At 40.2% G+C, this 136,429-nt stretch overlaps 2 protein-coding genes across 5 annotated transcripts; both read right to left on the bottom strand.

Moving 5' to 3' along the window:
- Positions 1-2,227: 2,227 nt before the first annotated feature.
- Positions 2,228-10,630, bottom strand: LOC135464778 (D-serine dehydratase-like). The gene is given in 12 exon segments (XM_064742323.1): positions 2,228-3,401; positions 4,235-4,340; positions 4,967-5,165; positions 5,376-5,497; positions 7,597-7,777; positions 8,386-8,433; positions 8,436-8,527; positions 9,149-9,213; positions 9,215-9,287; positions 9,679-9,694; positions 9,697-9,861; positions 10,566-10,630. Coding segments are annotated over 11 exon segments (1,134 nt in total). The 5' UTR covers positions 9,839-9,861; positions 10,566-10,630; the 3' UTR covers positions 2,228-3,311.
- A 41,246-nt stretch (positions 10,631-51,876) lies between these two features.
- LOC135464746 (innexin unc-9-like) lies at positions 51,877-124,516 on the bottom strand. Of its 4 annotated transcripts, none has more exons than XM_064742283.1 (2): positions 124,378-124,516; positions 51,877-54,467 (listed from the first exon to the last, which is right to left on the bottom strand). In XM_064742283.1, exons 1-2 carry the CDS (start codon positions 124,395-124,397, stop codon positions 53,261-53,263), a joined length of 1,227 nt encoding a protein of 408 aa, XP_064598353.1. In that variant the 5' UTR covers positions 124,398-124,516; the 3' UTR covers positions 51,877-53,260. The 4 variants fall into 4 exon arrangements, with proteins under 4 accessions (XP_064598353.1, XP_064598352.1, XP_064598351.1 ...); XM_064742282.1 differs by lacking the exon at positions 124,378-124,516 and adding an exon at positions 96,459-96,606; XM_064742281.1 differs by lacking the exon at positions 124,378-124,516 and adding an exon at positions 72,598-72,648.
- Between the last annotated feature and the right edge of the window lie 11,913 nt (positions 124,517-136,429).

The following is a 136,429-nucleotide window of genomic DNA, read 5'->3' as shown; positions in this document are numbered from 1 at the left end:
AAGATAAACTCCTGACACAGTGTGAAACCCCTGACACTGTGAAACTCCTGACAGGGATGGGGTGAAACATTTGACAGATGATGTGAAATTCTTGACAGATGGTGTGCAATCCCTGACCGGGATGGTTTCAAACTTAATATAGTGTGAAACACCTGACAGGGATGGGATGAAACTGTTGAGGGATGATTTGAAATTCATGGTTTAGAGTGAAACCCCTGAGATAGAGTGAAACCTGTGATACAGTGTGTTATCCTGACAAAGAGATGGTGTAAGACTGTGATAGCCTGGTGTTGAACCCCTGACATACAGTTTAGTATGAAACCGACGACAGAAAGATGGTGTGAAACCCCTGACAGAGATGGTGTAAAACTTTGACAGTTTGGTGTGAAACCCCATACAGAGATGGTGTGAAACCCCATACAGAGATGGTTTAAAACTTTGATAGTCTGGTGAAAATCCCCTGTCAGAGAGGGTGTAAAACTTTAATAGTCTAGTGTGAAACCCGACATAGTGTAAAACCACTGACAGGGAGATGGTGTAAAACTTTGATAGCCTGGTGAGAGAGGTTGTGTATTTATATCAGAAAAACCCAAACTGATACTGTGTTAAACCTGAGATACATATTACATGAATATGAAAAAGGCAGGGATATAGGCCTACAGTATCATGTGAGAAAATTATGTATCCCTAAAACTTTGATCGCCTGGTGAAAGAGATTGTGTTTTATGAGAAACACCCAAACTGATACGGGTGTAACCTGAGAAACACATTACATGGATGTGAGAAAGGGATGGGTTAATTGTGTCAAAGGTGAGAAAATTATAGCTGCAGTGTGATACCCCAAAAAGCCATTGTAAATATTTGAAAAAGGGATTATTTAAAATCAATCAAATGAATAAATAAATAAATATTTGCCTGATATATGAGCGGTGGTGATTCTAGGACTACACTTGATACAGTTCGGTACGTGTCTTAGGGCTGAAGGATTTAATGCTCTGAGGATCACACCAGGATTTGAACTTGGATCTCCACAGTCAAAGTCCAGCGCTCTACCAACTGAGCTAAAGGGAAATTCCCATTAACTACTGCTAGTATCAACTCTGGAAAGCTGTTTCACTTCTCCTCACTTTGATCCTTCCCTCCTCTCCCAAGACACACCCACGTTCACAAGGCCAAAGTCCCACGCTTCTTGGAACCTGTTTGGTCATGGCACCAGTGTAATGGTTAAAGGATTTTACTACTTGGGGTTGCACCAGGATTTGAACTTGGTCATCAGCAGTTCTACCAACTGAACCAAAGGGAAATTCCCACAAGCTACTGCTAATATAAAAACTGGAAAGCTGCTTCCATTCCATTCTCCCCAATTTAATCCTTCCCACCCCAAAATCCCAGGCCCAGAGACCCCCATTTTTTAAAAAAATTTTCGGTCACAAAACCAATGTACCGGTAAAAGTGGAAGGATTTACTCTATAGGTAACACCCGGATTTGAACTCGATTCTCCACAGCCAAGGTCCAGCACTCTGCCAACTGAACAGAAGAGAAACTCCCACTAGTTACTGCTAGTGCATGTGCAAGCAAGGGAAAGCTGCTCCTGTTTCACATGCTTCCTGTTATGAACAAAAATCAACTGTGAACATATAAAATATGCTCACACAACATTTGAGTGAGACTAGGCTGGCTTTGCTTGCTCTGTAAGTTAATTATTTAAGTGAGGTTCTCACCAAAACTGTCTGGCTTGAGACCAAGCGGGCACATCACCAGTTCAAAACCAGCTATTGCTGATTTATCAGAGTCGGGAGAAACTTCAGGTACATGATGGTGAAGGAAATGTAGTTTCCTAGTGACTACATGATTCCGTCAGGGGAAATAACTCATGATTCCGTCAGGGGAAATAGCTCATGATTCCGTCAGGAGAAATAACTGTTGGTTGATGTTATATGTACCTGTACATATAAACCGACAAGCCATTTTAACCACCATTAAAAACCAAAACTATTGGGGAAATATTGAGAAATGAAAATTAATTTGTGTGAAACAAGGAAATTATGATATGCAATGTGTATGTCTGAAACTGCTGCTCTGATACTAACAAAGATGCAGAGACCTGAGAAGGTTTTTTCTTACATACATGTACACGATGTATATATATATATATATAAAATCTTTATTTTCTGACTAAATGTACATAATAAATACTGCATAGATTTTAGGATCATTTTTTCGATCAACCTCTTGGTCAGTGCAAACAAACATGTTGGTACGTCCACATAAAAATAACAGTGGCATTTAAAATGGTAAATACGAAGTATACAATTTACAATGACAGAATTAGACTGACCATAATAATGTGCAATGGTTTATTAGTGAAGGAATTTTTCACTTATATATCACAGTAATCAATGTATTCGAAAATCATGTACATGGTTGATGTAAAAAGCGTACAAACATATGTATTCAAATGTTTTGAATTTTCCACATGTATATATTATCACAAGTTTTTCATTCAGTTTCTGTACTGTTTTGGTGGCCTAATGCTTAAAATGTCCGCCTTGAAGCTGGGAGGACTGGGCTCAAACCCAGATCAGGTCATACCAAAGATTTTAAAAATGGTACTTTTTATTGCCTCGCCAGGTGCTCAGTACAGAGAGGCTAGAGCAAGGAAACAGGACTGGTTGGCCCGGTGTCAGTAAAATGGGACTGGGTGGGGTGTCATGTTTTGTGTCTTTGGCATGATACTTCAGTGGCGGCAGCACTCGCCCTGCCACAAGAAGACATAGCATACATGTATGTACACACACCTAATGACTCCTCATCATCATATGACAGAAAAATTGTTAAGTACGACCTTAAACCACAAGGATACATACATACGTGTACATATATATTATTCAGTTTTCCTGAATTGCATAATGCATGTATCTTCACCAAAATCACTCTTCTTCAAATCTGTTGATTTAGTTGTGCGGCACATATTGAACATTAAAACAATGACTAGTATATCCATCAGGTGTCCACTGATAGAATCCTGCTATATTATTCTTGTGTAAATGGTAGTTAAGTAACATATCCCTGATGTAACAAGGATGGTGTCCACGCCTTTCTGGGAAATAATATAAAATCAAACTAAAATCAACAACACCTGAAGGTTTGAAATTTGTTCATTTAGTTCAGCTAAATATTACGTGATTCCGCCGTGCAGGGGAGATAACCCTGGAATGACGGGATTTCACTGTCTTGCGTTCCTCTCGCTGTTTGACTAGACTTGTTGTCCTTGAGTGACCATCAGGGCCTGTTTTACCCCTGTCTGGATTTACCATCCACGGGTTGGTTTCCACACGTCTTGCACCATGTCACCGGAGTGGATGTAGTACACAGGGTGGAGAGCAGCTGTAGCACATGACTGAAAAAGGTTACAACATAAAGAGAAAAAAACAAAAATTAAAAAAAGATTATTTTGTTCAAAGTGTTTTTTTTTTTGCCTATAAGGTGACACCAATACTGTTTTGTGTTTAACAGACAAAACAACACTAAAAAATCCAAAACTGGAATAAAAGTAAAACTGAAAATCAACCATTATATTTTGCCTGATCATAATGTTTAAACCTGTTTTAAAAGGAATAACTACTAGGAAAGCTAGTCCAAATTGTCCACTAATAAAATGATTTTTCAGTTTTAATTGTTATAACTTTAGCTCCTAAAACAAAAATTTTGATTTGTGTGGCCTAAAGAAAAACATTTGACTAAAGTCTATAATCAACAGTGTTGTCTGTATTGATAGTTTATTTAGGTTACTATCTTAAATGAGCTGACACTGGCCTGACTGACCCCTGCTTTCATCATACTTGGGGAACTTGGAGGCAACATTCAGTCTGGTGTCATCTTACATGAAGTTCACTGTCTTTCACCAATATACATGTAGCATACATGTACATGTGTTTCACACTTTGAAAAGCCTGCCAGTTACTTGCCAAAGGTCACTGGTTTACTGTGATCATTTCAATTTTCTATACACATAATATACTCGCCTCCTCTGTATAAGCTAAAAACTGGCATCATACATGTATAAAACAACAACAACAAAATTAAAATCCTTGTGATGTAGTTCACCTTTTTTCTTGATATCACTTTCTCTTTTAGTAATTGTACAACACTTAGTCAAAATGCAAGCTTTATGAAATATGGATCAGAAGCAATCAATCCCAGCAATCAATCAATCAGTGGTCATACACTCACATGATAAGGGTAGATGTAGAGGAGAGACCCCACAGGATATCTGTCAAAGTCCAGCTCTCCCTCCACAGCTTTGACATACCCAACTTCTTGTGTCATGCCAGTGACTCTGAAAGCAAGTCATCAACAGTTAACTGGTCGGTACAAGTACATGTAGACACAATAGCTGAACTGTTCGATGGACTGATGCATTCATCAAGTGAGACCTTCTATACATATTTATTTCCAGTAAATCCCAGGGTCTAAACTGTAGAACTAAACAAGTTATAACGACATTGTGGAGTGCCAACGTAAATCAATTTCTGTTTGTGTGTTTGTCAAATATTTCTGGCAATCAGAACAAAATAACTATAGAATTGTAAATTCTGTCAGGTATCAAAAAAGTGCTTTTCATTCAATTAATTTCAACCAAAGTGTGTCTTTGTGCCTATAATATTTACTTTTAACATATTCCAAGGCTTAAAGCAGCTGAACATTCACTACAGTGTTTTTTGGACCCATTTCTAGAGGTATGTTTTGCTTGATTTGAGTATGGTATCTTCAGAAGTTTTTTCCCATCACTTTTAACTAATTCCGCATATCGCAATTAAGTTCAAATTAATACAAAAGAATCAGTTATATTGCTAGATTTCAGTAGGCTATTGTCATTCACTTTCACACAAAACTTAATCTTGAAATATAGTTCAACTTGATACTATACAAACTTCTCAAACTGTGCAAAAAAAAAAGACTCACTTTAACTCTGGGTGATTCTGGATAAAGGTGAAGCCTGTTTTCATTGGTAAGTCATCTCTTAATCCATCATGGCTCAGTGCCAAAAAACCTGCATCAATCAACAGTTGTTTTCTCTGAGGGTAGTGACCTATGACCCTGGTTGCTACGCAACAAGCCACATCATCCAATGAGCAAGAACCTAAGCTGCTCTGCATCCAATCTGTAAATCAATCAAATTTCACATCTCATAATTTAAGGTTAGGTCATATTTTAACCATTGATAAATACATCATCTGTTACACGAAGTCATTGTAGCAATCAATGTAAGAGCCAAGTTCGACTTTTGGGACTTTTCATGAAATTTTCATGAATTTTCCCTTCTTTCATGGGTCTCGAAGACCACTTACACCAACTAAATAAAACCTCTGACCGTAAAAGATGTAGTTGCCAGGATGTAGTTCTGTCAGGACCCGTAACTCTTCCACTGGTCGGCTACAAGATGGAGTTGATCCTGTCCCCACCTCTAGATTCTCAATACCTTCTCCTTTCAACCTGTCACAAAATCAATTTATATATTTATTATATATTTATTTGACAGGAGTTTAGATTCTCAATACCTTCTCCTTTCAACCTGTCACAAATCAATTTATATATTTATTATATATTTATTTGACAGGAGTTCAGATTCTCAATACCTTCTCCTTTCAACCTGTCACAAAATCAATTTATATATTTATTATATATTTATTTGACAGGAGTTTTATGCCATTCGCAAGAATATTTCACGAATATTATACGACGACGGCCAGCATTAAAGTGGGAGGAAACCAGGTAGTGATGGGGAAATCCCACAACCATCTGCAGGTTGCTGGCACACCTTTCCACACACACCTTTCTGCCAGAAATTTGACTTCTGGATTCAAACAACAAAAAAAAAGACACTTATTTCATCTCACAAGACTTTCATTTATCTTGTGTTTTGTTGAGGGAACCAGCATGAGTCGAAGCGAACGCAATGGTGGGTGGATTATTGTGCTGCGCTAGCACACTAATCACTCTGCCACGGAGGCACCCTACTTATTTAGTTGTACAGTGTTTAATTCTGTACTTGGGGATTTCCCACTGAAATATGGCAGTAGCAGCGGCTCTCCTACTTCCCACAGTACAGCCTAACGTAAACCACTACACTTTTACGTACATGTACCATCATTGACAAACCTCTAGACATAACACTGCATCCAAAACAAGTGCACTGTTCAAACGGCATGTGCAACATTCAAGCCAAACAGGGGACGGAGAGAAAGCTGCCATCTCTCACTAGATCACTTGGTTTGTGCTTTGTGCATGTGTGTAGGAGCTTCTAGCCTAACAGGCAGGGTAGAAAGAGTTCAATAAGGGGCCATCTCCCACTAACCTGTAGCCTAACAGGCAGGGAAGAAAGAGTTCAATAATGGGCCATCTCCCACTAACCTGTCTCACCTGCTGGTTGGGACATTTACAACAGCAACTTAATACTAAGGTGCATGTAATTAGTTTCATTATATATCGAATGGGCATAAAAAAATGGGCCGTACTTTGACACTCAATATCTCCGAAATCCTCTGACATCAGCTTCTAGAACTTTACACACTCAAAAGCCATTACGTCCTAAGTATGCAGATCAAATTTCAATTTCATCCTTTAAGATTTCTGTTCATGGGACCAAAATCAAAATAGAGTCAAAAACCCATGCTCTGGATATTTCAAAATGATGTTCTACCTTGATTTACTTGAAAAGGCGACCAATTCCTTGTCCGCCGCAGAGAAACCATCTTGATTCAGCAAAACTTGTGCATATCTGGCAGAAGTGTTTCTCTGACACTAGAGAAAGACAATTTTTCCACACGACACTTGACTGATGCGTGTAACACAGGTACAGACTACTCAAGCTATGATCTTGAAAATTGGTCAGTATATTAACAAAATCATGCCATTTGAATGTCTAAAGTTTGAAAGGGCTTGAACAAAGGATAATGGAGCGATGCAAAATCAAAGTACGGCCCATTTTTTATGTTTGATTTGATTTGATTTGATTGGTGTTTTACGCTGTACTCAAGAATATTTCCCTTATACGACGACGGCCAGCATTATGGTGGGAGGAAACCGGGCAGAGCCCGGGGGAAACCCACGACCATCCGCAGGTTGCTGGAAGACCTTCCCACGTACGGCCGGAGAGGAAGCCAGCATGAGCTGGACTTGATCTCACAGCGACCGCATTGGTGAGAGACTTCTGGATCATTGTGCTCCGCTAGCGCGCTAACCGACCGAGCCACAGAGGCCCCCCCATTTTTTATGCCCACCCGATATATGTACATGTGTGTGAATTTAGGCCTTCGGTAAGAACTGTTAAATCATTGTCAACTGACCGAGTTACTTTTGATAATTAAAGATATTATCATTATTATAGTTACTGAGCTCTAGTTTTTAAACAAGGTAAAGACCTGAAGATATTAGATATGACAATTATGATTAACAAGCAGATAAACATGAATTCTGAAAGAGAAAAGATAAATTCACTAGTTGTGGATTTGAGCTCTTGTTTCTAATCTTCTAATCCCTCAATTTGTAAGAAGATCAACTTGGTAAACAGGCAGACATGTCCATTAAATTACCTGTCTCTCAAGAAAATGAGCCGCTCTGTCGTTTCTACCTCCACTTTCCGAAGAGCGTCTTCAGACCGGGCACCATAGGAATTCCCACAATGGGTGTAAAGTCCATGCAGATTCACATTTTCTGACGTGGCTATTGCTTTGGCCAGTTTGACGCTGTCTTCTGAGTCCCAGTCTACGCCAGCTGCATGGAATATTACAAAAACAAACTTCAAATACCACGTAGGATGCAAAAAAACAGGTCCAGGAACAATATTGGTTTACATCAGCACTTGAAACATGAAGCGAAATCCAGCAAAACCAGACAGAAGTGTGTAAATGACGTGCTATGAGCAATGCTAAGATTTCATCGTTACAACATGCACTAATAAACTGTCAATCTTGAGAAGATGTGCACAAATTTATTTATTTGATTTATTTGATTGGTGTTTTACGCCGTACTCAAGAATATTTCACTTGTACAATGGCGGCCTGCATTACGGCGGGAGCAAACTGGCAAGGCCCGGGGGAAACCCACGACCATCCGCAGGTTGCACTGAGGTGCACCTGAAACATGCACATTCTTGGTGTTTCAACAATGTACTAATATATCAATCTATACTGGGGAAACCACATAATCAATCTATATCGGAAAATTAGTAATAAATCTATATTGGGAAATCCATTAAAGCTGAGTCATGCTAAATTCACTGCTGACGTTTTCATCTCAAATTTATTACTATTGACGGAATAAATTAGTGGGGGAATTAAGAGATACAAACTACACCTAAAACTATATGCGTTTACACAAACCTCTTCCATACCCACAGTCAATCTTCAGATACACAGACCATTCTTCCCTCCAATAAGAGAAGATTTCTTAAGAAGATTCAAAGCATACAGACTGTCCAGCAGTATATGGAATTCTTTCAAACGATTGGCCAATTTATGGCACCTGAAAAATGAGAAATAGGCCTACACGTTTATCTGAGTTTAATATACTGGTACTCCTGTTGTGTGAAATACATTTGAATCTATATCATAAGTGGTGATGAATAAAAACATAAACTGAAAAACATTAATTAGTCGGCAAATTTACATAGAGAGATCTGAGGTTACATAATGAGCCTGCATGCCAATATAGAACCAAAGTGTGACAGGCAGACCTAAATTAATTTCCCCCCAATTTTTTTGCGAAAACAATAACTTTTGGGTTTCCAGGCTTCCATCACAAGACTAAAGGAAAATTCCCTCCCATTCAGAGCTAGATACTGCATAAATGTATACTTCACCCTGTTACATATGTACAATCAGCTCAGAGGGAAAACGGCTATAGTAGCTTCTGTGCAGATGTCATTTTACTGCTTAGCCATCAGAGGCCGTATTTCCCCCGTTACATGTGACCATTTGCCAACCATCAGACTATCCTTAATGCTCTGGCTTTATCTGTCTCTATGCTGTAATTATTTTATTATATCTTATTTTTACTTTTTTTAGGTTCTGATATCAGGGTACAGGGGATTAAGACATATTTTCAAAACGTGTATCAATGTATGTTCTGTGACCCAAATGTTACCTCTCAATTTTGCTCTCTGTAATCAGACATCCATACAAAATATCATCAAAGCCATCATCTGCATAAGAATTCTGCTTCTTGGAGTGTGGAAACAACAATGCATCGCTTTGTTCCATTTGTCATCAGAACTGCAGCTTCTCTGTAAAATTATGTATTTTATCCATGTTACTGTTTGCTTAATGTTATACCATACTCAAACCTTCTGTGATGGCGGTAAATTTTATTGTAGTGAGGGGGTTGGGTGGGTGGTGGGGTGGTGGAAGGTGTGGTGGGGGGGGGCTGTTAATGAAGTGCCTGCCGTGTTAACGAAGCCATCGGGTCCCCTAAAAATTACGGAAGCAGGGGAAATCTGGTGAACATTCACTGCCCACGGCATGGATTTAACCCTGAAATAAGGGATGACCCATACATGGAGTTACGAAAAGGCAAGCTACTCAACCCACGTGGCCATGATCAACACCTTTACATTGATACAATTTAATTTTTTTTTTTCAGATGATTTCGAGCCGTAGAGAAAAAGTATGTCTTACAATGTCTTATGGGTTTCATGTGTGGCCTGAGCTTCACTCCAAACTCCTCACAGCGTCTGATCATACGCTCAGCATTGCTCTTCAGTTTGTCAATATCTACCAGAAAGCTCGGCGTGGGAACGTCACACACCTTGAATCCCACTTCACTGCCTGCAGCCATCGTAAACAGCAAATGATGTATGTCTGGAAGAAGGATATCATACTGTAAATTTGATAAAGAAAATGAAAAATCCCGAACATAAATGTACTGTATATGCCAACACTAGAACATACATGTACATGCAGGCCTATGTGTACTTGGAGCATAGCTTTACCTAAAGTTTTATTTATTTATTTGATTAGTTTTTTTAAATAGTACACAAGAATATTTCACCTATATGACAGGGGCCAGCATAATGGTCTTTAACTAAAGTAGGCATACACCACAATACAAATGTAAGTGATGTAGCCCCGTGTCGCTGTTGCAATGCTGTATGTACATAAGCTGTCTATAGGCCTGCATGTAGCCTACCTGTGTTTTAGTGTAGGCCGGTATATATATATATATATACATATATATATATATATATATATATATATATATAAATGTTTGGGTTTAAGTTTTTTATTTTAAATAATTAAAAGTTGCACTGATTATATTTCATCTTTTTACATTGATAATTTTCACAACTTATGCCACTATAGCTTTATATTAACACTTAAAATTTATTCGAAATTGCTGAAATTAGAAATAAAGAGATAAGTACTGGGCACCGGTAAATCAAATCATACTCGTGTGTCTTACTGAACATATATATGGCTATTCTATACAGCATATACAGCAAATGTTTACTACGTCAGAACAGCCCAAGCTTAACAGCCAATCACCTAGCCACGCCCCCTTTTACCTGCAGGGCAAATTCATCGACCGGTAGGCCTACTCGGTACTGTAGTCCTGGCTTATAGTTTCTCTATTTTTTTTTTTCTATTCTCTATTTTTATAGTCCTCACTCAGTAACACAGTCATATTCCCCTGAGGTCTCAAAACACGGCGAATTGACGAATGCACGTTTATAATGCTGTACATGCGATTTAACAATCTAGAGGCTACATGCAGTCCTATGTACCGGAAGACCGCAGCACTCACTTCTGGGATAAAACACACGTTGTTCAGATTCAAAGTACAGGTAGGCCTATTATTAACACCATCACAACACGTACAGGCTTACCTGTCCACAACAACGACGCACAGCATGTAGGCCTACTCAGGATATCACCCTTTATGAAACTACAACACTACGTTCTTTACGCGCCTGGTGACTTGCATGCGCACTTCATTAGAAAGGGTGCTTAATTCCAAAACAAAATAGGGCAATCAGCGGCGAACCATTCTCAGAGTTATGCCCCTTAGACTGCTTGACGCGATTTCTCTCGCAAAGCAATGGTTGTGGATCATCTTACCTGAAAGAAATGTTAATTCACCAAACGGCTCCAGATATAAGTAGAATCTGCTTCATAAATGTAAAGCGGCTGGGTACGTAGCCAGTTCAAAAAAAAAAAACAAAGAAAAATATTCCGTTAATTTTCTGCCGAACCATGGTATGTAAGCATAGGCCTTTGTGGCGAGCGGTGATGTGCGGGAAAATTTAAGATGCCTTCAGGTTTCCTTATTTGGTACGTACCGTTCCAAAACATCAAGTAATCAGGGAATGGGTCATGTATTTTTACTGAACAAAGACATAAAGTTGTGTCTAGAGGTGAATCGATAGTAGCTTACAGCGTACCTAGGCCATACAGCCCCTATGTGTGTATCCTTGGTCGAGCCACACTTAAGACATTAAAAGAGGGCAGTTGTAATTTCCCTCGCTTGGCGTTCAGCATGGAGGGGATAGTGCAACGACTGGTTGACTCGTATCATTATAATGGCTCGAGAGGGGCAGCTTCTTTGCCTTTGGTAAGGTGTCTCAGTGAAGCAACACAAGATAAAAGAGCGATGGAAATCCACTCCGCAACAAGGAGGCACATTACATGCACTCTAAGGATTCCTTCGTTGTCACATGACTGAAAAATTGTTAAGTACGACGTTAAACCCCAAGCACTCACTCTCTCACTCGGCCTATGTGTGTAGCCTATAATGGTGACATCGTTGTCAAAGTGCGATCTGCGGATGGCCGTGGGCGTCCCCCTATCACCTTAATGCCGGTCGCCGTCATGTATAGGCCTAAATGAAATATTCCTGAATAGACCTAAAACACTAATCCAACACATAAATAAATAAATCGATGTCAAACTTTGACATCTGTATTTATAAAGCTAGGAAAGTAGACGCACAACTTTTGTTTTTTTTTTGGTCTTAATTTTCGTAACATTTTGAGACATATTGAAAAAAACTAATTTGATGGGGGGGGGGGGGGAGGGGGGAATGTAGGCCTACGTAATTTCAATGGCCTGTAAATCGAAACGATAAAACCAGAAATTTAAAAATTGTAGTGTATGGTATACACTTTACGCAGTATGTGAACATTTCAGCTACATGCATGTAGACCTACGGCTAACAGTTTTCTCGTTAGAACTGTTTAAATCACATCACTCTGTTTTAGAAATAGAAATTTAAGCACATATATTTTATCCTATGCTTGTATAAAGTAAATGGATAATTTCTGTCTATTGTAACTGTCCACGATTTTTCGAACTGGAGCGTTACAAACATTCTGTTACATTGTCCTGTCGCAAGCTTCTCAGTATAATGAAGCAGAGTATGGAAACTATTCCATCAGACTGCTTGGAAGCCGTAATACTGCATGCAGCTGTAGTTTATTTTATTGTTGCTCAAATACAACCATTGTTGAAATACTTAAGAATTTCCCAGTTTCAAAAGGACTGTGGTCAACTGAGGAAACCGGACGGCCCGAATTAAACCAGCGACTGCTGCCAAGTTACTGACGAACTACATGACATACATACACATATATCCAGACAGTACTGGTGGAAGACAACTGGAATTCAGTGCACGCTATAGACTGCACCAAGGGCCACGCGAGTGTCGTTGAACGTTTATTGTCACTAAAGTCCAACAAAAAGTGAAAGCAGGAAAATGTACAAATTCCTTGTCTAAAGCCAGTTTTGAACCCGCAACTTGTGCACGTGTTCTGTCAACTGAGACATAGAGTAATAGCTCACCTCTCGAACTGAGTACATAAAAATTATACCGTTGCTGGAAAAGTTTCTCTTCTCAGCGCAGATCCGGCCCCTATACACGTACCTATGTGTGCATGCGTGGATAATTTGGTGCATCTAATCGCACGTCATATGCTGTACAAGCAGACTGTAGGGATTAAAGCAGGAAGGAATACTGACCTGGTACCAATATCAACAGCAAAGATCTTAGATAAAACAGATTAGTAGCCTATATATCCTGGGTGGGCCGTAATAAAAGTCACCTTCATAATCTGCACATAAAAGCCAGCATGTATCGTACACTACATATGTGTACACATACGCATGTGCGAAGTCGGGCGACCCTGGATCAAACCCAGGTCGAGTCATATCAAAGACTTTTCATACCAAAGACCAAATGGTGCTTGTTGCTGACTTTCTTGGCGCTGAGCACTGAGAGGGATTAGAGGAATGAAACAGGACAGGTGTCAGTATAATGTGACTGCGTGCGACGTCGTGACTGGTGTCTTCACCTTGATCCATCAGTGTGAGCAGCACTACGGCGGCATGGACGCCCTAGATGGCACAAGAAGGCACAGTATATGTACACACACTTAATAGCTGTAAAAATTGTTATTGGGGTACATATCGTTTGCTAATACAGTGTGGATACAGCCTCCGTAGCTGAGCTGGTTAGCCTGCGAGAGAGGCTCATTGGACCACGGGCCTCTCATGCTGGCTTCCTTTTCGGCTGTACCTGGGCAGCTTGGCTTCCTTTTCGGCTGTACCTGGGCAGCTTAGACAGTATCGTGGTGTTCCTCCAGGCTCTGTTCGATATTCTCCCATCATAATGCCGGCCGCCGTCGCATAAGTGAAATATTATTGAGTATACGACTTAAAACACCAATCAGAAAATAAATTTATAAATGTATTTTAATTTTTTATAAATTTATTTATTTATTTATTTGAAACCCACGACCGTCCGCAGAGGACCATGCCGGAGAGGAAGCCAGCATGGGCTGGACTTGAACTCGACCGCATTGGGGAGAGGCTCATCGGTCATTCAATAAATAAATAAATCAATACAGTGTATAAGAGAGTTTACCACTCTTTTTTTGTCCCTGTAGGCCGAGTCGTGGGCCATGGCTACCACTGGTCAAGGTCTGTGATCGTAATGGCCATGTATAATGAAGGACTGACCAGCGTGTAACAACTCACCCAGGATTTGTAATTATGCCCTCTACGAGAGCATGTAACCCGTGTCACATGAATTGTTAAACTCCCAAGACGGTCTGGAGCAATAGATAACGGTCCGTGGGTCATCCAGTCCTGGTATGTCTCCTCATCGTCTAAGTAGCCTATCCCTTGGCCGGTTTCTCCGTTGAGACTCAATTGCCTCTACGGGCGTTCGTGAGAAGGAGTGTCATCGGCTTGCAGATGGTCGTGGGTTTCCCACGATAATACTGGCCGCCCTCGTGTAAGTGAAATATTCTTGAGTACGGCGTAAAACCCCAAATCAGTGAAAGACTCAGTTGCTGTATTAAAGTGTTCATTAATGTGTAACCCTAGTCCAGCGTTCTCGCTTCAGCTGATACAAATCTTTAAGTGCAAACAGAGCAAGGAGTGCGCTTTATTTCAACTGACGCTTAAGCTGATATGCGTCAGTGGCCCGCTATTTTCGTTCCTGCTATACGCCATTCCAACAGCAGAGAACTGTTCACTACCACATCGAACAACAATGAGCAGAGAAAAGCAGCTAATACAAACCTCGTGGCAGGCCTGTTGCATGCACAGCACACCAGCGGCTTATGGATCGCTTCGGAAACTTACTGCACATTGCCTTTGTCACAGAAGCCCGTCCTCACATTACAGTACCACACCATAAACGTCCCACATCACGGTTTCACCTCATACACGTCCTCTCATCCCAGTTTTGCACCATAAACGTTCCCATATCACAGTACCGCACCATAAAGCTCTCAACATCACGGTTTCGCACGATAAACGTCCCAACATCACGGTACCACGCCGTAAACGTCACTAAATCACAGTTCCGCACCATAAAGAGTCCTCACATTACGGTACCACACTGTAAACGTCACCACATCACAGTTCCGCACTATAAACGTCACCACATCAAGGTACCACGCCACCACATCACAGTTCCGCATCATAAAGCGTCCTCACATCACGGTACCGCACTGATAAACGTCCCTACATCACAGTGCCACACTATAACGTCCTCACATCACGGTATCGCACAGTATATGTCCTCACATCACAGTGCCACATGGTAGACGTGCACCATAAACGTCCCCACATCACGGTACCGCACTAATAAATGTCCCCACATCACGGTACCGCACTGATAAACGTCCCCACATCACAGTACTACACGGTAGACGTCCACACATCATTTTACAGCCCCTAACTGTCCCCACTTCACGGTACCGAGCCAGAAACGTCCTCACATCACAGTATCACATGGTAGACGTTCACACATCACGGTAGTGCGCCATATACGTCCTCGCATCACAATACCGCACTGTAACGCTCTCACACCACAGTACCGCATCATAATCGTTTCTACATCTCGGTAGTGCACCATAAATGTCCCCATATCACAGTAGCGCCACAAACGTCCCAACATCATAGTACCGCGCCATAAATGTCATTATATCACGCTACTACAGCGCCAAAAATATCTCTGCATCACAGTGCAGCACGATAAACGTCCCCACATCACAGTTTCAATACTGTGAACTCAGTACTGCACAGCAGTGTTAGTGGGGGTCGCGTTGTAGCCTTTACAGTACTACGAAACGCTGTCTTTTTTTCTTATTGTCTTGAGATGTACCGCGCCGCCGATCAGAACGGCTAAGTACGATGAGGTGAAAAGTTTACTGTGTAAGCTATATATTATATTAAGGATAAGCTTGACTCATCATGGAAGGTTTTACAAAGTCGGACTCATCTGGTGGTGTTTTTCTGTTACAAGGGGTTTTCGAATACCGTACACATTAAATCTTGTTACTTAACTGGCTTTTAAAGCTTTAATTTGCACAAAGGTCGTTTGTGCTTATCTCTGCATTCGGGTATGGGTTACATAATAAATCAAAATTGTGTTCACTTTTACACACATAGACGCATACACCAAGAAAGCCAAAAAAAAAAAAAGAATTTTCCAGACAACAACTGATTCTTCCCAGAAAAACACAATAAAAACAGTAAAGCTATCTGTCAGGAAAATTGCTATTTACTGTCTTAATTATCGTCTTGCACAATCCTACGATTGCACAAAGAGTCGAGTTTTTCCGCCATTAACGGCCCAAATTCCCGGAAACAGTCGGCAATGTTCGTCAGTTGTCGACAGTAACAATAAAATATACGACCTACTCAAGGTTTGGTTCCGGACTCTGTGACGATAATAGTTATCTGTGTCAGTTCTTTTCTGCTTTTTTTTTTGGAATGAGCCATTGCCTTTGAAAACTTTAAATTTTACTACTACGGCCGAATCACTACATTTAGACCTCCTTTTTTTTTTACAAACCTGGAGGTAGGCGTATTGCGTGCACAGCACACCAACGGCTGATACATCGCTTCGCAAACTTACTGCATATTGCCGTGGTCACAGAAGCCCGTACCGCACCATAAACGTCCCCACGTCACAGTTACGCACCATAAGCGTCTCCACATCAAGGTATCCTACTGATAAACGTCCTCACATCACAGTGCCTCACCGTAAACGTCACCACATCACGGTACGGCACCATAAACATCATTGCCTTACAGTACCGCAAGGTAAATGCTACCACATCACAGTGGCGCACCACAAACGCCTCCACATCTCACTACCGCACCATAATCTTCACCACATCATAGTGCTGAACAATAAACGTCACCACATGACAATACCGCACCATAAACGTCAGCACATCATAATATCGCACCGTAAACGTCCACACTAAACGGTATTGCACCATAAACGTCCACACGTCACGGCACCGCACCATAACCTTCCCACACCACGGTACCGCACCACAACATTAAATCTTGTTACTTAACTGGTCAGTGTCAGATTTTTTCTGCATTTTTTTTTTGGAATGAGCCATTGCCTTTGAAAGCTTTAAATTTTACTACTACGGCCAAATCACTACATTTAAACCTCCTCTTCTTTAGTTTTGTTTTTGGAACGAAAACTACTACACTTTGCTTTCCCAGGCAAATTTATTGTGCCAAAGTTACAGCCAAAGAGGGATCTGGCATGCGCAAAACAGGCAGTTTGAAATGAAAATGTCTACTGTTTGGTACAGATGTATTTGTTTAGCTTAATATATACATAATATAACTATCCTGCGTGTGCACAATTTGGTACACATTCAACATCCCTGTGCAAATTAGTGCCTGTAGCATACATTGTCTTTTAGAGAGTACAGTCCCGTTATTAGGCGAACTGATATAGGCAACCCTTTCTGCGGAAAATGTATAGTCAAAAGTCGGATCTGATCAATATTAGAAGAAAAATTTGCTTTGAATTTTTACCCGTTGTATTTTTACCAAAATTGCTCATAAAAGGAATAATCGGCTCTCTGATAAAGGGCTTACCTTCGTTTTGATCATTACTGTGAGCTAAGCGTTTCCTGGTTATTTCACGGCCGTCGAACAACAAAGGGGTAATATCGAATAAGCCGCAATATATTGTGTGCTAACAAGCCAGGTTATGAGTTATCTAGAATCATCGGTGTGTAATAAAGGAAAAAAAAATAACGTGTGCACTCTGGTAACTTTGCCATGAGATTGTGGATTTTCATGGTTCATATGATGTAGTGAAAGGTACACGTATATAAAACAGTGTTCATGTCATATACTGTAAGGTACACTGTAAGGTATACTGATATACTGTAAGGTATAAAACAGTGTTCATATGATATAGTTTAAGGTACACGTATATAAAACAGTGTTCATGTCATATACTGTAAGGTACACTGTAAGGTATACTGATATACTGTAAGGTGTAAAATAGTGTTCATATGATATAGTTTAAGGTACACGTATATAAAACAGTGTTCATATGATATAGTTTAAGGTATTTAAAACACTGTTCATGTCATATACCTTAACGTATACAGTGTGCTGTAAGGTATTTAAGGCACTGTTCATATGAGATAGTGTGAGGTATACAAAACAATAAACAGTGAATAAATTCGTATACCCAACATCCAACAAATCAATACTGATGTGATTCAGATAAAACACCTTCAAAATTAAACAATTTCTCCTGTCTATGCCAGGTATATGATGGAAAGAAAACGGCACTTTTTGTTGTTTATTTTTAAGACGCAAAATACGTGTGCAACCAACCGTGAAGGACAGGTAAATCGCGACGGAGATTAACAAACATCTCGTCAGTGACCGACTACAACATTCTGTTATAGATAAGAAACGGTCCCCTTATGGACCAACAGAAAACAGCCCTCTTATGGACCAGTATAAAAACAGTTCCTTCACGTAACAACAGAAAATAGTCCCTTTACGTGCGTACAGAAAACGGTTCCCCCCCATGGACCAAAAGAAAACGGCCCCCTTATGGACCAACAGAAAACAGTTCCTTCACGTACCAACAGAAAATAGTCCGTTCACGTACCTACAGAAAACAGTACCCTTAAGGACCAACAGAAAACAGTCCCCTTAAGGACTAACAGAAAACAGTCCCTTCATGTACCAAGAGAAAACGGTCCCCTCATGGACCAACAGAAAACGGTCCTCATATGGACCAACACAAAACAGTCCCCTTAAGTGCTAACAGAAAACAGTCCCTTCCTGTACCAACAGAAAACAGTCTCTTCATGTACCAACACAAAACGGTCCCCTCATGGACCGACAGAAAACATTCCCCTCATGGACCAACAGAAAACAGTCCCCTCATGGACCAACAGGAAACATTCCCCTCATGGACCAACACAAAACATTCCCCTCATGGACCAACAGAAAACTGTCCTCTTACGGACCAACAGAAAACAGCCCCTCATGGACCAACAGAATACAGTCCCTTCAAGCACCAACAGAAAACATTCCCCCCATGTACCAACAGAAAACAGTCCCCTCATGGACCAACAGAAAACAGCCCCTCAAGGACCAACAGAAAACATTCCCTCATGGACCAACACAAAACATTCCCCTCATGGACCAACAGAAAACTGTCCTCTTACGGACCAACAGAAAACAGCCCCTCATGGACCAACAGAATACAGTCCCTTCAAGCACCAACAGAAAACGGTCCCCCCATGTACCAACAGAAAACAGTCCCCTCGTGGGCCAACAGAATACACGTTCCTCAAGGGCCAACAGAAAACAGTCTCCTCAAGGACCAACAGAAAACGGTCCCGTCAAGGAACAACAGAAAGCAGTCCCCTCACGGATTAACAGAAAACAATCCTGTCATGGATTAACAGAATACAGTCCCCTTATGAACCAACAGAAAACGGTCCCCCTATGGACCAACAGAAAGCAGTCTCCTCATGGACAAACAGAACACAAGCTCCTTAGGGACCAACAGAAAACAGCCCCTCATGGACCAACAGAATACAGTCCCTTCAAGCACCAACAGAAAACATTCCCCCCATGTACCAACAGAAAACAGTCCCCTCATGGACCAACAGAAAACAGCCCCTCATGGACCAACAGAAAACATTCCCCTCATGGACCAACACAAAACATTCCCCTCATGGACCAACAGAAAACTGTCCTCTTACGGACCAACAGAAAACAGCCCCTCATGGACCAACAGAATACAGTCCCTTCAAGCACCAACAGAAAACGGTCCCCCCATGTACCAACAGAAAACAGTCCCCTCATGGACCAACAGAAAACAGTCCCCTCAAGGAACAACAGAAAACGGTCCCCTCAAGGACCAACAGAAAGCAGTCCCCTCATGGACCAACAGAAAACAGTCCCCTCATGGGCCAACAGAAAACTGTCCCTTCAAGTACCAACAGAAAACTGTCCTCTTATGTACCAACAGAAAACGGCCCCCTCATGAACCAACAGAAAACAGTCCCCTCGTGGGCCAACAGAATACACGTTCCTCAAGGACCAACAGAAAACAGTCTCCTCAAGGACCAACAGAAAACAGTCCCCTCAAGGAACAACAGAAAGCAGTCCCCTCACGGATTAACAGAAAACAATCCTGTCATGGATTAACAGAATACAGTCCCCTTATGAACCAACAGAAAACGGTCCCCCTATGGACCAACAGAAAGCAGTCCCCTCATGGACAAACAGAACACAAGCTCCTTAGGGACCAACAGGAAACCGTCCCCTTATGGACCAACAGAAAGCAGTTCCCTCAGGGACAAACAAATTACAGTCCCCTTATGGACCAACAGAAAACAGCCCCCTTATGGACTAAGAGAAAACATTCCCCTCTTGGACCAACAGAAAACAGTCCCCTCATGAACCAACAAAAAACGATCCCCTTATGGACCAACAGAATACGGTCCCTCTATGGACCAACAGAAAGCAGTCCCCTTATGGGTGGAAAGAAAGTATTTCATTCATGAACCAACAGAAAAGAGTTCTCTCATTTAGAAACTGAAAATTAGCCTCTCCTAATCCTTTACAACCCTCACGGACAGAAACAAACTTCGCTTTCTTCTGGCTGTTTTATGATATACTTAAATATATTCGGCGCGTACACAGTGGCCCTTTTCAGGAAATTGGCAAATTGTGGAGCAAAAATATGGCTGTGATTAATTTCATGCAAAGCCTATTTGAAAGGAACACCCTTGCAGAATTCTTGAGTCAGCTGTCAAAAAGAGCAATTCTACTCTGATATATAACTGAACAGGGTTCGTGGAACGATGCTGGGCTATACAAGTGGACATGGCATGGTATATCACAGCTGATGGGCTTAGCAAGCAACGTGAGCACTGGGGAGATTGGCAAGTCATAAAGAGACTTGGTTACCTTTCTAACTCTTTCAAATATCTCAGAAAAAAACTTTGAGTGGAAATCCCACGGTGGCCAGCGCACCGGATGAATGTGTTTTGTCTTCCCATTAAAACCTTGCTGTTGTAAGTCTCAATTCACAATAGAGTGCTAATGCCAACAGTAAGTTAGGTAATTTGTCAAAGAGCCATGGTTTCCCATTGGGCGTCTCCGGTTTAACTGCAAGTGCATTAGCCAATCAATCAGCCGAAGAGAAACGAGGTCGGTCACGGAGGTCAGCACAGGTTATGTTCACAGTCAACCATAATGGAGATCGCATTTCGTGTGCTCCCAATGGTCTGGTTTATTCACACATCATGATTAATACGTTGTTCTGAGTGCGCGTAAAGGCCCCTTACTTGACTCGAATAAATGTATACTCCATTTCCTTCAGGCCATAAATCAGTGAGAATCGTGGATAGTTTCCTAAGTGCACTGAACAGTCTAGCTTGCTCTGGAACGACCCACTTCACGTATATACACACACACACACACACACACACACACACACACACACACACACACACACACACACACACACACACACACACACGCACACACACGCACACACACGCACACACACACACACGCACACACACACACGCACACACACACACGCACACACACACACGCACACACACACACGCACACACACACATGCACACACAAATCGAGTTCGAATCCGTGAAGCTGCACGTTGAAATCCTTCAAAATCCTGCGGTGGGTTTATGTGATAAACATGTCAGTTATAAACATTTTCTATTCAGTTGATGTTAAATTTACGAGTTAGGAACCCGATTTCCTTTATTACGCTACCTAATTGCAACTATGTATTTACATGTATATGGGCATATAATGGACATGTGCCTGGGCGTCGAAACAGACTAGTCGTTAACCGATTACCACCCGTAACCATACCAGTGACGCCTAATGAATTGCAATGAACATCACTGCATCTTGTTTACCTAATTTTCCTGAAGCTATGTGCTAGGGGCGTGTAAATTGCTACTATTTATGCATTTACATGAACAGTTAGAAAAAAACCCTGACTCAGGCAAATTGAGAAGAGCCGTATTTCACCGGTTACGTGTGACAATTTGCCAGCTGTCACACTGCCGTCCCTGCTTTGGTTTTACTTTCTCTATGGTGTACATTTTAATCATACCACAGGCACAATAATCGGGAGACAAGTTTCCAAAAGAACGTTCAGTACACACCGTCTATGAAGAAATAAAAATTAGAGTGGGTTCATAAACCGAAACTCAATAAATAAAGCAATATATATATATATATATATATATATATATATATATATATATATATATATATATATATATATATATATATATATATATATATATATATATTTCGGATTTAACACTGCAGCCAATAATATTGACGATCGCCAGGTATATAGGCAGGGACAACCAACAGGAGCACAGAAAAATTCAGTACCTTAACAAAGTACCTCACAAACCATCTGAATTAAAGCATTGGCCAAACCAGAAGGGGCTGTATTCGAAATCCCGGCCTACGAGGTCAATGGTCGATGATCTAGTATAAGAAGAAGGCCGTGGTCGTAATTGTTATGTTCGGTTTCTATGGACCGTCCTTGTTATATGCTATCAGAGTTCCAGAGAGCTGTCTTGGCGGGAAACCTATTTAAACATCTCCAAAACAGTTAATGGTAGAGAAAACAAACTCAGCAGAAACAATGTTGAACACAAGGGCACGAGGCATAGTTGTTCTTGTGGTCTACTTAATGAAAGACACCCTGCAAAGGGATTGGTCCTATACTGTTTTCGTTCAGGCATTGATCGGGGACGTTTTCGCAGCCATCATGCTTTTCGTACACCAAATTAATCTGTTCATTTTAACATGCAGTCTGTTGTCAGAGTGATGGTAGAGTTTAAGAAAGAATGAATCTTTATCGAGTCATTGTTGTTGATTTCAGACCGGTAAAATGTGGAAGAGTTGGACGTTTACACGAAGGCGCCGCAGGCGTCTGAGGTCAAAAATTTCAACTCTTCCACATTTACGGGTCTAAAATTAGCAACAATGACTCAGTAAAACGTCATGATTTCTATTCTATTATACCTACTTTAAACTTTTGCATACCTCTATTCTGCACTAAAATGATGCTAACGCAGGGCAAATTACACAATTCAAAGCTAAAACACCAGAAATAAATTTTATCTTGTTTATGAATAGCGTGAGTTTGTTGTCTGTGTTAATGGATTTGTGGCCGGAACAGTTGTCAAAACCCTTTGAATTTGTGTCGTCCAAGGCAGAGTGTTGTGACGCAGATATGTTCCGAAGCGTGCGTCTCTGATTTTATACCCGTTGACGTTCAACGTTGCATGTAGTAGGAAAATAGTATAGTAGAATATACATGTATATTATAACATAGTAATGTGTCGTATTCAACATAGCATCAGGTTAGTCTAGTTAGGCTTATACAGCCTATAATATGTATGCTGCATTTAACGGATTAACCTGCACCAACAACATAATAATATTACCAGATCTTATTTCTTTTAGAGTAACGAGTATTTCAAGAGAGAGGCACGACGTCATATGTTTCACAATTTCCAATTTAAATAGGACAATAATTGATTTGACTGGCCAGGTCGAGGTTAAGACCGGTAAATGAAAAGAAATTAATCTACTACTTTTTTCTACCATCGTGGATTTCATGGCAAAGTACGTTTTAAAGAATGCATTCCCTTGGAATCGAGGGCTTGGCTTCCAACCACCAAAATCATGTCGAAAATCCCAAAATCAAGATGGACACTTGAGCTGCACGAGGCTAGGGAGGCGCCAGAAGCAAAAAAACAGTGACACGAAATAACCAAGAGGCACCAGTTCGTTTATTCGAACTTTTGGATCGTGCAAGCAATGACACAACACCGACCACCCTCTACTCATCGAATAACCTACATTCAACCATTACGAGTTCTGTGATAATTTGGTCGACATGCTTTTGTATTCCGCTCAGCCTTCCTCTCCGAGGACTACTGTGGATATTCCATGCACGGCCTGGGAACGCCATTCCATTACTGGTAACCCTGTTCAATTGGCTTATCTCCTGTAATCTGGAAAAACCTAGTTAGTCAGTTGAATGCAAATTGGAGGAAACAAAGGAAACGTGTTTTGTTTCAGGATTAAGCTGCAAAATATGAAATAAATTTTATTTCGGCATTTAGATCAAGACAATTAGATGCCTTTTCAGCTCACATAGGTATATTATTGTTACTGGTTTAATTTGGTTACAAAATGACTTACTATGTTTTACCTGATCTAACCAATCCTTCAACTAAAACATTTATCAACAAAAGCCTAGTATGTCAACAGCAGCGTGATAACTTCACTTTATTGCCTAACACATGAACAATTATCAGAGAAATAACACCAAGTGTAGTTTGAATACATAAAACAACTGTTTTAACTAATCAACAAGATCATGATTTGCTGTGATTTCCAGCCAGAATTTTATCTTAGCCGTGGTAAATAAATCTACAAGTCTGAGACATTTTCGAGGAATAGCAGCAACTGCAGCTTGATTACATATTTAGGAATCACCCAAAGTGTTCAACAAGGTCATCATTGTTGTCATTTACTGGAATTTCCTGCCAGAATTTCCTCTTAGCAGCGGGGAATGAATCGGCCAGTTTTCAGAATATTCTGGCGTTTCACGCTAGGAATTCCTCTTGGTTCATTCTGTGTTGGTGGTGTAAAGTCCAGTCTGAACTTGGGTTTAAGAAAGTCAACTTCCTGGTACATGTAGTCTCCTTCAAAACCCTCCTTAAACCACATTGCGCGTGAACCTTTACGAAATTCTGCCACTGATATGGAGCTGAGATGAGGTAGCGTTACGTTCTTGGACTTTCTATTACCGTGACCGTCCTCAAATTCATAAAAGTCATGGTATTGCATTGTGATTGGCTTGATCTTAGTTCCCGATTTGTCACACAAATCTACGAAGTCCTGGAAATTACAAATCTCGGGACATTTCTTCATTTTCCTTCCAATGCAGCCATGGACGCTGTCTGCACGCATAAAAGTGTGTCCCCTTTCAAAATACTTCATTGTGATACTTTGTGGGCCCCAGGGTTGATTGACACACCAACACAACACCGTGTAAAGGACCCAGTTTTTGTTTTGTCCCGTGCAGTTGTCTGCCCAGAATATCACAAATCTGTCTCACAAAGGCATAAACACTTTATATACGTGGAGGCAATGTCAACTCCTAATCTACCCCTGATAGCCTCATGCCACAAAATAACAAAGTCACCGTCTTCTTTTACTGATGCAAATGTCTCATTGAAGACAACTAATCTGCTAACAAAGAAATGTTCTTTGATGGTCATTTTGGGAAGGAGGATAACCTTTTGCATATCTACAGTAAATATACTGGTGTTTTCCTTATCAACAGCACCATCGTGGTCTTCTCGATAATGGGTACAGAAAACGTGAGAACATCCTGACTGAATTGTCTTTAAAAAAGTTGTCCAATTTGTTGTGATCACATGACCAGAATTAGGTAATGTGATTGGTTTAACTCATATGAGAAATAATTTGACTTGCTATGTTTTTCCCTTTCAATTGATCCAGGTAAAGAGTGTGAAAGCGCTTCCTGTTGAGAGCTTTTGATCTTGTAGAACCTAGTAAGTGACATGTAGTCGTACATTGATCTGGAAAAACCTAGCAAGACGAATTACTAGGTTTTCCCAGATGACTATGTGGTATTTTTCCACATGATATTGACTTACTAGGTTCTTCAAGATCAAAAATTCCCAACAGGAGGGACTTTCACACACTTTACCTGGATGAAATGAAAGAGAAAAACATAGCAAGTCCAGTTGTGGGCCTAACTCATTTTTCACCAAAATTTGACTTACTAGGTTTTTCCAGATGACAGGAGTTATTTGTGGAGGTAACCCTCCCACTTGTACCACTCACCTTGTACCAATTCCAACAAATATAACCGTCCTGGAACACTACGAAATGATGGCGTTCGGCTAGACAATCATCTCCCCCCCCCTTTTTGCCTCTGCCCCCTTCCCCTGCCCCCCCCCCCCCCCCCCTTTCCACGAATTCACACTCCTTACTCTTCATACGATATAATTTAGTGGGCGAGTGCCAGACACGGCGGCTGTAGTATCCACCGTGAACAAAGGTACACAGAACTAAGGAATTTTCTGCTTGGGTCTATGTTTATTTATTTATTTATTTATTTGATTGGTGCTTTTTACGTCGCATTCAGGAATATGTCACCTATATGCCAGCATTATGGTAGGAGGAAACCTGACTGAAACACATAAGCGTCCGTGGGTAAACGTATAGGCATGCGCGTGGGTCGCTGTTGGGTTAATGCGACAAGGGCAACCTTTTTTTTTTGGACCAATTATAAGACTGGGGAATATATCTCAATTCATACGGCAATTAGATTGCGCTTAATTTTACATAAAGCCTGTTATTCGACTGATGGCAGAATGTATTCTATTATTATAACCAATTAATTTTCCACATAGGTGGTTTGCGATTATTAACCGGGAACGTCCATTTTGGTTGAAGGCTGGCATATTTCGAACCAAACATTTTGTGCTTTTTCTTAAACAGAATCTTGTCCGATGAATATTGTCACGACGACCTTCATAACTTGTCAGTCAAATCACATGTCACGTGACCACGTTGCTGTCATTCAGACCACATGCATATCAGACGTCCTGTTCATATATCTGTCGCGGCCAGTTTCTGTCAAATTGGCTTTCCTGGAAAGCGACTAACACCTCCGACGCTTCCTAGAATCAGATGCACGGGTCAGATTGTAAATAACCCCTCTCTAAGGCTCTCCCACCGCATTCAAATTGACCATTACGGCATATAACAGACACTTATAAACCGCGCAACCCGGGACAGATCCCTACTGTAAGACAGTTGTCGATCAGCAGTGCTCATTAAATGTTAATTGCTTGTATAAATTTGCTTCAGTGACGTTTATTGGTACCAAAAGATCGACGACTACTCTCGATTCATTTCCTCTGATATCGCCAGTTAGACAACGGGTATATTCGCCTTCCAAACCCACTCTTTCTCTACCTTAAGCTAAATCTTCAGTGTAAAACTTGTCCTGTTTTTAAGGCTGTGCTTGGAGGAGGAATTTGGTTCGAATCTTTTGAACATTACTGAAAACAACTATTACTGCTGCTCTTGCCATGATTCTGTGTTAATTTCTTACTTTATTTACTTCTTTAGTTCTTTGATGGTTTGTGTTGAAAGCCGTTATCGGAATTGGCTTTGAGATCATTAAATGTTAATTGCTTGTATAAATTTGTTTCAGTGAGGTTTGTTGGTATCCGAAGAATGATGACTTAAGCAATAAGTTTTCTCTGTTATCGCGGGTTTGACGACCGGGATATCCGGGGACCAGTAAGCACTGAAAGACTCCATGAATATTCCCTGACTAATGGAATTCCGCTTTTACTACAGTGTTCTGGGGATGATTGAAGAATCCTATGCTATGACTTGTCGATGACGAACTTCTCAGCTGTTCATTGTGAAAAGCGGGTTCTTCAGTGAATTGTGGTCACTTTATAATAGACATGACATCACCAATTATTTTACTATTGTAAACTAGTTTTTGTCTTCTGAGGAGTTTCGAAAACTGTATGTGAATTTGGATAATATTTTTCCAAGTCATTTCGAGATGTATTTTAGGGCATAGATTTACGAGATGTATTTACGACATGTATTTTGGGACATGCATAAACGTGATGTATTTACGAGATGCATGTAGGACATGTATTTAGACGATGTATTTAAGAGATGTATGTACGATATGTCTTAAGGAGAGATATTTAGGGGTTTTAGTCTACGAGATATACTAGTATTCAACAAAAATCACTTGAGCTTTTGTTAGCAAAATCCTTAAAGCTAGATTTTGGAAACTGGGAAATCTCTTGTGAATTCTTTCGATTACACTGTTCCATCGCCCTTAGTAACACCAATCAGTGACTCATGCCAGTGTGGCCGTTTGTCAAACGTTCGTGAAGACCCTGTTGTCTTCTGTGCATATCTATACGTCATATTTGGGAAAGCTTTTTATTTATATATTTATTTTGATTGGTGTTTTACGCCGTACTGAAGAATATTTCACTTATACGACGCCGGCCAACATTATTGTGGGAGGAAACCGGGCAGAACCCGGGGGAAAACCACGGCCATCCGCAGGATGCTGCAATACCGTCCCACTTACGGGGAAAGCCTTTTAATAACAACGACTGCTGATTTTAAAGGCTTATGTATGACATTGTCGGGTTTTGAAACTGGGATCTACCGATTACGAAACGGGTGCTTTAAAAACTAGGTCACCACATTACGCAAAAAATTTATCAATGAGCAGTTTCTTAAGATAGTGTTTTTATTAGCATAAAGGAGCACAAATTTGTAGGCTAGATTACTATAAAAACGTTTTTAATTACAAACATTAGCTTCAATAGGATTTTTGAATTTAACTAAAGGATATTAGCATGGAATTAAACGTGCGGGGAAGTAGAGACGTTGCTTAGACTTCATAAAAACACATAGGCGCATTCTGAATCTATGGCATAACCAGATCTGACAGCTCCTCAAATTATCGAGGGTGAAAACACAGAACTGCTTCACACGGCCTTGTGGAGATTACGCCGGAGATTACATTAAAGAGAGGATCTGCTATTAACATGTGCACTTAAAATGTGGACTGCTGGCATTTTAAATTCCTTCGGGTACAACGCACTGCAATGGCAGGATCTGCCATCGGCTCGAATGTAAGGTGCGAAAAGTGGACCTTTTCCATCGTCACGTTTGCGGAGAGAACTAAACTAGCCTATGGCGTCGATGACGCGCATTTTGATATAAAACCAGAAACGCGGGCCTGGAAAAAAGCAGGGTTTTTAGGCCATTAGAACGCGATGACCTTCGTTTAGCGCCCGATGGAGACGCCCAGACAAAGACGTTTCTAGTTTTGCAACAAGTGACAACGTCGACGAGGATACTAGCGGAAAAAAAGGCAATTGTGCGAGGCTGTGTTACATGGCTGACTTCTTGACCCCCCATAAACAAGTCGTTTAATCCAGGCGGAGAGCAGCCGGACAACGCTCTCGGTAGGCCTAATCTATTGTTGTTTTGGCGGCACCTTGTTGGCCAGCTTGATGCTGAGCCAAACATCGCCGTTCTCCGGGTCTTTATGGCATCCTAACCGACGATACTGGCTCCAGGAAGAGTTGCTGGCAGACACAAACAGCCAAGGAATGGGTGGAACTTTAAAAGCACATTGGAACCGATTGTGACTAAAATGTTAATTTTTACCCCGGATACCTGATAAATAGTTTTTAACATCATTATGTGTTCTCACTCATTAGACGCCTTTTTCTCAAAAGACACACGTCAAAATTCGTACTGACTTCAAGTGCATTGCCTTTTATCTGTATACTCGAAAACTAATCAGGTAATTTTAGCATACAGTGTATAAGTATTATGTTATCACAGCCTAATACTGTGTTACATGCAAGATAATATGTTAGCGTGACAGAATCTGTATGCTGTATTAATAGAATGCGTTTAATTTTTGTTATGTTTAACAAAATAATCTGCTGCAATAGAAGAATACCTTCTGGCACCACCCAGACAACAGATTTTGTGTTAATATTAAGCGATTCATTTTTTTGAGTGTACCGGGCCCTGTATATATCTTGCAGCGAACAGCAGCTGTATATATGATTTCATATTAATCCTCCAAAAATCATATATGTGACGTTTATAATTTTCACCGAGTGAATACAACAATGAACGTCAAATATGCAGAACCTCCAGATTTCTGACGATACCACCTTAAGCTAAATCAGTAGTCTTCATACTCGACTGCGTCCAAAAATCATATATGTGACGTTTATAATTGTCACCTAATGAATACAACAATGAACGTCAAATATGTAGAACCTCCAGATTTCTGACGATACCACCTTAAGCTAAATCAGTAGTCTTCATACTCGGCTGCGTCCAAAAATCATATATGTGACGTTTATAATTGTCACCTAATGAATACAACAATGAACGTCAAATATGTAGAACCTCCAGATTTCTGACGATACCACCTTAAGCTAAATCAGTAGTCTTCATACTCGGCTGCGTTTGGAGGATATTTAGAGAGAATTTGGGTTGAGTCTTTCCAACATCACTGAAAACTGTTGACTCCTCCTCTTTACGTGATTCCATCTTAATTTTGTAGCTGATATACTTTCCCTTTTTTTGGTGGTTTGTGTTAAAAGCCGTTTTGGGAATTGGCCTTGCCGATATTGACCACGAACGTCCATTTTGGTTGATGGCTGGTATACGAAAGTCTGTTTCGAGCCAAACATTATGTCCGATGAATATTGTCGTTCAGAGGCTTTCATTACTTGTCCGTCAAACCACGTGTCAGTCAGGTCAAGTTCCTGTCATTCAGACCACGTGCCTGTCATTGAGACCACGAGCCTGTCATTCAGACCTCGTACCTATCAGTCAGCCTGTTCATATATCTGTCGGGACCAGTAATAACAAATTTTCTGTCAAATTGACTTTTCTCGTGAGCAGGTAACACACCGACCGCCAAATTGTAAATAACTGCTCTCTAAAGCTCTCCCTCCATATTCAAGTTGACGATTACCGTATATAGCAGACACTCAAAAACCGTGCAACCCGGGACAGATCCCTGGTGTAAGACAGTTGCCGATCAGCAGTGCTCATTAAAAGTTAATTGCTTGTATAAATTTGCTTCAGTGACGTTTATTGGCATCCAAAGATCGACGACTGCGATAAGTTTTCTCTGGTATCGGCCGTTAGACTACGGCGATATTGGGGTGGCCAACAGACACTGGAAGAGTCCGTGAATATTTTGTCTGATGAATGGAATTGCTTTTACCACCGTCTTTTGGAGATGATTAAAGAATCCGGTGCTATGTCTGTCGATAACGAACATGAATTTGCGTCACTCTGTGTAAGACATGACATCATCCGTCACTTTAATAACAAGTGTCCAAGCCTGTGTGTAAATTTGGATATTATTTTTATATGTATCTTCAAAATGTATTTTAGGACATGGATTTATGAGATACATTTACGAGATGTATTTTAAGACATGCATAAACGCGATGTATTTACGAGATGTATGTAGGGAGTATATTTAACGCATGTATTTAAAAGAGGTATTTACGATGTGGCTTTAGGAGATATAGTTACGGCTTGTATTTTATCAGATGTATTTACGAGATATCTCTTGAGGTTTTGAAAGCAAAATACTCAGTAAATCCTTGGAGCTAGATTTTGGAAAACTCAGAAATCACTTGTGAATTTACCGCTTTTGCAGCTCCAGTGACCTTGGTAACAATAATCGGTGGATGATGCTAGTATAGCCGTTTGTATAGTTTAACGTTCGTGGAAGACCCCCTTGTCTTGTGTTCATATCTAAATGTCGCACGCGGAAAGGTTTCTCAGTAACAAAGCTTGCTGATTCTAATGCATTAAGTATGCCGCAACCGGGTTTTGAACCTGAGGTCTACCTCGTATAAAGCAGGTGCTTAAAACACCAGGTCACCACAGTGAAGAAAAGTCCTCACCGAGCAGTTTCCCAAGATGGTGTTTTTATTAGTATAATGGAGCACAAATTCTTGGCTTAGATTACAATAAAAACGTTTCTGAATTATAAACATTAGCTTTAATAGGATTTTTGTATTTAACTAAAGGATATTAGCAAGGAAATAAAAAAAGATTGCTTGGGTTTTATAAAAGCTCAAAGGCATTCTGAATCTTTCGCCTAACCAGATCTGACAGAACTGCCTCACACGGTCTTCTGGGTATTACCTCGGGGATTATATTAAAGATAGGATCTGACATTAACATGTGCACTTAAAATGCGGACTACGGACATTGTGAATGCCTTCGGGTACAACGCACTGCAATGACAGGATCTGTCATCGGCTCGAATGTAAGGTGCGAAAATTGGACCTTCTTCATTGTCACGTTTTTAGAGAATTCCTACAGGGAGAACTGAACTAGCTTAAAGCGTTTTTAGAGGGTATTTGAAAGCGACGACCTTTGTTTAGCACCCGATGGCCACGTCAAGACAAAGACGTTTCTGGCTTTCCAACAAGTGACAACGTCGACGTGAAACACTGGGGGAAGAAAAGGCAATTGTGCGAGGCTATGTTACTTGGCTGACCTGTTTACCCCCATAAACAAGTCGTTTTATCCAGACGGAAAGCAGCGGGACAACGCTCTCGGTAGACCTAATCTATTGTTGTGTTGGCGGCACCTTGTTGGCCAGCTTGATGCTGAGCCAAACGTCGCCGTTTTCCGGGGTTTTATGGCACCGTAACCGATAGTACTGGCTCCAGGATTCGGTTGAGGGTAGACACAAACAGCCAACGAACGGGTGGAACGCGTGTAAACAGATTGTGACTAGAATCTAATTTTTACCCCAGATATCTTATCAATAGCTTTTAAGAGCATTATGTGTTCTCACTCTATCTGGCATTAGAAGCATTTTTTTCATCTAATGATACACATCGAAGTTCGAACATCGACTACTTTGCATTTTATATGTACACTCAAAAAATCAATCTGTTAACTTTAACATACAGTGTATATGTATTCTGTTATCATAGCCTAGTACTGTGTTATATTCAACATACCATTCTGTTACCCTCACAGAATCTTTGTTTTGAATTAAGAAAATACGTATGTGTTATATTTAACAGAATAATATATGGCAATAGCAGAATACATTTTAGCATCACTCAAGCAACAGATCTTCTGTTAAACTTAACAGGTTAATTTTTTTCAGTGTATGTTTTATATTGCCATTCACAGTGACAACCTACATATCTTGCAGCGAATAACAGTTGTATATAACTGTAATTTTGATATTAATCCTCCAAAATCAACTGTAATGTTCATAATTTTCAGGAGATGAGGGCCATAATGAACGTCAAACATGCAGATACTCCAGGTTTCTGAGGATACGTTAGAATCGCTTTCCAACCCGACTCCTCTTCCACCTTAAGCTAAACCAGTAAAACTTGTGTTACTAATTGGCTGTGTTTGGAGGAGAATTTAGGCAGAATTTGGTTGCAATCCATTCAATATCATTGAAAACTTCTGAGTGTTCGTCTTTGCATGATTCTATCTTTTTTTCTACGTTATATACTTTCGTAGTGAGTGTACTCTTGGTGGTTTGTGTTAGTGGCTTTGGGAATTGGCCTCGTAATTATTGACCTGGATGAATGTTGATTGACCTCTGGTATACGTTTTGTCCCTTTCCTCATTTAACACACTGTTGTCCAAATAATATTGTCACGGTGACCTTCTTTACTGCTTAGTTCTTCTTCCCAAAACATACCCATTGTTCGTCAAAAATGCGGACAAGCTATGACATATGGCTGTAAAAAAGAAGTCAATTAATTGATGAATTTTCATGATAAGATGTGATCAGAGGGATGACAAATGGCAAACTCCTGTCTATGTTCTTATTACGTTGTCATGAACCAGGTATCGGATCGTTTTTTGCTCCATAAGACAGTTGTGAAAGCATTATGTACCATCTACTGTAATCGGGGCATCACGCAATCGTGTCTACACTAACCGTGTTAATGACATTCTTATCATGCTTTCTATATCGGATTCTTTTTGATTGAACACATGTAACGACATTAAAATGACATGGCACTTAAATGTGAAATGGAAAGCCGTCGACATTTGCAACACGTTTGCAGCTTTCTTTTTTGACCTAGAGCGTTTAATAAAATCCTTCCATATGTCCCACATTATTTATAATTTAAATGGTATGATCTTACATTTGATGGACTTATGTATTTTATTGCTACATAAAGTCACACATTTTTCACTTAAACGATGGCTGTCAGTTTTTGAAGTGGAGGAAACTAGAGTTCCAGGGACACTCAAAGGCGAAATGGAAAGTCTCGGACATCGGGCTGTTTTCTTCTGCTATTAATCTTTGCATTTGTACTACACATGAATAATGTTCTCATTCGAAACTCTTAAGGAATACTGTTGGACCACCGGAAAACTCTCGAAGAGTTCCGAGAGATTACATCGCTTGTCTCCCTTTGTTTTCAGATTGTGCTGACGTTGTAGTGGTCTCCTTTTTGTGCGGGTTGTAAATGTAACATACTCTATAGTCTCATAACGTTGAAAGACTAAACTGAGACAAGCCTTGGTGTTTTAAGCAAATTGTGTTGAATACCTCTGGACACAGATAACCTGTGTAGTAACTAAACCCACAGAAATAATGAAACAATCCAATAGAATTATTACTCAGTACTTACTATGGTAAACTTTAGTGGCAAATCGAAGGCCTTTACATTTCACCTTTCAAAACAATGGACACCACGTCTCTAATTGTGGATTGTGATCTCGTGAAAAACCCAATACTTGGTCCTCACAAATCGCAGTGAGCGAGTACTGGATTCGAACTTGCGATGATATAGATGAGAGGCTCCTGTCCTGTAGTAGTCTACTACGAACACGTTATGTACCAGTATCCTCCCTCCGCACTGAGCGACCCCACTAAGCTAAAAAAACAGAACGTTCGCACTGAGTGCCACCTGTATTGATCGACAATCGATCTGCATAGGCTTGACCCTTTGATCTCCGGATGTACCGAAATGATTGACAGGTGATCTCTTTTATCGGACATAATTAGAAGATGTGGTTGTCTATCCATGTCAGCTCATCTAACTGTCCGTATATTCCAGCTCAACGCTTCACCGCCGAACTACTTTCGAGCTTGTCACTGCGATAATAAAGTGCCGGTTACAACGTCTAGACTATTTAGATCGGATTTACCGTATTGTATTTGCCACAGCGTTGAACAGTTCCCGCATAATCGCTCAGTGTCGGTTACCTTTAGTTTAGAACCGTTATTGCTCAGATGAAATGACACTGCAAATGGGTTAGTGACGAAAGAAAACTACACAGCTCCAGCCCCATGGCTATGTTCTCAGAATTTAACTAATTGTCTAAATTTCGACTTAAATTTCGACTAAATTTCGGCGTATGTGGAATGCTGGGGGATCTCTGCAGCACTATGACCCAGGAGCTTCTCTCCAATGCTAGCACTGTGATTACAAGTCCAGCTGACTTTCTGGCTTTCTCTCCGGCCAAGGTCTGTGAGTTTCCTCGGGCTCTGACCCTTTTGATCCCACCATAATGCTGGTCGACATAGTAGTGAATAGGAGGACATAGAATGAATAAATAAATATACTGAATATTACTTTTATGTAGAGATATGAAAATTTCAAATTACACATTTCATGTATCTGAAAATGTCACTTTTCGTGTTTCAAAATTTCATCTATACATTTGGATGTTTCATTTCAAAATTATGAATTTCCAATGATTTCTTCAGTTGATTTGTGAAGAACACTACTCCATATAGCTTTTCGGAAGAGCTCATTGCTGAAAACGCATTTTTGATTAACAGCTATTCTTTGGGAATAGTTAAATATCTACTTCTGAATAAAAAAAGAAAAAAAAAAAGAAAAAGAAAACGGTGATTTCATATAAAAGCTTATCAAATCTGTTGGCACACTCGTAGACTGCAAGTCGTAGACTGCAATTTGGTGCAAGTTTCAGATTTCTATCTCTTGTAGTTCACGAATTACAGTCCACTGAAATTTCGTAAAACAAAATCAGATTCGGAATCACCGCCCCAGAATATGCCAGAATATGTAAAAACAAAATATTAAACTTCGAAGCTAGGTGTGAGGTCACAACTGCAACCAATGGCGAGCTTCCACAGTTTTTACCAGAAGGGAACCATTTCCGAATTTAATGTATCTAGAATGAGTTTACTTGCACAAGTTCAAGTATAGGGAAATTTCGCTGCAAAATTTAAAGTGAATCAGTCAAAGAGTCTAGTCTGTAGAAGGTTCACAAAATTAAATAAATAAAAATGATAATACGAACGAAGACAAAAAGTTTAAAGAGAATAATAAAGACATAAAATAATCTTCCAACACCTATGGGATTAGCCTTGCATTTAAAATTGTACCGTGGGTGCACGTTTGACAACCTCACGATTTCTATTGTAACCCCGTGACGTGCTTTCACAGACAGAAGGGATGATCCTTCATCGTCTCTGTGTTTCTACATCTCTAGCCAATTCTACTGTTCCTGACAGGCAATTGTTGGTCAAAATGAGTCAAAGCCGGGTGAGACCGCCGACCGGAGATGACGGGCAGTCGGAGATATTAAAATTTCCTGTTGGGATTATTATCGGATGTCCGTATGCATGCCAATTTCTCCGATAGCCTTTGCACCATCTGAAGGATGGTCCGTCGGTCGACTCATACTTATCAGCAAACCGCTAGAATGTGTCATTTAGGATAGGCCAAACACGGTCGAGTTGATCATTGCGGACATGGCCTGGCCATCAACTGGTGTCATCTTAGCAACCTAATGTAGAATGCTTAAAGAGCTACTAAAATTCCAACAGAAATTAGGTGGAAATATTAAAATGATATGAACAAAAACCCCAATGGAACAAACCAAACTCTGTGGTTCGATTATGGTACACGGGTATGACCACATGGGTACGACCACACTGTGTGCCCGATTGGTTTATATAAATTTACAGATGGAGCGTTCAAAGCTGATGTGCGCATTTTATTGCTGTCCGTTTCATGTCTTTACATTATCTTCCACTTTCATTAAAATTTTGACCGTGCGTGGGTACGTCTGTTAGCAAGTCAGCAGATGGTCGTGGGATTCCATGGGCTGTGTCCGGTTTCCATCCACCATAATGCTGGTCGCCGTCGTATACGTGAAATATTGAGTACCACATATACATCAATCAAATAAGTATATACATTAACATTTAGATTGTTGTGAGCCGTGATATATACTCTCATCCCATTTCTACGATTTCTGAAATGTCATCGAACAAAACTGTTCCAGTGACAGCCTGGTAAACAAAGCAACAATGGAAGATCGACAGTGTCAATGTGAGCAATAACAGATCGTTTGTGTCGATGTGATCCATAACAATTCGCCTATGTCTATGTGACAAATTTTAAACATGAAGCATCACGACTTAGTTCACAATTCATCAATTTAGTTCACAGTTCATCAATTTAGTTCACATTTCATGAATGGATCGCTCGAAGTTGACCACCGCCTTTAGCCGAAATTAACCTGACAGAATTCCAGGTGTAAAACCACAGCCGAATTTGCTAGAGTTAGATTAGAACCTGCGACTGCTTTTTAGATTCTGACCCAGCGAGAGTCCCCCTCTTCACGGTTTTATCATTAAAGAGAGTATTAAATATATTATCTTTAATCTCTTGTTTCCATCAGGTTATTTAAACCATGAATTGAGCACACCGGGTGTGCGGAGTGACCACAAGTAACCGCTGGGTTGACCAGCTCTTGAATCAGCTGACTGGTCAGCGGTGATAACTGTGGAGACTTGACCTCTCTGTGGAAACTCAGGTCCGTGTTTTTCACGATCCCATATCCGGTGTTTGTCCAAACCGTCTCCTCCGAATTATCGGCTTGATTTAACGTTGACATGAAACACGTGGCGGAGTACTGCTGATCAGCAGCCGGGAATTACGACAGGCGGCGCTGCACTAAAGGTTTCCCAGTCTCAAGCGGACAACAAGCTGGCCTCCAGGGAATCGATACGGAGTACGCCACTGAAAGAGTCAGTGATTATGTGGGGGAGGGGGAGACCAAGAACTTGTAGACGTCATATAGTAGGCCTACACCCCAATATACTGATATATATATATATTTTAATCAGCCTTCAACAGAGAGGACGATATTGTCGTTTTCTAGCTCATTGGCTTCAATTCGTTCTACATATGATGTATTTGTTCAATCCCATGAATTTTTGGAACAAGGAATGTTTCGACATCGTCCTTCCTCAACAGTATTGAGCGTCTAAAATAAACGATCGACTAAGCTTGTAAGGCTTTGGTATGCTTTCTTTTAATGTTACTGAACGTTAAATGTATTGACAGCACAGCATTTTGAGTGTTTCTAGACAAGTGAGGCTAATGAATTGCAAGTAAGTGCAATGGATTTTCTGCACATGCCACAGTGTTCTTGCAACTTTCTACTATTTCAGCACTTACAGGAAGAGTTAGAAAAAATTTTAACCAAGATAAACTGACAAGAGAGCGTGTTTCATCGGTTACGTATGACCAGTTGCCAAATATCACACTGTCGTCGCTGCTCTGGTTTTGCTCACTGCCATACGTCTTCTATGAATATTGTATTGGTGCTTCTTACGTCAAGTTCACTGGAGATTATGGGCCTGACATAGTACCAGGGTATTGGTTGCATTTGATTAGTGATATATGCATTTTATAGTGAGATAATGTTGTCATACTCACTACATCTCCCGTGCACTGAGTTACTTGAGTTTGTCCGTTCGAGCGGCTCTACTGTGCGTTAGTAAGTGTAGACGTAGAGTCCGGCGACTCTGGCACACTGCTTCTCAGTTCTGTGTCGTTCCACTTCGCTTCTTTGGGGGAAGTGTTTGCATCTTGTTGAACCAGATTACCACGTTGGACAGAAGAAATGCAAGCATGGATCAAGTTTGGGTAGCAATAACTTAGCAACTAGCATGATGTGAACTATATATAAATTCAGTGGGGTTATGCGAGTAAACTTTTCCTTGCGTATTTAAGTCAATATTTATCTGTTTATTCATTTATTTGATTGGTGTTTTACGCCTTACTCAAGAATATTTCACTTATACCACGGCGGCCAGCATTATGGTGGGAGGAAACCGGGCAGGGTCCGGGGGAAACTAACGACCATTTGGAAGACCTTCCCACGTACGGCCGGAGAGGAAGTCTTTGACCAATGCTGGTTTCCTCTCCGGTCGTACATGTACGTGCAAGTTGTGCCAGCAACCTGCGGATTTTCCTCTCGGGCCCCGTCGTCGTGGAAATGAAAATATTCTTGAGTACTGTGTAAAACACCAGTGAAATAAATAAATGTATCTTGAGATTATTTACCCTGAATGTCCTTTATGGTTCATGGCCCATTTGAAGATGTCTGCATTTCCAGGATACTGGAATATTAGACACAAAGGCCGGGTCCATGAAGGTGATATAAGCTGAACATTTACTTAAAATCTGAACCTCGAAATTTTTTTCAAATTATCATCAATAAATAAATAAATAAATAAATAAATAAAACCGATCCGAAAAAAACCGCTTCCTCATAACAACCAGAGGAATTTTGGACCACCATTTTGACACTGAAGCTTTCTCATTACCGATAAACCCTGGATGTGTCATATGCCCTTACAATCTCTACAATACATATGCCGGTGCGTATGTATAAGGAGAAACGCTGTGTAATTCACTAAATTCGTACGGCACCTCAAAATGCCTCCATTTCTGAGTACGGCGTAAAACACCAATCAAATAAATAAATACATAAATAAATAAAATCCCCCCCCCCCCCCTCAACCTCAAACATTTCAGGGAATACAAAGCTTATGATTCCCAACATTTGAATTCAGTTCTATACCATATGTACCTGTGATTATGCTTGGCTTACAATCTCCACCGCAGAGGTATTGCCATGTCGTTAAGTTATTTGTGGTCTCAAAATGGCGGGTGGGTCAAGAACGACGACTAAGTTATCTTAATATAAACCAGTTTCATTGTTACTGATTTAAATACAACTGCACTTGTCCCCGAATGTTAGACTGGTGGTAGGCAGGTGGTTCGCATGGCGAAGATTCCCACGTGTGACGTATGTTACAATGCTGGTCGGCAGGTGTTTTTCAGATAACTTCGTGTAAGACTACACAAGGAAGTAACGTCCACCATTAAATATCACGAGCACGGAATAGAACCCACGGTCAACCCCCAAACATCCATCTATTTATCCATTCATTCATTTATTCATTCATTCATCCATTCATTTATTCACTGGCATCATGAACAGTTAGAATGAAACTCTCGGGTAAACTGACAATAGGCCGGATTTCACAAATGACAGTTTGCCACCGTTGCCACCTGTTTTCGTTGCTTTAACTTTCCTCTGTAAGGTGTGTTATTATGTTTCATGTTTTTAAGTTTAATAGATCTTATAGTGTATTGCTACATGTAAGTGGATGGGTGGTTTATTGAGCATGTTTAACTGCCAACCCGATGTTAACCTCTGAACTCATTAGCCGTCATTTTCAATCAGCATTAATGATTAGGTTATCAGGGTGTCAATAACTGAACCGTTTTACCCCCGTTTACAACTCAGCTATAGCTGCTAGTTTCTCAAGTATGGTATTAACGCGAGAAAATTGGCATTTTACCCATATCCGGTTTGTAATGCCCATCCCCAATACGCACATCTCCTAGTACTAAAGCAAACAACAGTCGCCTACCAAAGAAATCGCCTTACGTTCACCACTGATCACGCTTCTATCACACCCATTGTTTTTGTACGTGGGAAATGATTGTTTACCGAAGACAATCGGATTTCAATAATGTCAACGATGAACATGGAAGGTATACGCCATCACGTGAGGATAGACCAGATGGTGTTAATGGTGTCGTACTTGAGAATGGAATATAGATGAGGTGCTAGAAATCGGGCAGACGATAGACTTGACATACATGTAGGAAATGGAGGATTGAAAACATGTAATCTAGAAACAAATACATGCCTCGAAACGGACATAACCGCATACCAGCTGTCAATCAATAAGAACGTTCCCGGTCAAAAATCGCCAGGCCAGTTCTCAAAACGACGTAAAACACAAACCACCAAAGAAGTAAGAAAGTATATAAAGTACGGAAATAGAAAAAGAATCATGCAAAGAGAGGCAGTCAACAGTTTACAATGATGTTGGGAAACGCAAGGTATGTTCGAGTGAAATCAGTATTCAAATTATGGTCGATTACATTACTTGAGCTGCGGCTTTACATCAGAAGGTTTGTTAGATATCTGACAAAGCTCAGTGCTTTGCTTGCCAGGTAACTTCAGTTTCCTTCACCCATAAAGCTACATGACCGCCGTCATATAAGTAAAAAAAAACTCTTGAGCACTGGTCAAACACCAATAAATAAATAAATAAATAAATAAATAAATAAAAAAATCATATCAAATCAATTCCCCAAAACCAATATTCAAGCAAATGTTCATCGTACAGAACTAAAAACGGAGTCCTGAAACACAGAAGCAGTCAACTAGCGGAAAGAGGCAAGGAATGTTAATGAGGCGTACAACCATTCAGCATCCCAGTCTTGAACCATGCTGGTTTATTAGTTGTCGTGAATAAAAAAATCTGTACCTCGGTTATTCAGTTATTGCAGCTATTAGTATATCATACGTGGTGATTTTATTCAATACATAAATAGAATGGTCCTTGGGAAGGGCTCACCAGTGCGGTGGCTGTGAGCTCAAGTCCAACTCATGCCGGTTTCCGTTCCGCTCGTACGTAGGAAGGTGCGACAGCAATTTACGGATGGTTGTGGGTGTCCCCTCGACTCAGTCCGATTTCCGCCCACCATAATGCTGGTGGCCGTCATATAAGTGGAATATTCTTGGATACACCAATCAAATAAATAGATAAGATAGTGCTAAAATTATTTTTAGTATGCATAAAACACCAATCAAATAAAAATAAATACACCCATGGCATCTACCAGGAGAACCTCATCCTTTGACAAATAAGGACAAGGGTTTGGCTGGGGCGTAATGTCGCTTTACCCGTTATTTTGGCCACATCAGAACGGTGTCCCTTTGAAGAGGGCCAAATCTAAAGCTGACATATTTATGGTTCTGTCGATGGAGCTGGCTGTCGTCGAATGGTTAGAATGCTTGCATTTCCATCGCTTAGGTACAAATCCCGCAATGGCACAGGGAATATGCGGATTTTACGCTTCCACTGCTTGTGAAGGTCTTGGTGGCAATAAAGGGATCGACAGTGTTCGGCTGGCAGTTTCATGCCTAGTCTATCGTGTGTTAAACCATTTGTCTGTCACCAATATGATATCCAAACCAGTGCTTCAAGTGTGGAAGTGCATAACTAACTTATGCCAGACGTCGGTCCTTTACCCCAAGCACTCCGGTTTCCTCTACCCGTGAATTTCACCATGATCCTATAACCGGAAACATTTTGACTTACAAACCGTCTCGAATATGTCGCTTTGTAATCTGTGTGAAGGATTTTATGGCTGTTTTCTCACAGCTTATAGACACTTTAAGAATCAAAGTTTATTGGCGGTGGAACGCTTGAGGTTGAGCTATAGCACCAAATGTTAACAATTACAACTGCTGTATTCCAACTGTCAAACAAGCGTTGCCTCTCTGATTTTATTTTATATGCTGTATGTCTTTTATATTGAGTCAACGTCATCTATTATGTATTGGCAACAATGAGCTGTCGTACTTCACTCTCTGTCTATGTTTACCACTGTTGTCCACTTAACCAATTCCGTGGCTTTAGACGGCTCTGATGACAGCCACCTTCGTGTTGGTTGAGAATGTATCTGATATTACTATCAAATACGGACGTTTCTTCTGCAATGTCAGCTCTAGGCATAATCGTTCCTCCACGTTGGTTCCCATGGGAACCAAATTGTCTCGCCAGTGTAATTTAAGGATAAGTACAAGCGACGTATCTGTTGACACCTTGTAGAGTTGCCACGTGATGCTGAACATTGTCGAGTGATGGCGATTGTCTGCAGCTCAGTTTCCAACATGCCTGTCAGGAACAATGGCAGATATATACATAGCATACAAGGACACAGGTAATTGTTATGACAGAAACATTTTTTTGAAAGAGAATGACTGTGATGAAACATGAATTATGTCATCTAATGCGCAATTTCGTTTTAGTTCTAGAGACGTTCTAGTCCAAAATGGCGTCTCCGCTGAAAAGCTACTTGCGGTTATGTTTTTTTTTTGTTTTTGTTTTGGAAATATGACAGTACTCGAACAGGCAAATCTACCAGCAGGTTATCATTTTTTAAAATCAATATTCGACTTCCAAACCCAACAAAAAACATAGTTCAGAACATTAATCTAATGTTCTTGTTTAATTTGTTTTCTGTATTTTATAAACTACCGTATGTACAATTGACACACTGACACCATAGAGTACCGGGAAGTGACGACGTCATGCATCAAAAGAGCGTCACTATTGTCATGACGTCGTATCTCTAAACCTTGGTACTGAATATCAGTTCAAAATTTCAGGGGGCCGTTGTCCGAAAGTGTATTAAAGTTAAACCTGGCTTAAATCTTACTATCATCCTTATCTTATAAACCAAATGTCGCTTTCAACTGAACGAAAGTTAATACCGGGCTTAAGTTCTGCTACATTTTTGAACAACAGGGCCCTGGTTATAATCATGTCATTATTCAACTGCCCTCTAAGTCAAGATAAAGTCTGAATCCGTTTGATTGATACCATTGTTCAAGACGTCAGAAGAGGGTCATGGTTTGGATACTTTCCTTTCAATAGCTAGGACACACAATATGCAGTTTCAGCGTCGACCTTGGGCAAGAAAGGTATCACTGTTTGTGGAGCCTTGGTGACGATAAGCGTTCAGTGACGGTCGCGTGGCCTATGGCGCAGTGCAACGTCCGTGAAAGACCTCTTGTTTTTCACCAATTAATTAATTAATTTATTTATTTCATTGGCGATTTTACGCCGCATTCAAGAATATTTTACTTATACGACAGAGGGCAGCTATATGGTGGGAGGAAACCAGAAAACTCATGAAAATCCGCAGGTTACTGGAAGGCTTCCCCACGCACGATCGGAGAGGAAGTCAGCATGAGATGGAGTTGAACTCACAGCGACCGCATTGGTGAGAGACTCCTGGAACATTGCACGCTAACTTAACCTCGGCCACGGATGCCCTCATAAATAGACACTCTTGGGCATTGTGTTAAGTAACGATGAAATAATGAATGTAGCATTTGCAAAGTGTTAATCTTTCATATTAAATGTTGGACTTAACATTTTAACTTCAATTTGTATAATATTTCATTTTTAATAGTGTTTTATGATAGCTGTAAGACTTACGGGGGCGGAGACCGGAATGCCTGGTGTAAGACACCGGCCTTCACCAGCCACAAGGCAAATCACCCACCCTGAAGCGGCAACCAATCAATGCAGAAATCTATTGATTTATTTGATTTATTTGACACGTATTCTACGCCCTACTTCAGAACATTTCACATATATATACGACCAGCATTATGGTGGGAGGAAGCCGAACAGATTCCGGAGGAAAATAAATAATGCGTTCAGTGCATTTGTTTTTTAGCTTGGTTGAGTCAAATCATGACCGATACCACATAAAAAGCTTAACCGTGGCAAACCCAGTGTTTGATACATGAACAAAAACACTAACACACAATTTTCCCCGCATGTTTCCAATCTAAGTAAAAGTCAGATTTAATACCTGCTCCATATACTGACTAGATGTTAACACCAGGTAGATATCAACAAACATCCAATCGAATTCATCCTTTAGTGCTTTGGAAAAAGAATTAAACTCTTTCATTCCGCACAGCACTGAAACGACAAATCTGATTGAAGGAAAGTTTTGACTCATCTAGCCTCCGAGTAGTTGTTATACTAGAGATTCCAAAAGGCCATTTCTGACTTACGTCAAAATTTAAAATCTCTTCATAATGCTTAATTTTTGGTAGTGGAAGTTGAAATTTCGGCACATTTGTGTTCGGATAATTTTGGTGAGGTGTACAATATTTTGTTTTCTAATACCGAAAAATAAGCTTTAAGATGGTATTTCAAAATTTGATTCAAGTTAGAAATGGTTTTGTGAAATCGACCCCTGGGCCTTTATTTATCAAACGTCTTAAGACTTAAGTCAAAAATTCAAACACAGTTACAATTAAAATGTTTGGCTCTAGGAAGTTAAAAATTTGCACACGGATTCTTTACTGCAGAACAATGTACTAATTACAGTTTGAGTTCTATCATATTTTTACGGTTTAAGAGTTTACTTTTTATGAACTTGGAAATTGTGACTTAAGTATTATGTTACTTGATAAATACGTGACCAAAGCCCGATTCCAGAAAGACAGTTCTGACTTAAGTCATTTGATCCATTCGTCTTGAGTTAACATTGGTGAGGCGGACAAAGTTTTAATTTACAGAGCCCGAAAATTAGCCCTGAAATCGCATTTAAACTTTTGACCTGAGTCAAAACTGGCTTTGTGGAATCGACCCCTGGCTTAGAACGGCGTAACACTCGCATATAAAGCAGTGACCAAATCTGACTTTACCGAGATTGATCTCATGCTCCATTCGTCCTTTTGAAAGTTAATTTAGTGAATTGCACAAGCCACAGGTGTCGTTACACAGGAGACTTATTGGTCAGACTGGAGTCTATTTTGATCCGAGTTATGCTTTTACTGAAATAAGTGTAGTTGCTCGCGCTTGATGAATCTCCTTGCCGGTTCCCGTGGGCATCCCATGAACACAAGGCGTTAACACTGGTGTTCTTCAATTGATCAAATTAACTATTCAATTAATTTATTAAACACCATTCAAATAAATCAGTCAATACTAAGTACAGTAACAACTCGCTGGCACGACCTGTCTACCTTTGCATTATTGCTTGGTTATTGCTTAACACCACACTTAAAATCCTTTCACCTATACGACAGTGACAAGTTCCATGTCGAAGAGGAGATCGTAGTTCCCGAGATAAACCACAAACCTTTTGCAAGTTATTAGCGAACTTTTGGACGTGTGACATACACATTATATTGGTGGTAGGCTAGCGGTCTTCAGTGAACGTTATACTGCATCACTGGCCACACGAGCATCGTCGAATAGGAGATTGTAGTTCCCGAGATAAACCACAAACCTTTTGCAAGTTATTAGCGAACTTTTGGATATGTGACATACACATCATATTGGTGGTAGGCTAGCGGTCTTCAATGAACCACTGGCCACACGAGCGCCGTTGAGCAGTGAAATCTGGGAAATGCACAAATTTTCTGTCTACAGATGATTCGCAGCAGACAATCCCATTAGTCAGCGAATTGTTTTGATTACTCTGAGGAATGGCTGCAGTAAGACAATGTCTTTTATTTATTTATTTACTTATTTATGTGGTGTTTTACGCCGTACTCAAGAATATTTCGAAGGCGGCCAGCATTATAGCGGGAGGAAACGGGACAGAGACCAGTGGAGGCCCTCGACCATCCACAGTTTGCAGACAGACCTTCCCACGGACGGCCAAGGAGGAAATTACCATGAGATGGACTTGGACTCACAGCGGCCGTATTGGTGAGAAGCTCGTGGGCCATTGCACCGAGTGTAAACCCCATATCCTAATGCTGGTAACATCCGAGGCGAATGAGACTGCTTGTCACATGGCTCCGATCAACGGACGTATACATATTTTGCTGCTGAAAAGGGAAATCCATGACCAAGGATCCCATGACCAAGGAGAATGGTGAATTATGGCAACCAAAATCGCTGTCAGAAAATAGGAGGAACCAACAAGAGGGAACGAGGTAAACAGAAAAAAACAACGCACCGGAAGTTTTCACTTTCAGAATGTATGCATAGTTTTTATTGAAATATAAAAACTGACACATAGTTTAGTCTGTAAAGTGTGTGGGAAAGTTGACAGATCTTCCCTTATCATCAAATTGTCTAAGTTGTTCATGCAAACGTAGTGTGGCATTTCTTCGCGAGGTAGACAACTTCCTGTACAGACCGGAAGTTGCCTGTCACTGACGCATACTGCGCTTTAACTTCACAAGGCTGTACCTATGTTCACAACTGGACTGATCTGCTCGGGAGCAAACCCTTCTCTTGTATATTTTTATTATTAAAGACACGCTAATTTCAGTTCTAAATTGTCTAACAGTGTTCGTGAACGTTATCAAACGCACTGAAAGCGTTAGCTAGTCAGATTTGACTTAGAAGTGCTCTGCATTGTCAAAAATTTTGCTCCGTCAAAATACTTACGATGGTTGTTTTGATTTTTGTTTTGACACCACAAAAGCCGATGGCTGCCTAAAAGTGAGATTCTCTAAATGCTGGTGATGAATAATATGGAAATTTTAGGAAGACGACTTCTCGAAGGCTAATATATCAAGATTTACGTATGGTTCAACTGAACTACACGGCTGCTCCCTGCAAATACAGACCACAGATTCCATAGCAACACATCTTTTACACCGAGCCGAGTTACCCCTCCTATATTTTACACCCAAAGGTAGATAACTCCTATCACAATCTTACAACCCTGAACGTTCGGCAACCACAGTAACAATAAACACGTGTTTTAGCAATACTTCTCCCTTGACTTTACTAAACGATTAGGTTTGCGAACGAAGTGACATACTATGCAGCGTATGAGTCATAGTCAGAAATCCGTGAAGAATATATTTACCGTATTGAATCGAACAATACTTGATCAAATAAATGGTTATGATATGTACAATTATATGTGATGTCAGAGAGTTATAGAACGGAAGCGAAATCACAGTTTTATTTCAATGGTCGAATAATACAGAACAACTAATAAAACATTCTATCAACTTATTTTATAGAATCTTATTTTATACCCAACTTGAAACTGCGGTCTGATACGTTTTGTAACCATTTGTGACAAAGGTGTGCAGATAGCTTGTTCAAACGCAGTAGGAGAGAATTGAGTTAGGCTTACCCACGGGATAGATCGCAAAAGCAAAGCAAAAATGTGAGATTGTGGCAAAATGATGTGTCATGAAACATCTGTTTGCTGTTCGGTATAAGTCTGGCTATGAACGTGGTGACTTTGACAGATAATCTAACAAGATTAGAATTTCGCTCTCAGGTTTCATAACATTTCACGCTATTCTGCTTTGGTGACAAGTGACGATGTTTAAGTCCAATATCAGAGACGGTTGATCTCGGGGTAGGGTAAATGTGAAAATAGTTACCACAAGTAACAGGATGAAGAATAAGATTGTCCTTTTTCAAATGTAGTTTGCCATAGATGACTGCATTTGAGAAGGGCTATGCACGAAAGGAGCTTGCACCGTATCAATGTGGAGTGTTAATATTCACAGTTAACAACGCCACGATATACCGTTTTGCTAATATCATGCCAGGAGTGGACCAGAAGTTTTCGTGGTTTAAAGACAGTTTAGGACCGCAGAAGTCTTAACAAACATCACGGCAAAGACAATATAATGATATAGATGCTTATTTCCTGTAACACAAAAAACGAACTGAAAAAAAGCCCAGAATGTTGCTGTTGTTGTTGCAGACCTGAGCATTCTCTGCTCAGGGTAGTCTCATAAGAATGAGCAAAATAATGAATGCGGCGAGCAATTTATAACTAATTGGGCCTTAGAAAATTTGCGTCAAGTGTAAATGAAATCGAGGAAACGAAAGAAAGAGTTGAATGGAATGAGCGCGAACTTGCCTAAAGTATGAACATACATTGCTGGATGTATTTTGGTCGTTAGTTTGAAACAGTGTTGTTTGACTCGTGTTTTTTCACTCTTTTGTTTCACACTTTTGTCACACACAGTTGAGGTATTTCTGATTCATATAGGAAAAAAAATTCGGGCTTTAATTTTCAACTTTATGGAAAGATTTGCAAGGGAATGACACGGTTAATAAATAAATAAATACTTGGAGCAATAAATAGAATATATATACATTCACATGTGTCAACAGGTACATCATTAGTTAATCAAAACAAGGCATAATATCTAGAAATGGAATGCTTATTTCTTTGAATGGAAAAAAAGCGAACATGTCATTTATCTGCAGTTACATAAACTTCAACAGGATCCGTCCATTGAGCTGAAAAGACAACAAAAACTGTATGACGGCTAAAATTGCCCTAAAAATTGTTTTACACGTCATGGATTTAACACAATGGCGAAACCAATATAAAATACGATGTAACAGAAAATTTAACCACTCTCTTCAATCGCAGTATACATGGAATGTAGTATCATTCAGGTTGCATGGTTTGAGTGGCAGCGATTTTAGTGGTTTACAATAATGAAACTTTAGTACAACGACGTACGACTCTTCTTTGTTGTTGTTGTTGTTCAGTCATAAACGAATTAATGACCATTACTTAATGCGTAAGAATAATTATGAAATATGTTATCCCGTGCAGGGTATATTTACGTAATGTGCTATATTTAATATTAATAACATTCATCCATTGTCTAGTATAAGTATGAAACAAATCTTTCCCAAATAAATTGGGAATGAAAATCATGATGTTGGAATAAACATTTTTAATAATATCAACATCACAAGATTGCAAGGCAACCCCCTAATTCTTTGGTTGATACTTTGTGCTACAACACTGGTGGAAACTGTCCAATGAAACTTGGCGTAACGAACTTCTACCACTGAACAACACGACCGTCCAATCAGCAATAGCGTTCTAATCAATTTCACAATACAGCTTTTATGTGCTTCGTATCACCCAGTTTGCCTTATTTAAATGCCCACCTGTGTTTCTCTTTCGCCTCTTATTCTGACGCATTCTTATAAAAGGCTAAACTACATATCCCAGTTATGAATATATTACAGACAGTTCCTTCAAGTTTTTCCTCGCGCGTCATGCTGAGTTTCACCCAGGAATACTATTATATGCATTGCTGTTCTCCTCACCGTCTCTTATTACATTCAGACAAGGCAATGCAACGACCTTTCCTTCCTTTCGAATCTGTTCAGTGCAATATGTACTTTCTTGGAGACATACTTCAGTGCCTTCGTAGTTTAGTGCCTACGTACTATAGTACCTACATGCTTCAATGTTTTCATACTGTAGTGCCTTCATAGTTCAGTGCTTTCATGCTTTGGGGCTATCCCGCCTTATTGCCTTCTTGCACATCACCTGCAACTACCACCGAGTTTCGGTAAACTCGAAAGAAGGTGTCCATCCATGCAAAAATACAGGCTATGCGATCATTTTCTGCCAATGCCATCTGGTTTGTACTGACAGGGAATCATATCATGTATAACATGCCGTGCTTTACAGCATCACTCATGTCATCTTTACATTTGTTCGTGACAACAGTCTTTTTTCTTTGCTCTCCGATACATATTCAATCTTAGCTTTAACTGACAGCTTCCTGGATTGGAACGAACTCTTTGTTAAGCAATCTTGGCATTCATTCTAACTCTTTTCTTCTTGATTTACATCCCCCTGTGTTTGTCTTCCCTATACTCTTACAGCTTTCTGTTCTGTCTTCCAAAAAAGGTATCAAAAAAGGCTCTTAACTGCTCTTAACCACATTCGTGCAAGCTTTCTTTGTTCAACAGGAATTAGCAACGTATCTTCATGATAACGAGGTTGAAAGAAAACATAAATGCACGTAAAGTTCAAATGAATGAGTGCGAACAGTTAGTTGTAAATGTGGTCTTCTATATTTTTTTTCATAGACAATATATGCAAATAAATTTTCACGCTCTTCGATATGATTTTGGCTTCATTTCTATCTTTTCTTCTCCTTTAAATTCATTCCATGTAAGCAATCTTCGTCCCTGTCGTTAACTCAAGAGCGTTTCCGTACCTTTCCGGGTGAAACTGAATCTAGGCATGTCATACTTATGTCTGACATAGACCCCTCTATACACATTATCATGTCACGTTTTCACCTGCTGCTACTTGTATCCCTCTCTCCTATCGCTTGCAATATTCCCATACGCCCACTTAAAATGCCAGTGTACTTAGTATCCTGTCCCTTACCACTTAACTTATTCAATCTTTTTATCAATCTGAGACATCCCCATCTTAACATGCTTTCTATTTCATCTTGTGCTCACTTGTTTCTTGCAATATTTCATCGCATACACAACCTTATGCAATGAATGCCCTTTACAAAGGCAAGTAAAAGGCTCTTCCTTTCTCAGCATCCCTTAATAGTTTCCACCTTACAGTTTATGCTTTGGCTGGCTCAGTGCATCGGTATTTTATGTACCATTACGTGGTAAGTCAAACTTGCGGTATCAACGAAAATAAGCAACATTCTATCTAATAACTAACCAGATATCACATAACTTGTTTTCTGGAAATCATACATTTCCATATTTACGATTTATGCTTTGTAAAGATTCACCCATTCTCTATAGACGTAATGATTCCGTTCTTTTGCTTTGCCATTTCTACTGGAAGATCAACACCTATTTAGATTGCCCGTAGCACGGTGTCTTCCTTAATGAAGAATGCGCATGTGCTGTAAGGCACACAAAAGCCGATGACGTCTATACTTAAAATGATGACGTTGTGAAAGAATCACTTGTCAGCCACTAACACATGAATCTCAATAGAATTTTGCATAACTCTATAAAGAGAAAATTCATGCGCATAACAGAATAATCACGCAGAAAGACACTTCACGAAAGATCAATAATTTCTAAAACAGCAACGATATCACGAGATTACGTGGAATTGAAAAATGACCTCCTGCTTGGCCAAGTCTTAACACAGTCTCGGAGTTAGACTAACACTATGCATGGCGTCCTTGGTTTTTTTTGTTCAAACTGGCCATTTTAACGCTCTAGTATAGAACTGGAAGTTTTGAACGGGAAGGGAGAATGTCTGAGAGTGTCAATAGATTGGTGGGGGGGGGGGGGGATGGGGAGGGGGGTTAAGGGCGGGGTGGGGGGTGTTTAAGAAGGCGTAAAAGGAATCAGTACGACCTCCTATCTTTACAACGTCAACAAAAAATTTCAAAACGTAACCAAATCTGCACATCTCTCTAACGTTATAACACGGTATTCTAACGTTATCTACCGTTCCAACAGTGGCTTGAAATAATGGTAACAATACTACAGATACTTAGAAAAAAACGTTCTAACACCGTCTTACAGAGTATATAGGGTTCAATAGAGTAACAAGTTTTAACTTATATTTTTTAAAGACAATTTCTTAACATTTGTAACGACTCTGGGAAAACACGGCGATTCACACGTATATATATATATATATATATATATATATATATATATATATATATATCTTCTAGACTATATCAGATAAAGGTAAATACAGATACATAAAATGTATACATAACAATCGTATAAACAATGCTTGTGACTACGCCATCCATAGCGTCTTACCATCCGAAGTCTACCTTCCCTAGTGGGAACAAGTTCATCCTGGCGGAATATATTCACTGTGAACTAGGCACCTGGGCTTCTAACTAAATATGCCGTGATGCATTCGTTTTTTTTTTTTGTTTTCTCTTTACAGAGATACATATTTTCTCATATTTTTTGTACATTATACAGCACAATAATATATATTTGCCATTTGCATATGAGTCATATCTGTATTTTTATGTGCCTTAGCGCCACTCCGTCTTCATCTTTTGGCCTTGCACCTCTTCTCCTCAGAATCTGGCCGTGTGAACAGTGTCCATGCCCACACCTTGGCGTAATTGCCGAGTAAAGCTTTCTCTGATGCAGTTTCTCTGATAGCGAAGATGCAAACGATGCCTGACGGGAATTTCTTTGGTTACGGCTTTTAATTTTGTTTCCGGTTCCCATACAGTGACGTAATAATGCGGGTCGTCTGGGAAACGTCACTCTAATGCTTTGTTGATCACATCCGATGATGACGTCATACCCAGCACTGATTTTATCTACTCTCTGGTTTGCTGATTTTGGCAGTATACTGTACACCGATTCATGCTTTTCGTGAATGTTTATAAAAAAAATTCTAAGGCACTGCTAAACATAAACTGAATCTGAGATATATCATGCGTGCCCAAAAATGGTGGCATTGTTGTTGTTGTTGTTGTCGTCAACAGTGTTGCAGTGCAAAAAGGTAAAAAAAAAAACTGTTTTTGGCAAATGTGGGTATACCCGAACACGATTACAATGTTTACCGACAACTTTTAGAGTTTTTGTTTCATAAATCGCTAATGAAAGGCGAAAGTGTCGATTATTGTGATTTCTTTTCCTTTTACAAACTCTAACGCTTTCTTTATCTGAAATTAGCAAATGTTCTAATGCTGTTTCAATCAGCCAAGAGAGATAGCGCCCCCAGTGCTTAACGCGTATTGTCCCGTGGACGGTGATCGTGGTTTGACGCTGAAAACAGAAAAATGTCTCTCTGCACATTCTGGTAACGCCATCTCTCAAGACAATTGTTTTACTTCACGATGGCGAGATCGTCTCATCCGAAGAGCTTACCCGCGCATACTGCTAGTGAACACGCCTACCTGTGGCCATCTGTGGAAATAAAATCTGCGTTCTCGCCATTTTCCGCTCTGACAACATCACACATGCTAGAGGAACAATATTTTCCGGTCTTCACATGATCTCCGCTTTGGGGTTCACATCTCCATCGCCGTCACAATTAAAGTAATCCCTTATGCATCTGGCCAAAGTGATTTTGTCTACAAAGCGACCCTTTTGCACAATTTGTCACACGTTACTATTGTCATCATTTATTTGATTTCCGGTGTGACGAAACAGAGGTTTGTTTCGATATTGATTCCAAAGCTGTAAGATTAACTCGGACACCAACACGTCGTTCGCGTTCTTCCCGACAAGCCGAAGAACGAAGATGCCATCTTGTCGGAGATATTGTTCCGCGAACTTTACCGCGAGCTTTTTGTCCAGTTCCGACTTATAACACTCGTTGACTTTCAGGAATTTCTTCAGATACCGTATCCGCTGAGGCCTGACAACAATTGTGTAGATCCAGATAAGAAAGTTCAAAACACTAAGTGCTGCGACGAATACTAGCCAAAACCATATGAAAATAAAAATTTTCTCATTAAACAAATTTATTGGCAAAACGCACTGCACGGTGTAACGATTAAGGTTTCCCAGCCGGCGGATCTCGAAGTCGCAGAGTGTGACGCGGGGGAATCGAGGCGACTCACTCCAGTTATTGCCTTGAATCAACTGACTCATGATGTCAAAGCCGTAGATGTTATAGTTCGTCCCCAGGAATGCGTTCAGGATGAACAACTGACCTATCGCGTTTGCCAGGTACAGGCATTTAATAATCATGTAAATGGCCACCAGGTAGTTCCCGTATCGCTTCCCGCACAGCAAACAGCAATAGTTCGCGAGCTGCTGTCGGAGGCGAATACAACATCCAGAACGGTATTCCCGCGCATTCTCCAGCCAGCGATCCATGTAGCGCGCGATGTGCTTGATGGTGCGTTCCCGGTCCTCAGGCGCGATGAACTGCGTCTCGGCGGCCAGTGTCACGATCCGGTCCAAGTTGACTCCGGACGTGGTGCTAAGAATACGCCACATGATGCAGGGAAGCTTGAAGAGCAACGCTTGGAAGAGTAGTATCATGGGTACCCACTGGTAGTAGCCGATTTCCTTCTGCTTCTTTGGTTCGTCCATCGTAGGGATCTCTTCGTAAAGCGGAATGTAGTAAGTGTTAGAGATCCAGCAGACGTTGTTGGTGTAGTCCACGTGGCTCTTGGTGAATTCCCCCGGGCACCAGCAGTGGATCGGTTCGCCGACATACTGTTTGGTGCTGACCACAATGGTGAAGATGATCAGTACGATGGTGGTGTACAAATGGTGCAGCCGGTCTATCCAGTCATCGTCGTAGCGTCCCTTTAACCGGGCATAGGTGGCGAAACTGCCTAGAACACTATCAAGCCTGCGGAAGAGAAGAACACAAGGAAAGCAATGAATAAATGAACGAACGAATGAATGAGTAATTGCATGATCGAGGTGGTCTAGAACACTATGAAGCCAGTGGCAGAGAAGAAAACAAGGAAAAATAATTATTAAATGAGAGAACGAATGAATGAGTGATGATGCCTCTGGAAGAGAAAACAGATAACAAAACATGGAAAACAATGAATTCATGAGCGAATTCAGCCAATAGAGTTCCACACCTATATATATATTAAAGCATATACATATAGTGCCAGAATTACACACTTCATGAACAAAATTGTGTTGGAATTGCATTCAGTAAGAGTTAGTATTGCGGGAACAGCACACTCTGTGAGGAAATGAGTAAGAACTGCACACTATAGTGGTTTACATACATGGCATTTACATTTTGTAGAAAGCAAATAGTACTTTTCATCAACATCTGTACTGCATACACTTTGTATATCGATATTTCCTCCATATTTGCAGCTGTCGCGTGAATATGCAGTAAAAGTTACAGGTATTGGTGATGAATGTTCCAATAGACGTAAAAAATGTTTTATTTACACTGAAAAACATTGGAACAAATATTAAATATTTCGCGTTCAACAAAGACGCGTTCAACAAAGGCGACCCTTCTCTTAAAACATAATGTAATAAATAATTGAACACAAAGTCTGTTGTTTGTATGGTAATAGAATGCATCGAGATCATTCTGTTAAGTACAGAACACACACATGCTATTAAGTCAACATAAAGATTGTATTAGGCTAACAGGATAAGACGTTGAATATGACACAGCATTTTATATTATAATAACAAGATACATTCGCGTATCACTCAAACAACAGATTGTTGCTTTTGAATGTTGCATGGGATTATCACTGGGAACTAAATTAAGACTGCAAAACCCAAAAAAACGGATTTGTCAATTCGGCCTAAACATTATCAGTACCAAGGTAAAGCTTGTCTGGTGTCATTGGGGTAATAAATGTATTTAGACTTGGTTCTAAAGGCCTTTTTTTTGGAAATTCGAGGCGGGCGTCAAATGTGAGCATTGGGTGCAAAACGCATCTAACTTCCTTAGCGTTGAGATGCTGGGGGGGGGGGGGGGTTGTCGAGGGCTTTTGTACAGACCTAGGTCCACGATGCCATAAATAAAACAGATACGGGATGATATCTGAGCCTCGGGCAATTGTCGGAATGGGGGTCTTTATCCCAGTAAAACACCACCTGAATACGGTGTAACGGCACTGCCAACAATCCATGGAGCACGCATCAACACTAATAGATGCAAGCGATACAATCTTTGGCTTCTGTAAACTAAAATGATCCATTCGGGGGTTACGCTGCTACGTGGGGGACTATATGGCGATGTTTAAAATTTGTTCTAGCACGCGAGAGATCATTTACGTTATGCACGAGACTACCGTATGGCGACCAAATGACCATCAAGGATGCACAACCTGGTCAAAACTAGCACAAAAAGCCAGTCGACAGAAACAGGACATTTTTTATGTCAGTAAGTCAAAAAAAATTTATAAAGAAGCGAAGTTATAAACGTATAGGTGTTCCAAGTTAAAATCAATTTAATAATAAATGTTTTAATTTATATTTATTTTTTTCATTGGTGTTTAACGTACTCAAGTATACCGGCGGATTTTGATTTATATGTGGTGCAAGACGTGCTCATGTCACGGTACAATGGGGCTCGTGTAAGTTTTCCGTGACACCCTCGTGTTATTTACCATATGGTTTAGATATACTTGGCTGAAATCAAATTTCGATGTTGAGTTTGAGTTTGAAAAGTGCAATCAAGACCCTCAGAAACAGCCACTACTTTTGTTAAACATAAAATTACAAGTATATGTTGTTTAAAGGAAAATGTGGTGAGGAAACACCATTGTTCTGTACTTGGTAAAATGTGCCATACGGTTTGGAAAGAAGAATCGTGGAGCTCCTGCATACGAACTGCTGGCTTTGATTAGTTTTAGATATGTATAGGCATGGTTGCTACGCCTCGTTAAAAGCAATCCTCGCCTCCGCCCGTTCCGCTCATTCAAAGAGTCAATTTCGAAATATTTCTCCATCTGATTAGCTCCTTTACATATCTGGACATGCCAGAAATACGTTTTCCAGAAGATTTCCCTGTGGTCCCTTTTCCGTCTGACCGCTATGTCCCGGTTTTATATGAAGCCCTTCTGAGGCATTGTGGTGATTACCTCGGTGTGAATTATCCCACAGTAAATAAAATTTTGCCGAGAACATCGCAACAAGGCTGACGTCATCATAGTGTTTTTCGAGCAGTGAGTCAAAAGCCAGGAAAGGATCAAACGTGACTCAAGTGACCTGTCTTGAAGGTTTGCCAAATAGTGCATGGAGATTAAATCCCAAGAATGATGTGCAAAAATGTTTTAAACACGGGTGTGGTACAAAATTTTAGGCTGGTAATCTTGTGATACAAGCTAACGTGTTTTTTCACCAGTTACCTGAGGTGAGATACCTTATTTCATGCTAGGCTACTATTTCGGCTTTCCCATGGAATACCGTGATATTATTTTTTGTGCAACATTAGAATACATCAGTAATTTTTAATATAGACTACGTGGTCCATACAGATTTATTTCCTGGTTTAATATCGCCGAAAATCTTTTTTAACGCGGGAAGTAATTCGATATTTGAGGCATAAACTGAAGGTCGTGAGGGGAGTTAAATGTTTCTTCACTGAACAAGAAACCGGAGCAATTCGATCAAAAAGTCAGCATGATGGTGCAGCAAAAAATATGAACACGCAATAATCCGGAAAGGTTCGGAGTTTTATGAGACAGGCCTGTGTATTATTCTGATAAATGACTGTTTTGTAATTTGGACTAACTCAACTTTACCAGGATAACCGGATACAGCTATCCACTGTGAATCCGAGAACAAAATAATACAACACGGATTTTATAAGACTCTCCGCCGTGGGGATTAAAAAAGACAATGTACGAGTTTTCGGAGACCTACACTCGCCTGAGCAAATAACCATTGTATGGCAACCGTTGGAAACAGTGAAAGTATCACTTACACCGATGTTCTGGTCATGCTATTGTGTTTTTTGCTGGTTTCTTTTCTTGCTTAATTTAGCAGTTTGACAACAATATCTCACTCTAATTAGAGACACTATGGTGCTCTTTGGCTAACAAGTTGATTTATCAGTCCTATTTCTTACATTGGTGGTTGTTTTCTGCTAGTTTCCTCGAAACCCTCAAAGTATCCGTTTTAAGTACAGATAGATAACATGAGATATTATCACATAGAGGATAATCTGAGATATGCAAACTGGTAACGTTATCCAGATTAGCTATGGGTAAAAACAAACTGCATATTGGCAATGTATCACACGTCACTGATCCGAATGTTAACAAAACAACTGGCTCTGTGTGTTTCACACTGCCACAAATGGAGTAACGGTTTACCCGTCTGTATGCTGAATTATTACACACAACTCAGTCTCAGTTATTATATTTCCTATCTTGTGTCATACTGCTATAATAACACTATTGAGTCTTAATTGTGGATTATGCCTTTTCCAATCTACAATATCATACCGATAGTATATCACAAATTCTGGCTATCCTTGCATCACAATATTCCCACCAATGGGCCCAAAGGGATTTGAATACAAAATACCCGTATATACAAGTAGGCCTCCACTACAGGACTTCCTAGATCTCACTGCATGTTTTGTAGTCGGATATATTCAGGTTGTATTCCACAAAGTTTGGGGATGTAGGGTAGGCCACAAGGTACTTTTGAAAGCCAAGCTTGGATCCAGGTGGCGCTTATTTTAAACAGGCTATAAATTGTAGACATACAACATAATCAAAGTGAAATGTAACACCAGGTATGATGGAAATAAAAGATTCTTCCAAATATTTTCCCGTTCATTTATCAAAAACAGACCATTAAAGTAAAAGAAAGGTAAATATGAATCATACAACCTAAAACTGTGCATAAATATACTTTCATTTATTGTTTTTTGAGAAGAGAGTTAATGGCGATAAAACCTTTAAATTTTAAATTGGGTTTCATAGACCATACTATCGGAGTTAAGGACCTCTGACGTCACAGGAAGTTTTTCCAACTTTAATCACGACCCTGAATATTGCAATAACTCTTTTAACCCATGAGTAAAAGATTACTGAAATAATGTTCTGAAAAATTCCTTCCTTCTGGTGAACATCAGGAAAAAAAGGTGATGTGGCGTCAGAGTTCCTAAATAACGTCAGTATGGCCCATAAAGCCCACAGTAGAATTCAAATATTTGAATGCCTTTGATCACCATTAATGAATGTATTTTTACACCTAGTTTTCAGTTGTCTGTATGATGAACCTTACTTCATATTATAGCTTTCTTTTAATTTAAACAGCTACGTTTTGTAAGTAAATGCTTTTATCAACATTTTTCAAGTAGCTCCACTAAATACCCTAGAATTCGTAGGAAACAACAAAAGGAAAACTGTAAAAAAAAAAAATAAGAAGGTTTGTTTTCCTGTTATAGTCTCTATTATACAACTACACAGTGTTCAAAATCACAGCAATAGAAATGGTTAAAGTGCAAACAATATCAATCGAACAAGTTAATTTTGAGAGCTGTGTACGTTAAAATTGGAACTACAAGCCAATTAAAACCGTTACATAAGGTAATTGTATTACTATAGTCGATGTGTAACAACTCGTGCTTTGCCAAGTCGGATTTGGAACGTTGCGGTCGAACTGCAAGCACTTTACGCATAGTCCAACGCCGAAGTCCGCTTTCGAATATTTGTTTAAAACGTAGTGATTCATTGGCAAACATTATGTGCACCGCGTTACACCAATGCTCGGTTTTGAATGTGAAAGTCGATTTAGCAAATTATACCTTTCGCCCATTGTATGCCTTTGACGTATAATGGTTTATATTGAGAGTAAATCAGACTTGACAGTGAAGCATTTACAGCCCGCAATAAGTGGCTAATTGATGGTTACTGGGCCTCGTCCTAAGAGGGGTGGCCCAATGGGTAGAGGCCATGCATTTACAAGCAAGCAACTTGATTTATACAAGGTATGCTACTTAAGGGAGAGATTGTCAATAGGGGAAGAGCCCGGATGACTCCCTGTGGTTTTGGGACGTGTTGAGAACACAGTTGTACTTGATCATTATTGTTGTTGTTTTAGAAAAGAACATCACAGCTTTTTATGAAAACAACGCGAGTACATTTCACACGTTTGTCAAGATATAGGTCACAATTTTGGATCGGTGAAAGGGTAATGAGGCTTTACCAGTTTTTCACTTTTGAAAACAGCATGAGAATGGGAAAAAATGATGTTTGGGAAACGACAAAAATCGTTAAAATCTACAGGGAATTCAACAAGATGGTATTTGTCTACCACAGAACATTTTTTCATTTTATTCTGACATCTCCCAGTAATGCATATGTTGTGCTTCAAATGCCGTGGGGATTTGACGTTTTTTAACAGCATACAGCTACTGAGCCAGTACCATCCTTCGCTCAGTCTACTACAAAACAAAAAAAAAAAACACAAAACAAAAAAAAACACAAAACAAACAACAAAACAAAAGACTTTAGGACCACGGGAAAGTAAGTTCATTTTGGTAGAATGAATTAACGGACTCGCAAGGTTATTGTCTCCAACAACAACAACAACAAATCGATTGAATCTGTTAGCTAATGGTTGGAACTAAATAACCAAAATAACCTCTAAACTTCCAATTCTGTCTCAACGCAAAAATCAGAGAGCACATACCAACCGTCAAAGAAACCAGATTTGTTCATCTTATCGAGATTGAAGGTATCTACTTCTTCTTTGGGGCGCTTTTGGTTTATGTATGAGCAGCACACCATCGGAAAAGCTACAGGGTGCCCACATAGAGAACCGCAGAGATGACCCCAGAGGACTTGGTGGAAGGCAAAGCAAGTCTATGTAGTACAATCACCACACCATCGGGAAAACCCCACATAGAGGACGTCGGAATTGGTGAAAGGCAAACGCAAGTCGGCGGTAAACCGCAGTAAAGTCCTGGCCACCTCCCCTTTGCACTAATTGTTCACCGTCATTTGGACAGTCGACGGTCAGACACGTTTTACCAGGCCGTGATCATAACGAAAGTCGAGCAGGCAGGAATCGTGTGGATTTTATGATCACCTATACCTACAGTCATGCAACTTCCCCGACGCTCGTTTGTTCACGTATAGGGCTGGCCACTCCAGCAGCTGGTAACGTCAGACACGACTGTCTAGTGGTGGTGAAACACTGATACTTTTTAAATTGGGTACATTGGTAATATAGCTGCAGGCAGAGATGAGCTTACACCCTTTTGTCTTGGCACTTGGTGAATTCCAGCGGGACTCCCCGAGGCTGTCGCACACAAGGCCGTCCAGGTCCATCGAGAGGAAGCCGGGTATACGATCCGCGTAAATGTTTTAGTGGGTAGACATTACACTGTATAATATTGTCCGCATATTTTGAGGCATGCTGCGTTACAACTGCTTCGATATCTAGACGCCTTTCAAAGATTGGAGCTGTTACGGGTATTTAGTCATAAAGAGATGTCAACAAGGCCTATCATCTATACAAGACTTGGACATGTGTAGTTTCATCCAGGCACTATATGTGTTGATGATAAAAGGCACGGGAGTAATGCCCACATCTTTTTCTGGGTCCGCAGTCAAAAAACTCCTGTCACTTCTCTGAGGATGAGAATTGTTTACGAGAGACTAATATCGTTGAAATCCGTTCCTGCGTTCACGATAAAAACGCCTCGGCAAGGAGGGCTTCGCAGCGCGCGCCAGATGCGACCCTGCAGAAAGGCACTGCGTGAAATGAAAGGAGCAGACGACAGCCGAGTTTCCGCTACATGCCTACGCTCGCCATGCTGATAGCGAGCTGGTGCAATCAGCGAACGCTGCTGCAGTGGGATTTATGGCAAAGGCTGCCGTCAGAGATTGTAGCCTCTCGTGCAGCAGGTGTGAGGGCTAACGTTTTCCTTATATGGAAAAGGTATATATTATATATAAGAAATGTTATCCTCGGTTATCTTTCTTTGGAACAAGCTCGGTGGCAACGAGGATGGGCATACAGCTGTGGCCTGGTTTTAGAAAATAATTTGAAATGTAGTTTGGGATTTGAAAAGATGGAAATGTATTAAGCTTTTGCTTGGTATTACTATTTTAACTTATGGTTTAGTTTTCTTTTGTATCATTATCGAAATACATCTCGCCGTCCTGAGGCTTGGTTAATACGCAGCCACCATTATCAGTCATCTTTTTTTACAAAATAGTTTTTGCGCGTGGCAGAGGTCGGCGTTAGAAGAATTTTAGAAGAAAAAAAATCCAGCGGTAAAACCCTCCAGTAACAGCGGCAAAGCAGTCTTAATCCCTCTCGTCTATTCTCTGGGGAAACTGACAACACTTCAACTAGCCAAGGAAAACATTTCGGTCCGACTGTTTGCTAAATGCGACGATTCAAGAGCAATTTGCCTCGAAAACCAGACATCAGGTCGTCTTAGCTAGCACAGGTTGGAAAAAAAAACATCTACCAACGTATCCCGGGAACGCAAAAGTTTTCGATCAGGTCGCTCATCAAACAAACGGCGCTGTTGCCTTGGCAACGCGGATGAGTTTCGTTTTGAGTCAACACTCGTTTCGTTACATAACTTGCTAATTTCGCATTCTTCGTCCAAACCTAAGACACTAATGACACGAATTGTGTCCAGCGCAGTCCAATCAGAAACAGCGCGTCAGAAATTTATATTTAAAAAAATCGATAAAGCAGTCAAATGTTCTCCACAAATAAAAAATACATTAAATAACGTCAGGTGGACTTTAACTGCAATGTGATTTTTAATTTGCACAAAAAGTACATCACGACCAAAGCAGGAGTGACAGTGCTGGTACTTTTCAAAACGAATCAAGACCACACTTTTTCAAATGGAGGTGCAGCATCGTTCTTATACGCTATTTATAGCACACGGAGAAAAAGCCACATATAAAAACCGAATCTGGTTCACAGACTTCAACCCGTGACTGTCCGTTTTCGTTTTTTTTGTCCGTCATTAAGACATCTATATTTGCCAGAATCCTGCAGGAACACCAGACGCAGAGCATCATCCGAGGAGTTTGCGATTTAAACCAAGAATCATGTTATAAGTTTGTATGGTCCGCAATTTTGGATGAAAAATTTAATCAAGATATTAATGTGAGGAAATTTATGCAAACTCAAAATGTGATCACTTTTAAAGAGATATTTTTCTTAAAAATTAATAAATATTTTGACGACAGGAAATTGTCATAATTTGTACGGTAATATTTTGTCCAATCCGCACCGCCCCTCTCGGCGAGTGCGGGACTGCTGTCACCAGTAGTGAGCACTCATCGTTAAACCCACTTAGGCTGACATACATAATATGAAACTGACTCAGTTACAATAGCCGTGTAATATCATGGGGAACAGGCGCACCTGCCACCATAGCAACTCGTCCCTTTGATGACGTCATTAGGGAAATCTACCGGGCTGCCGGACTTTAATCTCTCATAAGACTGACAGAGAATGGAAGAGCGCCAGATGAGACCCGCTCCATCTTCTGAGGATCTACACGCCATCTTTAATCGTTACAACTGATTTATCTGTATTTTTCATTATTATGAATAATTGTTGTACATTTTTAGCAATAAAATGTTTTTTTTCTTCGAAACTATTTTTTTTCTTCTAGCAATCCAGCAATAATATTTCTACTTCATATCCCAGTTCAAACTCAGCAGCTGATTCAGCGAGCGAGGACTTCTTTTGGTGCGAAACTAATTTTTGTTTTTGTTCTACCATTCCCTTTTACGGCTAATTATGTGTACGAAATACAGCCTTATGCATGTAACAGAATCTAGTCCTATTTAATTCCGCGAAGAAACAAAACAATTAATTCTAACTCCTGCATAAAGATTGTAACTCTTGTCGCGCATCTGCAAATGGGTCTGTCTGCGTACACATCTGTGAAGATGAATGTGATAAACAAAGTCAGCTGGTTACTGTAACCCAGGTCAGCGAGCTTGTCACCGAAAAATTGCATTAAGTCGGTGATCAAAGGTCTCCAAAGTGTATCTGTGAAGGTGATTCGATGAGACTCACCACGTGTATTTCCTTCTCATTATAGGGCTTTGAAGAGAACTCTATTTCAAACACTGATCTCAGCGTTGTGCATCATACACATCAGCTTTTGTTGCGAAAAGTTGTTGAGTCAAAAATATATACGAATGATAGCTTATACAAAATGTAGATTTATGGAAATTTAAAGTGTCCCCATTCAGGATTACGCACATCACTTAAAATGTTGTCGGATCACAATGTATATATCCTACAGTTTCGTTTCACATTTTTTCACACACCAGAAAACTGGATATCTTGTTACACTCAACGTCTGTCTTAAACGGTTTTATCCATTGGATTTTATTTGCGGTATACATTTGGTTATTGCGTTTTAATGCAGCTCCATAAAGTAATAAATCTATATCGTGGTATATTTATAAAGAATCTAACAGTATATGAGGTTTTATTGACACACTGAGCAGTACAATGTAGACATTGTATGTTTTATCTAAGCAGTTATCACATGTATACATTAATAAAGCGTATGCAACAGCTTGTGCAACATACAGCCATGGGTACACGTACATGTCCCTGAAAGAATGAGAGACACAAAAGACCAGAGCATAGGGTGAAATGAACAGAGCATAAGGCGTAAAATGACCAGGGCAGAAGGTGTAAAACGCCAGTGATGACAATGTGATACTAGTATACCGTGCTTGTAAATGGTTACATGTAACCGATGAAATCCAGTCTGTTGTCAGTTTACCGCAGTAACAGTGCCAAAGACAAAAGCATATACAAAAGACCAAAAGCATAAGATGTAACACGACAGCATGGTACGGGCTCTTGTAAATGGTCACGCGTAACCCATGAAATCCAGTCTCTTGTCGATCTATCTAACAGTATAATTAACAACAAGTAAATGCATAACAAAATCAACAGCCTGAGCATAACAGTTGATTAACAAATATATATATATATATATATATATATATATATATATATATATATATATATATATATATATATATATATATATATATATATATATAATACTTAATTTTGGTAATTAAAGCAAAAACAGCGCCACCAGTATAAAAGGTAGATTGGGAGACGTGTTCGTTCTAAATTCACGTGATGCATTGTGGCATGTATGTACAATCCACACCGGTAATATTTTAGAATCGTGACCAATGTCTTAATTTTATATTACACGGAATTATGAAAATAATAACCATTTCTATTATTATTCTTAAAATCCATAACGGAATATTTGTTTCACTATTTCAATATCCAGCGAGGAATAAAACAGCTAAAAATGACGACATTATACGTGAAAGCAGCTGCGCACAGAAACAAATTAAACCATACGTACATATTGCGGGACAAAGGTCTCCAATCAGATTAATCGTCACATAGGGTTTCCTTGGCCTTTCGGGGGGAAAATAGAAAAAAAATTGACCAACAAGAAAACGCCTGATATTTTACGGCGGAAATACAGGGTGGCTATCGTATCTCAGCGAGGAGACGTGACCATACGAATCGGAGGTCATCGCACGTGAATGAAGTAGATTTAGCTACCAGTGGAATTGATTGAGTTCCATTCCGTGGGGGTTAGGTGTTGAAAAGTGGTGAAGTGGGAAATGGTAAACATATGGGCAGAGGGGGAGTGGGGAAGCTGCAAGCCCAAGAATGGTAGAGGTCGACTAACTATATTCCTGTACACAAAGCTCGCAGATGGCAGATGGCAAATGTGACGACGGATCGCTCATCAAGGCTTCCATACAACACTCCATTGGTATTATCGTGTTAGAGTCTTACCTAACATCCAGTAATAAATGCATATAGTTTGCAAGTTTCTATAGCGGTGACCGATCTGTTGTCCGGTACGTACAGCGGGCGAATCGATAAAGAGTTAACCAGAGGCGTACTCTTCGTCATGTACATTTCGCTGACAGGATCTGTAAATATTTCACGCAGCTTTTCTAAATATGCATGCAGATGCTAAAGGATTGTTCAGACTTGCATCATTGGATGGCATATGGCTTCCGGACCCGGCGCAGCGCCCACTGGCGAGTGGCGTAATCCTTAAATCGCGTTGCCTGGCAACGGACAGCCATCTTGTTTCTTTACCATACAGGCAGATCGGCATTGTTACATGATGTACGCGTTGTCATTCTTTAATGGAGCGTGGATGTCTAGATTGGGAAGGTCATCTGGAGTAAATCGATCCTGGCACACCTCCTTCTCTATATAAGAGGTTATCAGCGGATATTTGAAGGTATTGGGGAAAAATCTGAGGCCTTTATTAATAACGTAGTTTTAATTTAATGCTTTTCTGTAGTTATCAATTCTTCCTTACCATACTTAAAAAGATAAGATTTTTTTTGTCCTAAAACTGAATCCCAAACAAAACCTTTTTTCGGGAAGGAAAACATTGGGCATTTTCTGTATGCTTGTTGTAAAATTTGCCTACATGAAACCACTGAGCTATGAAACTAAATCAATGACGAGCAAAATTTTCGAAACAGCCATCAGTATTAAGAGTAAAATTTTCACTTAAACATTCGGTGACAGAATTTCACAGGCTAAGTTTGACCAGGTCATTTTGTATTTGTATTGCCTTTATTACGATAACCCCTAATTTTAATAAAATCGAATAGAAAATCTTAAGAAATGACTAATGAACATACACCTGTTGTATTATAACAGATCTGTTGTATTATAACAGAGATCGGTATGACGTTAAGCAATTATCAAATAAATAAATAATCAAATAAATAAATAAATACAACAGAGCTAGGTTCCCATTGGAATATATATATATATATATATATATATATATATATATATATATATATATATATATATATATATATATATATATACTTGTAGATACCTGTTTGTGTCTTTGAACCAGTAAGTACACATGCACCTATAGCGAATGCCGCAAGAGATTTCTCGTCTATAGGCTGTAAGTGTGTAAACTCTACGCCACGCACACACTGAAGACTGTTGATACGCAGAAATAAAAACAGAATACGTCGTTCCTGGCAAATGTGTCCATGGTGTGACAACAGTCTTTCGCCTAAGCACAGGTATATATTTGTAAATCTATATCTGTGTACAGGTGCGACGGGCATCTGTGAGCGGTCGTGTTGGTCGTACTTACATAGATATATCGTCAGGGTGTGTCCAGGTGATGACATGGAGGGACTTCCGCAGCCGTCGCTGGTCAAAGTTACCGGTGTATGTCAGATCGAACTGAGATCTCTTCACCCGATCTATGCACCGCTACCGGCTGCCATCAAGTTGTGTTCGCTTGCCACCAATTAGCATATCGGCTTTCCCAAGTGTGAATTAACCGTTCGCACAAGTCAAGGAGTTAGGTTTATCAATGACGTAAGAGGCCACGGCCGTCGTGATTCATTCTGAGCGCATCGTCTGACTCAAGCAAGGACTCTGCGCGCGGAAAGGGACGAGTCAACGGAGTGGGCGGGTCGCAGCTCCTTTGCACCATATTCTCTTCCTTTTACATTTCCACAGGAGCCAGTAGGGCCTGGATGCTCCCCGACAGTTTTACACAGGGAAGATTTGAGGTTGAGATTAGTTGCTGTCACAAGTTTGTATTATTCATGCTCGATAAAACGTTCTAGGACACAACGATACTTTTGAAAACTGTCGTCGCTCTAATGAATGAAACCTGTGTTGTTGTTGTCTCACAATTCAATAACAACCAGCAGTACATTAATTCATGAAAAACGAATTACCGTCTGAACTGTACGAGAAATAATGCGGGTAAGTATAATATTTACATATTTACAGACGCCCATCCTACTCAAATCCAAGCTCTCTTCACTTTTTCAAATGTTCACAATTCGATATCCTGAGCGTGTTGATCATTGTATGAAATATTATAACTACAGATATGCGCATTCGTGACCGAATCATACACCATGGATAATTTCTTCTAGTTTGTTTAACTGTTAGAGATAAAAAAAAGACAAACAGGGGTGGAAATTTACTACATGTTTGGCAAGGTTCATGACCACAAATGGCAAGAAAAATCATAATGTAATCACTTCCTTACGAACTGACACATGCGCAGTGGTTGACGGGAAATTTCCCTTGCTTTAGCTGAACAAAATTTGATGCCAAGAAACAAGTAATTTGTCTGTTATCCTAAAGAATTACTTGTGTACACATATATCATATAGTTACAGAGAACATACCATTTTATAGGATTGGCTTGTTCAACAGAGAATGCGATTCCTAACCCTTTGTTTACTATGAACAATACTCGATGGCAAAAAACTTATGAATTTTGGTGCTCTGTAAGATCACAACCTAAAATATGTTTTGGCGTTTTCTAACACCATTGTGTTCGCATTGACTTTCCTGAAATACAACCAATATGAAGTTCAACTCCATTCCTTCATTAATTAATTTCATCGGAGCCGTCACAAAAAATTACAGTTTGGTGTTTAACACCTTTAGGGCTCAAAATTAAATTTCGATGTTCTCAAACACAACCAGCTAATAAACATATGTTTTGGTGTTAGCTAACACCATTGGTACTTTAAAAACATATTTTGTTTAACAGCTTTGTATAACATCTCTAACGCACAAAAGGCCAGCGGCAATGTTAAGAACAGGGAACTATTTATTTTCATCAGATACACAGCCTGGGAGTTTATTTGCTGTGGGTTGATAAATGGTTAATAAACCACAGATGACGTGCCCGTGGGAGTTAGGGGGAACATTAGCCGGGTTGCTAATGGTGGGTGCTATAACGCAAACTGCACAGGAACACCACTGTGATGATTCCTCCGTGAAGTCAAATGACTTTAACATGCAGTCACGGGTTTGTTTGTTTATTTATTTATTTGATTGGCGTTTTACGCCGTTCTCAAGAATACTCACGGGTCTAAGATCAATCCTTTTAACCCTAAATTGTAAATCCGTATATAAATATTTAAAATACATACAATAGGATCTTCTAAGTAGCACAGGCGTCATCGAGGTACATGTACAAAAAATAGATAAATATTAGGATAAAAAATAACGCGGCTAACAAGCGTATGTGCAGATCGAATCCCCTTGAAAGGAAAATTAAGTACGAATTCAATGAGACGTGTGAAGTTTGTTGTTACACTAATATATGGGACCGTTCCCACATTATCCCTCATGCATAATGTGCCATAAGTAACACAACCGCATGTCAATCTTCAGCAAAGACCATGTTAAATTAATGTCGCTTTTGTAAAAGCATCACATGTAACACAATCTAAATGCAAATCTTCAGCTAAATGGCGTTTTACAGTGAATGTCATAGGTCAAGTTAAAATTATGTCGCTTTCGTGAAAACATCATATACGTAACACAATTTATGTTAGTCTTCAGTGAAATGATGTTTTACGATGAATTATTAGGCCATGATACTTTCATGTCCAATATCTGTTATCGCAGAGTGACTTTTCTACATTTGAGAATATTCTACACAATATGTTTCTTATTCAGTGATAAGATTCTTTTGGATTCAGTTAGACAAATTGTTGAAATATATGTTTGTTATATACTAATAAATATTTAAAATTATATTGGCTCAATGTTTATTCATTCATAGAATATGAAACAGTAGGGTGATAATTGGTCCTGGCGTTAATTATGCAGTGAGTTTCAACACAAAGCAAACCACAGCAATTGCATAGGGGATAATACACTCGACGGCAACAGTAACCAGTTGCAAAGACAGGCACAAATGAATGAAACATGATCCGGAAACAACTATGACAAAAGCACACCGCTCACCTACTTATACTCGGTTCTCCATCGACTATACTATAGTTACCGTACCATACGTTCCCAGAAACGTGTATTCTGAATGCCCAGTATTACAGTTTTACTGTGGCGTGTTTCCCTGGCTGTGCATCGCTCTATTTTTCCATACTGTGTAATTATGCCTTCGCTGGTATTTAGTATACTGATTACCATGTTCTGCAGTCAGAGATGAATAATGGCGCCCAGGTTCTGGATTATGCAGATGGGAACTGAGCTGTAGCAAGCCTCGGGAGAAATTCCATCGACCCATTGGTGCTCTATTACTGCGGTTTCGGGTTCGACACCCGTTACTGCTAATACTGACTAATTCAACTGGTTTTATGTATAAGACTACATGGTGAAACTGCGGGGTGTGACATAGGCCTACGTCTGATAAACTAGTAAAAATGGCAGCAAAACAAAAGCGTGAATGTTTGAATGGCGCCATCGGGTCCAAAAACAAATTGTTTTCATCTCGTTTTTAATAACAAAGGCCAGCCAATGTCTACGGATCATACACAAATGTAATGCAAAGACAGAAAGGCGAAATCTACCATATCCTATGGAAATAACACACATCGAAGTTTCCGCACATATATGCAGTAATGTGTATATAGTTCAGAGATTCTCTCCATCAAGCACAGTTCGTATTTGTATATGGATACACACGTACAATACGTATCGATATTAACCGGTGGCTGGTCTGTATACAGACCACAGTCTCACCTTGTCAGAAATACGTCAATACGAAAAACTGAACAATGAAAGATGCAGATATCATAATTATATGTATAATCCCAGTTCACACACCCAACCCTCGACTGCTTATTGAATTACAGGGGACGACATTTAAACAGCTTTATTTGTGCTCCAATTCGCTCAAAACACACCGTGGCCGACATATCACAAAGAGTGATCCACAAACACATGAAGACCAAGGTTCGATCTCGGCCTCCATCCAATCAGCCGGTATTGTCTATGAGGGACATGTCACGCAGCACCAGAGACACATGGAATTCTAATCATCCTGGACACATCGTCTGAACATATGTTACCCAGCAAACAGCCAATGCACAGTCGGACGGAAAATCAAATTCCGCATTGAATTGATTCATCCCACCATACAAGGCTGCTCCGTGTTATTTACACGATGGTGGCTTTAGCCTCGTTCGTGGTTGATAGGTTTGGATTTTATACCGACGATAGTATGACGACATTGTCTAGTCAACAGGTGAACCTACGTGAATATGAAATGTACAATGACATGAATCACACTGCCTTCCTTTGCTGCTTGTTTATTTATATCTATGTTTGGATGTGCTATACAGGATTTAGTCACCCCTAGCTCAGCACTAAAGGGTAAGCTTAGAATCATGGTATTATAATGAACGTGAAATCGTGAAAATACGTTAGTCACTCAAGTTAATTACGTCCGAAACCACGGCTGCCGTTGTCAGAATTAAAGCAAGAAAAAATATTATACCGTATTTAAACTATTAAGCATAAATTGTTGGTAAGAGCGAAGTAGTTTGAGCAAAGAGGAAGTTTTTATACGTAGCTGTCCTGAAGGAGCTGCTGTAAAAATGTGCGAAACAGCGGCGCACTTGTCGTTTGCTGGTGAATTGAACGTCCTTGTAATGGTAAACTGCAGCGGACAAAATGACTGCTTTACCGCAAAAGTTGAAGATATTACAGAACAAAGCCACAGTTGTGTAGTTCCTGTTACCGTCCATCATACCACAATCAAAGGAAACCTTCAAAGTGTGTAGTTGTCACTTATGAATAGCTTGGAGAAGTCGTAAAGCTGCAGTGTGCTTATTTCACGGCCATTAAACGACGACGCCGGTTACATCCGGGCGACTTGGTGACAATGTAGAGAATGGGGGGGGGGGGGGTGCAAACATGTACGATGGTGTACGTGGTGGATGGGTGTGCAGGGTTGGCTTAAAAATTACGACATTTGAGGGGTGGGGCAAGCTGACATTGTTCCGACAATGGAGTAATTTCAAACTTTCGACAGTGCGGATAATTTCCAATTCAGTGCCCTGATGCTGCACTCAACAACTCAACAGAGACATCGGGTCACATTAGGAGAGTTCAAGGGCAAAGTCGATAATTACTTTTCTAGTGTCAAAGCAAAATCTGTCATGATAACAATGACAAAAAGCTGTTGACATGTGCAGAACGGTATATGACCTAAAACTTAGCACATGAATAAGTTGCGCATTGTCCTAATTCTGAGAGTTTTGTTCGTCATGAAAAGGTGGTTAAATATTTATTGGGAGGTAGGATGATTTGCTAGTGAAAAGATGTAAATTCGTCGCACCGGAAGTAATATTTTTTGGTATTTGAAATAGCATTTTTTAATGGAAAGGGCGAAATTTTAGGTATTTACTATAAACGACGACAGACACGGCAAAAAGAGGACAAACTCAAACGCCACAGGCTGTACCAGATTGATGGAATTGACAGCTGTGGGCAATGAGTAATCTGCCTATTTAATATTAAAATCTGATTCTAGAGATTTCAGAATGACGCATATAATTTAATTTCCGCCAAAGTATAATTTACCAACAAAGTCGAGTGAGGAGTGAACCCTAGGTCTGTATCGATAAATGAAGACAGATGCAACATAGAAATGGCAAATATCTGCAAGATTTAGTAACGCTGGTGGTCATTCAGTCATCAAAAAATAAAATGTATGAGCACCAGTTGGGTTTTAATTGCAAACGTTCGTTTCTTTGAAAGCGTCGTTCTTAGCATAAAAGCGTCATTAGCAAATAACATTAATAAAGACGTCTATTTGTGCATTCGTATATATCAGAGCGATAACGAAAAAAAAAAGATGTCAGATCTCACTAAAATCTGATCACAACCACCGTTTTCAGCTCCTGCGCGCGTGTGTGTATGAGGTGGGGGGGAGGGGAGGTCTCAATATTTATTCATTATTTATTCATTTAAAACATTTTTCCCTTGATATAAAGGTTTAATTTCAGCAATTATCAGCAAAGCACATTCTTTTTAACTCCAGGGCGAATATTTAAAAGTATCTATTACAATACAATAACCTCCTCCACCCCAATTTCACCACGGTCACCTACAGAAATAACTTAAAACCACTACGTCTTTTATAAGCAGCATACGAGTCAAATATACACCAATGAACGGCTTAGGTTTGGGCTTACCCACCACTGACGAACTCCCCCACTGACATGTGCATCCCTGAGGACCCATGACCTCCTTGATGTCCACCTGACTTTGCGTGCTGATGACGCATTCCATGACGTGGCATCGTGACGTTACCACTGGTGTGATGTGGATCGACAGGGCCGCTCGACAGCGGTCAGACGAATTCTTATGCTGTTGTGCTTGTAGAGTGCTCTGTGTATTACGCGTAGAGCCCTTTAGATGTAACATTAAGACTGTGGCATGGTATTCCAATATCCGTGGACGAACGAATTAATTATGTCACGGTCTTCAACTTAGAGGGCACGAGAAGTCTTTCCGTTATAAATACAATGAAGTATAAACTATGGCCCAAAACCCAGCAAGCAGTTGAACTTGCAACCGACACTATCGCGCACTTTTCAAGAACCTTCCGTCGAAAAACACTAGTAGAATATCTATATTGCATGATGCAAGGTCAACGGAAAGAGGCTCCTCCAGGGATTCGACGCACGCGCACTTAAGCCCCAGTGAAAAGCATTAGCTGGGCCGCTTCATAGCACTCTGCTATAACCCAATGTTGATTATAAAGAGGGGGTGTCAAAACTGTCTACACAGTCAAATACATTAGTACTATTTCCTTGTGTTAATAGCCATAGAGAAATGAGACGATTCCAAGTCATTCCACATCTTCGATGTCTTTCAAACACAAAAAAATTTTCAGGAGCAAAATGTGATTTTGTGACTAGAGGTATTGGTGCACTGGCGCGCTGATGTAGAAGTGCTGTTTCTACCAGCTGTGTAGACACCACGTTATCACAAAGGTAAGTAAGCTACAAACAAAAATCTAGCAACAGCCAACTTGGCGGCCATTGTGTTAATAGGGGAACATCCCTTAGACGACGTGGTGACTCCATGCATTCCTGCAATTGTCTTGAGGTAGACATTCAGCCCGCATTAAGTATATGTGATTTCTCGGCTTAAATCAGTTCCATATTTAATGGGTTTTTTTCTCTGACCACGTGTTTAGCACTCTGCATGTCCAGGTCCTTCAATTGCTGTATAGGATCACCAGTTTTGCAGATGTCGTCCCGGATTTTTAATAGTACAAATCCGTTCCGTGAAAAAGAATAGGAGTTTCCAATGTTCGTTGAAGATAGTCTTCACAAAGGAAAATTGTCCGCAGGCAATGACAAACGTGTGTTATCCATGACCAAAACAATCGCAGCTAGTCTGCACCAGCTGTAAGCAATAGCCTTGGTTAACTTGATGAAAATGTTATTGCAACCTTATAGTTAACCCCTACTTTAAACTCGCCCATCAACCGAGAGAGAAAATTAAAACAGGGCATGGATTTCTTGTAGCACGAGATACATAATTTGGCTTCCTGAAGTGACAGCAATTTAGAAATGTAATAACATTTTTCATCAGTTCCGGTAAATATAACTGTATATATCCGTGTGTCAAGTTCACATATGCGAGTAAGAATTATGCACGGCAGCCTTGCAGGTAACGTTATGATGAAATACAGTTGTATGTCCACAGCAGAACTAAGATTATGTGCCGGTATTTTTATATGGGTTACATTTTAACTTCCACAAATTATTCCACCAGTCACATAAAGCTGGCTAGCTGAAAGATGCCTTTCCACGTAGACTGGTTAGTGAGGAATTGGCTGCTTCAAGTAGAGTGGTTAGTCGGGAGTTGGCTGGTTCAAGCAGAGTATCTTTGTTCCACTAGGCCTTCAGCAGCTGTCCCAATGCATTGTCGTAAAATAATATATGAACCACATTAGTTTCCAATGAGGAAGCTTAACACTACAAATCGTAACCTTCTAGGAATTCAGATGAAAGAAGTGCCGACGCCTTAACTCAATCCGTTTCCGATGTGAGCCCTCCGTGAACGAAATGGACTTACTGAAATATCACGCTCCGCATCAATTTCATGAAACTTTTTCCAGCGTACAGTTGTCCTTTTTTTGGAAGGGTGGGGTGGGGGGGAGGGGGGTGGGGGGGGCATCAAAAATCTGACTTAATTAACGATAAAATCTTCAGATATACCATGGGATAACCAGGTTTACCAGGCACCATGTTAGAATAAGGGATAAACAGGTTTACGAAGCACCATGTTAGAGTAAGGGATAAACAGGTTTATGAGGCACCATGTTAGAGTAAGGGATAACCAGGTTTACGAGGCACCATGTTAGAGTAAGGGATAACCAGGTTTACGAGGCACCATGCTAGAGTAAGGGATAACCAGGTTTACTAGGCACCATGTTAGAGTAAGGGATAACCAGGTTTACGAGGCACCATGTTAGAGTAAGGAATAACCAGGTTTACGAAGCAGCATGGTATAGTAAGGGATAACCAGGTTTACGAAGCAGCATGGTATAGTAAGGGATAACCAGGTTTACGAGGCACCATGCTAGAGTAAGGGATAACCAGGTTTACGAAGCAGCATGGTATAGTAAGGGATAACCAGGTTTACGAAGCAGCATGGTATAGTAAGGGATAACCAGGTTTACGAGGCACCATGCTAGAGTAAGGGATAACCAGGTTTACGAAGCAACATGGTATAGTAAGGGATAACCTTTACGAGGCAACATGGTAAAGTAAGGGATAACCTTTACGAGGCAAGACGCAAGAAAGTGGTGCATGGGAATGCTGCACGTAGCAATGTTACGATAAAGGAGAATAACAGGAGACTTCTTTAACACAAGTTACCATTTCTTCCTCAAAAGATCAGAATGCTCATTCCTGGAAGGAAATCACAAAGGTATCACTTTGTGGATGGAAGGCACTGCTGAGGATGTCCGAAAAATGTCCAAGCTTTCTTTACTCACGGTTTCCTGGATATTGTCAGGGACAGTTTCTGGAATAAGGGCTTTCCATTTACTCCAGACGCATTGCGCTGTTTTGCACGGAATCAACCGATTTCACGTATCAAATGTAGTTCAAACTCTGCACAAGTATTAGAAAATACTTTTTGTATTTTCATCATAATGGTTCAATGACTCCTTGCTTTCATGCGAACCCTCAGTATCAGGTTTTGTTCCTGAGAGTACCATTTTCAACCAATCGCTTTCTGTGCGTTCACTAAGACATTGTCGTTTAGCGCGGGACCCATACCGTCCTAAATGAAACCTAATTCCTGCTCACGTCAATGGAACAGAAAACCTTTTCAATTCCTTCACTGGAACCTCGGTTGTTAAAAACTATCCCCACACTTCACAATACTGCCGCTACGCCGTGAGGTTTACTCTGAGCCCAGTAATCGTGTTTTTTCTCCACCGGATCATCTCTATGAACATAGAGCCATTTGTTTGGAGGTGGTCGTTACTTCGAGAGGTCAACAGCTATAAGCTTTTCGGCTACAAAGTCCAAGCATCTAACGAATTTCGTGCTATTGTCCCTGGACGCTGTCTCCTGCATAATCCAATAAAACGCGTCCACAAAGCCCGTAAATCAACGAAAGGCTTAAACCTATATCTTATGCATTTATGCATAGAATAATAAGTGGTTGGTACAATGTAGACTCTTGTGTTGAACAACAAGTCTTTACAACGAACATGTCATTTCCATATATTCATCGAGTGTGTTATATTTTGCCGCATCATCGCTGGGTTTCCCACTGCCAAAAAAATCCACCAGAAACCATCGGGACTCAGCTCTCTAATTAGACACAGGTTGGTTTCCGACAATGCTTTCTCCGCAGGGTGTAGAATTATTTGGCTACTGTCAAAATTTCATTGTCCTCCAACGGTGCCTAACTCCCATATCTACATATATGTATAAAACATTGTGCTACAAACTATACCTCAGTTTCAGTTGTCTGTATCAATGTAAGACACCAGCACATATTCAAAAAATCTTGGCCGATAACTGTGACACACGAACGCCCTCAAGTTGACCATGCTGTCAATGTCGTTTAACTATCATCCGTGAAATAAAAGTTTAATTAACTTAAATATATTTTCAAGAAATTATATTCAGTGAATTTCAGAGATTATTTTCTAAAAATATACTTTTATATAAAAAGTATCATTTTATATCTAAAATATATTTATGCCTTATGCATATATTCAGTCCCAAAAACCATTGTGTGAAGATGAACTCTTGTGGTACTTCACTTCTGCCAATCGCACGAACGGAATATACGTCCAGCGAAACAATTATCCAGTTCGCAAAAAAAAAAAAAATAAAAGAAAACGACCAGGCAGACATTTCTGACAACAGATACATCAAAATATACTGAAAACTAAGCAGTTGTTTCCGGCTTTAGTAAAACACCTGCGCTAAGGCAAGCAATCAGAAACTGTTCTGAAACCCGCCATACGTGCTTATTTTCCCGGTGAGACTACTGTAACAAGGCCACACAAACTTGGTACTGTCACCCTGGGTGGGCAAATAAAAAAGACTAACATCAAAGAAAAAGGAAAAAAAATGCATGCTTATGGCTTAACGTCATTTCGGACATATTTGCACCATATCTTGGCGAAATTGTGGCGGCTAGAGCATGTGATATTGTAAAAAGTGACAGTGGAAGTAATTAATAATAAGATTAAGTTGCCAAAAAAAAAAACCCTTTAGTGCACATATGCGCTTGATATTAATGTACAGCTGGGGACTGAGAGCCAATGGTCTCATCGGCACGTGCTGCCTTCCCTGAAAGAAACATGGCGGCCACATTTTCTTTTTTTTAGAATCGGCTTCAAACAGCATCCCAATATAAAACAGTTGGGAGTGTTGCAGGTTTTTTAAAAACTATAGCTTGAAAAAGAGTTGAATGACTGACCGTGACAAGATCACAATGCATTCCGCTGAGAGACCCTAGGCAACAGGAAATGAAAGAGATATACCTCGGGTAAAAACCCGGAAAAAAGCACGAGCCAGCTGTCAGTAACAGATTGGAGGACCGCAAAATATTTCGAGGACGCAGGGCGTAACAAAAAAGGGCAATGTTGCAAAACACGGTTCGCGTATTGCACACCACTTTGATCATAACTAAAGGGTTCTTTTTTGCCCAAAAATATATGAAAATGCTAAAGATATTAGGAATGAAATGAGAATCTGGTTCTGATGAACGATCAAATATGGCTATGGAATTTCAGCAGAAAAAAGTATTCCGTTTGTGCATTAAAACCTGACGAGGATAAAGAAAAAACAACATGTACAGCCTTGAGAGTCTAAAGGATTGAGAAACAAGATAGGAATCGTATTTGAGGTTGTCGTATTATATTAAGCCTATTCTAAAGAGTGTTCAGCTTGTGCGCCTACGTCCCGTTATTTGAATTTATTTAAGAACGGTATTTTCTTTATTGTGATAATAATAATAAAGAAAAGGACTAAATAGCTCGATAAGAAGAGATAGAGAATGAACTATTGCTGGACACGCGTGCATACGAACTGCTGGGGATTTACGCCCCTTCGCAAGGCGGTTCGATATTTTACCACATTACCCACCAGTGACGAACATGTATCCAATGGAAAAGTGTGTACACTGGACAAAGACAAGGCGAATGTAAACATGAACATCTTAGTGGTTATATGCAGAATGCTGCATGAGGTCTACCAAAAACACAGAGATAAAAACGAAAAATGACCACAGAAAATATACTTATCAATTGATGCGGAAGATGTTTGGTGGGACAGATCATAAAAAAACCCCCAAAATAACAAAACCTATCACCATATTTTACAGAAGTGTCTGGAGGCATTTAATCAATAATTATTAAATCCTATCTTCCGAAATCAAAGAAAAACCCTTTGAAAACACTTAGGCTTAAAATTGCTGGGGTGAACAGATGGCAAGAATCTCGCGTTAAAATACATAAATTCTTCGATTGTGATTTTCCTGTACAGTAAGTAATATGTACATCGTATTTTAGCTGATACAAGGAAACTAGCTTGAAACATGCCGAGGCCGACAGTTCAATGTTTAATATGTAATCGCATTCAGTCACGCTGGATATGAATAAAACGAGTGCATGCAATCTCAATATGTATATCGCTGTTCTAAAGTGAATATATAAGGTTCTAAAGTTCTGAAATCTTAGTTTGCCGCTGTCTCCCGCCCAGTCACATAAACTCAGGTTCTTCCCAGGCCGTCCATTTGCTTTTGTTGACTTTGCGAATCTATACTGTCGCTTGTTAGGAGCTAATTCACCATGCAGCATCTTTGCGGTGGCGCGCGCATTAATCCGGAAATCGCTCCGCATGGTTAAGTAGATCGCGAGGTCTTTAGCGGAACCGGGCTGTAATGCAGTTCCCAGTCTCCCCGCATCAGGATTGTGAGGTCAGTAAATAAAGCGTCCATTCTTTCACCGTGTTATTTCTAAGTCGCCGGTACCGATCGAATTTTACCAGCCAATGAAACCTCCTTACATCCATCCGCCATCGTCGATCAATTGGATTACTTTCGACTCGTTTCCAATCTATAATTGCATTTCTATCCCGTCAAAGCAAGGGCGCGCCAATTGCTTTTTCTTCGTTACTCCAGCTTTTAGCTCCCCCGAATTCCTACTTGGATATTGTCCGGCCGGAACGTGCGTGACAACGGCTCGGTTGGATTAGTTCCCCTTGGTAAGCTACACTCAAATGTTTACTCAGTGCCTTGTTCGCGACTTCGCTCCATTTCTGTAGTCCATACATTCTGGTTAAAGCTGACTGATGCATTTACTTAAAAGCTTTGTCACCTGGCGATATTCCCGAGCTCCGCTTAATAAATAAGAGTGGTTTAATGTTCATTGGTAAAATGAACCTAATATAATATATCACATAAATATGAATTGAGCCATTTAATTTGTTTATTTCTCTGATTGGTGTTTTCCGTCCTACTCAGGGAATACTTTACTTACACGACGGCGGTCAGCATTATGGTGGGAGGAAACCAGACAGAGGCCGAGGGAAACCCACGACACGTACGGCCGGAGAGGAATTGAGCCATAAAGCACATATCAAAGCTTGGAGTCACTTGGAATCAGAAGTAGGTCATGTGAATGAAAAGTTATTCTGTTATCCACGAATACGCTTATGCCATACTGTTATATTTATCATTATCATTATGTGTAGTACTAACTGACTGATAGGTTAAATGAATCATTATCTGTGGTACTAACTGACTGATAGGTTAAATGAATCATTATCTGTGGTACTAACTGACTGACAGATTAAATAAATCATTATCTGTGGTACTAACTGACTGACAGATTAAATGAATCATTATCTGTGGTACTAACTGACTGATAGGTTAAATGAATCATTATCTGTGGTACTAACTGACTGACAGATTAAATAAATCATTATCTGTGGTACTAACTGACTGACAGATTAAATGAATCATTATCTGTGGTACTAACTGACTGATAGGTTAAATGAATCATTATCTGTGGTACTAACTGACTGACAGATTAAATAAATCATTATCTGTGGTACTAACTGACTGACAGATTAAATAAATCATTATCTGTGGTACTAGTTGACTGATAGGTTAAATAAGTCATTATCAGTAGTACTAACTCACTGGCTGTCTGGTTAAATGAATCATCAGCTGCAGTACTGATGGGTTAAATGAATAACTGTCTGTAGTACTAACTGATTGATTGTCTGGTTAAATAAATCATAAACTGAAGTACTAACTGATTATTTGGTTAAATAAATCATTATCTGTAGCACTAACTGATAGATTGTCTGGTTAAATGAATCATCAGCTGTAGTACTAAATAATTGATTTGTTAAATGAATCATCAGCTGTAGTACTTACCAACTGATTGTCTGGTTAAATAATTCATAAGCTGTAGTACTAACTGATTGATTGGTTAAATGAATCATTGTCTGTAGTACTAACTGATATATTTGCTAAATGGCTGGTTAAATGAATCATCCGCAGTTGTACTAACTAATTGGAACATTGTCCGTAGTACTAGCTTAACGTCCATCTGGTTGCAAATGAAATGGATTTTTGTTTTGTCGGGTGCGATTGCATGAGAGTGTACAAATCTGCGTTCTTTTTATTTTTTTTGATTTTTGCCTTTTGTCGGAGTAAAACGTTCACGGCATTCGCATGTATGGCTCTTAGGGTAGTAAATGTCATACACACCAGTCTGTGTGATGCCATTATTTCACAAATCCCTGCGAGTAGTTTTTTCAACGAGGTACATCTCCAGGGGACCACTCCATCATAACTTTGGCAATTAGCACTGTTTAGGTGATTGAGGTTGCATACCAGTTTTCTATTTTACGGTCACGTGTTCTTCTCAATATTTATACCTCTACATGTGAATCAGGATAGCTCCTTGTACAAAAGACAGGCCAGTTCTATTCAACTTGGCATTTAGTCCGAAGACACTGGTTCGAATCCAATCAGTGGCGTTTTCTTATATTTTATTACATGTATGATCACAACGTGGGATAAATTTTAAGACGGATAAACCTTATGTATTTCACGGTATTATGTATTTGACAGTTTCTAAGAACTGGCTATTGGTCAATATGGGAATTATACTATATCAGAATATGACAAAAGCCGACAAAATGCGACTCAGTCTGGATTTAAAGTGACACCGTTATTAACAGGACATATTGGCACCACACAGAGACCGAGACAGTCCACGACAGTGCATACCCTACTTATGGGTCATGAACAGAAATAGCCCAGTATTCTCAGAGAAGTTCAATCAATATGCAGATTAATGCCGTGCCGACAATGGTCCGCTACATCTAAAGCTTACTAAAAATAAGTCAATTATGCAACGTTGCCATGGGGACACGCGCAGTATAGATGACGATCCGAGTGAGTCATTGGTTTACAAGATTACCCTTCTTGCAGAAGTGATGGGCAGATGACAGATCGTTCTTTACGAGAAATGTAATGACTAGTGTATAATCAAGGTAAAAGATGAAACCAACAGATTAATTTCCATCTGAAACGCCCGCGTGTTGCATGTAGCATGGTCTCTGAAAAAAGATAGTCTCAAGAGGTTTAAGAAATTAGCCGAAGATATTCTCGCCTACATCCGGAAACTTCAAGACAGTGAATCGTGGGAGACGATAGTTGGATGAAATAGCGCCGGAGTTGAAACGTGTAACTAATTTAAACGGACACCGTTTAAAGTGGGTGCCCTGCTTATTTCCTTTTTTGGAAAAAGAAAAAGTAGCAGTAGTGTCCAATCTATAATCAAATCCAAAGGTCACATCAATATTTAATCCTTTTGATTGATTGATTGAATTATTTCTTTCATTAATGTTTTACTCTTTTTTTAATATTTTTCATCATAACCATTTGTGTTATATTTTAATACAACATACAGAACAGGTAACCGACACTAAACGTGTATGTCAAATACACTTCAAATTCTCGCTTCGATTTATAAATAAATAAATACCCACACATTTTGCAGATTTTGATATCACTTTTCTACCTAATGTAGAAATGAAGTCCATAGCTATATATATATATATATATATATAGAAACACATCTTACCGCATGGTGCCTTTCAACGGAGACTGAGGTCGCGGGGGTCTCTTCCGGGTTGGAACATGAAGTTTATGCGGATAGGCCCCCAAATTGCTGGGCTTTTCAGACATGATACACAAACCAAGTCTACACCATGGCTAAAATGCTCTTAATCATTCGTCTCTCCGCGCAAGACCAAGTGCAGATGTACTAATTGGTACAGGTATAAGGCTTTTCTTTCCCAAATTACAAGATATGGAAATTTGAGCTTATCTTTTTATGAATAGGACTGCGATTTTGGCACATTGCATCCTTAAAGCATCTGCAACATAGAAGAAAATTCTTCCTGATCACCACCAGCTAAACCTATATTCCCTCAACTCTCATATTACGGACCTGATAGAAAGCCACATCCAGAGCACAATGCCTAATAATCTCCACATCCCTAAATCCCGGCTGTTTCAAAATTCCAGACAATGCATGACGTAACAAGTGCGCGAATAGGGAACCAGGTAAATGAGTGTGCATGTAAAATCCCTGTAGGTTTCCCACAGCTGTTTTCGAATTAACGACAATTCCGACACCCTGGATCATTCCTGTCTTTGTGTCATATCGCTCCAGCTGCGGTCTGGCTATCGACAAAATTTTAATATACTGATATTTACACCTCATCGGGGGAAAGTGGGAGGGGGGAGGAGGACGGGGAGATGTGGACATGCATACGCTGACATTTCCCACTAAACCGTATTTTGTATAATATGTTGCCATGGTTACCATGTTAGACCACCAGCTATACTAACGGAGAAAAGAATGTGCGGAGATAATAACCAACCGTATAGAATACATGGACTGTTTTTAATTTTTAATTTCCACCACATTTGTAATTTTAAGATCCTCACATGGAAGATCAAAATAGTTCGGTTTACATACATTTAAAACAATATGCATTATTTTAGTTCTGAGTATATTGTAAAGTTCTTTTTTAAGTTTAGAAATAAATATGCAATAAAGCTTGATCCAATAATATTTCCATACAGGTATTTATGTATTTCTATGAGTCCGTTTTAAATATAAGGAATACAATTGACAGCGCTTTGACAGGAATAATTAAATTAAATATTTATTTATTTATTGGCTTTCTATATACATGCTTGATGCCACAGAAATGCACGGAGCCAACCAAGGCCCTTCGGCAGGCGACTCACAAACCATCGCCCTTTAAGCCTCAGCAAAAATGCGAATGGTGGATTTGAACTCGTAGCCTCTTTATTCAGAGTTCGAACGGCTGCTACAAGGGTGAGCTTTTAGCTCAATGAACCAGGAACATTCCGTGTTCCATCACTTCATAACATCTGTACACTTACATCTGAGCGATGTAAGGCTCTCACTGTACATCAACGTTCTACAAGAGCAAGAAAAAATGTATTTCTCTATGGAAATTTACGCTGAATTATAAATGTAGCCTGTCGTCTGTATGACGCTACCTTTTTGAAACAGTTGATAGAAAGGTAAGAAATTTCGGCGCCGATATTTTTAAATCTATCTTGGTCGCAAACTTGGTCGTGGAAGGGTTTCTTGGAAGCAACATATATGAATAAACTTAAAACAGACAATATGGAGTCTCTATGAGGGATAAGGCGTTCTTGCAGTTTGCAATAAAAAAAGTAAAATTATACGTATTTCTCCTTGTAGGTGCAACACCAAATGCCAAACTGGTTCAAATTGATTATTTTAAGGCGGTGTTGTTTGGTGCATCACTTGTCAAGGGATTACTGCTAGGGACTTCAAACAGGACTCAGAAAGGATGAATTTAACAATGCGCCATCGGAATAAAGATTTAAACAGTAAAAAAGCCGTCGAGCCGTATTTGACATCTTCCTGTAAATAAGAAAATTTTAATTTTTGTAGCAAGGTAAATTTTGTGTACCGCTGTACATAAGAGTGATTTATTAGAACAGGACCACGATACATAATCAGCTTTATTTTTGGTCAGGAGAATTTGACACACGCGTTGACAGCCATTGTAAATCTGGTAGCTGCACTGAGGTCAGTAGTTAACGCGGAGTGTATAGCAGCAGTATGACGGCACTATCTGCTTGTTTAGTTCGCCGAGGGGAGACTGGGAGCGTTTGCGTTGTACAGAATACGCCTCGAAACCCCCGGGGGTAATCGATATCACAAATCATTGATTTTATCTCTTTTGTTGCCGGCAATCTGCCTCGGCCTGTAAAATCTTGTGTAAAACATAGGCTAATTGGCATGGCTGCTACCGTTTTTGTCTCAGTCTCATCTTAGATGGATTTCGGGATTCGTTGCCGACATCCTTGAGACCCGATCGTGACCTGCTGAGGCTTAAGTTTACACACGATTGAAACCCATTCCGAGCCAATACCCCCCCCCCCCTCCCACCAATACACAGACGGAAAGTAAAATGGCGAACGAAAATTGCACAAAAGGTAAACGTTGGGTATCCTAAAATAGCGAAAGGCCTTAGTTCTCGTGCCTTATCCATAAACATTACGTCCTTAAAAGGCGACATCTTCTCCTCGAAATCGAGACGCCTTTTTCCAAATTTTCTCGAAATTTGGAGAGAGAGGGGGATAATAAAGGTCACAACTTCTTGCCCTGTCTTCTTAGAGGATTAACAATTGGATTTAGTCCCTAATGTCTTAATTATAGCAGACGCAGGTCAGAGTCATATAAACTGCTATGTGAAATGCGGGTTTCAAAAATTAATTTTCAAAGGGTGTTCACTTTCACAAACCGAATTTTTCAGATTACTCCGCTGGTAGATTTATAGTGGACAGTTCCTAAAAACGAAACGTTTCAGGTCATGATGCTAATTTTTAGGCTATATTTTTCACTCACTACAACTGAAGCGGGATCTTGCATTTCGGTCAGTTGTCCTTTTCTGCCCATAGACTCATAGTTTATCTCTACATTTGTTAACTGGAAAACAGCAGTGTTCCATCAATTAGAGGTGTTAATTTTGACATGGTTGGTGGCATATGTTTGCTAATAGAACCGAGCTAAGAACAATGTCAGTACAAGCCCGTCTGCCCTCAACGTTTACTTATAAGTTTGTTATAACTATGCTCTTTCATCATTAAACCACACAAAGTGTTAACGTTTGTCACGGTCAAATGCATCGCTGAATTAACAAGTCTCGACAAGTCGTTATACAGTCATCGGATTCAGACAGGTGCTGGATTTCCAGTTCCATCAAGCAAACGGAAAAAGAGGTGTTAAATTTCGTAATGATCTATGTCAAGTGATTAACGAATCTCGTTGTATCGATTCTGCTTCCACCCATGGTTGATTTTGCATGACCGACGATTACACACAGACTGCACGCGCGCCTACAAGTACCGTTATAAATAAATATAGCCCTCAGCGTGCATGGTCGACTGGACGCAAGATTAAGGGTACCACCAAGTCATCCACTTCACATCACAACATCGGATGTGTTCTTACACGTTGTTCATTGCAAAACAAGCAGCCGATTGCATCGACAGGTGACCAACAGATCACCTGTCTTGTTTTCCGATCAGTTTGTGATGTAGCTATTGCTTGACCGATTTCTCGATCACGTGACCTACGATCGGAGGTTACTTTCTCATCAGCGCCATAAAAATAGCAAGACAAAGGGCAGGCCGTCGCGTTCATGAAAAATTAATCCTCTCCGTGTTTTTGTCCGGCTGAGTTGTTGCTGTGACTAGAACCAACATACCCCGCAGCCTTACTTGTTTAACAATTATCAATTATCGCCACCGCTAGACGATTTGTTAATTATTAATTACTCACGTGACACGCAATACATCCAATGCCATCTGAGTTTCATTAAGCGGTCGACCAATCATCGATTAACTCAGGAAATTAATGTCTTTTGATTTTTGATTCAGCCATATTTACAGAAATTAATAAATGAAATTTTGTCGATATCAAACGTAAATATCGACAAACACAGTTCCAATAAATTTTAAGATTATTTACAGAAATCACTGCTATTTTGAAACTATGATTCAAATAACCTATGTACGGAATTTTCATTTTTGTATGGTTAATATTTTAGTCCATATATAATCGACAATACTTTACTTGTATGGCGATATTGACAGCCGAGGGGTCGGTTTCATGAAGCATACTTAGTGTTAAGTTGCCCTTAGGTAAGTTCATTTTATATCTCTACAACATACATGTACTTTGTCATAAGGCCTTTATTAACTAAGAGAGCTTCATGAAACCGGCCCCAGAGAAAATGGCAACACTTATTACAACCTGGCAAACATCCTATATTTATACCTATGAAAGGATGAGATTTTTGGAATAAATAGTTTAAATCACCAGGTTTAGAAAAAATTGCACCATGTCTTTTATTTTCTGTTTTATCTATAGGGTTTAAATATCAATACATATATATTTTTCTAGAGATGTATTTTACTTTAACATTATTTTACTATCACCAGCTCAGCTAGGTAGCAATACAACACTTTCTGTTTATTTTTTCTCTTTTTTAATGTATATGACATAAAACCCTTTCCAGTTCGAAAATAATGATGACTTTTGATTTGATTTCGGCTTCTTTTGTAAAGTGATGTATATTTTGCTATTATTTTATTATTATTGCTATTATTTTATTATTATTGATAATAATAAAATAGATAATACAGATTCTATTAAACTAACGGGATATTATATTAAATATGACACAGCATTATGCTGTAATAACGGAATACATTCTAACATCACTCAGACAACAGATTTTCAGTTGAAATTCACAGATTAATTTTTTGAGTGTGCCTCTTCCACACCCTGTGTTAGGTCTTTCCTTGCCAATTTTGATTTGTTGACAGCCGTAACAGCACCAAGCGTTGCGAGTGTTGTATGATAGAGGAGAGTTAGTGAGTCACGTGATAGAGGCTGCCGGTATATCTAAAATCCGGATTGTGTTTGAGGATCGGACAATTAAATGACTGTCTATGTCATTACTACTGGGAAGACATTTTACTGTCTGAGAAGGAATACTATGGCCGTGGGGGTTATCGATGACTGGTATTGTGTTTCGAGAGTCTAACTGTCTAGTCTGTTATCGTCACTATGGCAGGGGTAAATTATATAATAGACAAAAGAATAGCATGTCGTACATATGGGTTGCCATGGTAACCAACTTCTCAATATGGATATTATCGAGATCCTTGGAGACAGCGTAGCCATATGTCAGCCATGGCCGATCCGGCTCGCGGGAGATAGGTCTGTACTGAAAAACGGTGTAAGGTAGGCACACGAATCGAGTCAATACAACTAAACTGCCAAGCGAAGCAAAGACATTCACTGAAGGTTGTCCAAAGAAATTCCAGAGGAGAGTCGAAATCTAATTAGATCAGCTTTTACATCAAAGGCGAAAGGCGCATTGAAAAAGAGAAGGCATTGCAACTACAGACGGCGGGTACAGGGAGGAACTGAAAAGAATAATTCGGCCGATTCACAACGCGCTCTATTCAAACCTCATCGGGGAGATTATAAATTATGGACTTGGCTAGGGTAACGGCACACGGATCAAACGCCTCTTATTCTTCTGCCCTGTTTAGCGGGCCCCCTGACCCATGTTTTCTTCAGAAGTCTTTATGAGATTGCACACTGGAGAAAAGCATCGGGGTTTACATAAAAAGATTTAGCGTTTTGGCTCGAACGACACACAGACCTTGCTCTGCTACCAAACTGGAAGTCGTTTTCGGGCGAGCCCAGCTTCGAGACGTACGTGCGTCCATCGCGCAAAGATGGACAAGTAAGCGCCCTTTCTTTCATTGAAAGACTGCATAATAAATGAATTTCCATCATGCAAAGGCAGCCAAATATCCAGCCCCCCCCCCCCCCCCCCACACACACACACACAAATCATCAGGAATAAACGCTCTATTATTTGGACGTACAGGGGGATTTTTTTGGGAAGTTTTGTTCTGGCAACGCTCCAGTAACTGAACACTATGAAAGTTATTTACGCACGAAAAAAGAATGCTTATTTGTTAATAAAGTTAACAGTGTAATAAATGTCTCAGCATAAACGACAGCCATTTTGTAAACAAAAACAACTCCCAGCTAATCCAATCACCTCTTTGTTATGTAGATAAATCGGCACGAAAGCGGTCAGTGAAATTTGTTTTTGGCAAGGGACTGGATGTGGATTAGGGTTTAAAAGGTTATTCACTGGTATGTCAAAGTTTAGCCGTTCTGCGACTTATTTTGACAACCGAACACGTCAAATTGCGATAAAGGCGAGGTAAGGGCACGCGCAAATCAACAGGCCTCAGTTTCATTAGTCCACCATTGTTCACTTGCAGTCATCGGCAGAGACGGAAGAAACTATGGAACTTCGGATTAGAATAAGAGTGATTATGGGGCTTCATTTATGTATTCGGGCCAAGCAGATGTTTTCTCATCAGCACATAGAATTGGCAAATATCCGTCAAATTTCCTTTCCATGGACAAATACGAAACTATAGCAAAACTAGTAACACCAGAGCCGGGCTACAGACTTAACGTAGCGCAATTAAGCCTACAACGCATCTGTTAAAGAATAAATTGTAGGACTATACCCCTCCCTTACCCTCACACACACCTATGACGTCAAGGAAACCTTTCCCAGATGTCAAAAAGTTAGTGCCACTGGAACCCCTTTCTCAAAATGACTTCTGGGTTCACATTAAAATTGTAATTTAGTATGAAATCCTCCACACGTGTATCAGATTCGCGTGATGTATGTTGTAGTATAATTTTAGAAAACTGCAATTTGTAAGCCACCAAACAAATATTTTTGTTTTGAAAGAAAATAAACTTTTTGGACCAGCCCAAAAATGGTTTTGTGAATCAGACTCGATGAGTGACATGCGCACACATTCTCGGAAGCTAACAACCGAACGTGAGACCTTCCAGATGAAGTCGCTGAAGACTAACAACTTCCCGGGGGACAGACCTTAATCGATTTTTTCCATCTCAATCAGCTTGTGTTTTGCAACCATTCCACATTTTTGTGGAAACCGTAATTACTAAATGGATTATACCTTTAGTATTTTTCGCGTTTTCCCATATAATTATGTATTCTTTTTATACATATAATTCGTCTACTCTAAATTAATCTTTGTGAAACTTTTTCAAATGCCCATGTTATAGTAAACGTAATGAAGAATAGCTGAGCAGCATTTTTAGCACGTCATATGCTACACTCGGACGTTTTTAATTAACTTTCACGATAAATGAGGTCGAACTCGAAAATCTCCTACCGGAATATAAAATAAACGTTGTGTCAAGACTAATCTTTAGCAATTTTAAATTTTTTGGCTCTCAAATATGCAAATTATTAGATTTTATAATTTTGGAAAATTTTTCAAAATAGGTCTGTGATATAGGAGGTTTGTTTTTTTAAAATGGGCGCTCTCATTGTAACTTCGCCTATATCTAAAATGGCTTCTTAAATGGACGCAAACCATAACCTTGGAGCAAAGTGAGAAATTGGACTGGACATTCCATGACTTTGCACGCAGGAACCGTGTCAGCAATGAAGAGAAAATTAACCCGCCAGTTCGCGCAACCTCCCAACAATAGCTTCATCATGGAGGACAGGCTATTCGTCACTGATAGGCGGCTCCGTCGATTTCACTGTACAGCGCTTCTGTACTGAAGGCCAAATGGGGCGCTACGTCAAAAGGTTACAACTGGCGGCTTTAAATGACACAACATCCGGGCGATTTTAAGCACGCGGGTTAGCTCAGCCAATCAGCATAATGATGACAAGTTTACGTGACAGAGCCAATTTACGGTACGCCGATGTCGTAAAGCGGAATCAGAGGTAGCAGGCGAGGATAAAATCCCTTTTATTAAGCCCTGCGTGTTCACAGGAAAGAGATCTCGGCCTTGGCGAGTAGTTTATTTTCCTTTTACCACAATAAATTACCGAATATCGAAGCCAGGGTTCTTAGTCTCTTCCCGCTAGGCGTCGTTGTGTGTGGAGTTCCGTAGACTCTTTTATGTCTCGAGTAAACAGAGCGTTAAACCGAACGATTAGCCTAGCGACCTTGGCTGAAATTGTATCAAAGGCCTTCGTAAGGCTTGCGGCGGATTTCGCCGTTAAATAGCCGTTCTAGCCTTTCAGACTGTGTAACAAGGAACGGCTGTCCCTAAGGCATCGTTTTATAGCCAAATTCCTTCTCCACTAGCACTACTCTATATACCCACAGTCATTCATATTTTTTTTACCAGGCGTCCAATTGTAAATAGTGTCGAGTGCGTTGGCCTATGGGAATGACCAGATTTCAGACATTGTCTTGTCAAAATCAAGCGTCCCTTCACACGACTATATTCTTTTTGCCTTAGGGCTTTGTAAACATGGCGCTGAAAATCGTCTGAAGTAAGGCGGTCTCTTTTAAAGAAGCCCGCGGAACGCATAAAGTGATACTGGTTCTTCATGGCGCCAACAGTCGCCAAATTTAAGGACATAGGTATTCGATAATTGAAAGTGCTTACTATTCAATCAAACTCTGATGTATAACTTAGAGTTATTTCGATGTTTTATAACCCGACTCAACATTCTAAAAGCCACTGTGTGTCGTACAGAATATTATGCCAAAAATGTACTTTATTTTGTTTACCAGCAATGCACAAATTGTGTTATTTGTGACAAAAATGCATAAAATTTTGTGTACCAGCAGTACGCAAGTTGTGTTATTTGTGAGAAAATGCACATCATTTGTGAGTATCAGCAGTGCATAAATTGTTTCATTTGTGACAAAAATGCACATAATTTTGTGTTCCAGAAGTATGTAAATTGTGTTATTTGTCACACAAGTGCGCATCATTTTGTGTACCAGCAGTGCACAAATTGTGGCATTTGTATAACACGCCCCAATGACGTTTGTGTACCATTTACAAATGCCATTGTGGATGTACACAATTGTACACAGTCGTTTTCTGAAGAGTAATCCAAACGACGCCGTTTACAGAGGACAAAGATACTATCTTTCCACGCGGTACATAGTGCTTAATGACCTCTCAGCAATGGCGGCGTAAGTTCAACCCCCCCACTTGTTACATCCACCACTGGTTACTGGGAGGGAACATAGACTTAGTCAATTTCAGTATCAAAATATCTTCTAATTTTTCATCTAACTAAACCACCAGAGACATTTCATTTGTTTATTTATTTACTTACCCGATATTTAATTACTGTTGTTGGCCAAGTTTCTAACTTAAACGTGCATTGGAACCAACAAGACCTGGATTTGAACTCACGTCCTTCTAGGCAAAGGACAGCAATTTCATCTTTCGGATAACGGAGATTCCATTACCATTTTCAACGCAGTAATGACTTCTGCTAAGTAACAGCCATGCGACTTGTATGGTTACAGGCTGTTGAAATGTACATGTTTGCTAGTACATGGCGGAAACGTGGTTGAAATCACATTTAATAATGTACCTATTATCTGGACAAGCTGCATATTGTAAAGGCTTTTCAGGTTGAACAGGTAAGGTTGATTCAGCTCCCTTAGAGAAACTTACAAAGGAATGTACTTGTTAACCTCAACTAAAAAACGTATTCCAAAAAAATAAAGCACATCCAAAACAATAGCGACGAAAACTTAATGGACTTATTTATAGGGTTAGGAGAGAGATGGAGTTAATGTATACCAGCGTGTACCATTGTGTACACGTCAAGCATCGCCAATTGTAGAACTTGATCGACAAATTTTCCGGATACGGACTTTGTCTGTCTTTCCCACAACTCAGTCGGTTATCCGGATTAAACAATAGGTACTAACTCGCGATTGTTTTCCCTCCCATCCCATTTCGCATTTTCTAGACACCCTGCTGATCATATTGGCAAAGGCAGCTACGTCTGTAATATTACTGAAACAGTCGACAGGATTGTCTTCGGTCGCCTATGTAGGCTTGACAGTGAACATCGAATCAGCCTCCCCTCAGACCCCACCCGCCCCGAACCGCAACCTGCACTACAATGGCGTGCAGTCACGTGACTCGAAGTTGTTTACACCTGTTGTAGTGTTGCTAAGCAATCACGCGGGTTATATCGGTCAGCTACTCGATTGTCACTATTAACCCGTGTCTGTGTCACATTAGGTATGTTGTGTGTCTACACAAGCAAGACAAGAGTACATTGCGAGATCACATGTCTTCACAAAGGAAAACTCACAACAATTTAATTCGAATTACAAGTGCAAAGTGGGTTCATGATCGAAACAGTTAGTGAAGACCAAAACACGACAGAAACAGTGTTATGTATTGTGTTACAGTTCCAAGATCGAACGTCACCGCGTGGCATTAAGTATGACGTCTTCTTGTGGCAGCCGAACATTTTTAAACTCAGGAAATGCACTTACATATTCAAATAAGGTAAAAACCGAGAGCCTTTCCAAGGCAGGTCTTTAGCATATCGTAGGATGCATATTGCTCGGCGTTAAATGACACGTCCTGGGTTTCGATCGAATCGAATTCCTGGCGCGACCTCAGTTGAAATCAAACAATGGCTGCGTCGGTGGTCTAGGGGTGAAAAAGATGGAACGAATTTCCCAGAATGCCACGCACCGGAAGTCATAATTACCACCTTTGCACGAAAATTCCGATTGGATAGACCCGTTGTGTTTACCAGATTGAAATGAGTTGGAGAAACTTTCCCAGGGGGTTTTGTCTCCTAGGCAGGTTTCGTTCAGAAACTTCAAGCCTGGTACATTCCAGTGCATACATCTCGACTAATCTAGGGAATTTTCATAGCGAGAAAGACTTCGCTCACTCGCTCCTTGTCGCCGGTTAGAAGCACGCGCTGCGTTGCTGTGGACCAACTGGCCAAAAACCTATCACTAAAATTGTATTATACCATGGCGACAAGAAGCAGTTGGCAAACACTCGTACTACGAAAATAATTTCCTTGAGGTTTTGGTAAATACCCTCGGCAAATGTTTACTTTCATTCCCCAACGACGTCGCTCGGCCTAGATAGCGCCAGAGAAAATCCAACTGGTACCTTCAGAAGACTAAAGGGCAATTTCTTCAAGAAGTTTATGTAAAAAAAGGGTTGTAGTGGGGTGGGGGAGGGGGTGGGGTGGAGGTGGTGATTGCTTTTCAAATTTTAGCCAATACTGTTGAAAATTGGAAAATATGAATCCTATCATATTTTGGCGAAGTCTTTCCAGTACACAGTGGCTCTTGTCCAAGGTGTAAGGTCATGTGTGCCATACCTTGTACAAAAGATGTATTTCATAGAATATATGATTATAATAACCAACATAATCTAAGACTGTATACCCTTTAATGCAGAAAGGGCGCATGTGCATCTATATATTTTAAAACACAATGCACGATATCAGCTAATGACACAGAAACCGCCAAGCATAAGTGGTTACTTACGGGACCAATTGTTTCAAATATAGACTTGTAATGTAATACGGAACCATGTGCAGACAAATCAACTCACATCAGTGCCTGATGTTTATTGTTAATTCACGAGACTTTCGTTTTTCTTTCTAGTCTTGTTGTTGTGAGGATACGGTAACTTTCACGTGTCTGTCATACTGTACGTATAGCAAATGAGAATGGTCGTGTCCTAGCTCTGACGTGGTCTGGACTCCCCAGGGCTAAATTATGAGTCTGGTGGGCGCGTATGGTATACTAACCAACATAATATATGAATTGTTCGGAAATGAAGCATTTGGAAAACATGCGAAACTAAATGTCACAGGGCGTTTAACTCGGTAAGAGTAAAAGCCCATTTATTTATTTATTTGGTTGGTGTTTTACGCCGTACTCAAGAATATTTCACTTATACGACGGCGGCCAGCATTATGATGGGCGGAAACCGCGCAGAGCCCAGGGAAAACCCACGATCATCCGCAGGTTGCTGGCAGAGCTTTCCATTTACGACCGGAGAGGAAGCCAGCATGAGTTGCACTTTAACTCACAGCGACCGCATTGGTGAGAGGCTTCTGGGTCATTACGCGGCGTAAAGGCCAATTAATGTTACAATCATCAAAAGAAATGCCTTACACGTAATAAACACTTACATATCGTAAACAATAAGGCCTCAGAGACGCAGATCTTATTTGCGGATATTCAAAATTATGTACGGAGTTTTATGGGCTCACTTAACATGCGGTTTATTATTTTTTATTAAGCGTCTTACCCAAAACCGATGACAAACCGACCAGTTTTCTGCTTTAACCTTCGAGGTCAAAGACATGTGGCCACTTTGCATATATGTTTTAACCTTTCCCACTCATATGTATACCGTTATGAATATGGATGAGTTAGGAATAGAGATGGTTCGATCGAAGCCAGCTCACAGATTGAGCATTAGTCACTGTCTCTAGCCAAACCAATGTAGAGATAGAGCAATGGAGTGGGTCGACAGCGTTTATTGTGCAGATACAACGGATCGGTTATCCGGAACAAGCAAGGTTTCATACTTCCTATATATTTCAGCCACTCGTCCAACTGGGGAATCGATAATGGAAAGAAAACACCGCCAATTTATCTTTCTGCCCTTCCATATTTTCTCCGTTTGGCCGAAGCCACCGAGGTTTTAAACTTCTTGTGACCTGGCCGTAGACAGTCTCTTGGAGGTGCAGAGTCTAGACGAAACACAGGTCGCTCCTGGGACAGAGCTCGTGGCCAAAAAGACATCATCTTCTTCCTGATTTTGAAGCAGCAGGGTTAGAGACGATGAGGGCAAGCAGGGCAGACCTGGCATCTTTTAACTGGCAGACCATTAAGGGCCACTTCTAAATTAACGGCCTCCTCAATCAACGGTATCCGTCGGCCAAGCACGAGAGTACGACGAGGCAGATAAATAAAATTAGCCGCACTACATGATAAAACAACCCTCGTCGACCGGGTCACTAAAGTGAGCAAAGGCCTATAAAGCTGAGGAATGGAAAGAACGCTTGTCTTCAATAAACCAAATATTACTCGCCACACCTGTAAACCTGAAATTCTGATGGTGGCACGTCGATATTTCGACAACCACGAAGGTTTGGTCAAGCATAATCCATCGAATAACGAAAAAAACATAAAAAGAAGACAAAGGCTCATGCGGCTGACGCTCTATATTTTCCTGTCATTGCCATTTTTCTTTAAAAAACTCATACCGTTTACTCTCGAGGGTATTATGCATAATTGAATGTAACACACAGCTTTTTTGTTGAACGTCCTACCTCGATATGGCTGAAATATTGCCGATGTGGCGTTAAACCATAACCATTCATTCATTAATACATGTGCATATGTTTTTAACCTAATCCACTAACGAAATTCAGCGGGGCTGAAAGTATAAGAAGGTGAGATTTAAACTGAAGTTATCGTTACACTTTATCGTTACACATTATTGTAACAAACTGAAATTTTACATTAGTGTTACTCATTATCGTTTTACATCATTGTTACACATTGTGGTTGCACAATATTGTTCCAAATTCTAATTACATATTATTGTTGTGCATTATTATCACCACACATATGATACTTTGGCTAGTTTGTTTCCTCAGAAACTTTTCGGATATAACCTTTCGAGAAATCACGCGAGACACCAGTCACACGTGGTTTCCAAAAGAACCACAGCACCAGGTGGAGCTTCATGTGTGGAAAATCCCAGACTTCACGGTCTGCTATCACACCACTCCAACACCTTGAATTAGCCCGACAGAAATTTGAATTTGCTGAGCAAACAAAACCCAACTCGATATTGACATTCGCAAGGGACAGTTGACATGGCACCGCGGAATATTGACACAACCGCGCAGGCCTCGTTTGCGGAGGCTTATTGGCATCCAAACCAGTCGGTGGAGGAAAGATTGCTGAACAAACTCTAGAAAACCTAGCCTTAGACTCTTTAGCCTAGATATGACTAATATGTTAATTTGGACAATTTTATATCAACTCCCTTTAGGAGCCTCTAGAAATGTTAATCGCTCTTTACATGCAATAAGAGGCGAATAATCATGTCATCATGAATAATTCGTCAGTTATGTCCCGGATGAAGACGACTGAATAACGAAGTGTTTCTTTGGTAACGGCAGGGGGCTAGCTATAGCCACGGATAACCCAGGAATTGGATATTGCGTGAACTCTCTTCGTCAAACATGGCCAATTATTGTGAAACACGATATAAAACTTGTGAGATTGTGAACGCATCTACGCTATATACGGGCGGACGGATAGATGGGGGGAAAATCATGCTGACTAAGATAGATCGATACGAAAGGCAACACTACGACGCTTAAATAGGGTTCCCAAGCCAGCAATATATGGCAGGAGAGGCTATTCCCCGCTGAGCGGTCGTTTGGCATTTGTTGCCAGCCACTTGGGAGGGCGAGGAGTATGACATTACGGAGAGAGTTTGAAGAAACATGTTGCTACAAGTACTTCTTACCTCATTCTAGAATACGTCATGTCAACCTGCCGTCTGTTTCTTTCATTTTCTTGCCCGCCATCTTCGCCGAAATATCCCGATGGACGGACATGTCAAATATCGGGATAGGATGTTATCCAGTACCAACTATACCATCTCCTTCTCTCTCTCTCCCTCTCTCTACTCCAGCGCGCGTTCGAGGAGAAATGCTCTGATTGGTCGATAAACACCCCCCTGACCCCCGACGAGATCGTGCAGTTTCAGCTGCCCGTCCGAGAATCGAATATTAGATCAATCAGGCAAGCAAATGAAATCATGCATAAGTACGACTGGTCCGTGTCTGGTATGTACGACTGGTGGACGGGATTGGCGTCAGGGTGGAAGACGTCCTGAAGACAGCTGAGTGAGGAGAGGGTGGGGGGGGGGACATCACAGGTCATCCATGAGAGGGGAGGTGGGACATCACAGGTCATCCAGAACACCCTCTTTACACAGGAGTATTATTCAGCTCCGTATATTACTTTTGCATCATTCGAAAAGGAAGCGAATGCTGGTTCATACGACTGCTGGACGGGATTAGCGCCTGGGTGGAAGACGTTTTAAAGACTGCCGAGGGGAGGGGACGTCACTGGTCAGCCAGGAGAACACCGCCTGTATTCACGAAGATTCTGCTTTAAGCAGCATTATTATTCAGCTCCGTATATAACTTGTGGATCATGCGGAAAAGGAGCTTGTTCTTCCATACATTGGCCTGGGCACACAAAACCTCTAGTGATTAGCAGCTAGGCCAGGAATCCACAGTCTATCTCAGAATAGTGATTGCATCTTTAAATGTTTAATCAATCCTTTAGATGAACACATCCCCTGGCAGGGTCATTAAAATGCCGAAGCTTCCCAAACGAGTTTCCAGCACGTAGATAGTCGCTGAAGAAGCTCGTCTTGAGTTTATGTCATCAAGACGTTCTGAGAGTAACTCGCTGATTGAGGAAATATTGCCCGTAGATTTGGCAAGTTTGTCTTATATAAGAGACCAAGAAGTTCTCACCAGATGATGCCAATACTTTACCGAAGGCTCTGATTTTGTAATTGGTCAAGTTTGAACTATAACGACCATGCCTGCATGGAAGACCACGGCGTGGACTCTCATGAGGTTTGACCATACAATCGTCATAATCTATAATAGATAATGTCATTACTGGGAAGCTCTCAAGCAGGTCCGCGCTGACCATTTGCATAACAAGCTTACAAGCACTTCATTTCGTTTAAGGGTTCTCGCATCTTTCAAAGAACGGCTTCATGTGACGAAGGCTGGCAGGGCAAATTTACAGAAGTCATTCGGGGGTCAAATCCTTTTCCAATGGTCACATTTCGTTAAGTCAACGAACCGTACATGAATCGGTTCATCGAGGTGCACTGTTAACCAAAGCCAAGTCAAAAGTCCTAAATTTCATCTCACAAACGGATTAGTGCTTATAAACAAGGCAACTAACTAGTTTACCTTGATCAAATTTCGCTTGGGAAACGCATCACCAACTCCATGGTTAAGGGATTAGGACGCGTAATTCTTCCGTGATGAACCATACAGCGTTAAAGAAATTACTGCAGGTTAAGCAATAATCGCCTTTTATAAGCAAATGGTGTAATCCTGCAGCAAAAATTGCACCAGCAACCCGGGTATTGGCGATCGCCTTCCGACATGTATCAAGAAAATCACTCATTTTGTGTTTTCAAGAAGGGAAAATATAACCTATGTATTTTACGGATAAATGCCCTACACAAACATAAAATCACCAGCAAAATTTTGACACTTGATTTAAAGTGGTAAAAGCGTGACATTTTTGCTGCATATTTACAAGTGAACTATTTGTATTACAGCTTAGAAGTATCCAAGAGCACAAACCCTGTGTATGGTGTTATAGTCAAACGAGAAATGACGTTTAATTTGTCATTTTTCTCGACGAGAAATGACGTTTAAGTTGTCATTTTTTTCTCCTGTGAGATTATACATCGAAGGAATCCACAAGTGAATACCCATATTGTATTTATTCAGTGTTTGTCTACAATGATACGGTAGATTGAGCATCACAATGTATTAGTCACATTGGATTAACACATCTTGTGGAACTGTTACGTTACGATGAAAACTATTCCACCCTCATAGGCGCCTTGTTCTTTTGTGTATAACACAGGCAAGATTTGAAAGGGAATAGGATATTAGATGTTTTGTCTACTTAAAAGTTACACACTGACGTGGGAAACGAAATCAACCGAAAACGACACAGAAAGGATCATAAATGACTTTGGCAAGATAGATAAAAGACATTTCCATACAAACATGAGAATGAAAATCAGTATAAATATATACTGGTTTATACTGTGTAACAAAACATACTTGAATCCTTGAATAATCCTGAATTTATAGCTGATGAAATAAACAAGGTTAGGGTTTTATTGCAAAGGCCGTTGTCATTCCTACCATTGATCAAGTTTCACGTATTTTTATGCATTGGATCAATTTCTAGGGAAAAATAGTATGCAGCGGTTGACCGGAATGATTAAGTTGACAAAATTCTGAAGTAAAAAAGTGTAAACTGAAGAAGAAAGAACACCTTTCCACCCCTTCGCCACTAAAAAAACCAACAACAATAAAACAAAACAAACCCCCCCCCCAAAAAAAAAAACCAAAAAAAAACAACAAACAAAAGAGCAAGGTCAGTGTAAGGGATGTATATGATATGGATGGAGACACGCAACAAAATCTCTGACGACAGCAAAACTCACTCATTATACGGTATACCGTTTCTCTTAAAGAACAGTTTGAAATGGAAGCGTTCTACATTCGTAAACCACCGTGAACCACGAAGGGGCGTTCCAGTTCGATATTTGCAAAATTCCATTTTCAGAACAAACTGAAATACTTACAGTTCGAAACGGAATATGCAAGAAAAAATATGAATAAACCTAGTAAAATGTAAAACAGTCATCAGGATTCAGTGAAGCACGGAAGACATCCAATTTAAATTCCAAACTCGAAGTCGGTGAATCATTCCCAGGTTGAATGCAATTGTAGACCTCTGGCACTGATAAATGGCCAGATTAACCAGGTACAGCTTTAATGAAGTTACAACCATCATATTGCTAAACCATAAAACCGAAATAAGAGCATATCCAGCTTAACGACATAATGGAAAGTGTTTTCGGAATATGACAACTTGGCGGTTGTTATGCTTCGTGCTCAAGTTTATGAGATCTCTGGTGACTGATCGGTTTAGGGGTCTCTTCACGCACTGGCGCAAAAGGTTTGTACGTGAATACATCTTGATCCCAGATCCTTAATTTGCGCTATTATGTGCTCAGTGTAGCATTTGAGAAAAGTACGCTAGACGGCATGTGCACTAAAGATGAACTGTGAAGCCTTCAGAAACGTACATTATATGTTGCTTCAGAAGCCAGCGGGAGACAAATAGCCCTGGCGGCTCCGGCTGGTTAAAATATGAAATATGATATGCTAGCGTATGTAAGACACAGCTTGATCATCTGTCTCAAAGAAATAAGTTCCGGAACAGAGGATAAACACCAAGCCAGTTTCAAAGAAAATACGATCGGTCTTCACAAGAAAGTTGCCGCCATAAATCGGAAACTATATTCGATGTTGATTCAAGCAAGAAATGCTGGTTTCCGAAGCGTTCAAGTGGTGAAAATTTCTAACCATCCCATAGCATTAGGAACGATATACGATTGCTGAAAGACATCGGAAAAGTGGAGAGTTTACGCTCGTTAGAAAAGCCAATTGTGGTTAATAGTGTATACAAAACAATCTGCAAACGAGAGAATAACTGATTTTCAATTTGTTTTTGAAGACGACATAAGAACTGTTACATTTAGTATGACAATGATTCGAAGAGTGTCGTTTACAGCACGTCAAAGAACAAATTTCCGAAAGTTAAAAAAAAAAATCGCACAATATTCCGTCCCTCTTGATTAAATTAAATTAAGCAAAGTTTCAACCAAACTTTTTCACCCTGGCTGCTGCAACGAGGAAAACTAAGGAATATTCAATCAGGTGTTTTATGATTGGTCACCCACGGCTTATGAATGATGATTAAATGATGCTAATCAGTGCTGGATTTGGACAATACCTTTTATTATTTACATGGGAACGTGCACGAACTACCAACGACATTAGACTACTCTGGAATAATACATACGCTGGGGTTTTGTTATCAACCGACAGCCTCGATTTCAGTCACATGGCCATGGGTCCGCCGTGTGCGAGATTGACTAAATATAGCAGCGTTGGGTTGCCAGTAATTGAGCGTATTTGGTCGGTCAGAGGGGAAATCTCGCAAACTAGCCGGTTAGCGGAGCTCTATTCGGCCTGGACTGGCACATGTTGGGTCACCTTGGGGACATCATCAAACGAAGACGGGCTAATGAGCTGGAATGAATCGAGACGGTTTGTGGTCGGACTTTAAACAAGCCACCAGCCGTTATCAAATTTGCCAAATTGCGAACCGCGGTAAAATTGCGTTACGTCTCGTCCACTTGTTCGATTCTGTTAGACAAGCTGTCTCTCAAATGTGAAAAACAGTCGTTTCGTTTCCCTGTATTAAACACCGGACTGTTTAACCTATATACCGGACTCAAAAACGAGCGCGATCGCGTGAGGATCAACGTCAGCATTAAGCTCCCTCTGTATTCGTCCCTCCGCTGTAATTCAATAGACTACACAGAGCAAAGTCTATCCCTATCTCATTCCCTATTCCTCTTTGTAACGGTCGTGCATCAAACGAAGTCCTTTCTAACAGATATTCCCTAATCTCCCCCTCCACATCAAGCCTTGAGTTCCTCCCCACCAACCTCCTCACCCACTCCGACACACTAACTCAAACCGAATCGTTTGGAAACCTATCGTCTCTCGACTAAATGCTCCGGCAATATTAAGACGGTCCACTAGACGAGGACGGCTGGATTTATTCTCTCTAAATCCGATCACCGAGTAAACCTCTTCACAGAACGTGATAAGGATCTTTCTGTTTGACCGAATAGGTCTCTCAGAAGTTCTGAAAAAGCAATCTGTACGTTTGTTTACCGATGACAGTCTCGATCTGTTCACCGGACTCTCCCATAAAGTTGGCAACGCTGGTATCTGAGGAACACATTCAAAACTTTGCCAAGAAAACGAATGCATTCTCTATGGAAAATAGGGAGTCTCTCCACTCCATCTTACTTCACCTATCTCTACCCCACTACCCCCTAGCCCCTACCCATCCCAAAACATTAACCATTGCAGACTGAAAATGAGCCTGTTTTGGCTACCTTGTTAACTTGAACATGTTTGGAATGGTTTTGAATATTGTGCGACATCATGAAAACTAAAATGCACATCAAAATGGGTAAGCCAAGGAAATACATCAGGAATATGTTTAACGGACTGATTCCACTCCTAATTTATATATGTGAGAAAAATTCTACTTCCGGCAAAAAGTTGTTCGTTTCTTTGAAAAGTTAATAAAAACTCTTGCGACAAAGGTCTGTCTTTCTCATTGTAAAGTCGGCTAACACTCAGTGTCAAATGGGTAGTTACTTTTGCCAGTTCTTTAAGAGCGATAAAATCGAATATTTAAAATCACAGAGGCGGCCTTATATGTCGGTGCTTAAGAAAGCGGAAGAGTGGAGGCTCAGAGAGGTTTGACAGTTGTTAGCCAATCGTATTGCTGGAATACATTCAATTCTTGACTGACATCTGTGGACTTCCGTTATCGGATATTCTTTCAAGTTTTCCCCTCTTATCACCAATGGACACATTGACCGAGTTTGCTCTGTGGAAGGCTTTGATCGTCGCAGTTTTCAGTCAATTATGTAAAAATGTTCGCCGACAGCTGGCCGGCGTATCGAGGGTGATAAGGACCAATCTCGTGTAAGCTGGCCTACGAAAATGGTCATCCCTCAAAAACCCAAATTTCGATTATTCCAAGCCTTTTTATTGGCACGGAGATAAGATTCCAGAAGCTGTTTTAATTTGCAAATAGTCGCTGGGAAAACCAAAATGGACAGTCTGTCTTGTAAGCACTATGTTAATCTTACGCCCTAAATATGTAGACATCTCCAGCCAGCTTAAAAGCCATTATTGCTGACAGATAATGTGGACTGTCCATACGCTGAGGTGAATAGCTGAATCCGGGAAGAAGAAAGGTTAGTTTTGCGAAATTTGTTATTCATATCATAGTATATCACAGAAATCACAGTAACAAACTCACCACTTTAAAAACTTGGTAATTTCTGGAGGCCAATTGTATAAAAGGGCATTAGCAATTAAATCTGGTATGAACTTGTGCCAAGAGTGACAATATATCTGTACCCTTTTGTGTATCCCACATCTTGTATTTGCATCGACGTCGACGGCGTTTGGATCCTAAGTCATTTATCAGTTTTGTTTATTACATGGCCGGGAGTCTTTCATCCGCGTCGCAGTGGAAGCGGTTTCACCTGTAACGCGACCATACTGAAGCATCCAACGTTCTTTAGCCATAACACTATTTATTTATCCATTTATTTATTTCATTAGTATTTTATGCCGCACTCAAGAATATTTCATTTATACGACAGCGATTACCATACTTGTATTAACAAAGTGGGCATAGCCCGTGGGAGGTCTGCGACACTCTTCATGTCGCTGCAAGAACGTGCGACCGGAGACGAAGCCAGTTTGAGCTGGACTTTATCTCACAGTAACATGTACTATGGCGGTCAAATGCTGCTGAGCTATTCTTCTGCGCTACCACGCTTATCACTCGGCCACGGAGGTCTCCACCGTAAGACTAGTCATAACGAAAATAACATCTGTGCAGGTGTGTATACTATAAGTGATGGTGTAGGCATTTGCGCCGCATACCACAGCTGTTTTGTTTAGTATCATAGTCAGTGTGCATGAGTTACACCATATTTGAGGAATGAAGAAATGATCATGGTTTCAAGTTACATCAACAGTATACAGCTTGAAAATGTAAAGTGTTGTTGGACATGGTATACACTGTTCCCCTGCTTGGTTTCCAAAGGTCAGCTTGCAATAAGTTTTCATCAAAGTTTTTTCATACAAGAAAGTCTCCACTCACTAATTCATGACTTGCAGGCCTGGCTGGAAACCCCAGAACGTAATCAACGCAAGTGGTATTATCATCAGAAACCATCCGTAAGTCATCATTTCATTCCAAACGATGTTATGTACAGTCATACGTTACCTCCTTTATCACCTCAAGAACACTTTGGCGCAGATGATTCACAAGTTACTTAAAAGCGGAGCAACATCATCAGCAATGCTAGCTTGCAACTCCTAAATATTTACACTTAACATCCATGCTCTGTTTTTTTTTTTGTTTTTTTTTTTACCGCTGAAGCCACTGTACTAGAAGGCATGTAATTTGCTACTATTTAAGCATGAAAGAAATTAAAATAAAACTCTGAGGTCAATTAGCGTCATTATTTCACAGGGTACATGTGACCATTTACTAACTATCATACTGTTGTCACCTACTCTGTTTTACACTGTATCTTGTAGTCTTATACTCCACTGTACTGTCCAGTATGACGTAGTGTAAAACTTTATCTTTCACAAAAGTATGCATAATGAGCAAGGTGAGAGGAATGTGGATGTTGCTTACATGCCTGTCTTAACATGTTGTCTTTAAACTCCAGCATGCCCAGCGCTCTGATGCACTGCTCTAAGAGAACGAAGAAGAAGAAAAAAGACAACTGATCCTAATCCGAACTTAGAAGCTTCATTTCCGGTTCGCGTGGCGAATTGCATGCCGGTATGGTTGTAACGAGAGGATCACGTGCAAACAGAACGATTTGAAATCGTGCTAAATGTTCTTTAGCCTAAATTAATTATTAGTTGAAGTACAAGCGCCGTATCGGGAATGCTAAGTGATGATAAGCTTTTCACGACAACGTTTGTTGAAGCAAAGAGGCGACCGAAAGAGCTTTTGGCCAAATAAAACGGCAGCACGGGTACAGTGGGTCTGCGCCTATCGTGACTGGGAATTTTATTAAGACGAATATAAATGAAATCTAGATAAACATAATCAAGGGAAAGGAAATAAAAACAAGTCTAGCAAATTGCCACATGCCATGCTCGATAGCAATCACGGATCTGTACAAATTAACAGATTTAGAGATAACGTCGGGATGAGAAAAAGCGATGGGCTAACCCTAAACAAGCAAATATCATGCGTGTTCAGAAAGCCCATACAACATTTACCAGAGACGCCCGCGGATTGCAGTTGGTTTGCTGTTAGTGCTACTGTCGTCCCGTCTACTATGTCACTTTTGCCGCTTCCTTTAATTATCATATGCAGTGGGATATGTTTGAATTTACGGCTACGTGCATAGCCTGTATTAAATGATGGCCCTAACCTACATATAAAGAGTGGTGTAAGCAGTAGTAAGAAAAAAAACAGAAAAAAGAAGAGACAAACTGATGAGCGTTTAAAAGCTAGAAGCACATGCGCAAAAGAAAAATACACCCTACGATCGTCTCAACAACAACACGAGTAACAACAACAACTCCGCCATGTCACACACAGTTGCTTGTCGCATGCAGCTAAAATGTAGCGTAAGACAGAGTTCTCAAAATGGGGAGCATAGATAGCGCTAGCGTATTTGTTACACAAGGTGTTTAGAAGTACATCGCTCTGGTCCACGTAAAAGCACACCATGGTAAATCCGGCCACGGAATCTTGTCATTACACGGGTGTTTCGATTTCAGTCAGCTGTCACTGATCCAAACATTTGTCATTTATGTTAACAGCAATTAACCAAACACAGAATTAGACCTTTTGTTTCCAGGAATAAAGCCAAAAACAAAAATGTACGCACCTCATGTCACTCGTTTGCAACTCCTCTGTGTTAACATTCAGATATTTGAAACAACTGCGTTGTGAGTTTAAACAGAATCTGTCGTGAATTAAGTCATCGGATCCGACAGAGGGCGAAACAGAGCAACACAATCAACCAACAAGACTGTTAAATATTAAATACTTTGTTATCTCGTATTCAACACCTCCCAGCGCCCATTACTCGGTTACGCTTCATCTCCAAGAGGAGCTTAACGATGATTTGACAGATGTAAAATAGCTACCGATTAGCACGTGTGGAGAGTAAGGCATGAGTGGGGGTGGGTAGGACACGACAGATGCTCACTTACGGCTTTGTGTTAATCGCAATCTGGTCAAGTTAGGCTCACAATTAAGCTGAATCAACACAAGAGTTCGTCGTGCTCAGAAAATAAAAGACGTACGTAGTATGACAAAGACTGACAGCTTCATGTATTCTTTTTTATACATATAAACATATGGATCTGCAGTTCTGGTCAAAGAAATATGAAATTTGAAACCAAAATATCGTTCCTTATTTTACTTGCGTATCGACTGATTGTACTTAATTTCACACAGGTTATAGGCTAGTTTACAGCATACTTGTATGTGGTGGCAATTGGAATCAAAATTCCTGAATATGGCGTTAAGCAACAATGAAATAAATAAATAAATAAATAAATAAATAAATAAATTAAAAAATTTTGTTATAAAGAATAAGGTATATTTTGTGAATTTGAACAGAAACATTGTCATTTTTCAGTCTTGCTCCTGCAGCGGCTTTCAGTTTAGTTATTTTCTTTACTTTTTTTAGTTATTTGATAGGTGTTTAACGATGTTCTAAAAACCTTTCACTTCTATAATCGCCTTTGCAATTATTGTGAGGCGGTGTGTGTGTAGAGATATTCTGGAGATGGGTAGCTCCGTCACTTAGCATTCAAAATGTTGACATCCTACCTTTTAAAATTAAGCATTCACTTGACGACGCGTCTAGAAGCCAGACGATACCGCCTTTTGGTGTAACTTCACAGCTAGTACTATAGAGCAATAGACCAACAGATAAAGCTACGCGCGGAATGCTTGGATAGGTGGTAACATGTAAACAAACTACAAACAAGGTGCATGCTGTCTCTAAGCACCGTTCAGATGTAAGCGAAACTGCAAGCACCATGTTTAGACTTTAGCGGAAGTGGTCGTCATTATTTCACACATGCGCAACGCTATCCATAGAAGGGCGTGTCACAAACGAAGTAAAACTTAAGCTGGATCATAAACCAAATCTTTAAAGTATGTCCTTCACGAATGAGATGCAATCCTTTAACGTGAGACTGAAATACGACAAAAGTGCACTGCGTCACGTGACTCAGCAAATATCGAGCACTTCTCCGGTCAATAGAGGGCAGGAAAGTATGGGTGTAATTATTCACCGGCTCATAATCAGATGCGAACCCGGACTATGGCAGGCTCATTGGCTATGGTGATTGCAGCCTATAAAAAGATAGGAAGGTCCGGAAGGTCTCTATGAAGATCGAAGGCTTAATGCTGCCCTAGATCAGAAGAACAACGTGTAAACAGTTTGCCCGGAATTTGTGCAGAGTCTTAACAAGGGGAGTGGAACTGAGGTCACGTTTTCCATTTTTTGTACTTTATCTATTTTTTTAGAACAATGTAGTTTACCGACATTCTTTTCTATGCTAGATCGATGTTTTCATGCAAACCCAACCACAACAATTTACCATGGAGGAAAGGTTCGACAAGCATATGAAAGAATAAAAATAAATACCGGTACATAAACACTTGATTATGAACATAATATATTTGACATCAATTTGAGCTTCGACCAATTTGATCTTGAACTTCATCTCACCGCATTAATTGAGTGGAACAAGAACGAGAAACATACCACGTCTAAATACAGATTTGTTTTTTATTAATTTATTTACGTCGTACTGAGCAATCAGGCATATATCAGTTATCGGTGGTCGGGATAATAAGCGGATTAACAGATCAGAGCGTTTGCATAAAATTACCGCCCTTCGCCAGATACATGGAAAATGCCCTTATCTAAAGCCGCAGCCTAAATAACCTAATATAGAGATTGTACACCAAGCTTCCACTTAAGATATTCTCACCGTCTGTGTCTATTCTCTGGTATACATGTATATAAGCATGCCCATGGAAAGCAAATCAGCTAGCCTGTTTTTTTTTGCGTTTCTTTTGAACGAGTGGAATGTTCGTTCAAATCGATATAAATGGGAAAGTGAAAAAAAAGTGTACACTGGGAATGTCAGACAATGGTGAATTGAAAGGTCACAAGGAAAGCGAAGCCGATTCCAGACTACAGGAAAATTAAATCAAACACAAACAGGGTGTGTCCTGTGCTCTTCAATTCGCATAGATTTGTCTTTAATTAAAACGCGGACAAAAATTGATCTCTTAAAAATAGAGATCGTTCGATCTTGGTGGCAAATATGCGAGGATATAGATCCATTATTAATAGAAATTTATTTTATTTACTGTTTAATTTACCTAATTTTGCATGATTACTTGACTGAAGACGTCCTTACGTTGTATATATAATGTATTTATATTACAAACCTTTAAGAAATATTGGGGGCTCAGTTGGTTAGCGCACCAGCGCAGCGTAGCGACCAGGGAGCCTCCCACCAATGCGACGGCTGTGAGTTCAAGTCCAGTTCATGCTGGCGTCCTCAGCGGCCGTACGTCGGAAGATCGGCCAGCAACCTGCGGGTGGTCGTGGGTTTCTCCACCGCCACCATCATATAAGTAAAATATTCTTGAGTACGGCGTAAAACACCAATGAAATAAGTAAATAAATATAAGAAATAGTTGTTTTATTAAAATATAACAGTTACACGCACGTTATTATTAAATAAGACGGCAAAGCGGTTGGAAATATCGGCTATTGTGGGAAAATGTTCGGGGTACTTCACCTCAAGGATGAAGGTGGGAGTACTTAACATGTAAAATACAGTACAAACAACGGTGCTATTATACGGGTTCTATAACTGAAGAACATTGCCCCGACCGGCTCTTCGACCTCCGTTGAAATGTCAACACCAACAGCGCCTGGTATAATCGCATTGGTGTTGATGATGGCGGGACTATTTGCATTCATCACGCGGAGTAATACAATTATGGCGAGAGGCAAACGTGACGTGTGACAGAGGTTGTAGGGAAGAGCACCCTCTAGAAGACGTGTTAAGCAGATCGAGCCGGAATATTTTTATATCCCCAGGGATGTGGAGTGACATGAACATAGCTCTAAATGACAATTAAATTTGATCAAGGACCTGTGCCTTCAACACCCTGACAATAAGCTACGCTGTCAAGCCCTTGGCGGTAATGCGTAATTTGGAGCCATTACGTGGATCTGCGCATGTCGTGTTGAATTGAGGCTGGGATCAGCCTACACGAGTGTCCCATGTTAACCTTGTCACGTTAAACAATGACAGCGGCACCTAAAAGGGGAATAACCGCATTATGGCCCATACATTACAATAGGACGAGATGTTTTGCACGAAATTTTGGCATATGTTATTTATGGTTTTCCGCACGAAAGGCTTGAAAAAATGATTCGTTTTAGCTCAAATTCTATATGACGTTAGAACATAATCTAATGCAGAGAGCAATGAATGCTTCTGTATCGGAGAGAGATGATGGGGAAAAAATTGCTCATCGAGGCAGCTTTGAAAGATTACTTCCGGCTCTATAGGAGGTAAAAAATATTGAGTGTTCGTTAAATTGTTCCAATTTAACAAGGTCCCTTTGGAATATCTGCAGTCAGCAATTCTTTCACACCAAGTTTTTGTTGAGTTTGAAAGCGAAAAGTGTAAGCTCGAAATGCCAGGTCGAATAAAAATGGCGGACACGTCCGAACGGCGTCTTTGCAAAGGAGAGAGAGGAAGGCTTTCGAAAATGGCTTTATTCAAAAACGAAAAGATCCTGTGCCACAAGGGTTGTGAAGCTTTTAAATTCCACGTTCCCGATATTGTTTCTGTGGTTTACGTAATCCCTCTCTGATGGAACAATTTCAAGGTCTTTAGACAAACGTCGCATTTTACCACTGCACCCAACCTGTCGTTAAGTGGATGGTCACGTGACCCAGCGGGAGCCGGAGGAATTTTAATAGGAAAGTTATGTTAGTCGTCGTTGGGCGTCTCTCACGATTCGATTCAGAGGGAGACAGACGCAGCGGGCACAAGAGCACTGTGCTTCAAGTCAGTTCTACATCCAGGTCGATAATTCGCAGTTTGACGGTGCAGCATTTTTTTTTTACCCTCCAGCAAGAATAACAGATGTCTGGAAACAACAATTGCAACAAACACTTGACTATCTAAGTAATGCCATAATGGGCTTGTTGACCCAACAGGCGCCTTGCCTCTCGACCCTAAATGCCCCCCCCCCCCCCACCCTTACACAAACCCTCTTGACATTCTGGGCTCACAGAGGTTACCTGTTAATCCTCTTATGCGACCGAAACTCTACTTTAACTTGTCTCTTGACTTTCACCACACTGGACGATATTTTTTCCCGGACCACAGTTGTAAAAAACAGACAGCTATTGTGCAAACAAACCGCGAAGAGTTTCGTGTGAGAACCGAGGAAACCATCGAAACGTCGGAACATAAGACGTCTACAAATAGCTCCAGGTGGATTGGTTTACAACCGAGGGGTGCCAGTGTTAGCCTGCCACTGCCACTCATAAAAACACCCCTGCGCTGGCGCGGTGTTTGCAAACGGACGGTGCTGTCCACTGTTAAAGCCTACAACTGAATGGCATCAACAAGGTGTTCGCAAACGGGTGATGCAGTCCACAGTTCGACAGCTGAATGACAAGCCCTAGAAACTCGTTGAAGGATTAACTTCGTCGATGGATTTTGCGGAGAAAGCGATTAATGGATTAACCTGTCACAACTGTTTGGTGGATTCTGGTGCTTAACGGATCATGTATTGATCGTAAATTCTGTGCGATTATTTTTTTGGGGGGGTGGGGGGGGGGTGGGGGGGGGGGTGGATAGTACCGTTCTATCAGCACGTTACGCTTACATTTTTTTTACCATACATATGTCTTAATTTAGAATTGCACACACGCTCTACAATTTGCGACAAGAAACAAAGCCTAGTTTATGTATTTTTCAAAGTTCGAAAGGCTTTGGGAACTTTGCTCTTGAGTCCTCTGTCAAGAACCAGTGAAGTTCTTCCAAAAAAGCTGGAGGTAAAAGCCTTTAGAATGGGGTGTACAAAGTTCGAGGTAAAAGGCTTTGGAATAGGCTGTACACAAGAGAATCAATAGTTCTGCTAAAGAGAGTAAGTTAAAATTGTTTTGTTATTCCACTTGGACTTCTTTTTTACTCTAGAGACGTATGAAAGGTCTGTAGAATTCGACCGTTTTTCATATCAGCAGTCAAAAGCTATTTACTCAAGAGTTGTGATCAGGTCGGCGATCCCGAAGACAAAATAAAGCTAATAGAGACAGCTAATAAAAACAGGTTTAATTCAATCTAAAATCAGAGCCTAGTTCTCTAACCATCTTTGACAAAGATACTTGACTGCTTATGAACAGGGCATCGGTGAGTAATGAACAGTAACTTGGCTGCAATTCTATTTGAGACCAGGTCACTTTTTGGATGGATTTGGCTTCTTACTGGCAAGACATGATCGGCCTGGCTGACGTTTACAGATTGAATTCCGACGAAAAAAATCTGTCCAATACGTCAAAGCACGCCACGTGGATGGAATGCAACAAGAATCGTTGGAAAAAATCGACGCCATAAAATACGCCCAGCTATTTGGGAATGAAGCTGGGCAGTAGATACACAAACGTTGACTGCCGGGGAAATTCTTGGCGCCATGGAAGCGTTTGAGATCGTGAACTAAGCTCGACAGAAGTCGATTTTCGCTCAATGAATAGCCGATGAGGGCCAAGTAATAAGTCTTCCTCTTTTCTAGTAGTCATATACTCGCAAACTTATCACTCGTTCAGTGCGTTGCAAGGTGGCTGATCTCAATGTAAATCTGAGCGAAAATGAATTTTCAGAGAGATTATCGACATTTGGATTTGTCATCAAGCGATGTACAGAAATCACCAAGACTTGCCTCTAGTTTATTGTCTCGACACGTTGACCTCTGCTTTGGTACAAGGTTATTGGAAATAGGCTCGTTCACCAAAAGCGCAACCCGCTTAGTTGTGCAACCTTTTCGTTCTCTTGCTCCCCTCCCCCGATGACTAACGACATTAATGAGCATGGTTTCCCCCCTCTCGTTTTTCCGACAAATTGTAAGCAGCACTGTCGTCATTAACCAAGCTAAAAAAGTTCTTGTTTCTTTCTTTACAATTTGAGTTTAGACAGACCGTAAAACTGGACCAGCTTATTTGAAGCTCAGTACCAAGCAATGTACGCGTTTACTCTGTGAAGTATAGTATAATACGTACTATACGTTCTCTGTGCTATAATCCAAACAGATTTGTCCAACGTTAGACATCGGTCTATTTACTAGCCACCAAATGTCCAATTATCGCCGTTTGAGATGAACATATGTTTAGGCAGTCGGAATCTATAGCAAAGCAATTACCACTTCATATTCCTCCGCCATGCTAGGATCCTTTTGTCCAGAAACATCACAAATAATCAATCAGCATCAATTAACATTTAGCGACCCGAGCTAATTACCACAATGTTGTCATATTTGTTGCCGATTTAGTTGATGACGTCATATGGCTATTCTCGAGCCGAACAGCTGCGTTGTGCGGTTGGACGATAGACCTTTTGCTATCACATTATCGACAAAGTTATTCCGTTAGACTGCTAAACATAAAGGTAAATTACAAGGGCATGTCAGACTGCGTCGCATTAATATTTCAGTTAAGGCTTCCGAAATTAACATTGACTTGCAAATCTGTTCCAAACTGCCAAGGTTGAGCTTTTTCCCCACAACACCTGTCGATCCTTGCCTGCTTTAATAAAGTGCCAATTTTTATGGGGCGATAGGAAAAAAACCTTTCTATGGATCAAAATTCCCCTCCCCGCCAAAAAAAAAAAAAAACAACAAAAAACACTTACCACATTATTCTCCTGATGAACGCCAAATATGAAATTTATTCAGTAATTTGCATGTGTTCTAACTTCATAAACGAAGAAATTTGTTTACATGACGTCGATAGTCACGTGATATAAAAAGTCTGTGCGATGAAAAACGAATCAGGACAAATTCTCATGTAAAACAAGATCAGCTATCTGTTGAGGCAGCGGACAAAACTGTAAATATCATATCCATTTTGTTACAAACCAGTGCTTTCTTCAAATGTCTTACAAATACCAATAGGACTATCACTTGTAATTCAAAACACAACGCATAGAAAAGTGGCTCTTGTTTTCCACACACAGCTACAAAATCTGAGACTTTGGTGACATGGCCCCGTCCTGCTACAATAAGACACAGTATTTAAACACACACATTCATGACTCTTCATAGTCATACGGCTGAACGACTGTTATATATACATACACAATTACAAAAATTCCTTGGTGGAAAAATATACTCAAACAGAGAGTTCTACAGTAAGTTCCTGATGAATAAAATATTTCACTGTCGCTTGGAATTTTGTTCTTGTCACAGTTCTGTTAAGAAAACGGCTTGTCTTTGCACGGACCACGGATGCATCGCGGGATCAATGCACTTCCAATAAAATTTTATTGTCGTTATTGCCTATATATTTTTATGTTATTGTCAGTTTTCTAGTATGTTGTATTGTAGCAACTTCACTTTTGTACGTGTGAAGAAAATGTAATATGCAGTCTTAATGCAAAACTGTCATAGTCTGGCAATTTCACCGAATACAGATTAATTAAAAATCCTACGGATGTTAAATTTAACTCAATGCTTAGCGCGTGAGTATATTATGGGTAAATGTCAACGTGGCTCCGAGGAGTGCTTTACCTGTAATGTAGGTATAACAAACTTGAAATCAGCACACCACGTTTCCCTTCCTCACTTCCTCGGCAAAATAACAGACACGCTTTTATTGCACCATAACAATTTACAGCCAATCAGTGAGTGAACAGATCGACACTGCTGGGAGGAAGTATGTGCGCAGCCATTGATTCTAGGGTCGAAAATATTGACTTTTCTTTACTCGTGCGAATTAGGTTGATTGAAGTTTAGACTACATCGGTGGCAAAACCGAATCAGGAGTGTGGGCTGACGTTTAATGAATTTATCTCCCTAAAGCGCTGGAGGTAGAGAAAAACAATCTACAAAACTTTAGGTCACGTGACTAGGTATAAGGGTATCAAATTTTGTGCCGGCGTCAATTTGTCCGCCTGATAGTGAATAAGCCATGGTTGTCATGGTAAAATGACAATAAACCCGTCCAGCAATGCTTCCTAAACAGTTCAAACACAATGGTCGAAAACTGATTCACCATTTACGCTTTTTTTTGGGAAGAGATATTTGCTAAAATAGGAAAACCTTAAAAATTATACATTTGCGCGCAGCCGTTTTAACCGCAATAAATGAATAAATGTATCTCAGTGGACTGATTTTGTGAGACGATCCATCTTTAGACAGGATTTTGATACTTCAGAGAATGCTCACAAAAACTTTAAGTTGTTAATACGAAGACGTTTGAAAGTGAAACATTTTTGTTTTCTGACCAATTCGAGTCCCTTATTTCACACGCACGCATTAAATTCGTATACTGAGGATAAAGTGACTGCGATCATTTTTTTCGCATCACGGACTGGATTTTTTGTAAAATTTTCAACACAAACAAATGCAAACACAGTAACATTTTCTAAATGTAAAAGCTCAGTCCCATCTAACATTGACAGATTTCTCGATAACCCCGTTCTGTCAGCTTGAGGGGGCTTGGTGACAATCAACTGCCGACCAAGCTCCTCTCGCGTAGTCTTACAGTCGCTGAAAACCACATGTCTTCCACCAATATGGCGTACTTTACCGTTCGTTACACGTGGGAAAGTTCGTCATTATTTTGCCCACGGTCTGTGGTATATTCCAGACACTCCAGTAAAAACAAAAAAAGAAAAGTAAAAATACTTGAGAATATTCGAGACAAAGAACAATAGAATAAATACTGTGACCATTCCATAGCTGCGATACTTTCATAAGTCTCTCCGCGTGATCTGAAATATGTACGACTGACTTTCCTATCAAAGGGTCATGATGACACTGCCTTAAATTTATTGCTCTCACCCGATTCGGAGAAATCGTTTCACGCCATCGCATTACATATTGCAGCCACTATCTACATGTGCAAAATTTGCATACGCTGCATGTAACATGAGTTTGATGGTGGTGAAGTTCGGCTTCCCTTTTGCGTTGTATCAGCTCGCAAAGTTTGCACGTTACAAGAGGAAACACTTAAGAATGCTAAAGGCAGCTATACAGAGATAATTTTTTTTATAGTTACGGCATGAAATGGCTGGTTTGTTAACGAATTTGCCCGTTACAATAGGCCTTTAGATGCTTTTATATAATGTTTCTAAGAAGGATAAAAAATGATGAGAAAAAAAATGCTTAAATATCCAAAAGCAACAACGTTGCTAGTTTACAAGCTAATGATCAGGAGAGATTGCAACTTTGGTGCAGGATAATGGCAATCGTTCATCCATGAATAAAAGCTGGTTTAGCCGTTCGCTTTAGGGGCTAGCACATGATACTGCTTCTGCCCTTGGCTTCCAACGCTTATCGTATTTTGGATTAAAATGAGGCTTGGCAAGCCACGTATGGAAATTTGTAATAAAACTGGAATCAAAATAACATCCATCAAATGAAAGGGATATAAGAAGTATGGCGGTAGAAAAAAAGTCGCGCAACGTTATGTGAGAGGCAGACCTGTTATATTTCTCTCTCCTTTGCTTTGCCATCAGCGCGAAGAGCCCCAGTTTGAACTCTGGATACCTTACGTTTTGGGCCGTTCAAAAAGTAGATTTATGGCCTCTGGCGCAACTGTGAAAGGCTACTAGAGGCGACGCTCGTATGCAGATCATGTAACCGCCTGCAGCGGGAATATTTTCCCAGAAATGGGCTAACCTGATTGGAGATTAGTGGGCGCAATTTCGCCCAAAGACGGCACTTGGGAAGCCGAACGAAGGAAACCGATTTAATATGTGAGAACGGATCAGTGTGAATAAGTACCGTTCCCGAGCGGGATTCGTCTAACAAAATCGCCAAAGACTGTTTCAGACAAGAGCTGGCTTTTTCCTTTAAAGAAATATGAGCCTGACTTCGATAGGGCGTAATAAATTGTTACAAAGGCGAAGCAAAAGGACTGGTCTCAATTTGAGTGGATTTTATCACAGGCTCGTTTAAACCTAACAGAGTATAAACCGAGTGGCTGTTACAAGCTCTTACAGACTGCCCTGGGCAAGAAAACACGCTGGCCCTTTTAAAACGCTCCTTAAGCCTATCGTGGGATTGAGCCCGATGCCGCATTGGAGGATAGGTCTTTGACTGGGATCACCTATATATGTTTGCGTTTTTGATGCGTTGAACAAGTTTTCTGTCATTCTTGTCTTGCCAGACATGTTTTTATTACGGTTTTCCCTGAGCCTATATGCGGTATACTTGGCTACAACGTGGCACACCTGGTGTAATTCTCCTAAGGTCGAAATGCTGAGATCGTCCACATGCATTTCTTCAGAGAGTTTTTTTGATTTAATTTCTAGGGGTGTTGTGTAAAACATTATATTATCTGAGAACCCTGAAGACCCTGAAGTACAATTACTGTTGTAGAATAAAGCTCACATAATGTGGTGAGGAAAGGACCCTTCATTCACTTGATATTACATTATCAAGCCTTAAGCGCTACTTAAGTGTGTACGAGAAAAAGGCCATTCAAAACTGAGGACAGAAGTTGCAATACAAGGTGAAGTATATGCTCAAAAGGGGCACATAAGGTAAAAAACAATTAATTCACAGATTTTTGTGAGCCCAAATTACCCCCCCTCCCGCCGAAGCCCCACCCCCAAAAGGAAACTCCCGGGAAAAATCTCGTTAAACCTCGCGAAATAACGCACTTATCGGTTCTGATGTTAAAGCCAACCTTTCTCAAAAACATGACTTGTGTCAAAAGTGTGCTGAGGGTTAGCACAATTTAGTGTTCATCAACAGCAGACGGATCAAACAACTGAGAGGCCTACCTGGTAGATCAATATTGCGTATTCCCTCAGAGTAGGGAGGCAACAGAGGCGGACGTCAGACTGGGTAGCTAGAGCGGGAGGGAGTCGGCACTCGACTTTGCGGTCAGGTCTGATATTTACTCAGGCTCCCCCCAGAGGTGATATCCGGAAACACTCCACGGTGCTAAATTTTATATTACCCACGTAAGTCATCCGCCATTTTCCGAAATCCTTCAACTCGAGGTACGAAGTGTTTTGTGCCGTTGTCTAGACAACCTTTACCGATTCATTTAGTTTTTCTGATTATTCCATCTCGGCTGGTCCTCGTCAATTAATCATGCCATGAAATTAGTCTGGGTTGGGTGTTTTTTTCGCACCACTACAGAGCTGTGTGGTATATATCTTCGTGGATGGGTCGATGGACAAGCAGTAGTGTTTTGTCCATGATTCCAATCCCATGCATTTTGTACACGCCAGACACGAAGATTAAAACTCGGCTTTCTAAAAACATTCGTTTTTTGCCTTTGTGTGGATTTTAACTAAGACTAAGTCATCGACTGTATTAGTAGTTCGTCCTTGTATAGATCCTCTTGGTCATTCTGTTGAAAAATATCTACATATCTACATTCATGGTTTTTCTGTATTTTCAGAAAGTGTTTTCAATTTGGAATAATTTTCAAGAAAAGCTTGTAAACTTTTTGTCGTCGTTCGTACATTCCAAACAAGTTCTACACCAGATTTGTACCTTGAAGAGGGATGCCAATGTCTGAAGCCACGTTCGTACAATGGACATGTCGGAAAAAAAAACTCTTGAATTGTGTATCAGTTTTGGTCGAAAAGTATGATAATGGTATGAAATAGAGTTAGTCCTATTTTCTGGCGATGAATATATGCGATACGCAGATATAATGGATTTCTATGTCTAAAGCCACGTTCGCATAGTGGACACGCCGACAGCAGTCTAAAACTGCACAAAAACTTTAGCAAAAGTAAGCTAGGTAAACCAATCTATGACCGTACTAATCACGAAGTTAATGAGAGCCCCGCGGAAACTTACCAGGAATCGATTAATTTTTAACCCGGGATTGTATACAAATAAGACAAAAACAAAAGAAAGCATACAGTGATAAAATATTTACCCAGTTCAACAGCACACAGGCTATCCAGTTAAAAGGTATATTTAGCTCTTGAACAGAAACGTGCTGATTGCATTAATGTAACAAAATTAATGTAACACTTGACCGTATTATGCAAATGAGAAAGCCGGATCATTTGTGGTATCTGTGGAGATTATTTGACCCTAGAGTAAGCCCAGATTATCAAATTTCTGTATTGGATGTACAATTGCAGTGGCTACGTGCCAAAGTAGTCGTACGATTACCATTAGACGTAACTGCCATGACCACATCTTTGTCCTAACACCCAGTCGGACAAGATGCACATCTTTACGACGGTTTTGGCGAAACAGGAATAAAGATTTCACAAAACAGGCGAAAAACTAGACAGAAGATTCAGACTTGCGACAAAATTTACGCCTTGACACATTAGATTGAAAAGACAAATACTATAATGTGCCCCCTCCTACAAAAGAATGTTGTTAACTGCGTGGGAGTTTGGTACCGAATTTTCCAAATGTGCGCGCTTTTACCTGTGGCCACGCATAACTAATCATACAAGAATGAATGATTAATAGTCTATAGTATGTGGGAAGGTCTGCCACCAATCTGTGGATGGTCATGGGAAAAACACCAATAAAATGAATAAACAGTTAACAGCTGTAATATTAATACTTTATATGCTTTACTTAAGCACCAATCATTAATTCCAAGTGTATGGTTTAATTCGTGATAACTTAAATTGCATGAACTTGGTTTTGTCCCTCTTCACCAGTAGAACAACAACAAGAGCAAGAACAAAATCACATGACACGGCGCATGTGCAATCCAAGGCAAGTAACAGAATGCCCAAAACAGCACCATATTTCTATACAGCCGTTAGTAATAGTTAAATAAAACCCCCGGCAACATTTCTCTTTGTTAGCGTCATATTCGTTGCGCGCCACAACAGACACGGCACAATCCCTGAAAGAGAACCCGGCGGGCTTGCTGTTTTCATCTCGTCCTACTGCGGCTTTTTAATTTCTTCAGTACATCTAATTACTAATCGTTATCAACTTCCCAAGGGAAATAGCCAGAAAGAAAATATCGCTCCTCGGATAATTTTAAACAATGATGAATTACAGTTCATTTGGCAGCTACCATGGACCACCAACCTGGTCGCCAGTTGAAAAATGAATATATGGAAGGCAAAACGTGACACCCTATAACCTCGCTTCTAAGCGACTTATTATCTCTCGTGGCACAAAATATTGCAAAACCTCGACACCCGCCTAGTGAAACGAGGACCGGTGGTTTGGAAAAAAATTGGACTTGGTGAAAAATATGACTAAACAGAGTTAATCATTATGAAATGCTCCTTTTCTCCCAATAGAGACATGAATGGGATTCATATGTTTTTTTTTTCTGTGTTTTCTGTTTCTAAAGTAATTCACCAAAACATCACCAGAATAATGGGACTTCATAAAGAAGTAATGAAGTCTTATCGCACGGTGGACATTCCCTCACACCTCTTCCCACCCCTTCCTCCAAGTCCTCATTCCATTCACTCAACTCTTAACCGCGCCTAATCACACGTATTGATTTCATTTTAACATGTAACTAAGAAATGATGGGCGAACACCCTGCGACTTTTTCTCTCAGTGCAAGAGATTTCTTTCTCCTTAAGCGCTAAATAATCTTGATGAATGAATGTAAACCACGTCAGCGCGCCATGGACTCTTTGCAGATGCACGTAACATTCTAAAAAATGATTGGTGCGATAAAATATTTAAATGTAATCTGTGTTTATGATTGGCTCAGTCGAGTTTACGTCTGAGGTAATCTCAGATTGTCACGTGGAGACTAGGACATGGCGCCAAGCTACGCGCATGACAAATGTTATGCCGGAGAATGCGACATCCAATCGCTCAATTTTAAAATTTGGCTTATCTGATTTCTTTTTTCATTACACGATTTAAAAATAAGAATAATACGGATAAATGCAGGAGATTTTTTAAATCCTTGCGAGCTAAAAAAAAAAATCAACAACCCAAAGTTGGAATAAGCTCAGGCAGAATTAGTTCTAAAACTTTTTTCTCCTTTCTGTCAGTTTAAGGTAAAATAATTCCACTATTTATCGAAATACTGTGACAATTGCTCGTTAAATATAAAAAAAATTATCTCACAAAGTGAGAAAAAGGTCACATTTTGAATCTAGTTTATAATGTTTTTTCTGTGTTTTTAAGATGTCAGTTGAATGGAATAGAAACAATAAGATCTGCGTTGTTATTTCTATTGAAAAACTAATCGATGATAAATTAGCGTACAAGACAAATGAATTCATGAAAAACACATGGGACAGGCACCGTTAACCGACACGTGAATACACCCTGTGCAAGGCTTTTTTTTCTTGCTTTTTGCGAATCCATGTGGCTTTATGTCAAACGCTATTCTCTCATTCCGTCGATTTGTTCGTCGGCGCATTTGCAGTTTGATCTTATTCCTTCGGGCACGTTTTCGAGTCAGGCAACAAAGCTGTACGGTTTGCCTCCTGGCATGAACGGGACAGTTAAACTCCACTCATTACCATTAATTGTCGATTGCTAATGAAGCAGACGAATTCTTTAAGACGTTCAATTCTTTGAAGGACTTCGCATCTCTCAACTCAGAGATCTATTGATTTCGCATACATACACACAGTGATACATACAAGTTTATAAAGCCAGCCTCAGTCGTTTTAAATCCGCATCGTCCCTTAGCCTTTCACCTTATTCTCAAAGCCAGTTTCAAGGCATTGATTAAAACATAAGGTTCGCTTTTAATCATTATGTACTCAGCAGCTTGATTTTACCCTGATCAGAAAGTGCCATGAGGTCTGCGCTAACCAATCAAATACAAATTTTGTCCTTTCTACCGCATCACGATGTCTTGGTAAGGTCTGCGGCGAATCAAAAGAAGGCTATCGATTCGTTGAAAATGACGTGATTCATTTCTCCGCGTAACCTTCTATTCTATTCCAGAATTTGCCGCATTTTGCCCTCACAACTACCTCGTCGGTTGAAAGGTACGATTCAGTTCACCTTACTGACAATTGCATTAGAAGCAGAGAACATCGGATTAATGTGTTGAGCATATGTTGTGGCGCATGTCAAAGAGTTTTAATGATGCTTGGGGTGCGTTTGAGATGTCTCTTCTTTAACTAATAATTTGATCGCAAATTTACAACCGGTTAATTTTCGGGTAAAACGAGTCAAATCATTCACTAACGTCTTGGGAATGAAAGATGTCAGAAACCCGCGTCTGGTAAAGAACACAGCAGCCGGTGGCAAGGTTATATGTTCCTTTCAATTGTTATCACAAAAAAATCAAAAACATTACGAAACCGTGATACGTTCGTGACTCTGGGCTTAATATTGTGTGGACTGAAATCCGCTCAATCACAAAACGCATGCTCAGAGAAGAAACTTTGCCGCCAGTTCGTTTAAAGCCTTGAAGCTTGGTGTTCGCTTTTGCCATTCACCTCGTTTGCGATGTCAATTTGTGGTCAAAGCGATGACGTACACCACGTATGAGATGACGTCACGAGAGAAGCTAGATGTATTAAAAGTAAGTAGAGGGTAGAACAACAACCGTGTCAGTGTGATAGTTCATTAGCCTTTTTTCATTTTACCACAGTTAAGGTTTTATTCTAGTTGTTCATATGCGTACATAAATCAAAGCAGTTTATACACCCCTAGGCACCATGACAACAGCAGAATTAGGTAAAAAATGCGATAATTTTAAGAGCAATTTATGAGCCGTCACTGATCGAGAATTACTCCGACTATCGTCGTCGTATTTAACAAACTATAGGCATTTCCGCCTGTATTCGCACCGTTGTCGCGCATGACAATGCCACTGGGTATATCCGGTTAGAACTGAACAGAAAGCAGTTCGATGAAATCACAACTATACGACCGCCAGAAATTCGCTCATTTCTTCAGTCTGTCTGTGACATCCATCATTCAAGGTGACAAATGGGCCAGTCTTTGATGGCTTCCTTCACAAAATGATTAAAATCACACTAGCCGTTCTAATTGAGTATGTGTTACATTCTGAACGGACAACAGAACTGACTTGCACAGGCTTCTTTCCCTTTCCTTGCTACTTCACCGACTTCGCGCGCAGCCATATAAGACGCTTTTAACATTTATTATCATTTGTATTAACATCTGAAATCAATACCATTGTGCTATTGACAATATATTGTACCAGGAAGTACTTCTAATGTTTCCAGTATATATCTTAAGTCTTGGTTGCTCTCTTGCTTTGTCGAGGAATACAATTTGTTACAAAATTATTATTATTGTGACCACGATCGCCTCTATTTATAGAGAATTTCTTTCAGGATGCAGGTAATTTCTTCCATTTTTATCATTATTGCTTTTTATGGAATATCTTTAACTCGATAACTGTTATCAATAATATCGCGTTCTATTTATGGTAACCATGTCTCTGATAACACATTCCAATTAACATTAACATTTCTCTATATGAACTACAGATATAGAATATCTTGACTCCTGTAGAAAAGGGCACGATTTGCCTGCAGTACAGTTTATAGCTGGCACAAGCAGCTCTGTGGGTCGCTCCATAGGGTTAGGTCGGTCGTTCAAATTTTTGACATCCTGGCAATGATTCACTTTGTGAAGAGTCTGAATGCAAGACATCAACTTTTTAAAGGATACCTTTTTGTTTTTGTACATTTATGCGTTGTGTCAAAATATTGTTTAATAGAGTCAGATACGATCACAGAAAAACAAAAAAAAACAAAAAAAAAACAAAAACAAAAACAAAAAAACAACACAAAACAACAACAAACAAACAAAAAACAAAGAAAGAAAGAAAGAAAAAAAGAAAGAAACATTTTCTTACTATCATAGTGATCGCTTTAAGAAGTAAGTTTGATACAAGCGCAAAGTTTACAACGAACGCCAGGAGCAAAGCATTTGGGGTGTATGTATCTTAGACCAACTCAAAAATAATGACGCCACCTCTGACTTTCGTGGCGTTCGCAGCTATACCATTAAATGTGAAGTAAATGGCAACTGACAGTAAAACTGGATCGAAAGTTTTCGGAAATAAAAGTCAGTGTTTACGGTCTCAACGAAATATAAACGGTATTATATTAATATAAACATTTACGATAAATATTCACCTACTACAGCAGGACGCCAAGGAAAAGCCGTTTCGCCGGGGAGTAACTGCGAAAACACAGTAAGCTTTTTGGATTCTCATTTGGATACCCGTGCGAGAGCATTGAAATCCATCAACAACGAATATCAACCACTTGTAATCGATGCGTCCCTCTGTCCTTGTTTCCGTCGGTACGTCAAATTGTTTGACATCCTACATTTTTACATAGACCATTCACTTAAGGATAGATCTTAGTGACAGACGACACAGATGTTTTTGCGGGATGTCGTACCAACAGGAATTGGCCGTTGTTTCATTACAGGGAAAGGGTGATGAGGTGTCGCTTTTTGGTGTTCCGCGATGTGTACTTATGCAATTGATGATGACATTTTTGATATTTCGTGAAATATTAATAAGGAAACACAACCAATGGTGTTTTTGATGTCCCTATAAAACGCGTCTTCGAACGTCCTGGAAATACACGTATGCAAACGGCGAGGTTAATCTCAAGAATAAAACGAAGCAAAAGACTGGATCTTTACAGTTCTCGACGTTAAGTAATTGCTAATTTACACCAGAATGCTGATGCAGAAATACTCTTTTGTATATCTCTCTATATATATATGTTCAATGCTGTCCAGGCAAATCGCGCTAACAAAGCGGCTAGAGATAATTGTACATGTCGATTTCTTGTCTGCTATATCTATTTTTGGCTGATAATCTCTGAGCATTTCTAAACGATAATGAGCTACGTGTTCTTGAAACGACTAAGGTGCACACAATACACTCAGATTTTCCGCATGTGACGTTCATTCCTCAAGTGAGTTTAAAACAGAATGTGTTCGCCCACCACTGGTCATCAGTTTGAATACATATGTGGTTGAGTGGGTTGTACTATAACCAGATCACTGTTAACTGTATCATGGACAGAATTACACCACCATTACAATTTGCATCCGCCCATCAACGCCTCACACCACCTCACCCCTCCTGACCCTCACTCAAAAAACTCTCCTACTGCCTCACTCTCCACCCTAAACTGTAAAATTAACGCTTGACATGTAAACATAAAACTATTGTGGATTTCCTTTTGATTGAATATTTTCTGATATGTTGGTGGTTAACTGATTTGCACTCTAGACTCTAGATATACCCATTACTGGTGTTGATCCACCTGGGATCGAATGGGGTTGAAATACGCGGTCTTATTGGCTAAGATTAAATGATCTTCAGTGGAAGTTGCCTTTTGGTTACTGAGCCAACGAGAGCTCTTTACAGTCTATAAATTATATAACGTGTTTTTATATATGTACATATACAGACACTATATAGACACGCGGAGTGGAACAGCGACTTTATTAATAAAGTGCAGTTATCAGTCATACAAGCCGTTCTCGTTTCGCTGGCAATAATGATAACGTGAGAAAAGCTTAGAAACTCAAAACGAAGGAACGAGAAACGTCAGCTAAAGGTCATAACATGTGCAGGGTCTAGTGCAATAAAAGCAAAGCATGGACTCTTGAAAGTGAGAAATGTCAAAGGCATGTGGAATGCGTCATATGTGTTTTGTACAGCTGCAATTTTACGAGAGTGAGTCGCCAGGCGATCTGGCAAAGTAATATCAACTTACATTGACCAGTCTCCATGCATCTCGGGATCGTTCTATTTTTCGCCTCCAGTACCCGTGAGTTCCAGACTCGGCCATGTCAGGTAAGATTCTCACGGCATTGGCGGAACTCTTCCTCGTCCGGAGACCTAAATGGTTGTGGCACAAGACTTAATCACGCATTGCGTAAGGCTCACCGCTAGATGCGACGTTTTCGAAGGTTTGAGTATCACTGATATCACGCGAGATTTATCCCGGTGAGATCAGTGGAGTGCTTGGAGGTAAGTGGCACTTTCTACCTCCGGGCCACATGGGTTATCCGGCACGACAAGTTTGCATGGAATTCACAACGCTTGCCTGTATCCATTCTGCACCAAAATTTTTCTTGGTAAATTAATAATAATAATAATAAAATATCCCGGAAGTTTTCAGGTGAACGCAGATCGCTTCACTTCACACTGCATCACTTATGCGTTACATCACGGGAATATGTGCCGGTATCCATGAGTAAGATCTACAACACGATTTCCACCAAAGTATCACAGATAAGAATCGAAAACCTTGCTTGTGAACACAAGAGTGTAGACTTCCCGCAAATTCGCTCTGTGCGGGATTTAGGCTATTTTAAAACGTCCTGGTAACTCCAGGAGATGTTCCAGTGGTGATTGTAAAAGTCGCAGCAATCTTGTCCTTGCCAATAGTTTTCATAGCCCTGTTTTTAGCCCCGCTATTGAGCCGATATTCCAATGAGCTGGGCGGCTGGTAACGCTGGTTCCCTTGTGCAGTTCCCTGCTACGGACAATATTCCATTGAAGCAGACGACTTTACGAACCTATTGAAAGATCACGTGAGCGTTGGAAGGCCATGCAAAGTTCATTACGGAGCATGAACGCTTTACACGCAGACGACGTGGTTAATGGACATAGACTTCAGCGAAACAACGCTAATTCGGCAAAGGAGGTAGAGAGATCTTAACAGCAAGGCGGAGTCTGGAAGGGGAGGGGAGCGCTGACGACACGCTATCAGATTGTCCAAGAGGCAAAAAGAGGGGGATAGCTTCGACCCTTTTGGCAGAAAACAACGGCATCAAAAGCCGCGTTCAGGTTGAATTACATCCGTGCCGAGAAGCTTAAATGCCTCGGCAGGTCAACTTTGAGCTATGTGTATATACAGCTTCGTACTAACAGTAGACGGCCCCAGTCGATTCAATCCGTGCATGCATAAGCAGGGTGGTGGGAGTAGACGGAGACTGAGAAGCCTGCCTGGCTGGGTGCACAACCAATAGGCTGGTGGTGTTCCTAGCTCAGCTTACTCCAGGGCTCCGAATAGTTAAGCTTCCCTACTGCGAAAATACTTCAAGCCAGGTTGGTGGTCGCGAGTGTATATAATGTGACGAACTCTTCTAGCTGTGGAATAGAAAAGCGTTGTGGATGGGGACTGGGCACACAATGCGGAATCACATATGCAGTTTGCTATCAGTGACGGTTGTAGTCCCGCCTTCTACACTACCGTGTGGCGTGCGTGTTAACTAGACATATATAAATCGTATTACATTTATTCTATATTCACTCCCCCCCCCTCAAAAAAAGAGAAACAAAAAGAAACAAAAAGCATTATCTCATCTTCATAACCACGCCTACAGCAGTAATTTCACGATAAAAACGTCCATTTTAAGATAAAATCTAACAACCCTATATTTGAAAGTGCACAGCTGTTTGTAGGGCATATGTGCAGCTTGTGTGTTTGTTCTTGTATAGATATGCCACATAATGATTTTTACTTGAGCGACAGTTTTACATACGTAACAGCAGCGCAATGCAAACATTTCCGTATAGTTAGTGAGCTAAACGGGAAAACTTGCTTTGCTATAAGACATGATTCTGATATGCTGAACCATAGACACGGAGTAGATAAAACAGATTTAGCGATGCCGTTTCTCAAAATAAGTCATCCAGCCTCTGCCGGACATAAATTGGAAGGTGACTATAATTTACAAGTAAATGCTTTGTTTTCCGACAATAATCTAACAGTATTTGACGGATGATAATTTTACAATACTTTACAGAAATTCCAGTATTGTATATGATGGATTGAGTCATTGCAGGCAACGGAATTATTCAGTACCACTGCGAAATCACAATCTATCAAACCCGTGAATATATGCAACGGAAACAAATAGTCTTACTTCAAAGAAATTCCATCAGTAAAACAGAAAAGGACAGAAAACAGAACAGAAACGATTGTTTCCAAAAAAAAAAAAATAGAACCAGTAGAATCTTTTGCTTGGCCTTTAAATAAAAGTGAGTCTATGATGGAAGAAGAGTTTTAATAAAAATGATATTTCTTCGGTTGTAAACTAATTGTTGTAAGCATTCCAATTTACATGTCCGTGCATTAAACACTTACAGCTCTATGTATTTCTCTCGTGAACCTACACTTTTGGAATTACAGAACAGACCGTTACGTCACCGGTCACAAAATTTTCAGTTTGCTTGTTTGTGTTACTTTATATACCCAGAAAACTTTTTTTTGTTTCGCTATTTCGCTATTTCGCTATTTTCTTATTCATATTAATGATTTGACTCTATTATAGTTTCTTATTTATATGTCAAATATTTCAGTTCTCATCAAGGGATCAGATGGTACATTGTGGTGAAGCAAACGGTCATAAACAATAATAATTATAATAATAACAACTCTGTCAATTTACAGGGAAACTGCCCTTCCACAAGGCCCTCACACACAAAAAAATACTGTAAATAATTTACACTACCCCAGTATCGATCAAAATAAAGGTCCCTACAGAAAATATAACGCTGTACCGAAACAATGGAAGCTTCTATACAAATTTGTAAATATGTATTTGTAAATCCATACGTAAAAACAGTGGCGGAATTTCTGTAAGAATATAATTAAGACGTACAGCATAGAGAGAAAACTAGTTTTATTCTAACTGTTCATGCAAATTCATAAATAGTGGCAAATTACATGACCCCTAGTGCCATGGCTTAAGCAGGATTAGTCCCCACCCTCCAAAAAAAAATTTCTATCTTTCTTCGATATATCGCTCTGTTCGCTTTTTTATGTTTTTTTGAAATAACCCAATAGAACACTGATTATATCATACATACTTGTATTCATTGCGTGTAGTGTTTTCCGAGTTCTATTACACGCATGTGCGGTGCATGTCGTCATTTTACAAAAATTCAAAACTTACTTCGCGCCAGTGAGGATATGTTTGGAATATTGACTGTCTTCCCTGCACCACTGAAATCTGTTTCCTGCTTCTCTCTTACATTTTATCAGCTTTATTTACTATTTTTTGGTATTGTTTTTAACGAATTCCTTTAGGAAAATGGGATTTTAAGTTGTTTTGGAAATTAGTATTGCGATGATTGACTTGGTACGCATCTGTTTACTTGACGAGTGGTATACGGATGTCGAACATGACACTTAGATTTCTTGCAATTCATGACAGTACGGAATAAATGTGGTATCTTACAAATAGCTTATTTTCCTTGCAAGATTAAGAAAGTATATTTCCTCTGTTTTTCAAAATTCTATCAGTTGAGCTCTATATCAGTGCAAATAGTCTATACGCACTTTTTGCAAGTGACTAGTCCATCCAGTTTTCCGATGGCAGCTAGAAGCTCCAATAGAGCTATTTCAGTGACCGTCCAATTGGAACTTATAGTCAAGATAGGTGGCCCGAAGCCAGAGGCGCTGATGCAGACGCGCAGACACAATAGGTGTGGATCTTAACTTCGTCGGACTACTCCCGCGGGCAAAAGCGAAATACCAGACCAGTCTTAGGTCGGCGATATTAAATCAAGCGCTCCAAGCTAATGTGCTTTGGGGGTGACAGACTCCAGTCTCGTTTACCTGTGCTTCGTCCGGTGTCTATACACGTATTCGCAAGAGGGTGTATCAGGAGCCAGTCGACATATCAGTAAACCATGTTCGACTTAGCCCCAGACTTGTATCTACGTCTAGCGAGCCAGCGAGAAAGCAAGACAGCGAATTTCCGAAGCTGGGAAACAATGGTTAAAGCAGCAGGCGATACTTGTTCTCGTCTTAATCCGGCTGTTAAAGGATTGGGGGCATTTCTGTCCAGGAGAGTTGGAGTCACATCGATCCGAGCGAACGCTCACTGGTGTGACGGGATCTGGCTCCCGGCTAGGCTTCGGTACGCGTCATCAAACTACCTCTCGACCGCATAATTCGAATAAATCGTCCGCAAACTATCATCCCACTGCGCTCATTTCCCTTCCAGGATGCCATCGCTCTTTGGGAAAGAAAAAGGGGAGTTAAAAAAAGAGAAAATCCTCGCTTTGATACGGCCACTAAAACAACCATCCTTGCAACTGGGTATGACAAATAGGGGGACTGGCCACAAAGCTATGCTGTTGCAGAAGCTTGGCTAAACTCACAAAATGACTTTGGAGACATGCGCAAAAGAAAAAGTGACCGTTTTGTAGCGATACATATCTTGGCAGTGGAAATCATTTATTCGACAGGTCAGGGAGATGTATCGGAATATGACAAACGGTCCGCGTTTCAGGTCTTGAGATTCCCCACGGACGTAAGAGATGTCAATGCCGCAAACCGTTGATAAATGCAACAGCCGTCGACTAATATCAAGAGCTTCCGCTCGGGGACTTGTGTACAGGCAGCTGCTTTTGTGGAAGAGTCGTCCAGCTAAATCAACCTAGGTTTGACTGGGTAGCAACCAGCTTAATCCAACCCCACCTCCTCTTTTTGAAAACTATTCTTTCCTTACATGGTAATGGGACACCAGCAGGCCGTCTGCCAAGCACAATAGGGGCTCCCATCTCGGACCCAGGTCGGCAAACGATGGTCTATGAATAAGTGAAAGCCAAACTAGAAGTTACACAATGGCGACGCCACTCGCGCCGGCGGGAAGGCACGAACGCGGCAAGCTCGGGAAATTGGAGCAACAACGATTGCCTTGTTTTAAACGGAAGTGAGACCTAATGCTTGCTTTTGGGCGTTTGAAACATTAAATACCCATGTTACGTGGAGACAACAGAAAGCTTTATAGACCGCCTTTGATAGTGTAGATTGTTGTTGTTTGTTTTTCGTGTCACAATAGCTGCCATTAACGCGAACATGGCGTAAGTCAATGCGCTACATAGGCTAGAGCCGGATACCGACGGCTGGCACAGAAGCACAAATATTGGGATTCTAACGTTACGGAAAAACAAGCACTTAATAATATGAAATACTTGTCAGACATCAATGGTATTATACACTTACCATGTGTTGATCCTGTTAGACACGAACTTAAAAGGCAGGGACGAAGAAATTAGTTTCTGCAAGGAAATAACGCTTCTGGCTTGTTTCTCGTCTGGATTAATTAAATATTAAGTAGCTAAACAACATTTCAGTTAAAAATACCATTTATTCACTTAATTGGTGAATTTTGCACTTAATTAACGGTGATTAAATTTAAAAACGAATAAAATACGGGGTTCATTTCGCATTAGTATTGAATGAGCAGAGTAGTGATATTATTCACATCTATGCTGGCATAAGATTTAGGTCATGTGAAAGTTGAATGTGATTCGTATATATGCAGTAACGATGAACTGAAATGTTAGCTGCACTTATGACGGCTGAAACAAGGCCATGCCGTGTTTCACCACCGGCACCCATTTTACGAACCGGTTGGAATGTTGCCTGAAGCACATGGCGACGAAGGATTTCACTGTGAGTTGCCATGCACTTTACTTCAGGCTCAGCTTGCAAATGCTACCTAAGACAGACCCCTTGTAGAGTAGACGTGGATCTCGCTAGTTTATTGGGGTTTACAGCAGTTGTGTCTGGAAGGGGCCAACAGCAACAGTTTCATACAGAAGACACAATGTCTGACATCATACAGAGATCAAAGACATCATATTGATTGTAATGCAACAAAGGACAAAGAGCGATGTGGTTAATGCACCGGAATATGTGTATATAAGAAGATATAGATCTTGTGTGTGACGGGTCCAAGGAATCGTATCCAAGGCCATTGACAGAGGCCTCATTAAGAGGCTAAGAGGAGAGCAAATCATAGTGGCAGGGGTGGATGGTGGAAACACATGGTGGGGGGAGGGGGATTGAATTGTTTGCAGTTAGAATTAATGGACGGGTCTGAAGCGCAAAGGATACGACTTATGGGTACTTGGTGTAAGGAATCATTGGCGTTTTGGTAGAGGGAAGAAGGGAGAAGAGAAATAAAGGGGTTTTTACATGCGTAGGATTACCTAAAAAATGTCTCGCGTAAAGAAAAGAGAAAAGTACTTTTATAAAAAGGACGACATCTTTAATAGCTATACCTTTGGAAATTCAAGCAGTTTTCTTTCTTCTTAAAGAACAAGTGTTAGTTGACGCGTGTAAGTTGAAATGTACTCCTTACCACATTCTCCACTTATTTTCATCTCGTGACTCGAATATAGTCGGAACTTTAATTATAGGAATGTTTCGTTTTCTCAAAGGGAAGCGGACGAGACTTAGTAATTACCCACCCCCACCTCTCCCAACCTTACACAACCCACCTCCCCCATCCTCATCCTTCTTTCTTTTTCACCCTTCTCCTTCACGCAACGGATTCCACTGTACCATTTGTCTCTCGGTACATCCCTACAAGCCATAAGACGTAAGCATGTCAGAAGACTTGGGCGTTCATCACGACAGATAACCAGAAGACGGAGACGTCCAGTTCGACGTCCAGACAAGACAGATTTCGTAAGATACGATATCACAAGAATTGTAATAGGCTTGGCCTTTGCTAACACTTTGTCACTGTCGCTTTCCCGCGGCCCTTTTCAATATCCCGCATCCCATACTTAATCTTCTCATATCAATCAAAGGAACCTCTCGTAGCTCGCGAGCGCCATCGACTGAAATTGTCAACAGCAACAAGCCACACCTGTTCATAAGACGGGACTAAGGTACCCACTGGAAGTTGCGCAAGCGCAGTAAAATGTCAGACGAGTGACCATATATATCATGGAGGTTTTGAGTATGAAGATTTCTTGAGGTGCTGGATGATTAACTTTTGCAAGAGGCTTAAAACCTTAGTGAAAAAAAACCTTAACTGAGATAAACCGACAACGTGCCAGACTTTGCTGGTTACGTGTGACCCTTTGTCAACAAGTACACTCTGCTCGCAGTTATAGCTTTACATTTAGTGCTGGTATATCATACCATGTTTGATATATCTTAAAATCAAGGTGATCGCCAAATCGTATACTTATAATTTGGAAAATATGCTAGACGAAGTAAAACTCCCTTCAGACATCAGAAAATGTTTAAAAACCCGATATATATTGCCTGATCAAAATAGGAAGGAAAATCGACTTTGTTTAGCAGGAAAAATAATAAGATAATAACATTTTATTAGGGCAGAGGAGGCTATATGTTAACCCGTACAATAAACAATGCAAGTTTTCAGAATTTTCGGATTTCCAAGAAGGCAAATTTAGTTCTGTAGCAGCTATAGGAAATTCGAGATCAGCATCAGGGATACTGCTTTTAGAAACATAATCTATGTGTGAAACAAAGCAAATAGTTATAAATGTCACGTGTCTGCAATCATCAAGCGTAAGATTAGATCAAAGATATTAGAATCACGTGATCGACTTATTTCCTCAAATTCTCGCGGAATCTCGAGAGACTTGGCATTCCGTTTAAACGGTATTGCCTTACACGGCTGTTGATTGCTGGTCTATTCTCTATTGCTCAGCAAATATGGCGTGTCGTTGTCATCAGACTTCCATAATGACGCTGCCCATCAGAGATTTTCGACTGGCGCTAATGACAGGTAAAATGGTCACGTGATCCAACTCCCTGGGGTCTCTGACATCTGTTAGATAGAGGTATGGGTTAATTAACGTCAAATATTGAGAGCGCAAGAGAGATATTCAGTCTGTAGGCCGTGGTTTTATAACATTACTGTAGGATGGCGCATGTTTTCTGGAAATTCTGGGCCTCTCATCTGTTTCACAGATACATATATATATATCTGTGCAACTTCACATATTTGTTCTCATCTCTTATGAAAGCCCCTGGTCATAAGCAATTGTTAACACTTAAGCCTATATTTCATGTAAAATTTTGTAATAAATATGCAACAAATTACTATTTTGTCGATTTGTTTTGCCTTCATTTCAACATCTGACTACGGACAACTGACGTCTAATATATTGCAAACTGACATCACCGCGTATTTTTTTACTTAATTCTACCTAAGCCATGGTGCTAGGGGACTGTAACTTCCTGCTATTTAAACATCTACGTGAACAGTTGGTATAAAACCCTAACTCAGGCCATTTTTCACAGGTTTACGCATAACAATTTGCAAACTATCACTCTGTCGTCGCCGATCTGATTTTACTCTCTGTGCTGTACGTCTATCACACTGTTTTTAAGGCCACATTGGGAGTATTGCAGGCATGAAGTGGCGATTCTCCTTCAGGAGTCTTATGTATGTGACAGGTCAAATCACGTACAAGCTGCAAAATGTCTCCATCCCTTTGATTTTTGTACAGTTCATTTCTAAAGGAGGGTAGGAAAGTTGAACATGGGGATCGCATACTTTACTTAGAGCCTGGATAGGAAAATTAAACACATCCGGTAAGAGAAACAGCTTGCAAATTGGGCCCCGGAAATATAGCTATGGCCTTCGTTGTATGATGAATATGCCCGCCACATGAAAGATTCGTCCACTGAATTCTAAGGCAACCGCATTCTTGCGAATAAAGTATGCGTTTACTTACAAAAAAAGCAAAATGTCCATTTCGTCAAATATATCAAGAGAATCTAAAATGTCTACGATTTGTGAGTGCAACAGCCAAACAAAACCTGCCAAGTGACGTCAACGCTGGACCGGATATCAGCTGCCGGGCATAACACAAAGGTGTATACAAATAGAAGCTGACCTGGACCAGACAATGGTCTTAAATCTTCCTCCCGGCACTTGCTTTCCATATTCATTTCCCAGATTAGACGGACCGACAATCAATTCTCCAAAGTGACAACATGGTGGCCAGAAATTAGTCTCAGTGTCACTGATCATGGAAGCGAATGTGTTCAACGATTAGGGTGCAAAAAAGAGATGACCGCTCGAAGAACCAAACATGTAGTATTGCTTTTAGCTGACGACACACGCAAACGACGAACATGTTGTCTGTGCATTTACATCAGCACTCAAAACGAAGTATAAAATGAAAGTGCATAATTACATAACACAGAATCCTGATACCTGGCAACTAATTCTAGTTTTAAAGGATGAATTCACCAAAAAAGTTCATATTTTCTCTTACGACGTTTTATTTTGTAATTTTCCCGAATGGTTTATTTGCTAAGAACAAGGTCTTACTCTTAAAATTGATATGCCCGAGAGGATACCAAATTAGTTCATTCATTAAATTAGTTTTGGCTTTGTCTTTGTAGTCCCAAGATCTCAAAAGTGTCCTAGACTATAAGTCAGACTTTAGTCTTAACTTGTGGTATTTATTCCTGAACTGAAATATACAGTTAAACCCTTGGTTTCATTTGACGTTTTTTTCATTTGACATGTCTTTGCATTGATTATTCCGAAGGTGTCACGATTGTATCGTTGTAAATTGCTTTAAAGTTAAGACTAAATCTGACTCCAGTCCGTCGTAAAGAGATGTTGCGTCTATGACAACATCGTGATCCTGAGACCAGAGCAACAACAGCATATACACTGAAAAATATATACGTTTCCACAATGGCACCTCCAACCTGGAGAATGTTATTTCATTGTGGTGAAATATATTTTTCTTGCAGTGTATGGTCGTTCTCAAATAAAGGACGACCTTTGACCTTCCCAATACTCACATAGTGATGTACTCTAATCACAAATGTTCAAAACGTCATGAAAGACGATTGCTAATATCATATGTCCCTTTCTTCGTGCGAAAGTCACGATTTAACAGGAGGCCGATAAAACCCTACTCTAAGTTAGAGTCTTAGTTCCCAAGTTTGTTATGGTTACGGTAAAACACATCCAATATTGATCAATCGCGTAGTACAGTAATTCCCGATCCAAATCAGTTTATTGTCAGTTTTGGTTTGTACCGTTCAAGTCACAAAACGATGAAAATAAAAAGATGCAAGAAATAAATAAATAAATAAATAAATAAATAAATAAATACATAAATAAAGCACTAAAGGCTAATGCATAGTGTGTAGAAGCCAACAGAATGCCAGAAGTTCTGTAACACATTCAGCATTTCTTTATGAGAACGGTCGTTTGTTTGTAAATTGGAACTAAACTGAACTAAACAAAAGTTAGAATCGGAACTGCTCTAATATGGAAACTTACAAGGCGAGGTATACATGCGATTTTCGCACGTTAGACATAGCCCGCTATTGTCCTATCATCTTCCGTTATAGTCTTTTTTTTTCTACAACGGTTTGCATTGCCTTTTTTTTCATGACCAAGAAAAAAAAACAAAGGCGATTTCTGTAACATAATGGTAAATGATAAGAAGATTGATTAGAAAACTAGGCTGCAAGGTTAACGTTTGGCATCTTCACATTTCAGGTATTTTGTAACCCATATTGCGTGATCGTGTCGTGTAGAAACATTTTTTCTCTGGATAATTGTTCTTGGGACCTTCGGAATTTAGCTCATCGTCAAATCGAAATTGAAAATCACGACGGTCCGTTTTATTGGCTTTTTTCGGTTTCGAAAATGAATTTTTCATATCCAAATTTCGACAGAATGCTACAAGGGAGCCTATGCGTGATTTGAAAGAAACATTCCTGTTGTTTGGATATTAAAATAGATGCCATCTGGTATCCCTATTTACAATCGGAAATGATATATTCTATTGCATTTTTTTCTTTTCAGGGGGAGGGGGGATGACGGAATATGAAATAGCATTTATTTGATGTTTAACCAACGTCTGCCATCTCTCTTCAGCTTTCACCGACCAAATTCACTTACGCTTCATTCTGGTTACGATGAAACGCTGTTTTTTTCTCTCAAGAGAATTTTATCATTGGAAAATCAGATACGTCGCGATGCAAAAGTAGTATCGAACTGTGAGCCAATAACACATTTCTGGCAAACTTTATGAAACCTAGGTTCGGTTAGTGTATATATTTCCAGCAGGATCACAATTTATATGGCTGTTCCGAGAAGTGGCATCCCTCACTCCCACCTAACCCACCATAAAGCTGATATACTGTTCCCCATAAATAAATAGATTTGAGAGAGACCAGAATATTTCCCGCACAAATTTCCCACAAAGGCAGGCACACATTCTCACCGGCGACAAAACAGCCGAGTTTGAATTACCAATATGCCGATGAAAATGTAAAAGTCATTGTACACCGTCTCTCCCAACGTCGCGCGCAATTCCCTTAGGGATTTATCCACTTGTGCAGGATAAGCCTATAGAAGAATGGAAAATTAGATATATATTTTTTAAATTAATAACTTTGAATTTCTTTGTCTTGTACGCCAATATTTTACATCATCAACGCAAACGAAACCCACAATAACAGAAACCGAAAACTCTATCGCTCAAGTCCTACTTTTTAGTGCACTGTCTTTAATTTATATAAAAAAAGTCTATTAAATATTTTGCATATCTATTTAAATTAAAAAGATTTAGTATGTTGCTGTACATATGGCTTGTCGCTGGCGAAGACTGTCTGGCTAGAGACTTTGGCTTACAGAGGGACAGGCCTGGCCCACAGAAAACCAGACTGTCATGGCTTCGGTATATCCAACGGGGCGGTGTTTAACAAAGCAATTTCGCGCCTGATCGTAAAATCTGTAATCCAAGTAAACCTTTAACTGTGTCCACCCCTGATTCCCTGCATATGTACAATGTTTCACCCAAGTTTGAGCAATCAGTAACTTCGAACATTTTTTTGTGTGTGATTAAATAGGATTAAAATCTTGGGCTTAAAAACGGGCCTCTGTAAACACTCCCGTCATTAACCGCGGATGAAAAGCACCTGGTGCACTTAATGTCGGCATAACCGTATTCAGCCGTGTATCTGCTCTCCCTGTAATGGATTGCACTTA

The sequence above is a fragment of the Liolophura sinensis genome, chromosome 4 (genome assembly GCF_032854445.1).
Source record: "Liolophura sinensis isolate JHLJ2023 chromosome 4, CUHK_Ljap_v2, whole genome shotgun sequence".
Lineage (NCBI taxonomy): Eukaryota > Metazoa > Mollusca > Polyplacophora > Chitonida > Chitonidae > Liolophura > Liolophura sinensis.
Note: the sequence above shows the minus strand (reverse complement) of the source record. Positions and strands in the feature narration are given on the sequence as shown.

Bases quoted from the DNA above. Each gene is read 5' to 3' on its own strand.
- LOC135464746 (XM_064742280.1), bottom strand. From the start codon at position 60,357: ATGGTGTGCTGCTCATACATAAACCAAAAGCGCCCCAAAGAAGAAGTA. The intron at 54,468-60,259 runs GTATGTGCTCTC...TCTCTTCCGCAG, and splicing joins TCTGGTTTCTTTGACGGTTG to GCTTGATAGTGTTCTAGGCA.